General features: G+C 55.5%; 7 protein-coding genes across 9 annotated transcripts in view; all 7 read left to right on the top strand.

The window, feature by feature from the left end:
* The window catches only part of LOC142072077 (avidin-like), a 7,852-nt gene extending 4,817 nt beyond the window's left edge, over positions 1-3,035 (top strand). The window contains exons 3-4 of the mRNA XM_075128290.1: positions 436-556; positions 2,441-3,035. Coding sequence (XP_074984391.1) covers positions 436-556; positions 2,441-2,474 — 155 coding nt within the window. The 3' untranslated portion in view covers positions 2,475-3,035. The remainder of the gene's footprint in view (positions 1-435; positions 557-2,440) is intronic.
* A 5,771-nt stretch (positions 3,036-8,806) lies between these two features.
* LOC142072083 (avidin-like) lies at positions 8,807-32,530 on the top strand. Of its 2 annotated transcripts, none has more exons than XM_075128298.1 (4): positions 8,807-8,951; positions 10,713-10,920; positions 15,476-15,596; positions 32,265-32,530. In XM_075128298.1, exons 1-4 carry the CDS (start codon positions 8,880-8,882, stop codon positions 32,332-32,334), a joined length of 471 nt encoding a protein of 156 aa, XP_074984399.1. In that variant the 5' UTR covers positions 8,807-8,879; the 3' UTR covers positions 32,335-32,530. The 2 variants fall into 2 exon arrangements, with proteins under 2 accessions (XP_074984399.1, XP_074984398.1); XM_075128297.1 differs by lacking the exon at positions 32,265-32,530 and adding an exon at positions 17,151-18,040.
* LOC142072084 (non-lysosomal glucosylceramidase-like) lies at positions 21,595-44,135 on the top strand. The gene is made up of 3 exons (XM_075128299.1): positions 21,595-21,669; positions 42,423-42,614; positions 42,698-44,135. Exons 2-3 carry the CDS (start codon positions 42,480-42,482, stop codon positions 42,932-42,934), a joined length of 372 nt encoding a protein of 123 aa, XP_074984400.1. The 5' UTR covers positions 21,595-21,669; positions 42,423-42,479; the 3' UTR covers positions 42,935-44,135.
* An 18,885-nt stretch (positions 44,136-63,020) lies between these two features.
* Positions 63,021-70,870, top strand: LOC142068372 (avidin-like). The gene is made up of 4 exons (XM_048834715.2): positions 63,021-63,174; positions 66,206-66,416; positions 68,268-68,388; positions 70,275-70,870. The coding sequence occupies exons 1-4, from the start codon at positions 63,100-63,102 to the stop codon at positions 70,306-70,308; spliced, it is 441 nt and encodes a 146-aa protein (XP_048690672.1). The 5' UTR covers positions 63,021-63,099; the 3' UTR covers positions 70,309-70,870.
* A 5,774-nt stretch (positions 70,871-76,644) lies between these two features.
* Positions 76,645-100,358, top strand: LOC142072081 (avidin-like). 2 transcript variants are annotated; one of them, XM_075128295.1, is made up of 4 exons: positions 76,645-76,788; positions 78,550-78,757; positions 83,304-83,424; positions 100,093-100,358. In XM_075128295.1, exons 1-4 carry the CDS (start codon positions 76,717-76,719, stop codon positions 100,160-100,162), a joined length of 471 nt encoding a protein of 156 aa, XP_074984396.1. In that variant the 5' UTR covers positions 76,645-76,716; the 3' UTR covers positions 100,163-100,358. The 2 variants fall into 2 exon arrangements, with proteins under 2 accessions (XP_074984396.1, XP_074984395.1); XM_075128294.1 differs by lacking the exon at positions 100,093-100,358 and adding an exon at positions 84,979-85,868 and having other exon boundaries at positions 76,646-76,788.
* On the top strand, positions 89,423-111,960 carry LOC142072082 (non-lysosomal glucosylceramidase-like). Its single transcript, XM_075128296.1, has 3 exons — positions 89,423-89,497; positions 110,248-110,439; positions 110,523-111,960. Exons 2-3 carry the CDS (start codon positions 110,305-110,307, stop codon positions 110,757-110,759), a joined length of 372 nt encoding a protein of 123 aa, XP_074984397.1. The 5' UTR covers positions 89,423-89,497; positions 110,248-110,304; the 3' UTR covers positions 110,760-111,960.
* An 18,873-nt stretch (positions 111,961-130,833) lies between these two features.
* Positions 130,834-137,800, top strand: part of LOC125629305 (avidin) — a 7,836-nt gene continuing 869 nt past the window's right edge. Inside the window, exons 1-3 of the mRNA XM_075128289.1 lie at positions 130,834-130,992; positions 134,008-134,218; positions 136,070-136,190. Coding sequence (XP_074984390.1) covers positions 130,918-130,992; positions 134,008-134,218; positions 136,070-136,190 — 407 coding nt within the window. The 5' untranslated portion in view covers positions 130,834-130,917. The remainder of the gene's footprint in view (positions 130,993-134,007; positions 134,219-136,069; positions 136,191-137,800) is intronic.

The following is a 137,800-nucleotide window of genomic DNA, read 5'->3' as shown; positions in this document are numbered from 1 at the left end:
CCAAGTGTTGAGTCCCAGCTCAAGCATGGGGCATTCAAACTTCCCAGTGAGAAGGTGGTATGAATTTTTTAACATGGCAAAATTAACGTATTTTCCCCCAACCTTGTTCTTGGAAATGGCTGAACCATATTATGTTAAGAAGTAAAAGAACCCCAAACCTCAGCAGCCTGAGGCAGATGTCTGGCATGGGAAACTTCAGCTGAACTGTTGAAATGAGGCAAGTTATAACCAACTGAGAACAGGGTCTTCTAATGGAAAACTTTGGGCACCCTTAACTCTCGGTGCTGCTGCCAGCTCCACCGATGCCTGACTCTTTCTCCTGTTCTGTAGCGGTTCCGTCCACTCCAGTCGTGCTTTAAGCAACTCCGCCTCCTTCCCTGGGCTCTGTTTCTCGGGGGCCTCGCTGACTTTCACTCCTGTCGGGTTCCCCTGCAGACTCAATGACCGTCTTCGTGGGCCAGTGCTTCATGGATGATAAAGGGAAGGAAACTCTGAAGACCATGTGGCTGCTGCGTGAGGAGGTCAGCTCCCCCGGCGCCGACTGGAAAGCGACCAGGTGGGTGACTGGGCACCGACTGCCCAGGGGCGAAGGACTGGAGCGGGGACTGGCCCCGTCTCTCTGCCAAGGGCAGGGCTGGGATCCCGGCTCTGGTCCAAGGGCTCCTAGCGCTGGAGATGTAGGAAAACCAGCCTGCGGGGACAGGGCATGGCTCTCAGCCCAGAGTCACAAACCCATGGGGACCCTTCGCCCTCCAGTGTCTCGCTGGGGGAGGATGAAGTGGTGTGAACCGAAGGCAGGTTTATTCCCCAAGGCTGCAGAGTTCCCTGAGCCCTGTCACACCTCAGGGCTGTGATCCCGGCGGCCAGAGCCAAGTCCCCCCAGGCCTGTGAGAGACTAATGGGGAAACAGAGAGTGGGCTGGGGCAGCTTGTCACTGGGAAGCAGCCCCTGGGAACAGAACCATCTCCGGGGGTGCAGGCGGCTGGGGCACCTGGAAGAACTGGGAGAGTATGGATAATGAGGCTTCGGGCAGCCCTGGCAAAGCCATTCCCTGCTGTTACCCTGGGCTGGGCCCCAGCAAAGGCCTAGTTACCCCATGACACAGCCAAACATGCCTGCCACTGCTGAACCTTTTCCCTCCCGGGGCTGCTAGTGCCCCACGGCCCTGCCCGCCTTGTGGAGAGGCCCACGGGGAGTGGGGGAGGGGGCTGCCTGCCCTGGGGGCACCTCCCGGGGGGCACCAAGGGGAGATTTGAGCCAGTGGTTGCTGGAGGGCCCCTGCCCCCAATGGCCCTGCTGAGCACCACGGGGATGTGCAGCCTGCGGAGCCCCTGCCCCCCCCCCCGGGTGCTGCTGGGTGGCTCTGAGGCCCTGCCAGTGCGGGGTGCCCACAGCCACGCTGCCTCCCTGGGCTGGGCGGCTGGGTGCCCCCCCGAGGTGGAGCCTGGAGGAGGCGTTTCCCCAGGCAGCGGTGCTCAGGCGGGTGGCCTGGGAGGGGGTGTCCTTCTTTGGTCTTTTCTCCTTCTGAGGCTGTTGCACTTTGTGCCCCTTCCGCCCCCTCCTCCCCCCGTATCGGGCAGCACCGAGTGCATGGTCTGTGCTGGGCAAATAACAGGTGAGAACAAACCACAGAGGGAAAATATCAGGCGCTGACGGGCTGCTCAGTCTAGCAGGGAAAGGCAGGACAAGAACCAATGGCTGGAAGCTGAAGCCGGACAAATTCCCATCAGAAATAAGGCCCAAATGTTTAACCCTTGGAGCAAGAGGCCAGGGCAGTGCTGGGTTCTCCAGCTCTTCACGGGCTTCAGTTCAAACCCGGCTGCTTTTCTGGAAGATGCTTCAGCCATTCACGAGGTACTGGGCTCAGGGCGGGGGGCGGGGGGCATTGTGGCTGACCTGTGCTACACAGGAGCTTAGCCTGGATGAGCTGATGGTCCCTTCTGACTAAGGGTAAGATTCTGTCCCAGGGATTTTTAGTAAAAGTCAGGGACTGGTTGCGGGCAATGAACAAAAATTCATGGAAGCCTGCAACAAACAAAGAAACAAACAGAGCCTGCCAGGGCTTTCAGCTGCTCCTGCCGCAGGGGCCCCACAGGGGCTGACCCAACCCCAGCCGCTGCTCCAGCAGGCTGGAGACCACTGCCCAGAGGCCCCAAGGTTGGCTGCCGGTCAGCTGTTTTGGTGCCTCCCCACACCCCAGCCGCCACTCCAGAGACCCCGGTGCTGACAGCTGGAGAACCCAGCACTGCCCTGGCCTCTTGTTCCAAGGGTTAAACATTTGGGCCTTATTTCTGATGGGAATTTGTCCGGCTCCATCCCTGCTCCAGAAGAAGTCCTGGAGGTCACGGAAAGTCACAGAATCTGTGACCTCCCTGACAGAATTGTAGCCTTACTTCTGACTGTCACTCTGCGAATCTATGAATTCTGCACTTCCCCGCAGGGTCGGCACAAACATTTTCACCCGGATCAAGTGACGGAACATGGGCGAATCCGTGAGGAGCGACGGTGCCTGGTGACCCTGTTTGCTGGGCTGCAGAATCGCCCGTCTCTGTCTCCACCTCCCCCTCGCTCTCCGGTGACCCCCCCAGACTCGCTGTCCCACCCCCCCATGCTGCAGTTTAGTTCCTTTCCCAGTAAAGCTCTTGCGCGGGAGGCAAATGAGTCTCTGGTGTTTTTACCGCTCTTGGCCCTTGGGGTGAAGCTGTTGCTGAGCCGTGACTCCCACCTGCCCCTCCCTGGATTCCCCGGGAGGTGCCGGATTCTCTCCCGTTAGCCAGGCCCTTCCTGGGACACCCCTTGGCAGGTTCATCCCCCTGGGTCGCTCCTTTGCTCCCTGCCCGTGGCCGGGGTACAGAATGCAGCAGCCGGTGTACAGCCCCTAGGAGACGCCCTTCCCGGCTAAACGGCCCTTCGCTCGCTTGGGAGGTTCCTGTCCAGCGCTCTCAGCCCTGGGTTTCGTTTCTCTCCAGCATCCGGCGCCACCCACCTTGAGATCTAGGCACCAGAAGCCAAATAAACATTTTTCACTGGAAAAACAGGGCTCAGTTCTGTGTTGTTCTCCACGGGACGTGTAAGGCTCCAGAGGAACCTGGCACGGGGAAAGGGACGGGCAAAACCTGTGGATTAAAGCTCTGGAGATTCAAAGTCACGTGTTCCCACCCACCCCTGACTAAAATCCCACTGTAGCTTGGATCTGACTGGAGCAGTTGGGAACCTTGCCCCCCGCCATTGAGCAGGAAGGGAGAGGCCTTGAAGCGGGACCTGACCTCATCTCCTGGGATTTGAATAGCACACGGCGCATGGGGCTGGCTGGCCCTGGTGCAGAGGATGGAAGGGTCAGTCCCTGGGGCAGGCCCACATTAACACACTGGGCCAATAATCCAAAGGGGGAGGGAGGCCTTTGGGGAGCAGGACCTGCTCCACCCCCATGGGGAGCAGCCAGTCCTGGATCCCACAAGGGCAGAGGCAATTCTTGATTTAGTCCTAAGTGGTGCACAGGACCTGGCCCAACATGTGCACAGAGCTGAACCACTCGGTCATAGCGACCGTAATATAATTAAATGTAACATCATTGGGCCGGGGCGGGGGGATACCAAAGAACCTCAGCACAGGAGCATTTAACTTCAGAAAGGGGAACTACACAAAAAGGAGGAGGCTAGTGAAACAGAAATGAAAAGGAATCATCCCAAGAGTGAAATGCCGGCAAGCTGCCTGGAAGCTATTTAAGCCCCATAATAGAGGCTCAAATCAAATGTACACCTGAAATAAAAAAAATAGTAAAGGGGACCAAAGAAAAAATGCCACGGTGGCTAACAACAGAGTAAAAGAGGCAGGTGGGGCAAAAGGTTCCCTTTCAAAATGGGAGGGTCAAATCCGAGTGGGAACAACAGAAAGGAGCATCCGCTCCGGCAAGTCAAGTGCAAACGTGTAATTAGACAGGCCTAGAAGAGCAACAAGCCAAAGACTCAAAAACTAACATCAAACCTGTGCTAAATACACCAGCAGCAGGAAGCCTGCCAGACAATCAGTGGGGCCCCTGGACAATGGGGGTGCCAAAGGAACCCTTCTTCTTCTCTGTATGGCTGATAGAAACGTAGAGCAACAACAATACTCTACATTCAGATGGGTAAGCGAGATAACTGCCTGAGGCCTTCTTCATATTTGTGAATCGGGCATTGAGTCGTTATATGGTCCTGGTCTGTTCTGGGTGGCCAGTCACACACTGGAGAGTCTTTACTTTTCCATTTGTGCAGCAAGTATCCACATCCGCCATGGTTTGTGCAGATACAGATTAGGGTTCCCATGAGCTTTGTGGGAGATTGAAGCCAGGAATCATCTGCATCCGGTTTTTTACAAGGTGTTTATTTGTGACTTCTTGTGACTCCATTCGGCTTTCCAAGCTTCATCAGGGTTGAAGGTGCATTGTTGAAGGCTAAATGCGAGGGTCCAAAAGGGCTCACGTGACTTCAAGCGATGGTGTGGGACGTTGCTAAGGTCCTGGTGGATGGGAAAACATTCGTTTTCCACGATCCTCTGGAATTCCCGAAGGGTTGCAGCATCGCAGCGAATGGATGGGGGAGCCATGTGTGACAGCACCAGCAGCCAAGGCGTTGGGGTCAACTTCAGCTGGACATCAACAAGTTGAGTGCAGCTACTTCTGGTCCATGCTGGTGCCCAATACTCAGCTATGGAGTCGACAAAGGCCCTTGCTGATGTCCGTAATACTGATGCTGATGGTCCCCAGCTTGTGCTAGCCAGTTTCTGGACCAGGTTGACCCTTGTCTTCATCTTGGCAGCTACCTTCTTCAGATGGTTGTGGAAGGTTAGTGTGTGATCCAGCTTCCCTGCAGGATAGGTCGGCATGGGGTCATGTTCCGCAGTGTAGCCGCAGAAGGTCACTTTCAGGGTGTGCTCAGTGTTCCTGTTATCAAGATGGAATGCAGTGCTGTGGTTTTGTGAGGATTTGCCTTGAGCTTCCCTTTCCAGAAATATTCCTCCCTGGTGTTTAGGTCCCCATTCAAGGTGGACTTGAGGTCGTTGAAGGTGGCTACTTGCATTGCCAGGGCGAGATCATCCACATATGCAACTTTGCGCGACTTCGTTGGAGGCATGTTGCTCGTGTGATATTGAAAATTGTCGGCGTGAGTACTGAGCCTTGTGGCAGCCCATTGTTGAGGAACTGGGGTGAACTGACTTTGTTGCCCAAGTGGACACATAGCTGCCTACTGCTCAGCATCATCCATAGCAGACATAGTGTTTTGTGGCAGCGAGTGATCCTTGCGAGCTTCAGCATCAAGCCTTTAATCTAGACCATGCCGTAGGCAGATGACAGGTCTACAAAGCTGCACCCGTCTCAGATTTCCTCTGGAATCTGGCCTCCCTGTGGCTTACAAGGGCCAAAACTTGATCACAACAACTGTGTTTAGGCCAGAAAGACAAGGCCATTGCAGAGACGCTAAATGAATTCTTTGCATCAGCCTTCACAGCAGTCTTCACTGCAGCAGATGGGAGGGAGATTCCCACACCTGAGCCATTCTTTTCAGGTGACAAATCTGAGGAATGTCCCAGATTGAGGTGTCAATAGAAGAGGTTGTGATGTTCCCCTGGTGTTATCTGGACCGGTGATCTGCTAGGTCACTCCAATCCTTGACTCTGGGAGCCAGCCTGACCCTGCTCTGCTCTGAGAACCCCCACTCCCGGGCTGTTCACTCCGAGAGGGGAATTGTTTCCAGGGGGGAACCAGCTCTGGTCCCAGGGAATAGATCTACTAAAGAGTCTCCCTGCTCCTCCCAATGTCCACACACGGCCAACACCACATTCCCCCTGGCATAATATGGCTTCATCATATTCACATGGTACACCCGGCGGTGGTGCGCCCGGTTCGACAGCTCCACCACATAGTTTACCTCACTGAGCTGCTTGACGACCTTGAAAGGGCCCTCCCAGGCGGCCTGTAGTTTGTTCTTTCTCACAGGGATGAGAACCATCACCTGATCCCCGGTGGCGTAGGCACGGGCCCGCGCCGTGCGGTCATACCAGACCTTCTGCTTCCTCTGGGCTCTGGCCAGATTCTCCCTGGCCAGGCCCATGAGTTCAGCCAGTCTCTCTCGGAAGATCAGGACATACTCCACCACTGACTCTCCATCGGGAGTGGCCTTCCCCTCCCACTCGTCTCTCATCAGGTCTAGGGGGCCCCTCACCCTCCTTCCATATAACAGTTCGAAAGGCGAAAATCCGGTAGACTCCTGGGGCACCTCCCTGTACGCGAACAGCAGGTGAGGTAAGTACTTGTCCCAATCCTGCGGGTGCTGGTTCATAAAGGTTTTCAGCATCATCTTTAGCGTCCCGTTAAACCTCTCCACCAGCCCATTGGACTGGGGGTGATAAGCTGAGGCCCAGTCGTGCCGGACCCCACATTTCTCCCACAAGCACCGGAGCGGGGCCGACATGAAGTTAGAGCCTTGGTCTGTCAAGACTTCCTTGGGGAACCCCACTCGGCTGAAAATGGTCAGGAGCGCATCGGCCACGGTGTCTGCTTCAATGGAAGCTAAGGGCACTGCCTCGGGGTAGCGGGTGGCGAAATCTACCACCCCCAGAATGTATTTCTTCCCCGACCGGGTCGTCTTGCTGAGAGGCCCCACGATGTCCATAGCCACCTTCTGGAAAGGCTCCTCTATGATGGGCAAAGGTCTCAAAGGCGCTTTCCCCTTGTCCCGGGCCTTCCCCACCCTCTGACAGGGGTCACAGGATCGGCAATACTGCAAGACCCCGGGCCAGTAAAAGTTCTGTAGCAACCTCTGTCACGGAGTCCCTGGGCGATGCTCTGGAACTGCTCCCCACGAAGCCAGGCAGGACTCTGGGGAAGTCTCCTCTCTGTGAGCAGCCTGTCTGCAGGACACACAGCTCACCCGGCTTCCACCTTCCTGGGTCTGACCCCGGAGCATTCAGCATCCTCTGCCCCTCCGTGCGCTTCCCACAGCGAGTCCGCTCAGGTGGGGTCCTGGGGAAGCCAGAGGGTCCTGCCCCCCAACTCCGCAGTCAGACGGGACTCTCAGCCAGCCAGTAAAACAGAGGTTTATTAGACGACAGGAACATGGTCTAACACAGAGCTTGTAGGTGCAGAGAACAGGACCCCTCAGCTGGGTCCATTTTGGGGGGCAGTGAGCCAGACAACCACATCTGCCCTTCACTCCATGTCCCAGCCAGCCCCCAACTGAAACTCCCTCCAGCCCCTCCTCCTCTGGGCTTTGTCCCTTTCCCGGGCCAGGAGGTCACGGGATTCCTTTGTTCTCTAACCCCTTTAGCTCTCACCTTGCAGGCGGGAGGGGCCCAGGCCATCAGTTGCCAGGAAACAGGGTGTCGGCCATTCTCTGTGTCCAGACCACTGCACACACCTGCCCTCTAGGGCTCTGCATTGATCATACACCCTTACCCCACCCCTAGAGACTTAAGAACTGCCTAGGGGAAACTGAGGCACCCCCACACTATTCAGAGGAACCATTAAGAACAGTCCCACTTCGTCACAGGGGGTTCCAAAGAGGTTGGAGCGCGGCTGTTCTCAGTGGTGGCAGATGACAGAACAAGGAGTAATGGTCTCAAGTTGCAGGGGGGAGGTTTAGGTTGGATATTAGGAAAAACTTTTTCACTAGGAGGGTGGTGAAGTACTGGAATGGGTTACCTAGGGAGGTGGTGCAATCTCCTTCCTTAGAGGTTTTTAAGGCCCGGCTTGACAAATACTTGGCTGGGATGATTTAATTGGGGATTGGTCCTGCTTTGAGCAGGGGGTTGGACTAGATGATGTCCTGAGGTCTCTTCCAACCCTAAACTTCTATGATTCTATCTGAGTTAAAGAAAATCAGTGACAGAAACTGGTTTAAATGCTCCCATTTAAAGGGACCCAGCATCTCGTCAGAGCTGGTTTTGGTTTTGGGTTGGTGGCCCCATCCCTCCCCGTCCTGCGGATCCCTCCTGTGCCTGCCCACCCCCCTGGGTCCCCTCCTTCCCCCTGCAGGCCACGGCCTCCTGTGCTTCTCCAGCTGACCCCTCCCCTGTCGGCATTTCTGCCCCTCAGCCCGGCCCCAGCTCTGTCCCCACAGCGCTTGGCACTGCTCTGTCCTGCTCTTGCCCTCTCATCCTGCTGTTGCGGCTGCCCACGTGCTCTCTCCTCACTCGCCCCGTTCCTGAGGGTGACTAGTTGCCGTCCTGATTCCTCATCCATGAGTCACGTTTGCTGGCCCTTTAGCGTCGTGTCGCTGGCAGCCTTTGCCGTTGCAAGGTGCTGTGTGTTCACAGAAACCACCCGGAAATGGGGGCCCATTTCCCTGCGCTGCTGTTCGTACATATTCTCCAGAGCCGTGCAGAGCCACCCCGTGGGGAGGAACCAGCAGCTCTTGGGTCCCCCAGGGGGGCCGTTACTGCCGCCTTCGCCGGTCAATTGTCTCATTGCAACAGCGCAGAACCTTTGGACTCCACCGTTCCTGGGCCTCAGGGCCCAGCGAGGAGCGAACCTGATGAGCCTCTGCACCAAAGTGCTCTCAGCCAGGCCTGGGCCTGGCTCCATCGCTTCACACGGACTCAACCGATGCTCTGGGCATCAGGGGTTTCCAGAGAGCCACAGTCCTGGCCTCGGGTTCGGTCAGAAGTTGCACAACACTGCTTGGGTCACACGGCCCTTTTCACTTTCTCTTTCTTTTCCTCAGAAATTAAATTTAAGCAAAAATCTCTATTTCTTGGAACTGCTAATCAGTAAATAACCAGCACCCATCCCAGCCCCGCCTGTGTCTAGGGTTATAAATAGGGGCCTGAGTGGGAGTCCCAGACACGAGTCCCTGGAAGGAGATTCCTCTGGCACCTGTGGGCAGCCTCCACTCACAGTAACAATGGGGAAAACGGGTTTCTCTCTGGTCCTTGCCCTGTTTCTGGTGACCGTTGTTGCCTCTTCAGAGAGAAAGGTACTACACAGGGCGAGGGTCCGAGGGGGCTGGGCGCTGGCTCTGGGGTGTCTCCGGCCGAGGCAGGGCGAGGGCCCAAGGGGGCCGGGCGCTAGCTCTGGGGCGTGTCAGGGCGAGGGCCCGAGGGGGCCGGGCGCTGGCTCTGGGGCGTGTCAGGGTGAGGGGCCGAGGGGGCCGGGTGCTGGCTCTGGGGTGTCTCCGGCCGGGGCAGGGTGAGGGGCCGAGGGGGCCGGGCGCTGGCTCTGGGGTGTCTCCGGCCGGGGCAGGGCGAGGGGCCGAGGGGGCCGGGCGCTGGCTCTGGGGGTCTCCGGCCGGGGCAGGGCGAGGGGCCGAGGGGGCCGGGCACTGGCTCTGGGGCGTGTCAGGGCGAGGGCCCGAGGGGGCCGGGCGCTGGCTCTGGGGCGTGGCGGGGCGAGGGCCCGAGGGGGCCGGGCGCTGGCTCTGGGGGTCTCCGGCCGGGGCAGGGCGAGGGCCGAGGGGGCCGGGCGCTGGCTCTGGGGGTCTCCGGCCGGGGCAGGGAGCAGTGAGAGCCGGAGGGGAGCGATGGGCGATGGGTCAGGCGCTGCAATGACCCGTGGAGGTGAGGGCAGGCGGGGGGCCTTTCCCCACGCCGGGATCCCGCTCTGGAGGCAACGCAGCCCCGTCGGGCACAGCGACCTGCGGGCTGAGCGCCGCACGCCCCACTCAGCCAGGCAGGTTGTGTCCCGGTGAGGAGACTTCTCGGGGACCGGACAAGAAACGCCCTGAGGTGGTGACGGTGCCAAGCCAGGGAGCCCCGCCAGGGCCCCAGGCTCCAGCTCACCAAGCTCGAGCAACCCGCGGGGGGCCTGGAGCCGCTCCCTGCCGGAGCCGCCAAGCAGGACGTTCAGTGCAACGGGCTGGAAGCCGCAGGCTCAGATTCTCAAAGCCCCGCGTTACCCCGTCAGCAGAGATCAAACACGACTGAGCGGCTCCCTCAAATCGGAAACCCCTTTTGTCCTTCGAGAGCACCCGGGTCTCAGCCCCCAGCTCGCGGGTCCCTGTCTCCCTGAGCCGCTGGGGGCTGGAACCGGGCGGATTTCACTGCTGCTTTGCCTGGGCATTCGCCTTCTCGGGTCCGAAACGTCCCAGGCCAGAGTCACTCTGGGGACTGGGCTTTCTGAGCAGCCTTGGCAGGGGCAGCTCGGCTGCGGATCCCTCCCCGTGCCGTGGGCGTAGGAGAGGCCAGGCGGCACCCAGAGCACCCCCGGGCGGGGCCGGAGACAGCACGTCCCGGACGACGTTGCGCTGCACCCGTCCCGTCCTCGTGCCCAGCAGTCCCAGGGCAGACCTGCTCCGGGGGACCGGGAGACGCGCCAGTGGCAGGGAACCTGCCACCTCTCTCGGGCCCCTCGGGGCCCTGCGGCTCCGGGGGACGGACGGCTGCTGTCTCCCCTGCCTCAGAGACGCTTCCCTCGTTGTGTGTGGGGAGGGGACGGTGGGGTGGAGAGAGGAAGGGGGACGCCTCCTCCGTACCCCCGGGTTCGGAGAGAGAAGGCAGAGCCCCCGCCCAGCGGCAGAGGGAGGCCGGGTGCTATGGTTGGGAGGGTTTTATTTTTATTGGGCAGGGGGTTCCCCTCAATGGCCAGGAGTCAGAGCACAGACCCCCTTGGTCACTGGTCGTCCTCTGCTTTGTGGGGTCTGTGTCCTGCGTTTAGGGCTCTCGGGGTCACAGCCTCAGCTGGGGTCTGACCCTCCTGACTCCACCATCCCCTTCCCGCTGACTGCACCCCCCTCTTTCAGTGCATCCTGACTGGAGACTGGCAGAACGACCTGGGCTCTAACATGACCATCTCTGCCGTGAACGGGGCCGGGCAGTTCTCTGGGTTGTACCTCACAGCGGTGTCAGCCACAGAAAAGCCGATCCTCGTGTCGCCCCTGAACGGATCCCAGCATGTCGACAACCTGGAGCAGCCAACCTTCGGGTTCACCGTCAAATGGAGCTTCTCAGGTACGTGCTCCAGTGGCTTTGGGGACAGGGCTGGCCTTACCATGAGGCGAACTGAGGCGCCAGACTGTGGGGGGCACCACTAGGACCCAGAGTGTAGAAAATTGTGTCTGCTGCGGATTCTCTCTGCTCGAGATGCCCAGAGAGGGGGGAGTGCTGGGCTGGAGGAAGGAGGGCACAAGAGACATAAGAGGCAGGCAGGAGAAAGGTGAGAGGGAATCACAGAAAGCAGCAGGAGCTGCAGGCAGAGAGAGGAGGAGGAGCCTCTTATGTACCTCTCTAGCACCCCAGGAGCCTGGACTGATTAACCCCAGCTTCTCGGGGAGCTTCCTGTGTCCTCCGGCGTCCCTGAACCCACTTGAGGAGAACAGGCCGTCAACTGAAGGAGTAGGAGCCAGTTAGGCCCTTAAGACGCTGACATCTTCCCTCACTCAGGCCCTGCTACCAGCCTGCTTATTTGTCCCCTTCAACTGAGTGTTGAGAGCCACTGTAGCTGGCCCAGAACAGCAGCCATGAGTGAAAGAAGAAAACGCCCCTCTGGGGCAGCATTCAGAAAAAGAAAGCAAGCAAAGGAAGCTTTTCTATCTAAGCGGGAAGGAGCTCTCCTGAGATACGTAGACACAAATGTTCACGATGAGCCTTCCGGCCCCAGGGAGGATGTGAGTGGTGAGGAGAGGCCTGATCTTCCAGTCAGTCAGAGTGCAGGTGACCTGGCAGCTACTGCAGCATCCGTATCTCCATCTCAAATGGATGTAGCCATGCACATTCCTGAAGAAAAGTGTAGATCAGAGAAGAGTGTGGTGGAGACGCAAGAAACGGCTGCTGCTGAGTTTAGTTCCTTAAGTCTAGAGGATCCAGGACTGTGGACCCCCCTGAGCGGTAGCCTGAAGGACTTCCTTGTACTGCACGGGCCACAGCAAGTGAAAAACTTCATGTCCCCAAAGACAATGGTGGTCAGTGATGCAGCATCAGCAACTTCTAGTGAGGCTGCTGAATTTTTTAATGTAATTCAAAGCATCGATGGATCTTTCTCTGCATCAACTCATCGATGGCAAATTTTGAAGCAACATCTGGGAACATCCTCTCTGACACTGAAACCACTGAGTGCCAAACAATGGGAAAGTCGAGTGGAGGCGATAAAGCCTCTCAAACACCAAATTGGGAAGATAGATGATGCCATAGTTGCCATTATGGAGGATAATGCTGTGACAGGAACTGTTCGTGGGAGAACAGTGGCAGAGGGAAATGGAATCACCAGAAACATACCTAACTTCAAATTTCCGTGTGGCTTAGTGTTGTGGCATGACATACTGTTTGAAATAAATGTTGTAAGCAAGAGACTCCAAGATGTTGACCTTGATATATCTGGAGCAATGGAACAACTGGACAAAGCAAAGTCATACCTACGGTCTTACCGGTCAGATGAGGGATTTCAAAACATTCTGAAGAGTGCACAGAAGTTGGCAGAGAACTTCACACTGAAGCTATTTTCCCACCCATTCAAGAACACAAGAGTCACCGAAGAAGAAGACATTTTGATTACGAGGCACAGGATAATCCCATAAGAGACCCCAAACAACAATTCAAAGTTGAATTCTTTAACCAGGTGCTAGATTGTGCAATACAGGCAGTTGAAGAACGTTTCATGCAGCTCAGGGAACACAGCAGTAGATTTGGGATGTTGTATGATATTCCCAAACTCCTCACGATACCTGAAGAAGACCTACACCAGCAATGCAGGGCACTAGAGACAGTGTTGATGACACACGATGACATGCGCGATATTGATGCGAGTGATTTAGGGGATGAACTGAAAGCCCTTTCAAGATACATTTCAGCAGGATCAACTCCAAAGGCTGTTCTGGAATATATGTGCACAAATAAGATGGCCACCCTCTTTCCACATGCTTTTGTTGCTCTGCGTATACGTCTAACACTTCCTGTAACAGTTGTGAGTGGAGAACGCAGCTTCTCCAAGCTGAAGTTAATAAAAACATGTCTACGCGCCACACTGACACAGGAGAGGCTGGTCGGCCTTGCCACCATCTCAACAGAGCACGAGCTGGCCCAGACTATGGACCTTCAGCAGGAAGCAGTTCAAATATTTGCAACCAAGAAGGCTCAGAAAGCACCACTTTGGCTATTCAAACAGATACAAATGCCGGTGTTTACTATGCAGACAAGAAACGTTACCTTCGCTATTCAGGCGTTTGAAAGTTAAGTGTTACTTAAAATGTTTGAACAAGGCATTTTAAGTCGTGAGTTCTCCTTTACTGGGGTAGGTAGCAGAGCAGCACCCTGAGAGGAGTAAAACAGGAAGAAGGCAGAATTGAGACCTTTCAAAGTTTTGGCCCATGCGAGGGGGTATGGGGGCCTCATTTGAGCTCCCCACCTCAGGTACCAAAATGTTGTGGGCCAGCCCTGTTCGGGGACCAGCGCGGAGGGTCGCAGGGAGAGGAACTCAGTGCTCAATGGGTAGGCTGAAATCCCCCCAGCTCCACCTGGGGCAGTGCCTGGTGCCCCCCACCCGGCCCACCCCAGGCCATCTTCCGCAGCCTCCTCCTCCTCCTCCCATTCGTGACCCTGCCTGTCGCAGGCCACCCCTTTGGCCTGGCACTGCCTCCCCATCTCATGCACCCAATGGCCAGCAACCTGCTGTGGCTGACAAGGCTCATCACAACGTAGTGATCCTCCCCGCCCCCCACAACACTCAGTAACTTTGGTTCCTGTGCCAAAGTCCCTGCCATCATTTCACCTCCTCTCTGGGTGGGGAACCAGCTGTTTGCCCTGGGACACTTCTGTTCTGGAGGGGCACGTTTTGGCAAAGCGGTTGCATTTGCCACATCCTCGGCATTCTTGCCCATATGCAGGATGGTTCCTATGGCATGGTCACGGCCACATTTAGAACAACCCTTCATTGCCCCTGGCTGCTCTTTTTTCACTGGATCCCAGGTTTTTGTTAGCAGCAGGACGGCTTCCAGCCTAGGCGCTTGCCAAAGGCAGACTCAGTGCGATGGGGGCACTTGTCTGTCTGGCTCACCCAGCCCTCCCAGTTGTTTTTAATCATTTCATCTGCACGATATTATACGTCCGCAGCATGTTCAAGGGTTTGGACAGCCTCGCTCGCACCGCGTTTGACACAACACACGCACAAGGCGGTCTCACTGAGCAATTCGCTCGGTTCTCAGTAGTCCCATGATTGTGCTGCCAGGTTTAAATCAGTCACATATTGATCCCCATCGGTCTGACTTCTGGTGAAAAATTGTGCTTCTCACACATGAAGTTGCTTTGCGGTGCACAGAATGCCTCAGACTCACTCTTTGAGACCTCTATGTTTTCTCCATCTGCATCATCATCAACTTGAAACCTCCCCTCGTGCTCCTTCACCTGTCCAGGAAGAAATAACTGTCTGCCGCCATCCATCTATTGTGTCTGCACCCAGAGCCGGTGCCAGGCATAAGCAGACTGAGCAATTGCTTAGGGCCCCGAGCAGCTCAAGGGGGCCCCCTTTAATTATTACTATGTGTTGTGGGGGGGAATATTCCCGCTTAGGGCCCGCAATGGCTGGTTCAGCACTGTCTGCACCACTCACAACACTGCGCACTCAGATCCTTGCTCCCACTTTCGCCATTTTTCTGCTGCATTTCTGCCAAACTCTAACTTTCCTGGAGGCTTTACATGGTCCTCCGCCAGGCACAGGCTCCTTGTCCTGTTCAGCCAGCAGCTTCCCTCCCCGCTCCTGCTGCTCTGCCCCATGCACATGCCTCCTAGGCCCATCTGCATGAAGCAGGCACAGCCCAGTGTTTCATTCAGTGCTCAGAGAATGGGGCAGCTCGTCAGTATCCCTTTTCATTCTCCTTAGGGTGACCAGGTGTCCGGTTTTCGACACGAACACCCGGTCAAAAAGGGATCCTGACAGCCCCTGTCAGCACCACTCTCTGCTAGCCTCTGCGCCGCATGGCCCCCAGGAAGCAGCCGGCATGTTCCCCTTCTGGCTCCTATGCATAGGGGCAGCCAGGGGGCTCCACACACTGCCCCCGCCCCAAGCACTGCCCCCGCAGCTCCCATTGGCCGAGATCTGCAACCAATGGGAGCTACAGAGGCATCGCCTGTGGACGGGGCAGTGCACAGAGCTGCCTGCCCATGCCTCTGCCCCAGCCCTGATCCCCCTCCCACCCTCCGGACCCCTCGATCCCAGCCTGGAGCACCCTCCTGCACCCCAAACCCCTCATCCCCAGCCGGAGCTCTCACTCCCTCCCGCACCCCAACCCCCTGCTCCGCCTGGTGATAAGGAGCGAGTGAGTCAGGGTGGGGACAGCGAGAGACAGAGGGAGGGGGAGGGAGTTCTGGGGTCCATCCTGGGCACTGCCAGTGACTCACTGGGGCCTTGGCCTGTCACTTCCCTTCCGTACAATGAGATCACTGTCTGGACCCACCTCCCAGGCTGGGCGTGGAGCCTGGGACGTGCTTGTGGGTGAGAGGTGCGGGAGAGGACACCAGGGGTCTCAGGCCGAGTGTCTCTGAGATTCGCTCTAACCCCTGTTCGATTCCATGGCAGACTCGACAACCGTCTTCGTGGGCCAGTGCTTCACGGATGATCATGGGAAGGAAACTCTGCAAACCATGTGGCTCCTGCGAGACAAGGCCAAATCCATGGATGATAACTGGAATGCAACCACGTGAGTGACTGAAAATCCTCATTCCCCAGGGAAGAGAATCATCTCCAGTGGTCTGGCTTCGCCATCCCAGGAGATGGACACAGCCTGTGTGGCGGAGACTCAGGTGATGGGGTGGGGACCAGTCCCGTGGCCAGAGGAGACAGGCAATGGCCTGCAGTGGGGAGCAGCACGTCTTCCCCAGACGCTCCTGCACTGACCACTGTGAGCCTGACTCTGGCAGGGAGGAGGAGGAGGAGGAGAGAAGATGGTGACAGGACCATCAGAAAAGCCCCAGAAGTCCTAAGCATCTGCAGACGGCCATCAGGTCCCCCCTCACTCTTCTGTTCTCAAGAATAACCATGCGCAGTATTTCTACCCTTTCCTCAGGTTGCATTTTCTAAACCTTTGATCGTTTTTCTTGCTCTCCTCTGGCCCCTCTCCAATTTCTCCACATCTTTCCTAAAGCGCAGCACCCAGACCTGGCCCAGGCCTCCAGCTGAGGCCTCCCCAGCGTGAGGAGAGGACAATCACCTCCCCTCTTGTACATATAACGCTCCTGTTAACACAGCCCTCGATTCGATCAGCCTTTTCCCCAGCTGCATCACGCTGTGGGCTCATGTTCAGTTTGTGATCCACGACACCCCACAGCTGGTTTCAGCAGTGCTCCCTCCTAGCTAGATGATCCCCACTTTGTAGCTGTGCATAGGATTTTTCGCTCCTGGCTGAAGTACTTTGCACTTGTCTTCTTTGAATTTCATCCAGGTGACCTCAGACCAATTGTTCAAATTCTCAAGGTCGCTCTGGATTTTAATCCTGCCCCCAAGTGCTGCCAGCCCCTCCCAGCCTGGTGTCACCCCCACATTGTATAAGCCCCCTCGCCATGCCATTGTCCAAGTCCTACATGAAAACATTGAGTAGCAGCGGCCCCAGGACTGACCCCTGGGGAGGGGGCCCAGGCCTCTGGTGCTACTTCGTGCCCCTCCCTGCGGCAAGGGAGCTCCTGCCTGGTGACCTGTTTGTGCCCAGCCCTCCTCAGAGCACAGGCTGGCACCCAGTGTGTCAGCAGCCAGGCGGGAGGCTACAGGGGGGCTGGGGGCACCTCCCGGGGGCACCAAGGGGAGATTTGAGCGAGTGGCTGCTGAAGGGCCCCTGCCCTCAATGGCCCTGCTGAGCACCATGGGGATGTGCAGCCTGCGGAGCCCCTGCCCCCCCCACCCCGGGTACTGCTGGGTGGCTCTGAGGCCCTGCCAGTGCGGGGTGCCCACAGCCATGCTGCCTCCCTGGGCTGGGCGGCTGGGTGCCCCCCTGAGGTAACGCCCATATTAATTGTCTGCCAGCCCCTGCATGGAGCTGCTGGGGGCCCCGTGAGATGAAGCCTGGACGAGGGGCGTTCCCCAGACAGCGGTGCTCAGCACCCAGACTAGGTGCCCTGGGGATGGGGTGTCCCTCTTTGGGCTTCTCTCCTCAGGCTCATGCACCTTCTGCCCCTGCCTCTTTCTCCCCTCTAGTGTATGGGGCAGCCCCGAGTGCAGGCCCGTGCTGGGCCAGTGACCCAGGCTCTGTGCTTCCCCGCAGGGTCGGTACAAACGTTTTCACTCGGATCAAGGTGCAGAATGTGGGTGAATCATTGAGGAACGACCTGTGACCAGTGATCCCAGCAGCACCGTGACCACACTCTGCAGCCCCAGGGCTCCTGGCCCCCCATCCGGGACTGTCCTGGGCTCTCTCGAGAGCGTGTCGCCCGGCCTCAGGGCTGTTTGCTGGGCTGCAGAATCACCCGTCTCTGTCTCCAACTCCCCCTCGCTCTCCGGTGACCCCCCCAGACTCGCTGTCCCACCCCCCCATGCTGCAGTTTAGTTCCTTTCCCAGTAAAGCTCTCGCGCGGGAGGCAAATGAGTCTCTGGTGTTTTTACCGCTCTTGGCCCTTGGGGTGAAGCTGTTGCTGAGCCGTGACTCCCACCTGCCCCTCCCTGGATTCCCCGGGAGGTGCCGGATTCTCTCCCGTTAGCCAGGCCCTTCCTGGGACACCCCTTGGCAGGTTCATCCCCCTGGGTCGCTCCTTTGCTCCCTGGACACTCAATAACAGATTTAAAAGTAGCCATCCTTCAACAAAAAAACTTCAGAAACACACTTCAAAGAGAAACTGCAGAGCTACAATTCATCTGCAAACTTACAACCATTAATTTGGGCTTGACCAGGGACTGGGAGTGGCTGGCTCACTACAAAAGCAACTTTCCCTCTCTTGGTATTGACACCTCCTCATCAGCTATTGGGAGTGGACCACATCCCCCCTGACTGAACTGGCCTTGTCAGCCCTGGTTCTCCCCTTGTAAGGTATCTCCCTTCTCTTCATGTGCCAGTATAACTTTGCCTGTATCTGTAATTTTCACTCCATGCATCTGAAGAAGTGGGTTTTTTACCCATGAAAGCTTCTGCCCAAATAAATCGGGTTAGTCTTTAAAGTGCCACTTACTCCTCGTTGTTTTTGTGGATACAGACTGACACGGTGAGCCCCCGATACTCCTTTGCTCACTGCCCATCGCTCTGTCCAGAGGCACCCGCTATCAGCCTGGACTCAGCTCAGCCTGGTGCTCTGGTCTGGGAGTCCCTGGGTGTCCCTGTTACCCCAACTCCCAACCACTTTGCTACTGAAATATCCAAGTCTGAGGCAGAAACTGAGGGACCGTCTAGACCTGCCTGAGCAGCCAGGTCTGAAAGGGGTCAGGCTGCATCACGCCCGGAAGACTGGGGCACGGGGATTTCTGAACCCGGTCATAACCCACCCACCTGCAGAGACCGCCCTGCGCTCGGAGCGCCGCAGCATCCTGGCTGAACGTCCAGCTCAGAGGCCCTTTGGGCACGGGGCAAGAGGCTGCAGAGCGAGTGCGATTCCCTGTCTCTGCACAACCTCGCTCCCCAGGCTGGCCAGGAGCTGTGCTCCATTTTCCGTCCCCAGGGCCCATGCTGTCCACAGCACTGCCAGCCCCCAGCCTTTGGGCTCATGAGTCAAACTCCAAAATCATGATTGACTTAAAAATCCTGGGGTTTTTAAATAGAACGCTGTGTTGTTAAAACTGCCCTCCAGTTATTGAGCCATTGGGGTTAGCTGCCAGCAGCAGTCCACACTGTGGGATCATCCCAGTTCAAAATTCAACCTTAAATGCACACACACAATTGCAGGTTGCAAACAAAACCTTCCAAACGTGACCAGAGTGCAAAGCAATGCAGCAATGCTTGCCTGAGTCTGCAGGGAGCCTGACACAACAGCTCTGAGCGGTGTAGACAGCTCATGTGTCTCAGTGCGGCGTTAACTCAGGCGGCCAATGATGAGGATGATGATGATGTAAATGTCAACATTATGAACTATTTCCCTGCATGACAGGAAAGGGAGGACCAGAGTGTGAAGAGTGACGCACTCCCTTCTGGAAACTTGTCTACATGGGAAAGTTAAGGTGCTCTGAGCTAAGCTGTGAATTGAAAGAGCTCGAGTTTCTACGGCTGTAAGGCCCCGCGCAGACACTCCTTTTTGGGCAGGCTCGCCTTTTCTCAGTTCTGTTTATTGTTTTGAAAGAGGTTTAAGAATAACTGAAAACAGTCGCTCTTAGTCCAGAATCCGAGTGTCCACACGGGGAGTTTTACCGCTATAACAGGCACATCGAGTTGCAGTGGGGGAGGTTTAGATTGGATATTAGGAAAAACTTTTTCACTAAGAGGGTGGTGAAACACTGGAATGCGTTACCTAGGGAGGTGGTAGAATCTCCTTCCTTAGAGGTTTTTAAGGTCAGGCTTGACAAAGCCCTGGCTGGGATGATTTAACTGGGAATTGGTCCTGCTTCGAGCAGGGGGTTGGACTAGATGACCTTCTGGGGTCCCTTCCAACCCTGATATTCTATGATTCTATGATTCTATGATCGGTTTCACGATAGTGGGGTAATTACATGGGTCAAATGTTTCTGTGTGGACAAGCGTAGTTTGACTCGTAATAACTTGGGTTTCCTGTCATAGTGCCCCCGGGTGCCTGGAGGCGGCCTTGCAAGCAGTCCTCAACCCCTGTGCCTCTGCAGCCCATCTGCCTCTCCTCGGGTCCTCCGTGGCTCAGCCCTCCGGCCAGTCACCTAAAGTCCAAGCCCTGTCCGGGGTGCCCAGACTCCCCAAATGACGCCAGCTTGAACAACCGTCCCAAATTACCTAAACAAAAGGCCCTTCTCGCCCTCCTGGGCTCTACCCACATTTCTTACTCTTACCAGTGCGCTGGCCCCCCAGGATTTTCCCACTGAGAGTCCAAATGCCCCGTCCATCACCCTGATCATCCACCCCGCCGGGCCTCCTCTTCGGCTCCCTGCTCCTGTAGGCCCTGGCTCAGGGTCCCTCACCGGAGCCTTCCCTGCTCCCTGTGGGCTCTGTGAGTCCCTGTTCCCTTTCCAGAACAGTGACCCCAGGACGGCCTCCCTGGATCGTCCCCTTCCCCAGGGCCCAGCACGGAGATCAGTTCTATCCCCAGGCCTTTCCCTATCTCCTCTCTCCTGGGTCTGCTCCCTTCAGCGGAGATCCCTCAGCTTCTTTCAAGGCCCAAGTGCCTAACAGGTCTAGCTCGGTCTGCTCTCTCCGGCCAGGAGGCCATTCATTAATCACCCCACAGGTACGGCCCATGACTCTGTTTCTTCCTCGTCTAGCAGGTGACAGGGTTTCGCCCCATCACAGACCCCCACCAGCATGAACCTCGCTGCAGGCCGCGTCTAGGGGGTGACTCCCAGCTCACATAGACTTCCCCGGGCTAGCACTCAGTGCGGTACAGCGCTGCCAGGAGCAGCGAAGCCGAGGTAGCCTAGGCAGCGGGAGTGGTGGCATGGGCCAGCCAACCCCGTACAAACCTGCCCGGACCCGTGCACGTACTCAGGGCGGCTAGCCTGGGCCATGGCTGTCCGTGCTACCCTGGCTACCCGGCTGTGTTTGGCACACTCGCTCGATGAGGCATGTGTACGCGCGTGGGGCTCACCCCCAGCTCACGGTGTAGACGTAGCCTCAGGGCATACCCACAGTGCGCCGGCAGGTTGTGACTGCCACTCCCGTAGCTGTGCCGGAGACGGCCGCAACCCCCGGGCCAGGAAGCTGCGGCCACAGGGCCAGCCGTGCTGCAGCCCCTGCTAAGAATTACCCATGGAAAGCCTAGGCCGAAGCGTGCCCTAGTGCGGCTGCACCGCCCTGTTACCCCAGCCCGCGAGAGAAAAGCTCGCTCAGGCATGACCACGTGAGCTGTGGTTACGCCAGGGACTGCAGTGCAGACGTACCCTCAGTTACTGAACAGCTCGTGCCGCCCTTGTGCACCAGGTCAGAGCCCCCGTTCCTGAGCCCCCTTGTTCAACGCGCAGCCCGCGGCAGTGAGCAGGGGAACACCAGCTCTTTCTGCTCTGGGGCACGTCCGGCTGCACCTGCAGGGAAAAGGGAGCCCACAGACCCGGGGAAGGGTTCTCGGAGGTCTGACACTCACTGCTTCCGAGAATCCCTGCCTGCTTCCAGGCTGCCCACGGGGATTGTTAATGGTGGGTGTTGTGGTGAAGCCTGCGGGCCCCGCTCCCACGCCTGGGTCCCACACACACCAAAAGGCAGCCTCTGAAGAACGCGCTCAGAGCCTCAGTACAAAGCCGAGATTCCTGGGCGTTAGGGGCCATTCTGACCATCCAGCCTGAGCTCCTGCACAGGCCAGGCCAGAGACCCCACCCAAAGTCTCCCAACCCCCCGACAGGGGCAGCTGGCCCCAAAAGGGGGGTCGGGCCCCTGTCTACCTGCAACGGGCTTCTTTCAGGAGAACCAGCCCGTCTCAGCCCAGCTGTGAACAATCAACTGGCTGCTGGCTGCTGGCTGCCTGGCTAACGAGCCCCTGGGCCCCGTACTAGGCTACGGAGCTCAGCTGGTCGAGAGGCTCCTAGAGAGAAGCTCCAGGAAGGGAGGTGGGGCAGGACCAGGCTGTGAGGAGCCGTGTGCTGTGGGAGGAGGGCTGCAGCTGGCAGGAAGGCCCCAGCTCCAGAAACAGGATCACGCGGAGGGGGAGCGTGCCTTGAGGGTGCAGCCGGGACCTGGCACTGCCGGACTCGTGGTAACTGATAAACTCAGAGGGCGTCAGCCTTCCTGCTTGGAAAGCTGGGTGAGGGGCTTTCTTGTGTCTCTGGGACCTTTCTGTCAATGAATTCAGAACCTCGGAATGGGAGTGGTGCTGTTTGATGCGAGGGTTGGATTTATTGATGACCTAACAGGGGAAATGAAGGCAGGGCCCAGCTGCGAGGAGGCTTGGGGATGGCAGGTGACACCTACACCCACTAGCCTGGGGCGGAGCTCTGAGACAGAGACCCCCAACTCAGTGATGGAGACGCCACCGTGTCCCCGGGGAAGCTGTTCCAATGGTTAAAGCCCCGTTGATAAAACTCTGGTCTGCTCGGGTGGAGATACAGAAAAGTGGCAGGATCTCCCGGAGAGCTGGAGGGCGGGAGTTCGGGGGAGACGAAAGGAGCTAAGTGGGTCGGGCCTGGCCTGGCCTTGCTACGAGGGAGGCTGTGTTTACACGCCAGCCAGCACAGCTGCAGCACCGTATTGTAAACGCTTCCTACGCTGGCGGAAGGAGGTGTCCCGTCAGTGCAGTGAATCCACCCCTGGAAGCCGCTGGAAGCTCGCCAGCGTAGACGTGGCCTGAGTCGCTCAGGGCCGTGAAAACTCTCACGCGCTGAGCACTGTAATGATCTCGCCCTAACCCCGGTGTAGCTGGAGCTGGGCTGACAGAGGAATTCTCCCAAGCCCACACCTACGCCGGGGCTTCGGGCAGCCCCATTCCAGTGCTCAGGGCGTGACAGTCTGCATGGCCGTGAGTGACTCAGGCCACGTCTTCACCGTGCAGCCGCTCTCAGGTTCGGGCCACGTCGCTCGTGCAGCTGCTCTCCTGGTGGCGGAATAAAACCACCTCCCCCGAGGGGCAGTAGCTGTGCTGGGGGGTGGGGGGCTCTCCCACCAACACAGCGCTGGGCACACGGCCACTTACGCCTTCTCAACTTAAGTTGCTCACGGGAGTGTTTTTTTAACACCCCTGAGCGACATAAGCTTTGCTGGCCTCAGTGGCCGTGTAGACGTGGCCTTAGATAGGTCCATCTGACTTTAAAGCGTAGGCCTGGCAAGAGAGCAGACACGTCTGCAGTCATGTCCCGCCTTGCAGACAGTCTCCGCATGCCCAGGTGTGATTTACCAACTCTCTCTCCCTGGCGCTGGGGGTGGCGCGGGTGCCCCAGACTCTGTCACTTCCCAGCACGCCGTTATTGTGCAGTCTGGGGGTTCCCCTGCCTCATGTTACCTCCTGACCCGCTGCTCACGATCCTCTGCTTCAGCCCCTGCTAACTTACCCTAACGATTGCCCCATGAGCCACTGCAGTGTCGCCCGGCCACACATCCCTTTTCCCTTTCACAGCAAAGCAGCTGATTGATTCTGAGAAATCACACAGCAGTAAGGAAACAAACAAGAGAGGAAGCTGCCCATCCCACCCTGCAAATTGCTCACAGTATAAATAACATCCCAGCTAGGTGTAGCCAGCTACTGAGGCTGGTATCAGCTGTGGGGCCCAGAGCCATAAACAAGGGCTTATCTGTGAGCCCCAGAGGCAGCTGGCTGGAGGAAGCAGAACATCTGACACCTGCAGCCAGCTTGGAATACCAGAGGTGATAAGCAAAATCAGCTTCTCCCACAGTTGCCAACTTTCACACGGTAAATAGGGGAAGCTGCCAGCGGCCGTCCACACTGTGTGATCATCCCACTTCAAAGTTCAACCTTAAACGCACACACAGAATTGCAGGTTGCAAACAAAACCTTCCAAACGTGAACAGAGTGCAAAGCAATGTGGCCAGTCACCTAAAGTCCAAGCCCTGTCCAGGGTGCCCAGACTCCCCAAATGAACGCCAGCTTGAACAACCGTCCCAAAGTACCTAAACAAAAGGCCCTTCGCGCCCTCTGGGGCTCTACTCACATTTCTTACTCTTACCAGTGTGCTGGACCCCCAGGATTTTCCCACTGAGAATCCAAATGCCCCATCCATCACCCTGATCATAGAATCATAGAATACCAGGGTGGGAAGGGACCTCAGGAGGTCATCTAGTCCAACCCCCTGCTCAAAGCAGGACCAATCCCCAATTAAATCATCCCAGCCAGGGCTTTGTCAAGCCTGACCTTAAAAACCTCTAAGGATGGAGATTCCACCACCTCCTGAGGTAACGCATTCCAGTGCTTCACCACCCTCCTAGTGAAAAAGTTTTTCCTAATATCCAACCTAAACCTCCCCCACTGCAACTTGAGACCATTACTCCTTGTCCTGTCATCTGCTACCACTGAGAATAGTCTAGAACCATCCTCTTTGGAACCCCCTTTCAGGGAGTTGAAAACAGCTATCAAATCCCCCCTCATTCTTCTCTTCCGCAGACTAAACAATCCAAGTTCCCTCAGCCTCTCCTCATAAGTCATGTGTTCCAGACCCCGAATCATTTTTGTTGCCCTCTGCTGGACGTTTTCCAATTTTTCCACATCCTTCTTGTAGTGTGGGGCCCAAAACTGGACACAGTACTCCAGATGAGGCCTCACTAATGTCGAATAGAGGGGGACGATCACGTCCCTCGATCTGCTGGCAATGCCCCTACGTATACATCCCAAAATGCCATTGGCCTTCTTGGCAACAAGGGCACACTGTTGACTCCTATCCAGCTTCTCGTCCACTGTAACCCCTAGGTCCTTTTCTGCAGAACTGCTGCCGAGCCATTCGGTCCCTAGTCTGTAGCGGTGCATGGGATTCTTTCGTCCTAAGTGCAGGACTCTGCACTTGTCTTTGTTGAACCTCATCAGATTTCTTTTGGCCCAATCCTCTAATTTGTCTAGGGCCCTCTGTATCCTATCCCTACCCTCCAGCGTATCTACCTCTCCTCCCAGTTTAGGGTCATCTGCAAACTTGCTGAGGGTGCAATCCACACCATCCTCCAGATCATTAATGAAGATATTGAACAAAACCGGCCCCAGAACTGACCCTTGGGGCACTCCACTTTATACCGGCTGCCAACTAGACATGGAGCCATTGATCACTACCCGTTGAGCCCGACAATCTAGCCAGCTTTCTACCCACCTTATAGTCCATTCATCCAGCCCATACTTCTTTAACTTGCTGGCAAGAATACTGTGGGAGACCGTGTCAAAAGCTTTGCTAAAGTCAAGGAACAACACGTCCACTGCTTTCCCCTCATCCACAGAGCCAGTTATCTCGTCATAGAAGGCAATTAGATTAGTCAGGCATGACTTGCCCTTGGTGAATCCATGCTGACTGTTCCTGATCACTTTCCTCTCCTCTAAGTGCTTCAGAACTGATTCCTTGAGGACCTGCTCCATGATTTTTCCAGGGACTGAGGTGAGGCTGACTGGCCTGTAGTTCCCAGGATCCTCCTTCTTCCCTTTTTTAAAGATGGGCACTACATTAGTCTTTTTCCAGTCATCCGGGACTTCCCCCGATCGCCACGAGTTTTCAGAGATAATGGCCAATGGCTCTGTAATCACATCCGCCAACTCCTTGAGGACTCTCATATGCAGTGCATCTGGCCGCATGGACTTGTGCTCGTCCAGCTTTTCTAAATAGTCCCGAACCACTTCTTTCTCCACAGAGGGCTGGTCGCCTCCTCCCCATGCTGTGCTGCCCAGGGCAGTAGTCTGGGAGCTGACCTTGTTCGTGAAGACACAGGCAAAAAAGCATTGAGTACATTAGCTTTTTCCACATCCTCTGTCTCTAGGTTGTCTCCCTCATTCAGTAAGGGGCCCACACTTTCCTTGACTTTCTTCTTGTTGCTAACATATCTGAAGAAACCCTTCTTGTTACTCTTAACATCTCTTGCTAGCTGCAACTCCAGGTGTGATTTGGCCTTCCTGATTTCACTCCTGCATCCCTGAGCAATATTTTTATACTCATCTGTTAGCTGTCGGCCAAGGATGTTTGGTGAGGTGCCAGCTATGCCCGTTTATACCATCCGTGACTTTAACCGCTAGGACGCACTGTCCCTTCACGGCGGGCAGCCCGGGCTAGGCTGACGGGTGCCCCAAGGTCCTAACCACCCGTGACTTTAACTGCTAGAGCTCAGAGCTCCTTCGCAGCGGGCAGCCAGGATTGACTGACAGGTGCCCCAAGAGTTTGCCCCGTGGAGGCGGCACAACTCAACGCTAGGCTCTTAGTACTCTCACCTAATGGCCAGGCTTTAGAGCCAAAACGGCTGAGGTTCTTTAATTGTGTTGGCTGCTTTACAGTAAACCAGAGAAAACAAGTCAGGCTTATGCACAAATGGTTACCAAAATTTATTAAGCTAGATTCTAATCATGTGGTTACAAAATTGCTAGTGCCTACTTATTTAAATGTAGAGATGTTACACACACAAACAAGTTACAAAACTGAAGCCACAATCCCAAAGAAAGAAAACAAAGTATAGAGCTCTATTTCAAAATATGTGTACACTAAAGATAGGAGATCAGGTGTGGGTGCTTCTTACCCTCCTTGCGTCTCTCGATTCCAGCGGTGCCAAGCCAGGATCGGTCACTCAATTCCGCGGAAAGACGAATAAGGGACAAGGCTTAGGGACCCTCTTAGCTGCAGAAGCCTTGGGAGGCTGTCACTTATCTGACCAGCAGATAGATAGTGAAAAGCACTCAAAAATCATGGTGCTGTAGGTCCCCTACTTATACCTCTGTACTCCTTTATTCTCTTTCTCCTTTCTTATGCCAAATTGAGGCTGGTCTGTCGGGGTGACGCCAGCTTTCGCAAGAGTAGTTTACACCTGCAAGGGAGAGAAACAATAAGTTTCGACTACTGGACATTTCTTTTATCAGGGTAAATATTTTCCCACCTAGGATGTTGGGGTGTGAGCATCACGCTATTTAGTAGGGGCTAAGAGCCATGTCTGTCACAGGGCCTCTGCCTGCTGTGAGCTTAATCGTTGTATCTGCTCCCCGAGGCACATTGTAGCAGCACACCTGTGCTTTTCACAGCTTCAAAGGCTGTGCTGGAATATATGTTAAGTGCCCTGTTCCGGCTTCCTCCTGTGTTTCCAGCAATGCTGGTCTGAGGGGGTAGGGGGGCTGGCTGTCTGGCTACATCATCCCTGGTCATTTGTCCAATCTTCCACTTCTTGTAAGCTTCTTGTAAGCAAATTGGAGGATTGGGCCAAAAGAAATCTGATGAAGTTCAATAAGGATAAGTGCAGGGTCCTGCACTTAGGACGGAAGAACCCAATGCACAGCTACAGACTAGGGACCGAATGGCTAGGCAGCAGTTCTGCGGAAAAGGACCTAGGGGTGACAGTGGACGAGAAGCTGGATATGAGTCAGCAGTGTGCCCTTGTTGCCAAGAAGGCCAATGGCATTTTGGGATGTATAAGTAGGGGCATAGCGAGCAGATCGAGGGACGTGATCGTTCCCCTCTATTCGACATTAGTGAGGCCTCATCTGGAGTACTGTGTCCAGTTTTGGGCCCCACACTTCAAGAAGGATGTGGATAAATTGGAGAGAGTCCAGCGAAGGGCAACAAAAATGATTAGGGGTCTGGAACACATGAGTTATGAGGAGAGGCTGAGGAAGCTGGGATTGTTTAGCCTGCAGAAGAGAAGAATGAGGGGGGATTTGATAGCTGCTTTCAACTACCTGAAAGGGGGTTCCAAAGAGGATGGCTCTAGACTGTTCTCAATGGTATCAGATGACAGAACGAGGAGTAATGGTCTCAAGCTGCAGTGGGGGAGGTTTAGATTGGATATTAGGAAAAACTTTTTCACTAAGAGGGTGGTGAAACACTGGAATGCGTTACCTAGGGAGGTGGTAGAATCTCCTTCCTTAGAGGTTTTTAAGGTCAGGCTTGACAAAGCCCTGGCTGGGATGATTTAACTGGGAATTGGTCCTGCTTCGAGCAGGGGGTTGGACTAGATGACCTTCTGGGGTCCCTTCCAACCCTTATATTCTATGATTCTATGATTCTATGATTCTTTTTTGTGTTCAAGATCAGCAAGGATTTCACTGTTAAGCCAAGCTGGTCGCCTGCCATATTTACTATTCTTTCTACACATCGGGATGGTTTGTCCCTGTAACCTCAATAAGGATTCTTTAAAATACAGCCAGCTCTCCTGGACTCCTTTCCCCCTCATGTTATTCTCCCAGGGGATCTTGCCCATCACTTCCCGGAGGGAGTCAAAGTCTGCTTTTCTGAAGTCCAGGGTCCGTATTCTGCTGCTCTCCTTTCTTCCTTGTGTAAGGGGACTGTTGCCTCCTTACTAACATTCAGTTAATAATAATAACATTATTCCATCACTGCTACAAGCCTGATCCAAGAACTTTGCCATTACTGTATGTCATTGATTCCATTGAACCCATTCTAGCTCTCATCTCTATTTCTTTCCTTTTATGAATAAACCTTTAGATTTTAGATTCGAAAGGATTGGCAACAGTGTGATTTGTGGGTAAGATCTGATTTGTATATTGACCTGGGTCTGGGGCTTGGTCCTTTGGGATCAAGGGAACCTTTTTTCTTTTACTGGGGTATTGGTTTTCATAACTATTCGTCCCCATAACGAGTGGCACTGGTGGGGATACTGGGAAACGATAGTGTCTAAGGGAATTGCTTGTGTGACTTGTGGTTAGCCAATGGGGTAAAATCAGAGTCCTCTCTGTTTGGCTGGTTTGGTTTGTCTTGGTGTGCAGAGGACCCCCAGCCTTGGGCTGTGACTGCCCTGCTCTAAGCAATTTGTCCTGAATAGGCACTCTCAGTTGGGTCCCGCCAGAACCAGCATCGTAGGGACTCTCCGTTCTCCCAAACCAGACGTCCCTGGCAAGGAGATTGTGGGCTAGTCTACACTACAGTTAGGTCAACCTCTCCGTACGCTCAGGGCTGTGAACAGTGTCACACCCACTGCGATATACAGTAGTTAAGCCTAGACGCTGCTAGACGGACGACCTTACTGTTAGACCCTGTAATAGAGTTCTCCCTATGGGATGGGGAGCAAGCAGATACCGGACAAAGTGTTGGTATATAATACTCTAAATGTTCTTTACTGATTTCAAAACAAATTTTACTCACTCCGCATTCACACCCCAAACTTACTATACCAGAGTCCAAAGGTCAGAATGGTCCCGAGGGCCAGTCGAGGTTCCTTCCGTCAGGATAAGATCATAAGATGCAGGGAAGAGCCAGCGAAAACCACATCTATATCCACACGGGACTCTGGATGAATAAACGACTCCGATTTGCAAAAATCATAGGCATGCATTTATAGTCCATTTTGTCGCATCCTTGGTTCTTTGCTTTTGTTTACTAGGCCTTCTACCCACACAATTCCGAAGAGACAATCCTGAGGGGGGCCACCATGATCCAAGGCATTCCATTTCCTCCAATTCTTATACAATTTTATATCCGTCCAGCTCGTGGTGTTTCCTTTTCTGATGATTTTCCATATCTGTCTCAGAGCATAAGATTGTTAGAACTATTTGTGCAAAAACAGTCCTTGACCTTAAGTCCTTGCTTCGGTTGCTAACTTGCAACACAAGTATTCATGTCAAGCATGAGTTGTGACGATGTGACGCAGCAGAGAGGGGGGAGTGTTGACCTGGGAATGTGCCCTGGGGATTGGAGACCTGAGAGCCTGTCACCTGAGCCGGGAGGGGGAGGGGAATGTGGACGGAGGCTGCAGGAGAGAGCCTGCTGGGGGGTTTAGTTTCAGTTTGGGGCTGGGTGGAGGAACGCAGGGAACACCAGGGCTGGGGTCTAAGCTCCCTGCTCCCCAGAAGGACTTGACTGAGGGGTCCTCGTTGTACCCACAGCTCTGTTTGTTCCTGTTGTCCAATAAACCTTCCATTTTACTGGCTGGCTGAGAGTCTCAGTGAATCCCAGGAAGAGGGGTGCAGGGCCCGGACTCCCCCACACTCCGTGACACGTGTCATTCATACCAGGCCGCAATGACCTATAACATATTACATGGATCTAGGAATCACAGTGTAGATTCATATAGATATATAGACCAGCATCACTACTGCCTCTCGGAGAGGCGGATTCCCCACCGCGATGGGAGAACCCCGTCCATCGCTGTAGTCAGTGTCACACTGCAGCTCCGTGGCTCTCACATTGCTCGTGCAGACACGGCCTCAAATGTTCCGCTCTCTTGAAGCAGGGACCCCGGTCACCTGGGCGCCTGTCCACGGAGCTCCAGTGGCAGCCCAAAGGGATGTCCGTGTGTTTAACCTTCAACTCTGTAGCGCTCCTCGACCTTTACACAGCCCCCAGCGTGGGTGTCCTGGAGAGGGGTGTTTGGAGCAGGGCAGGGCAGAGCCCTGATATGTTATTCACCATGTTATTAAATTATTAGGGGGCTGGGGCACATGACTTACGAGGAGAGGCTGAGGGAACTGGGATTATTTAGTCTGCAGAAGAGAAGAGTGAGGGGGGATTTGATAGCTGCTTTCAACTACCTGAAGGGGGGTGTCACGGAGTCCCTGGGCGATGCTCTGGAACTGCTCCCCATGAAGCCAGTCAGGACTCTGGGGCAGTCGCCTTTCTGGGAGCAGCCTGTCTTCAGGACACACAGCTCACACAGCTTCCACCTTCCTGGGTCTGACCTGGGAGCATTCAGCATCCTCTGCCCCACCGTGCGCTTCCCACAGCGAGTCCGCCCAGGCGGAGTCCTGGGGCAGCCAGAGGGTCCTGCCCCCCAACTTCGCAGTCAGACGTGATTCTCAGCCAGCCAGTAAAACAGAGGTTTATTAGACGACAGGAACATGGTCTAACACAGAGCTTGTAGGTGCAGAGAACAGGACCCCTCAGCTGGGTCCATTTTGGGGGGCAGTGAGCCAGACAACCACGTCTGCCCTTCACTCCATGTCCCAGCCAGCCCCAAACTGAAATTCCCTCCAGCCCCTCCTCCTCTGGGCTTTGTCCCTTTCCCAGGCCAGGAGGTCACCGGATTCCTTTGTTCTCCAACCCTTTAGCTCTCACCTTGCAGGGGGGAAGGGCCCAGGCCATCAGTTGCCAGGAAACAGGGTGTCGGCCATTCTCTGTGTCCAGACCCCTGCACACACCTGCCCTCTAGGGCTCTGCAATGATCATACACCCTTACCCCACCCCTAGAGACTTAAGAACTGCCTAGGGGAAACTGAGGCACCCCCACACTATTCAGAGGAAACATTAAGAACAGTCCCACTTCGTCACAGGAGGAGACTCAGGTGATGGGGTGGGGACCAGTCCCGTGGCCGGAGGAGACAGGCAATGGCCTGCAGTGGGGAGCAGCACGTCTTCCCCAGACGCTCCTGCACTGACCACTGTGAGCCTGACTCTGGCAGGGAGGAGGAGAGAACTCGGTGACAGGACCATCAGAAAAGCCCCAGAAGTCCTAAGCATCTGCAGATGGCCATCAGGTCCCCCCTCACTCTTCTGTTCTCAAGAATAACCATGCACAGTATTTCTACCCTTTCCTCAGGTTGCATTTTCTAAACCATTGATCGTTTTTCTTGCTCTCCTCTGGCCCCTCTCCAATTTCTCCACATCTTTCCTAAAGCGCAGCACCCAGACCTGGCCCAGGCCTCCAGCTGAGGCCTCCCCAGCGTGAGGAGAGGACAATCACCTCCCCTCTCGTACATATAACGCTCCTGTTAACACAGCCCTCGATTCGATCAGCCTTTTCCCCAGCTGCATCACGCTGTGGGCTCATGTTCAGTTTGTGATCCACGACACCCCACAGCTGGTTTCAGCAGTGCTCCCTCCTAGCTAGATGATCCCCACTTTGTAGCTGTGCATAGGATTTTTCGCTCCTGGCTGAAGTACTTTGCACTTGTCTTCTTTGAATTTCATCCAGGTGAACTCAGACCAATTGTCCAATTTCTCAAGGTCACTCTGGATTTTAATCCTGCCCCCAAGTGCTGCCAGCCCCTCCCAGCCTGGTGTCACCCCCACATTGTATAAGCCCCCTCGCCATGCCATTGTCCAAGTCCTACATGAAAACACTGAGTAGCAGCGGCCCCAGGACTGACCCCTGGGGAGGGGGCCCAGGCCTCTGGTGCTACTTCGTGCCCCTCCCTGCGGCAAGGGAGCTCCTGCCTGGTGACCTGTTTGTGCCCAGCCCTCCTCAGAGCACAGGCTGGCACCCAGTGTGTCAGCAGCCAGGCGGGAGGCTACTGGGGGGCTGGGGGCACCTCCCGGGGGCACCAAGGGGAGATTTGAGCGAGTGGCTGCTGAAGGGCCCCTGCCCTCAATGGCCCTGCTGAGCACCATGGGGATGTGCAGCCTGCGGAGCCCCTGCCCCCCCCACCCCGGGTGCTGCTGGGTGGCTCTGAGGCCCTGCCAGTGCGGGGTGCCCACAGCCAGGCTGCCTCCCTGGGCTGGGCGGCTGGGTGCCCCCCTGAGGTAACGCCCATATTAATTGTCTGCCAGCCCCTGCATGGAGCTGCTGGGGGCCCCGTGAGATGGAGCCTGGACGAGGGGCGTTCCCCAGACAGCGGTGCTCAGCACCCAGACTAGGTGCCCTGGGGATGGGGTGTCCCTCTTTGGGCTTCTCTCCTCAGGCTCATGCACCTTCTGCCCCTGCCTCTTTCTCCCCTCTAGTGTATGGGGCAGCCCCGAGTGCAGGCCCATGCTGGGCCAGTAACCCAGGCTCTGTGCTTCCCCGCAGGGTCGGTACAAACGTTTTCACTCGGATCAAGGTGCAGAACGTGGGCGAATCCGTGAGGACTGAAGTGTGACCGGTGATCCTGTCCGGGATTGACCTGGGCTCTCTCGAGAGCGTCTCGCCCGGCCTCAGGGCTGTTTGCTGGGCTGCAGAATCACCCGTCTCTGTCTCCAACTCCCCCTCGCTCTCCGGTGACCCCCCCAGAATCGCTGTCCCCACCCCCCCATGCTGCAGTTTAGTTCCTTTCCCAGTAAAGCTCTCGCGCGGGAGGCAAATGAGTCTCTGGTGTTTTTACTGCTCTTGGCCCTTGGGGTGAAGCTGTTGCTGAGCCGTGACTCCCACCTGCCCCTCCCTGGATTCCCCGGGAGGTGCCGGATTCTCTCCCGTTAGCCGGGCCCTTCCTGGGACACCCCTTGGCAGGTTCATCCCCCTGGGTCGCTCCTTTGCTCCCTGCCCGTGGCTCTGGTGGCTCTAGCCAGGGTCCGTGGGTGCAGCTGCCCCCACACATACCATGCCCAGATGTGCACAACCGCACCTGCACCTGACCTGGCCGAGACAGAGCACAGCCAGCACCCGGATCCCACTTCATCTGCCATCGCCCGGCTCCTCTCAGTGCCAGGGACCGACAGGAGCCTTGAGCCAGCAGGGAGGCATGAGGATTTCGGGGGGGCGTGGGACAAGGCAGCCTGTTCACATCCTGCCTGGCAGGGGGCGGCCCAGTCCGTGATCACAGTCAGGCACTGCTGGGTAAAGGAGCCTGGTTACAAGAGGAAGGGAAAGGAGAGGAGAGGGGCTTCTACTGTCTTCTGGGAGTACCTGTCTCAGGGGGAGGACACTGCTCAGTGTCCTTATTACCTGTCTAATGAGCTGGGCTGAGCCAGTTCTAAAATAGTGAATGATGCAGAGTGAGGGTGCTGTAGAGGTAACAGCTGTAAGTAGGGTGTGAGTGAACCATCCCCTGACATCCAGTGGGGAGCTGGGCGGAAAGACTCCCGGAGCAGACTGCGTTTGCATAGACACACCCACTCAGCCTCGGTGTGGGGCAGACAGAGCTGCTTTGCCCCATGATCCCTTTTGGCTGGGGTTGGGTTACAGATCCCTCCAGGGCTGAGTGCAGGGGCAAGGAAATGTGGTTATGCTCATTGTACGAGTAAAGGACAGCCAAACTGCACCCTACATGCACTGATTGCGGGAGTCACCCTCAGCCGTAACTCACTTGCTAAGCAGTGGGGAGGGAGGCCAAAGCCAAGTCATGCAAGTGGGTGAGTGTTTGTTCTTGAGTGGGTGGGTGTTGTTTCTAGTGTTTAAAGATAGGGCTGGCTAGTCTCAAGGGAGCGATCCTGGTCCTGTTTAATGATTCTTAGATCTAGTATCAGTGGTAAAAAGAAAAGGAGTACTTGTGGCACCTTAGAGACTAACCAATTTATTTGAGCGTGAGCTACAGCTCACTTCATCGGATGCATACCGTGGAAACTGCAGCAGACTTTATATATACACAGAGAATATGAAACAATACCTCCTCCCACCCCACTGTCCTGCTGGTAATAGCTTATCTAAAGTGATCAACAGGTGGGCCATTTCCAGCACAAATCCAGGTTTTCTCACCCTCCACCCCCCCACACAAATTCACTCTCCTGCTGGTGCTAGCCCATCCAAAGTGACAACTCTTTACATAATCAAGTCGGGCTATTTCCTGCATAGATCCAGGTTTTCTCACATCCCCCCCACCCCCATACACACACAAACTCACTCTCCTGCTGGTAATAGCTCATCTAAACTGACCACTCTCCAAGTTTAAATCCAAGTTAAACCAGAACATCTGGGGGAGGGGGGGGGGTAGGAAAAAACAAGAGGAAACAGGCTACCTTGCATAATGACTTAGCCACTCCCAGTCTCTATTTAAGCCTAAATTAATAGTATCCAATTTGCAAATGAATTCCAATTCAGCAGTTTCTCGCTGGAGTCTGGATTTGAAGTTTTTTTGTTTTAAGATAGCGACCTTCATGTCTGTGATTGCGTGACCAGAGAGATTGAAGTGTTCTCCGACTGGTTTATGAATGTTATAATTCTTGACATCTGATTTGTGTCCATTTATTCTTTTACGTAGAGACTGTCCAGTTTGACCAATGTACATGGCAGAGGGGCATTGCTGGCACATGATGGCATATATCACATTGGTGGATGTGCAGGTGAACGAGCCTCTGATAGTGTGGCTGATGTTATTAGGCCCTGTGATGGTGTCCCCTGAATAGATATGTGGGCACAATTGGCAACGGGCTTTGTTGCAAGGATAAGTTCCTGGGTTAGTGGTTCTGTTGTGTGGTATGTGGTTGTTGGTGAGTATTTGCTTCAGGTTGCGGGGCTGTCTGTAGGCAAGGACTGGCCTGTCTCCCAAGACTTGTGAGAGTGTTGGGTCATCCTTTAGGATAGGTTGTAGATCCTTAATAATGCGTTGGAGGGGTTTTAGTTGGGGGCTGAAGGTGACCGCTAGTGGTGTTCTGTTATTTTCTTTGTTAGGCCTGTCCTGTAGTAGGTAACTTCCGGGAACTCTTCTGGCTCTATCAATCTGTTTCTTTACTTCTGCAGGTGGGTATTGTAGTTGTAAGAAAGCTTGACAGAGATCTTGTAGGTGTTTGTCTCTGTCTGAGGGGTTGGAGCAAATGCGGTTGTATCGCAGAGCTTGGCTGTAGACGATGGATCGTGTCGTGTGGTCAGGGTGAAAGCTGGAGGCATGCAGGTAGGAATAGCGGTCAGTAGGTTTCCGGTATAGGGTGGTGTTTATGTGACCATTGTTTATGAGCACTGTAGTGTCCAGGAAGTGGATCTCTTGTGTGGACTGGACCAGGCTGAGGTTGGTGGTGGGATGAGTTTGTGTGTGTATGGGGGTGGGGGGGATGTGAGAAAACCTGGATCTATGCAGGAAATAGCCCGACTTGATTATGTAAAGAGTTGTCACTTTGGATGGGCTAGCACCAGCAGGAGAGTGAATTTGTGTGGGGGGGTGGAGGGTGAGAAAACCTGGATTTGTGCTGGAAATGGCCCACCTGTTGATCACTTTAGATAAGCTATTACCAGCAGGACAGTGGGGTGGGAGGAGGTATTGTTTCATATTCTCTGTGTGTATATAAAGTCTGCTGCAGTTTCCACGGTATACATCTGATGAAGTGGGCTGTAGCTCACGAAAGCTCATGCTCAAATAAATTGGTTAGTCTCTAAGGTGCCACAAGTCCTCCTTTTCTGACAGCCGATGATGCTTTAATCTAGCAGACAAAGGTGTCTGGAATCTGAAACCAGACGTATCCAAATTAGAAATGAAGTGGAACTTTTTACCGGTGCAGGTGATTAGCCAATGGGACAACTGAGCTGGGCACATGGTGGATCCTCCATGACTTGGAATCTTTACGTCAAGACGGAGTCTGTTTCCAAAAGCTCCCTCTGGGTTGACCAGCCATGGCAGGCTGGACACTGGGATACCTGGGGGAGGTCCCCAGGGCTGGGTTACCTGGGAGGCCAGGTTGCGGCTGATCACAGGGAGGACAATGGCGTGATCAAATGACCGGGAGGAAGATATCAGCTGCACTTTGTATGGCCTGCTGAGGGTTGGGGAGGCCAGAGGCTGAGGGGTAGAACCAGGGCCTGAAGGAGATGGTGAGGAGGTGGAGATGGTGATGGTGAGGAGGAAGCCAGCAGACTTTGGAGATGGCCTCGGCATGTGGGGCCTGGGAGGCGGAGTCCAAGTGTCCCCCAGCCTGCAGGCCTCTCCCCTTCCTGGCCCTGACCCGGCTCATGGAGCCGCCCCTGAAAATGGAGTCATTGCACTGCTCCGCCGTCTGGGCCGGTGCCTGGGAAAGTGCGTCATCGGGGAGAGATGGGCTCTTTGTATGCCTGTGGCCCGGGAGTCGTGTCATCGCCACAGAGCGCACCCCCTCCCTCCACCCTGGGCTCTGGGCTCGGTGTCTCTGGGGGACACCGAGCACGTGGCACCGTCTCTCCCTCTGTCTCCTCTCCGGCTCCCTCGCAGACTCAACAACCGTCTTCGTGGGCCAGTGCTTCGTGGATGATAAAGGGAAGGAAACTCTGAAGACCATGTGGCTGCTGCGTGAGGAGGTTGGATCCCCTGGAGATGGCTGGAGAGCGACCAGGTGGGTGAGGGGCACAGACTGCCCAGGAGCGAAGGTGCAGCCTGCAGAGCTGGGACTGCAGGGCCTGGCCCCGTCTCTGCTCGGCGCTGTGCCAAGGGCTGGGATCCCGAGCCCGGCTCTGGGGCTGTGCGGGATGAGATGGCCAAGGGCAGGGCAGGGCTCTCAGCCCAAAATCACAAATCCATCCCCTGTACCTGGCTGGAGGAGAAGGAGGTGGTGTGAACGTGAATGAAGGTTTATTCCCCAAATGTGCTGAGTTCCCTGGGCCCTGTCACACCCCAGGGCTGTGTGTGATCCCCTGGCGGGTCAGGCCGGGGCAGGGCCATGTCCTCCCATCGCTCTTCTTCAAGAACTTGCTAATGGGTGAGCAACCCAGCGGGAGTGTGGGCATCCTGTGAGGGGGGAGCATCCCCAGGGGAGCTTGGTGCTCCTGCCTCTCCTTGTATTGGGCAGCCCCCAGTGCAGGCCCATGCTAGGCCAGTAACACCAGCTCTGTGCTTCCCTGCAGGGTCGGCACAAACGTTTTCACCCGGAAACGAAATGTAGAGCGGGGGAAAATCCTTCAGCAGCACTCTCCACCCTGCGATGCTCCAACTCCAACCCCAACAGCACAGTGAACACGCTCTCCAGCTCCGCGGTTCCTGTGCCCACCCGGTCTTGAATTGTTCTGGCCTCTCTCGAGCGTCTCGCCCAGCAGAGTCGCCCGTCTCTGTCTCCATCTCCCCCCCAGAATCGCTGCCTCGCCCCCAACACTGCAGTTTAGTTCATTTCTCAGCAATACTCTAGCGCGGGAGGCAAATGAGTCTCTTGTGTTTTTATCTCTCTTGGCTTTTTCAGTCGTGACGCCCACCTGCCCCTCTCTGACTTCCCTGGATGGTTCCGAAATCTCTCCCATTAGCTGGGGCCTTTCTGGGACACTCCTGGCAGCTTTATTGCCCTGGGTTCACTCCTTTCCTCACTCTCCATCAGTCTATGGTAGAGATTGCACCAACCTTACTGAAGTCCCAAGGAAATGGTGCTCCCCTTCTAAATGGCCTTTACGTTCGCTCAGGACTATCCACTCTCAGTGCTCCCAGCTCAAAGGTTCATTTCTCTTAGAAAGTTTCAGCCCTTCGTGAGTTCTGGACTCTAGGTACCAAATAAACTTTGTTCCAACGGAAAAATATTGTGCCATTCTGTGTTATTATTATTTGAAAATAGTTCTTAGTTCACCATCTGCAGCAGGCTACTTAAAACTGCATAGTGACCTGGGACAAGGAGAGTGATGGGGAACTACTTAATGTAGAGGGGTCATACGGCATCGGTGGAGCATGCTGGGTTGCGAATATATTTCCCCATCTCTCTCTTTCTCAGCAGTTCAATCCCCCCTCTCAACTGCCCATCATGCTGACTGAAATGGTCTCGTCGTTTCCTTGTACTCTCCTGTTGGTTTGTCTGTATCATAGAATCATAGAAATGTAGAAATGAAAGGGACCTTGATAGGTCATCTAGTCCAATTCCTGCACTGAGGCAGGACTAAGTATTATCGAGACCATCCCTGACAGGTGTCTGTCTGAACTGTTCTAAAAACCTCCAATGACAGAAATTCCACAGCTTCCCAAGGTAACTTGTTCCAGTGCTTAACCACCACAGAAGGGCGGTCACCCATCAAGGTGGCCATCTGCAGGTAGGTCATCCCCGGGGTCTTCTGCACACCCTGGACACTTTTCCTGTATACCTCGGGGGTCAATTCAAACTTGCGCAGCAGGGCTTGTTTGAACAGTTCATAGTCCCCAGGTTCCACCCCATCCATCTGGCTGAACATCCCTATGGCCTTGGGACACAGTAAGGGGGTGAGATGCTGGAGCCTGTCTGTAGGGTCAACCTGGTGCGCATTGCAGGCCTTCTCAAAAGCAGTGAGGAAGGTGTCTACATCATCCCCTTCCTTAAACTGAGACACCACTTTGATATCGGAGTTCCCTGCGGGCTTAGCCACCCTTGGCCCATCCCCACTCACCCCAGCAGGGATCTCTCTGCCTCTCAGCTCTGCTGTCGCCAGTTCATGCCGTCTCTGCTCTTCCTCATGCTTTCACTCTCTCTCACGGTCCTGCCGTTACTTCTCACAGTCCTCCAGCTCTGTGATTGCAGAGCCATTGGCCATTATCTTTGAAAACTCGTGGCGAACGGGGGAAGTCCCGGATGACTGGGAAAAGGCTAATGTAGTGCCCATCTTTAAAAAAGGGAAGAAGGAGGATCCTGGGAACTACAGGCCAGTCAGCCTCACCTCAGTTCCCGGAAAAATCATGGAACAGGTCCTCAAGGAATCAATCCTGAAGCACTTACACGAGAGGAAAGTGATCAGGAACAGTCAGCATGGATTCACCAAGGGAAGGTCATGCCTGACTAATCTAATTGCCTTCTATGATGAGATTACTGGTTCTGTGGATGAAGGGAAAGCAGTAGATGTATTGTTTCTTGACTTTAGCAAAGCTTTTGACACGGTCTCCCACAGTATTCTTGTCAGCAAGTTAAAGAAGTATGGGCTGGATGAATGCACTATAAGGTGGGTAGAAAGTTGGCTAGATTGTCGGGCTCAACGAGTAGTGATCAATGGCTCCATGTCTAGTTGGCAGCCGGTATCAAGTGGAGTGCCCCAGGGGCTGGTCCTGGGGCCGGTTTTGTTCAATATCTTCATAAATGATCTGGAGGATGGTGTGGATTGCACTCTCAGCAAATTTGCGGATGATACTAAACTAGGAGGAGAGGTAGATATGGTGGCAGGTAGGGATAGGATACAGAGGGCCCTAGACAAATTGGAGGATTGGGCCAAAAGAAATCTGAGGAGGTTCAACAAGGATAAGTGCAGGGTCCTGCACTTAGGACGGAAGAATTTTTACCTAGGCTCAGGGAGGGATCCCTTGGGGATCAGGCCCCTGTAACACTTACTGGTCTCTTCTTTGCCCTGCAGTTTTAGTCCCCTCCCCTCCCAACCTGGTCCTGGAAGAGGCCGGCAACTTCCAGCTCCCATGGGCTGGCCGAGACGCCCCCTCACCGTCCTTGGTGCGGTGCGGCTTTCATTCGGGCGCGGAGGCGGGCGCTGGGCTGGGCGGGACCCCACGTGGGGTGGGGAGCAGGACAGCGCTGGGCCGGCGGGAGCGGGGTCACCGTGCTGCTGGGAGCTTCTCCCGCCGGGGCTGGAGCGTCTTCACTAGCCCGCTGCAAGTGCACCGTGACCTGGGTGGGACATCAGGTCACCCTGCCCCAGCGCCACGTGTCACCAGCAGACCCGGCCTCGGGTGCTACATAAAGGCCAGGTCCTCCCCTGGACCTGTGTGCAACCAACCCAGTGAGAGTGGGGGGCCGAGGGGAGCACCTGGTACCAGGCTCAGATGCTGCCCTAAGAACATCTCTAAAATGGGACTCTGGCCCTGGCGGAATTGGACACCCTGCACAACCCCTCCCTGAGCCTAGGTACCCTCGGTATAAAGTCCTCAGACGATACCCAGCTGGGAGGGTTTGCAAGTGCTTTGGAGGACAGGATTAAAATTCAAAATGATCTGGACAAACTGGAGAAACGGTCTGAAGTAAATAGGATGATATTCAATAAGGACAAATGCAAAGTACTCCATTGAGAAAGGAACACTCAGTTGCACACACACAGAATGGGAAATAAGTGTCTAGGAAGGAGTATTGCGGAAAGGGATCTGGGGGTCATAGTGGACCACAAGCTAAATATGAGTCAACAGTGTAACGCTGTTGCAAGAAAAGCAAACCTCATTCTGGGACGTCTTAGCAGGAGTGTTGTAAGCAAGACACGAGAAGTTATTCTTCTGCTTTACTCTGTGCTGATTAGGTCTCAACTGGAGTCTTGTGTCCAGTTCTGGGCGCCACATTTCAGGAAAGATGTGGACAAATTGGAGAGAATCCAGAGAAGAGCAACAGAAATGATTAAATGTGTAGAAAACATGACCCATGAGGGAAGATTGAAAAACTTGGGTTTGTTTAGTTTGGAGAAGAGAAGACTGAGAGGGGACATGATAACAGTTTTCAAGCACATAAAAGGCTGTTATAAGGAGAAGGGAGAGAAATTGTTCTCCTTAACCTCTGAGGACAGGACAAGAAGCAATGGGCTTAAATTGCAGCAAGGGCGGTTTAGGTTGGACTTTAGGAAAAACTGCCTCACTGTCAGGGTGGTTCAGCACTGGAATAAATTGCCCAGGGAGGTGGTGGGATCTCCATTGTCGGAGATTTCGAAGAGCAGTTTAGACAAACACCTGTCAGGGATGGTCTAGATCAGTGGTCACCCACCGGTCGATCCTCGAGGATCTCCCAGTCGATCGCGATCTTCGGCGGCCCAGCGGGGTTGCTGCTGAGACCGGCTCCCTGCCTGCCCCAGCCCCACACCACTCCCAGAAGTGGCCAGCGCGGCCCCAGGGCAGGGCGGGACGGCAGGGGTCTCCCTCCGTGCACTGCTCCTGCAGCTCCCATTGGCCGGGAATGGGGAGCTGCGGCCAATGGGAGCTGCGGGGGCTTTGCTTGCAGAGAGGGGCCGCGTGCGAAGCCACATGCTGCCCGCCCCCCGCAGGGCTGCATTGGCCCCTTCTGGGAGTGGTGTGGGGCTGGGGTAGGCAGGGAGCTGGCCCTAGCAGCAGCCACGCTATGCTGCCGACCGGGAGCCACCGGAAGTAAGTGCTGCCCGGCGGGAGGCCACATTCCAACCCCCAGCCCTGAGCCCCCTTCCGGAGCTAGTACCCCAAACCTCCTCCTGCACCCCAAGCTCCATCCCTGACCCTCCCCAGAGCCAGCACCCCAAACCCTCTCCTGCACCCCAAGCCCACCGCCTCCTGCACCCCAACACTGTTCCCCAGCCCTGACTCCCCTCCCAGAGCCTGAACCCCAAACCCCCTCCTGCACCCCAAGCCCCACCCCTGACTCCCCTGCCAGAGCCAGCACCCTGTATCCCCTCCTGCACTCCAACACTCTGCCCCAGCCCAGTGAAAGTGGGGTGGGGGAGAGCGAGCAATGGGGGGGGGGGGGAAGGAGGGGGGGCTTCGGGGAAGGGGCGGGCTCGGGGAAGGGGAAATCCTGGGTTGCACTTAAATTCAGAAAGTGACCTTGGGCGTGAAAAGGTTGGAGACCCCTGGTCTAGATAATACTTAGTCCTGCCATGAGTGCAGGGGCCTGGACTGGAGACTCCCCGAGGTCCCTGCCAGTCCTAGGACGCGCTGAGCTGCGCGTGCCCTGCTATGGCACACAAGGCTCCTGTGATGTGTTCACGGGGCAGCCACGGGCAGGAGCAGGGAGCTGCTTTTACCCCTGCGCGCAGCACTGGTGCAGCCGAGACTGGGAGCCGCAGGCACTCGTTTTAAAAAGGCCTTGAACAACTGGAGAGGGTGGGGGAAAAGCCACCCCGATGGTGTGAGGGCAGGGGGTGTGAGGGTGAGAGACTGAACGTGCGCTGTCTGGTCAGTTTACCAAAGAGAAAATGGAGCGGTGACTTGCCATGGTGCACAAGGTCAGCCTGGGGCACAATCCCGGGGACTGCTGGGCTCTGTAATCCAGGAGGGACAGGCAGGACAAGAAGCCAGAGAGTTTGAGGATTAAGGAGGGGGTGGCTGAGTGGGTAAGGCTGCCGGTCAGGGGTTGAGTCTCGCCCCTCCAGTTCAGCCAGCTGCAGAATGGGAACCTGACCCCTCAGGCTAGGGCACCCAGAGGCAGGCAGACGTGGGGCCGGCCACCTCGCTCCCCTGTTTGCCGCTGGCTCGGGAACGTTGGCGAGCCATTGGGGCAGACCTGCAGGGGCCGTGGTGGCTCGCCACCTCGCTGTCGTCACGTCCAGCCTGCCGCCTCTCCACAGGGCTCAGCCCCGGGCATCTGGGTGCTCGTCCATGGCCTGTGCTGTACAGAAGGCAGATGAGGTACTGGCCCTATCTGCCTATGCTGTCTCCGAGGCCCAGCCCCTGGGGCGGTGCAGGCCGGGCCCTGGGTTCAGGGTGCGGCCCTGTGTGGCCGAGAGGCCTGATGGCGTCTCTCTCCGCAGGTGTTCCCCAGGAGCCATATTGTCAGCGCGCTGAAGACCATCTTTGAGCTGAACGTCATGAGCTTTGCCAATGGGACGATGGGCGCCGTGAACGGCATGAGGCCCGATGGGAGCCTGGACACATCCAGCCTGCAGTCCAGCGAGGCCTGGGTTGGGGTTGTGTACGCTCTGGCAGCCACCATGATCCAGGAGGTGGGTGTGTGCACGGCGCCCCTTGGCACGAGCAGCCGGTGCCAGGTGACTCTGGGCCTGACTCTCTCCTCCCTCTGCTGCAGGGCCTGGTGCAGGAGGGCTTCCACACAGCGGAGGGCTGCTACCGGACCGTGTGGGAGCGGCTGGGCATGGCCTTCCAGACGCCGGAGGCCTATTGCCAAAGGAAGCTCTTCCGCTCTCTGGCCTACATGCGCCCCCTCAGCATCTGGAGCATGCAGCTGGCCCTGGAGAGCAGAGCCCGCCAGGCGCCTGCCCCCACGGAGCTGCACCCAGTGCCGGAGACCTCCCCCCAGCCGTGAGGGAAGGAACCGGGGAGCATGTGCTGGGCCCCTCTGCAGGCCAGGGACTGTGTGGAGGCCGCTTGCCCCTTTTTAAAACGTGATTTTAATTGCTGTATCTTCCCTCCTCTTTCCCTAGCCTGTCTCTCTCCCCAGTGCACACAGACGTGCCCCTGCCCCCTCAGAGCAGCAGGGCCCCATGCTTCATGCCCTAGCTGTGTCCCTCGTCCCCAGGGCCCTCCTAGCCACAAGAGAGACAGTTCCCCGGGCCCAGATGCCTGAGTGGGGAGAGCAGCCCCGAGAGAATGAGGAGGAAGGAGCATCCGGGGGGGGCAGTGCCCAGGATCCTTCCTCTCCCGCGTGGCTCCGGGGCTCTGCCATGCACAGGGCAAGTCCCCTCGGGAGGTGGGGAATCCCTATGGCCGGCAGGTCTCACTGCCTCCCTCAGTGCCTGTCCTGCCTGCGGCCCCACCCGGAACCGCCTGGCAGAGGGCGTGGAGGGAGGAGCACGTGGGCGTGGTGCGCACCCTGCCGGCACTTGGCTGGCACTGTCGGGGCGGGCGTGTGCCCCGGCTGCTGGGGTGCAGATTTCACCTGCCCTTGCTGGCTCAGCTGTCACCTTACACAGTGCATTTTGTCGCCATCTGTAATCGCTGCACCTGCGTGTGGGGCGTGGCAGAGCAGCATCCACTGCAGGGCACAGACCATCCGTGGGCGAGGGCCTGGTACCTGCTGAGCCCTCGCTGCAGGGAGAAGCCCCTGGGAAGCTTGGCAGCAGTTATGCTCCCCCTGGCCCCCCCCAGCTCCCCCCCTTTCAGCAGCACGGCCCATGGGAGAGGCGCAGGGAGAGTTGAAGACGTGGGCACTGCTGTGAGGGAGGGCACCATTGCCCTTCCCTGGCCCGAGGGGCTGCCCAGCTGGGCTGGGTCCCTTCAGGGTGCCTAGTCCAGGCAGGGGCCATTGGCAACCCGTGGCAAGAGCAGTTCCCCAGCATGATCCACCCCAGGCCTGGGGACCTCTGCCTGGCCTCCGACAATCCTCATCCCAAATGAACTCTTCTTGGACGGGCGGTGTCTGTCCCTGGCACTGCAGCACCCCCACCCCTGCATGGCCACTGCACACCATCACAGCTGGCACTGGACCATGGGGCTCAAGGGAGCTGTTTTTAAATGCTGAATAATTTTAATTTAAAATCATCATAATAAAATATCATCTGCCTGTGGGCCTGTCCCTCTGCCTGCGGCTGTAGCCCAGTGACCCTGGCTCCTGCAGGGCTGCTGCGTTCCACCCGTGCTCCCAGAAACTCTTCCCGCTCCTCTGGCCAGCAGCTGCAGTGGCCTCCAGGCCTGTCTGCGGCCTGGGAGCCAGTCGTTCCTGTCTTGCGTCGACTGCTGAGTCTGTCTGTGTCTATCACCGCAACACCCAGCGTGGCTCAAACGGCCACGACCTCCCAGTCTCCACCTGGAGACGTTCCCCGCCCTGCCCTGCAGGCTGCCCCAGCCAGCGCACGGGGCGTGGGCCTGAGCTGAAGCAGTCTGCGGGTATCAGCGCTGCCAGGGAATCGGCATGGGATCTAGGGTGAGCTCCTTGGCAGCGGGCGTCCCCCCGCTGTGAGCACCCAGCTGGAGAGGCCTGTGCCGGCCGAGTACTCGGCTGTATTACATCCCAGCCACAGCCCTGGAGTTGCCCTGGGGAAACCAGCTTGGCGTGTGCTCCCCAGCCTTCAGTGCCCTGCAGCCGCAGGCTGATGCAAAGCTCTGTCCCAGGCTAGTGCCCCAGCCCCTCTCACGCTGGGATTGTCCCACCTTCCCCTGCTGGGTTTGCATGTGCGCCTCGTACGCTCACAGCTGGCTGCCAAGGGGGCTGAGCACCCACAGACCCCCAAAGTCCCTGGGTGCTGCCGGCACGCGGCACCAGTACCACAGGCTCCGTGCTCGGGCTGCTGGGCCAGGTGCGGCAGCTTCCTACTCGGCACCTCGACGGGGCTCACGACGTCCCGCGGCTGGAAGTTGCAGCCGGACCAATTCAGACTGGCGACAAGGCCTGAATGTTCACCAGGAGGGTGGCTGGCCCTGGAACCGGTTGCCAAGGGATGCGGGGGGTTCTCTGTCAGCTGAGATGTGTGTCTGGAAGCTCAGCGCTGGCTCAGGCGGGAGTTAATTCAGGGCAGTTGTGTGCGCTGTGCAGGGGGACAGACTGGATCACAGGGGTCCCTTGCGGCCTTAGAGTCTGTGAATCTATGAACTCGTCACTTACACGTTTGGGGGCAGGAGGGTAGATGAGTTTGTTCCAGGGAGCTGGTTTTCGATGGCACATGGGAGCCTGGATTTTTATAAGAACATAAACGCTGCCACACCGGGTCAGACCCAAGGTGCATCGAGCCCAGTCTCCTGTCTCCCGACAGCGGCCAGTGCCAGGTGCCCCAGAGGGAATGCACAGAACAGGGAATCACCCAGTCACCCAGCCCCTGTCGCCCGTTCCCAGCAACACCGTCCCTGCCCACCCTGGCGAACAGCCATTGATGGGCCTGTCCTCCATAGAATCTAACTCGTTCTTTTTTGAACCCTGTTATAGTCTTGGCCTTCACAACACCCTGACTGGCTGGTCTCTTCCCTACTCCGTGCTCCTCCCTCCTGCCCTTAGTGCCCGGCGGCCTTGCTGACAGTGGGCGCTCTCTTCCCTGAGCTCGTTAGCTCCTTCAGAAAACCAGCTGCTCCGGGTCTAGTGTGGCACCAGACAGGAGCTGTCCCAGCCTGGGGAGCTGCAGTGGCTCAGAGTGTGGGTACCAACCACAGGGCAGACTGAAGAAACGGGCACAAACCCTAAACTGGCTGTGATTTCTATAGACTTCACCAACCAAGTAGCAAGTGTGAACTCCTCAGGCACTACGTCAGCCTAAGCATGGAGTCACAGACAGCCCTCTGCAGCACTCGGGTCTGCCTTGCCACCAGGAGAGCCTGCCTTTGTGATAGATGGTCCCTTATGCCAAAACTCAACAATATTCAGGTTACTCCCAATCTCAAAGGACCAGGCACCCCAGGTCAATTGCACCCTAGATCTTACTCCAAAGGCGCTTGTAGCCAGCCCTATACTAAATGAACTAAAGAGCTAGTAACTAAGAAAGAGAAATAGAGTTATTTGCAAGGTTAAAGCAGGTAAACAAAGACACACGAGTTACAATCTCTAGGTTCCAAAAGATGAAAGAAGCTGCTGTAATGAGCAAGCTCTGTGTCCTGTGGGGCTAGCCCAGGCCAAGCACTGGGGATCTTTTGCTTATGCTTGGTGATCCTGGCCCCCCAGAGTCCAAACACCATCAAAGACACAATTGCTTCTCATCAGGGATTATCCCCAGAGTTCAGGCTGGTGGGATGAGTCCACCTGCACGTCTCCTCTTCGTGGGAGTGGGGGAGCAATTAGCAAAGTCTTAGTTCTTGGATGTTTCACAGTGGCTCATTGGTTTCAATGGGCCTTCTTGGTGGGCAGAGCTACCACTGTAGGAAGCCAGCACTTTACACTAATTAATGCTTCTTTCCTGTTGGATGAGTCACACAGTTACAGAGCTTTACAGGCAAACCCTCAGTATAACATGGGGTACGGACGTTGTCTGTGAGATTACTACGTGCAGTATCCCACAAGCATTTCATCAAGTCTAAGCACTAAATATTCTTATCAACTTCACATCTGTTTTAACAACACGAACACACAGGTGAGCCAGACTGGTTTCCAGCTGGGTATCAGTCAGTGTTCATCTGAGAGCCTAAGGGCCTTGGCGTGAGCTGGCAGCTAGCCCTAGGTAGGTTTATGCAGCATCCCTCACCATGGCATCTGGGCACCCTGGTATTTCCACTCCTAAGTCGCCATGTTATCAAGTCCCAATTGTGAGAAAACGAGCTCTTGCTCTAAGTAGCTGGAACACAAAAGGCTCCTCATCCTCGGGCTCCGAATGGAGCCCCCAGTCCTGACGTGAGTTTGAATATCTGGCCGTGCGGGGAGCTGCTGGAGCACGGCCTGTCGTTCAGCCTTGTGATCCAGCCTTGTCATCTGCCTTGTAGGTAGTGATCAATGGCTGCATGTCTAGTTGGCAGCCAGTATCAAGCGAAGTGCCCCAAGGGTCACTCCTGGGGCTGGTTTTGTTCAATATCTTCATTAATGATCTGGAGGATGGTGTGGATTGCACCCTCAGCAAGTTTGCAGATGACACTAAACTGGGAGGAGAGGTAGATACGCTGGAGGGGAGGGATAGGATACAGAGGGACCTAGACAAATTAGCGGATTGGGCCAAAAGAAATCTGATGAGGTTCAACAAGGACAAGTGCAGAGTCCTGCACTTAGGATGGAAGAATCCCATGCACAGCTACAGACTAGGGACCGAATGGCTCGGCAGCAGTTCTGCAGAAAAGGACCTAGGGGTGACAGTGGACAAGAAGCTGGATATGAGTCAACAGTGTGCCCTTGTTGCCAAGAAGGCTAACGGCATTTTGGGATGAATAAGTAGGGGCATTGCCAGCAGATCGAGGGACGTGATTGTTCCCCTCTATTCGACATTGGTGAGACCTCATCTGGAGTACTGTGTCCAGTTTTGGGCCCCACACTACAAGAAAGATGTGGAAAAATTGGAAAACGTCCAGCGGCAGGCAACAAAAATGATTAGGGGACTGGAACACATGACTTATGAGGAGAGGCTGAGGGAACTGGGATTGTTTAGTCTGCAGAAGAGAAGAATGAGGGGGAATTTGATAGCTGCTTTCAACTACCTGAGAGGTGGTTCCAGAGAGGATGGCTCTAGACTGTTCTCAGTGGTAGCGGATGACAGAACGAGGAGTAATGGTCTCAAGTTGCAGTGGGGGAGGTCTAGGTTGTATATTAGGAAAAACTTTTTCACTAGGAGGGTGGTGAAGCACTGGAATGTATTACCTAGGGAGGTGGTGGAATCTCCATCCTTAGAGGTTTTTAAGGCCCGGCTTGACAAAGCCCTGGCTGGGACGATTTAGTTGGGGATTGGTCCTGCTTTGAGCAGGGGTTTGGACTAGATGACCTCCTGAGGTCCCTTCCCACCCTGATAGTCTACAATCTAGTGTGAGGCTGAAATACAGGGGCCTTGGACTCTACTGGAATATGACTATGATTAACGGTAGCCGTCTGAGGGCGTCCAGGACGTTCTCCTCCCAGGGTTCATCCACCCTGCTCCAATCCGGACTCTCCCGTGAGGTTAATTAGCCTGATGCACAGACACAGAGACCCCCTTCGGTGCGAGCATCAGCAAAGTCCTGCAAGAGCCTCGAGCCAAGACTCGTGTCCCCTGAGCAGTGCCATTGGACCCCGTGAAAGTCCGGCGGGAGCCTGAGCAGTCAGGTCACACCTCACCCTGGAAACATGGGGAATATGCATTGGTCTCAGCATGGCATCCCGGCCTGGGCCTGCTGTCCGCTGCAGCCAGCAGGAGGATTCACCTCGTCATCCGCCTGTGCACCAGCCCCTCAAATGCAGCGTGACGAGTACAGGCCGTGCAAGGCCTCCCAGCGAGTGAAGCTGGGATGTGCCCTCAGCCTGACCCCCCAACACATCCTGCCCCTCCCGGTTTAGCCCCCGTCGCACTCCCAGGGCTAGCTGCGGCTCTGCTCCCATGCCGCGCTCGCCAAGAGCCTCTTCCCTGACCCGTCTTGCGGGCGCAGCAGTGAGTTCAGGAGAGAGTCGCCCGGCGCCCGGCGGGAGAGCTGTTGCAATGAGACAAGAACGGTTTTCAGGGCTGGGCCTGTGGACACAGCCCTGCCTGCCATGGAGCCTGGCCTGCACGGGTGGACTGGCCCCATCCCAACAGCAGCCGCGAGGAGGCTCTTGTGGCAGCGGGAAGCAGAGCAGGGAGGAGCTGGGAAAAAGCTGCTGCTGAGTCTGGGGGCCTGCACCCAGCAGCAGAAATTCCCCACCTGCTGCTGCACCACTGCCCTGGGTACGGCAGCAGCTTGTCTCCAGCCCCGCTCCCCTGCCTCCCTCTGCCCTGGGGCTCTGAGCAGCGCGGTGGGGAGAATCAAAAGAAATAAATCGTTTTAGCTGTTTGGACAATTAATGCTTTCTTTTAAAAAGCCCAGCGTCTTGTAACGATTGGATAATTTCTGTATTTCTGTAGGTGAGCGTAGTTATGTGAAGGACGTTGAGTGATTCAGACTGTTTTTGAAAGGCTTTCAGGGGCAGAGCATTGATTACTTACAATACTCTGTAGGGCTATAAATATAATCACTGCACCGAGCTACAGAGAGCCCTGCCCGGGAGAGAGATTTCCAGCATTTAGCAAGGTGGCTGGTCACGTGGCCGCGATCTTTGCAGCTCCCACAGATATTGACAAGTAACGGGAAACCTGGCTCCATGGGGGGTGTTTTGTGTTACTGGGCTGTTCCTTGTTTATTCTCCAGCCCCCGTACGGGTGAGGAGCGTGGGGGGGTGAAACTCAGAGACAGCAGCAGGGCCCGGGGGGCAATTCCCCTGTTGCAGGAGGGGGGGGGGGGCAGTGCCCGCCTCTTCGTCTGAGCAGCCCGTGCAAGGCAGCCATGTTTGTGTGAATTAAAGGTTGACTTTTCAACCTGAAATTCTCCTGCGCAGGTTGGCAGAGGGGTGGAGGGAGTTCAAAAGTCAGTAGACAGACTGAAAAAACATGACTGGTTTTTGCTTTTGTCTTTTTTAAGATCTCAGGATGTTGGGGCCAATCTTGTGATTTTTCGGAGTCTGACTCATGGTTTTTGATCTCTCGAGGTTGGCAATCCGGGCGGGCTTGCACGATTCTCCCACTGCTAGTCCAGGGCCTGGGCACCCTGCTCTTGGTCTGACTGGGCTTCAGGGCCTGCGTTTCTTCCCTTCAGGAAGCTGCGACCAGTGTGTTCATTGAGTCATTGGAACAAAACGCTACCGAAAAAGGGAGTTTAAAACAAGCCAACATGCAGATTTAGTCTCATCTAATCTTATGCTTCAGATGAGCTCAGGTAGACGGACTTTCTTCTTCAGCTACTGGACCAAAGCTCGAGTCAGCCCACGTCCTCCCAGCCAGCCCAGGGCCGCTGCTGGGTCTCAGGCCTGGGCTGCAGCGCAGGGGTGTGAAGGATCCACATCACTAAGTGCTGGAGCTATGCCGACCTCACCCCGGTGCAGAGGCAGCCAGGGCGACAGACGGGGGCTTCCGTCAGCCTCGGCCCTGTCGAGCAGAAACCCCCCCTCCTAGGGCGCAGGCTGTGTCTACACGACAGGGCGCTGTGGCTACATCACTATTGTCCTCAGAGTGTGAACGTGCCCTGAGGGTCTCTGGCGCTGGTTCTCCCAGCCCGACCCGCCCTGGTCACTCTGCTCTGGCTGCTCCAGAGGCTAGAACCCTTAGGGCCACGCGCTAGGCACGGCCCCTTCGCAACCCTGAAGCGAGAGCTGGTAGCTGAGTACTGAAGGGGCCTGACCGTGCGTGCGGAGTGTACCACGGCCCTGGCCACCACGGCATGGTCTGAGCTGATCTCGCAGAGCGCCCCGGGTTTGAACTTCATCCCGAGCAGGATGGCGTTAAATAGGAGGCGGGCAGTGCTGAGCCCAGCGCCCCTCCAGCTCCGCGCCTGGCTGTTGGAGTGACCCTGGGGGCCAGTTCTGCAGCCAGCTGTTACTCCACGGGACACGTCACATCCCTGCTGACTGGGATCACCTCCTCCTGGCACTTAGAATCATAGAATCATAGAATATCAGGGTTGGAAGGGACCCCAGAAGGTCATCTAGTCCAACCCCCTGCTTGAAGCAGGACCAATTCCCAGTTAAATCATCCCGGCCAGGGCTTTGTCAAGCCTGACCTTAAAAACCTCTAAGGAAGGAGATTCTACCACCTCCCTAGGTAACGCATTCCCATGTTTCACCACCCTCCGAGTGAAAAAGTTTTTCCTAATATCCAATCTAAACCTCCCCCACTGCAACTTGAGACCATTACTCCTCGTTCTGTCATCTGCTACCATTGAGAACAGTCTAGAGCCATCCTCTTTGGAACCCCCTTTCAGGTAGTTGAAAGCAGCTATCAAATCCCCCCTCATTCTTCTCTTCTGCAGGCTAAACAATCCCAGCTCCCTCAGCCTCTCCTCATAAGTCATGTGTTCCAGACCCCTAATCATTTTTGTTGCCCTTCGCTGGACTCTCTCCAATTTATCCACATCCTTCTTGTAGTGTGGGGCCCAAAACTGGACACAGTACTCCAGATGAGGCCTCACCAATGTCGAATAAAGGGGAACGATCACGTCCCTCGATCTGCTCGCTATGCCCCTACTTATACATCCCAAAATGCCATTGGCCTTCTTGGCAACAAGGGCACACTGCTGACTCATATCCAGCTTCTCATCCACTGTCACCCCTAGGTCCTTTTCCGCAGAACTGCTGCCTAGCCATTCGGCCCCTAGTCTGTAGCTGTGCATTGGGTTCTTCCATCCTAAGTGCAGGACCCTGCACTTATCCTTATTGAACCTCATCAGATTTCTTTTGGCCCAATCCTCCAATTTGTCTAGGTCCTACTGTATCCTATCCCTCCCCTCCAGCGTATCTACCACTCCTCCCAGTTTAGTATCATCCGCAAATTTGCTGAGAGTGCAATCCACACCATCCTCCAGATCATTTATGAAGATATAGAACAAAACCGGCCCCAGGACCGACCCTTGGGGCACTCCACTTGATACTGGCTGCCAACTAGACATGGAGCCATTGATCACTACCCGTTGAGCCCGACAATCTAGCCAGCTTTCTACCCACCTTATAGTGCATTCATCCAGCCCATACTTCCTTAACTTGCTGACAAGAATACTGTGGGAGACCGTGTCAAAAGCTTTGCTAAAGTCAAGAAACAATACATCCACTGCTTTCCCTTCATCCACAGAACCAGTAATCTCATCATAAAAGGCAATTAGATTAGTCAGGCATGACCTTCCCTTGGTGAATCCATGCTGGCTGTTCCTGATCACTTTCCTCTCATGCAAGTGCTTCAGGATTGATTCTTTGAGGACCTGCTCCATGATTTTTCCAGGGACTGAGGTGAGGCTGACTGGCCTGTAGTTCCCTGGATCCTCCTTCTTCCCTTTTTTAAAGATTGGCACTACATTAGCCTTTTTCCAGTCATCCGGGACTTCCCCCGTTCGCCACGAGTTTTCAAAGATAATGGCCAATGGCTCTGCAATCACAGCCGCCAATTCCTTCAGCACTCTCGGACGCAACTCATCCGGCCCCATGGACTTGTGCACGTCCAGCTTTTCTAAATAGTCCCTAACCACCTCTTTCTCCACAGAGGGCTGGCCATCTCTTCCCCATTTTGTGATTGCCCCTCCGCAGCGACAATGGAAGAAGCGCTGGTGGGGGGAAGAGCTCTTTGCTTTGGGCTCTTGCCACCACCACGGGTCCGTCCCCCCCCCTCCCCCCCCCGATACCCTGATGACAGTCGGGAATGCGGAAAGGTGGCTGGAGTGTTGGCAAAGGCGGCTGGAAAGGAGCGATCTGTCCACGCTGCCTCTCAGGGCCTGCCAGGGGGAGCTTGTCCCGCCCTAGGACTGGCTTCGGGGCACTAATTGGGAGGGCTGGGACTAGCCATTAATCAAACCCAGGGCTGACTTGAGTCCTGTGTGGCTGGCAGTGCAGGAAGATGAAATGTTCGGGCGGGCAGGGGCGATCTGTGCAGGGAACCAGGACCCACGTGCCCTGAGCAGTAACAGCCCAGCCCAATGGGCTCCAACCTGGGAGGGGGTCTGGACAGCGCCCGTCTCTCTCTGCCTGCAGCTGGAGGGGCCTAAGAAACACCCTTTCCACTGCAGGGCCAAGGGGGCGAAGGTTTGGTGTCACTTGACTCGGTTCCTGTGGCGTTTTTCCTGGAGAAGCAGCCCCGCTCCCTTCGCCGCAGCACGGTGGCCTTGGCCTCACTGACAGCCATGGGCACAGCCAGACGGCTCCTAGCGAGAGACACCTCGTCCTCCTGCCGGGTCTGTGGCCCCCGGGCGCCCGTAGTCTGGGCTCCCCCTCCCAGGACGTGATGGGGCTGAAGTCCGTGACAGGGACACCTGGGAGGTGGTGACAGGTGCTCTCTAGCACCTGTCCAGTCTCGTTCCCTGGTTCCTTGAGGGGGACAAGCGCTCCTGTCCTGGGACAATGGGGTTTCCAGCCCTAGGAGATTTCAGAGGCCGCCTGGGGGCAGAGCTGAATGTCCCCCCACATCTCACTAGGGATGCTCCATAGTGATGGGCGAGTAGAGTGTCGCTCCCCGCGCAGGAATTTAACCGTGTCCCAGGCGGGGCGTCCGCGCTGGCTCGCCTGCCCCAGGGGACAGCTGCTGGCTTGACTAGGGAGGGGCAATGCTACAGGCCACAGGGCAGAGACGCCAGGGTCTGAAATCCCACCGGCCACAGAGAAGGGCCATCCACCATTTGCCACTGGAGGAAGGGGGACTCCTCTCTCTGTTAACGAGGGCTCGCCAGAGCCAGCTACCTCCAGCCCAGACCCCTCTGCCCAATGCCATGCAAAGCAGGGCTGCCCTCGGTGGCACTGCCAGGCAGGCAATGAAAGGATGGGAAAATCCTGCCAGATGAAGCTGCCCAGACTCCTGTGGAGGAGAGTTCACTCCTCGAGTTCCCTGGTCTCTGGCCGCTGGGTCACCCACAGCACATGGTACCGAACTGTTTGCCGCACTGGCTGGAAAGGACATCGGTTCCCTCCAATGGGGCCTTTCCCCAGTGCAGCTGGTTCTGGTAAATTCAGTATCCAAAGGGCCTGGCCTGGGGCTGGAACAACAGATTTCAAAATCCCCAGGTTACACAAGAGCTGAGCGCTACCCGTAACTGAGGCAGTACTTGCCAGCTGGGAACCCAAATGCTTTTCTCTGCTCCTCCTCTGACGTGAGCTCCCACCCTGTTCTTAAAGGGGCCACTTCTTTTAAATCAAATGCAAACACCAAAATGAGGCAATAAACTGAATATTAACACAGCCTGCAAACTCCCTCCTGCACGCAGTGTTCGGCAATGTTCCAGCGAGTACTCCAGGGCCCTCAGGACTGCCAGAGGTTATTTATCTAATGATAAGGCCTGTGCTGTTGATCTGAATTTCCTGCCTTCAAACATCTGATGATGGATTTTTCCCACCACCAAAACGGTGCACCAAGGCCTTCACATTCACAGCATGAACTTCCTCCGCTCCCGCAATAGCTGTGACAGCTGGAGCCAGCTCGCTGTTCTTCTCTATGCTGGTTAGCCGGGTGACGAGGGGAGACAGCATGTGCTTAGCCAGTGGGTTACACAAGCATTTGTAAGATAGAGCAGGAGTGCTGGGGAGCAGGATTCCTGGGTTCTTATTCCTGGCTCTGAACAGCGGGGACAAGTGGTTGCACTGGTTAGCACATAGTATTTAACTGGGCCCGTTCCTTAGTGGGGTTCCCAGCCTCTCCTGGCGTGACCTTGTGTAAGTGCTCCGTTATCTTCTCTGGAACACATGACTTCTGAGGAGAGGCTGAGGGAACTGGGATTGTTTAGTCTGCGGAAGAGAAGAATGAGGGGGGATTTGATAGCTGCTTTTAACTACCTGAAAGGTGGATCCAAGGAGGATGGATCTAGACTATTCTCAGTGATAGCAGATGACAGAACGAGGAGTAATGGTCTCAAGTTGCAGTGGGGGAGGTTTAGGTTGGATATTAGGAAAAACTTTTTCACTAGGAGGATGGTGAAACACTGGAATGAGTTACCTAGGGAGGTGGTGGAATCTCTTTCCTGAGAAGTTTTTAAGGCCCGGCTTGACAGAGCCCTGGCTGGGATGATTTAGTTGGGGATTGGTCCTGCTTTGAGCAGGGGGTTGGACTAGATGACCTCCAGAGGTCCCTTCCAACTCTGATATTCTATGATTCTATGATTCAAAGGGGGAGGTGCTAGCTGCCTGCCGAGGGCTGGTGCACGAGGGCTGGGTTAATAACAGGCAGCAATATTCACTGCAGGGCATGGCAGCCGGGATTCTAGCTCCGTGAGCTTTCCCACAGAGGAGTTCAGGGAACGTCCTTCTCAGCAATCAGACTATGGTGAGAGATTGTGCCACACACTCTCAAAGAAACTCTGGAATTACCTGATCAACATCCTATACAGCAACCGGAGAAGACCAAGAATGAGCGCTCAAAACTGGATACTCTCATAAAAAAACAGCCTTCCACACAAACTTCCTCGTGGCTGGACTTTACAAAAACTAGACAAGCCATTTACAACACACACTTTACTTCTCTATGTAAGCAGTGTCAGGATGAGCTCCACCCTGACATCTGGTGGTGAGGTGTGGCAAGTTGTGGAAAAGAACTTCAGGGGCCGATCTCATTTGCATAGGCACACCCACCACGCCTAGAATGAGGCCATAGCTGCCCAAATGGTCACTTTGGCTGCTGTGGGATCCCCAGTGTCTCTATTATTGGGGCAGGAAGAATAAATTGTTATTACCCTGATTATGGGAACTGTGCTTGGAACTGTACGTGGCCTTTTGTTATGATGGAGGGACTCACCATCAACTAAGTAGCACTCGCTAGGCAAGGGTCATGGATTCCAAAACTCTGTGAATGGAGAGAGGCTGGGGACAAGTATTAATACTTGGTGGTATGGGCCTCTTGGTGAGGGCTTTATATGCTAATTGCACTTTCTCCACTGTGGGATATCAGAGCTAATTTTGATTCCATTAGAATCATAGAATATCAGGGTTGGAAGGGACCCCTGAAGGTCATCTAGTCCAACCCCCTGCTTGAAGCAGGACCAATTCCCAGTTAAATCATCCCAGCCAGGGCTTTGTCAAGCCTGACCTTAAAAACCTCTAAGGAAGGAGATTCTACCACCTCCCTAGGTAACGCATTCCAGTGTTTCACCACCCTCTTAGTGAAAAAGTTTTTCCTAATATCCAATCTAAACCTCCCCCACTGCAACTGGAGACCATTACTCCTCGTTCTGTCATCTGCTACCATTGAGAACAGTCTAGAGCCATCCTCTTTGGAACCCCCTTTCAGGTAGTTGAAAGCAGCTATCAAATCCCCCCTCATTCTTCTCTTCTGCAGACTAAACAATCCCAGCTCCCTCAGCCTCTCCTCATAAGTCATGTGTTCTAGACCCCTAATCATTTTTGTTGCCCTTCGCTGGACTCTCTCCAATTTATCCACATCCTTCTTGTAGTGTGGGGCCCAAAACTGGACACAGTACTCCAGATGAGGCCTCACCAATGTCGAATAGAGGGGAACGATCACGTCCCTCGATCTGCTCGCTATGCCCCTACTTATACATCCCAAAATGCCATTGGCCTTCTTGGCAACCAGGGCACACTGCTGACTCCTATCCAGCTTCTCGTCCACTGTCACCCCTAGGTCCTTTTCCGCAGAACTGCTGCCTAGCCATTCGGTCCCTAGTCTGTAGCGGTGCATTGGGTTCTTCCGTCCTAAGTGCAGGACCCTGCACTTATCCTTATTGAACCTCATCAGATTTCTTTTGGCCCAATCCTCCAATTTGTCTAGGTCCTTCTGTATCCTATCCCTCCCCTCCAGCGTATCTACCACTCCTCCCAGTTTAGTATCATCCGCAAATTTGCTGAGAGTGCAATCCACACCATCCTCCAGATCATTTATGAAGATATTGAACAAAACCGGCCCCAGGACCGACCCTTGGGGCACTCCACTTGATACCGGCTGCCAACTAGACATGGAGCTATTGATCACTACCCGTTGAGCCCGACAATCTAGCCAGCTTTCTACCCACCTTACAGTGCATTCATCCAGCCCATACTTCCTTAACTTGCTGACAAGAATACTGTGGGAGACCGTGTCAAAAGCTTTGCTAAAGTCAAGAAACAATACATCCACTGCTTTCCCTTCATCCACAGAAGCAGTAGTCTCATCATAAAAGGCGATTAGATTAGTCAGGCATGACCTTCCCTTGGTGAATCCATGCTGGCTGTTCCTGATCACCTTCCTCTCATGCAAGTGCTTCAGGATTGATTCTTTGAGGACCTGCTCCATGATTTTTCCAGGGACTGAGGTGAGGCTGACTGGCCTGTAGTTCCCAGGATCCTCCTTCTTCCCTTTTTTAAAGATGGGCACTACATTAGTCTTTTTCCAGTCATCCGGGACTTCCCCCGATCGCCACGAGTTTTCAGAGATAATGGCCAATGGCTCTGCAATCACAGCCGCCAATTCCTTCAGCACTCTCGGATGCAACTCGTCCGGCCCCATGGACTTGTGCATGTCCAGCTTTTCTAAATAGTCCCTAACCACCTCTTTCTCCACAGAGGGCTGGCCATCTCTTCCCCATGTTGTGACGCCCAGCGCAGCAGTCTGGGAGCTGACCTTGTTAGTGAAGACAGAGGCAAAAAAAGCATTGAGTACATTAGCTTTTTCCACATCCTCCGTCACTAGGTTGCCTCCCTCATTCAGTAAGGGGGCCACACTTTCCTTGGCTTTCTTCTTGTTGCCAACATACCTGAAGAAACCCTTCTTGTTACTCTTGACATCTCTTGCTAGCTGCAGCTCCAGGTGCGATTTGGCCCTCCTGATATAATTCCTACATGCCCGAGCAATATTTTTATACTCTTCCCTGGTCATATGTCCAACCTTCCACTTCTTGTAAGCTTCTTTTTTATGTTTAAGATCCGCTAGGATTTCACCGTTAAGCCAAGCTGGTCGCCTGCCATATTTACTATTCTTTCGACACATCGGGATGGTTTGTCCCTGTAACCTCAACAGGGATTCCTTGAAATACAGCCAGCTCTCCTGGACTCCTTTCCCCTTCAAGTTAGTCCCCCAGGGGATCCTGGCCATCCGTTCCCTGAGGGAGTCGAAGTCTGCTTTCCTGAAGTCCAGGGTCCGTATCCTGCTGCTTACCTTTCTTCCCTGCATCAGGATCCTGAACTCAACCAATTCATGGTCACTGCCTCCCAGATTCCCGTCCACTTTTGCTTCCCCCACTAATTCTACCCGGTTTGTGAGCAGCAGGTCAAGAAAAGCGCCCCCCCTAGTTGGCTCCTCTAGCACTTGCGCCAGGAAATTGTCCCCTACGCTTTCCAAAAACTTCCTGGATTGTCTATGCAGGTCTAGTTACAGGCTGCTGAGCTCACTTTGGGCTAATGGTGCACCAGCACTGAGGCTCCCCTACTACAAGCTGAATTCACCAAAGGGCTGAACTGACTAGGAGCTGAAATCACTGAGCGTTGTGTTAAGTAGTGGGGGAGCCTGAAGATATATTGTGGAGCAGTTTGCGGGACGGCTGGAGTGCCTTGTGGACGGGCTGGTGGAGCAGTTCATGGGACGGCGGGAGCTGCTTGTGGGCAGCGGAGCTGAGCCAAGCGAAGCAGTTCATGGGGCGGCTGGCGGAGCGGAGCGAAGGCCTATGGAGCTGTGGGGTGGTCAGCTTCAGATCACATAAGGTGCCCCTTACCTCTCTCCCCGCCCCCCATCTCCACCCAGGTTGGGAGGTAAAGCTCTGCAGATAAACTTTTGAACTCTGGGGCTCCCCTGACCAGGGAAAGAGACTTTTGGGTCATTGGACTTTTGGGACTTTGGGTGATTTGGGGTTGCTGGACTCAAGAACCAAAGGGAAAGGGCATGCCCCAGTTTGCTTGGGGTGGGGTTTTGTTCATGGGTTGTGTTACGAAGCCGGCTGGTGATGTTTCCCCAATATAATGCCACATTGTTTCTCTCTGTTATTAAAAGGCTTTTGCTACACTCAGACTAGGTGCTTGCGAGAGGGGAAGTATTGCCTCTGGGAGGCGCCCAGCGGGGGTGGTATATATTTGTCCCAGGTCACTGGGTGGGGGCTCGAGCTGGTTTGCATTGTGTTATTGGAATGAATCCCCTAGATATTGAACCCGGCCCTTGTTGCTGCCAACTCTGACGGGCAGAAGGGTTACATCTACAGAGGAAAAAGGACACTCAACTGTCTAAACTTCTACATGCCTCAAGGGGCCACAACAGTGGTTCCCTTAACTCACCCAACAATATTGTTAATCTGTCCAGCTATACTCTTAGCCTGGCGGAAGAGTCTGTCCTATCTCGGGGCCTCTCCTTCTGCCCCTCCACCCCCACGAACATGATACAGTTCTGTGGTGACCTAGAATCCTATTTTCAACGTCTCCAACTCAAGGAATATTTCCAACATACCTCTGAATAACATACTAATCCACAGAGACCTCCCTACCAACACTACAAAAAGAAGGATTCTAGGTGGACTCCTCCTGAAGGTCGAGACAGCAGACTGGACTTCTACATAGAGGGCTTCCACCAACGTGCACGGGCTGAAATTGTGGAAAAGCAGCAGCACTTGCCCCACAACCTCAGCCGTGCGGAATGCAATGCCATCCACAGCCTCAGAAACAACTCTGACATCATAATCAAAAAGGCTGACAAAGGAGGTGCTGTCGTCATCATGAATAGGTCGGAATATGAACAAGAGGCTGCTCGGCAGCTCTCCAACACCACTTTCTACAAGCCATTACCCTCTGATCCCACTGAGGGTTACCAAAAGAAACTACAGCATCTGCTCAAGAAACTTCCTGAAAAAGCACAAGATCAAATCCGCACAGACACACCCCTGGAACCCCGACCTGGGATATTCTATCTACTACCCAAGATCCATAAACCTGGAAATCCTGGGCGCCCCATCATTTCAGGCATTGGCACCCTGACAGCAGGATTGTCTGGCTATGTAGACTCCCTCCTCAGGTCCTATGCTACCAGCACTCCCAGCTACCTTCGAGACACCACTGACTTCCTGGGGAAACTACAATCCATCGGTGATCTTCCTGATAACACCATCCTGGTCACTATGGATGTAGAAGCCCTCTACACCAACATTCCACACAAAGATGGACTACAAGCCGTCAAGAACACTATCCCCGATAATGTCATGGCTAACCTGGTGGCTGAACTTTGTGACTTTGTCCTTACCCATAACTATTTTACATTGGGGGACAATGTATACCTTCAAATCAGTGGCACTGCTATGGGTACCCGCATGGCCCCACAGTATGCCAACATTTTTATGGCTGACTTAGAACAACGCTTCCTCGGCTCTCGTCCCCTAATGCCCCAATGATTCTATGTTGGGAATGGGCCACATCCACCCTGATTGAATTGGCTTTGTTAGCACTGGCCCCCCACTTGGTAAGGCAACTCCCATCTTTTCATGTGCTATATATTTATACCTGCTACTGTATTTTCCACTCCATGCATCTGATGAAGTGTGTTCTAGCCCATGAAAGCTTATGCCCAAATCGATGTGTTGGTCTCTAAGGTGCCACAAGGACTCCTCGTTGTTTTTTCTCAGAAATGTGTCAGCCAGTTCCTGAAAAAGAGCTAGTTGTGACTGTCACGGAGTCCCCGGGTGATGCTCTGGAACTGCTCCCCATGAAGCCAGGCAGGACTCTGGGGAAGTCTCCTTTCTGGGAGCAGCCTGTCTGCAGGACACACAGCTCACCCGGCTCCACCTTCCTGGGTCTGACCTCGGAGCATTCAGCCTCCTCTGCCCCTCCGTGCGCTTCCCACAGCGAGTCCGCCCAGGCGGGGTCCTGGGGAAGCCAGAGGGTCCTGCCCCCCAACTCCGCAGTCAGACGGGACTCTCAGCCAGCCAGTAAAACAGAGGTTTATTAGACGACAGGAACATGGTCTAACACAGAGCTTGTAGGTGCAGAGAACAGGACCCCTCAGCTGGGTCCATTTTGGGGGGCAGTGAGCCAGACAACCCCGTCTGCCCTTCACTCCATGTCCCAGCCAGCCCCCAACTGAAACTCCCTCCAGCCCCTCCTTCTCTGGGCTTTGTCCCTTTCCCGGGCCAGGAGGGCACCTGATTCCTTTGTTCTCCAACCCTTTAGCTCTCACCTTGCAGGGGGGGAAGGGCCCAGGCCATCAGTTGCCAGGAAACAGGGTGTTGGCCATTCTCTGTGTCCAGACTCCTGCACACACCTGCCCTCTAGGGCTCTGCAACGATCATACACCCTTACCCCACCCCCTAGATACTTAAGAACTGCCTAGGGGAAACTGAGGCACCCCCACACTATTCAGAGGAAACATTAAGAACAGTCCCGCTTCGTCACATCTCTCTCCCCTTCGAGACTGAACTGAGCAGGGTCACTTTAGCCAGTGACCTGGGGAAGTTCGACCCCACCAACGTTTCCATGGATGCTCCAGCATCTCTCCCATTCCTTAGGATCGGCTTGCATCAGCCCCACACCCAGCCCTGTGTCTGAGCGTCCATGAACACTATAAAGGCCTTGGCAAAGTCGGGGTTTACCAGATTTACCGGGCCCTGGATAACAGCCTCCTTCAATGCACAGAGCACCTTCTGGCACTGCTCGGTCCAGACCAGCTCCTCTGGCTTCCCCTTCTCACATAGCTTAGCGATGGGGCAGCTGGGGAGCTCAAGTGGGATACAAACTTCCAGTAGTACCCCACCATCCCAATAAAGGTCTGGACCTGTCTCTTGGTCTGGGGAACAGGCCACTCTCTGATTATCTCCACCTTACACTTTTCAGCTTTTATCGGCAGTCCTGTCTCCTTGAGGCAGCCCAGCACCCTCTTCACCTGGGCCACAGACTGTTCACTTACAGACCTAGCACGGAGACATTCCTCTCTCAACAACCTTGTCTCCCCAACAAGCTGGCCAAACCCAGCCACTTGGTTAGAGGACTGTTTAACTTTCTTAACAGCTTTCACTCCATCTGAGACCTTCTCAAAGCTATCCACACTGGGTCTTTCAACAGGAAAGTCAGTGGCTTCAGTCACAACAGAAAATTTCTGGCTGTTAGGAACTGAAACTTTCTTGATTAAATCACTTTCACACCCTTCAGTGGCAGTAAACTGCTTGCAAAGACTCCATGAGGATTCCTTTCCCGAGAGCTTTTCTATGCAACAATTCACCCTTCCCAGAAATTCTGCTCTTACCCTCTTTACCGAGGTCTTGCTCTAGAGGAACACTTTCCTGAGCAACAACAGACTCTTTTCAGAGTAACAGCCGTGTTAGTCTGTATTCGCAAAAAGAAAAGGAGGACTTGTGGCACCTTAGAGACTAACCAATTTATTTGAGCACGAGCTTTCGTGAGCTACAGCTCACTTCATCGGATGCATACTGTGGAAAGTGTAGAAGATCTTATTATATACACACAAAGCATGAAAAAATACCTCCCCCCCCCCACTCTCCTGCTGGTAATAGCTTATCTAAAGTGTATGATAATCAAGGTGGGCCATTTCCAGCACAAATCCACAGCCTCCAGAGGCAGGGCCAACCCCAGCCCCGCAAGGCAGCAGGGCCAGCGCCCATCCCTGGGGGTCGCCCTGACCTTCGGCTTGACAGTAACAGCAGCTGCAGCCCCTCAAACAACAAGGGGGCAAATACAGGCTGGCGCCTCCCAGAGCCAGGGCAGAAAGGCCGCCAGGGCCTGGCAAGGGCCCTTCCGAGCAGCCTGCTGCCCATGGCAGGACTGGAGACAAGAGAAACCGGGGCGTGGGGGGCTTAGGCTGGGGGGGGCTCAGGTTTGGGACTCAGGCTGCAGGAGGCTCAGGTGGGAGACTTGGGGTGCAGGGGGCTCAGGTTGGGAGACTTGGGCTCCCGGCATTTGGGTCACAGGGTTTGGGCCCAGTCTGACTTGGAGCTGAAAGTTCAAAGGAGCCCAAAGCTGCAGGACAGAGACCCTCCCTCCAACCTGCCGGGATTCCCAGAGTTTCTTGTGCCCGGAGCCAGGGACCTCTGTGTGGTGCCAAGTGAGAGCATCCCTCAAACTGAACCTCCCCTGCCCCATGGAGCCTGCTGCCCCCAGGCCAGGAGCTCCCCCCTGGGGCCCTCCTGCCCCTAGAGCTCCACGCTCTGTATAGCCCAGCCGGGGTCCTCAGGCCAGCACCGCCCACTGCGTGCTGCGCTCACATCAGCCCCCGTGGCCCCACCTGGCACACAGGGGCCCATCCAGCGAGCGGCCAAACGCTTCCCACCAGCAGCCCAGCAGGGCAGGCGTCACATGGCCGGTCACTGGCAAACGCTTCTGGGAACTTCAGGTCCCACTGCAGGAAAAACAACTTGCAAAAGCCAGCACTTGCTCAATACCTGGCACTGCCAACGAGTGAGGTCGCTGGAGCTATAAATAGGAGCCTGACTGGGAGCCCCAGGCATGAGTCCCTGGAGGGAGACTCACCTGGTGTCTGCAGGTGCCTTCCACTCCCAGAGATGATGGGGAAAGTCGCCTTCTCCCTGCTCCTCGCCCTGGCTCTGGTGACCCTCGGGGTCTCCTCAGCGAGAAAGGTATGGGGCAGGGCGAGGGGCCGAGGGGGCTGGGCGCTGGCTCTGGGACGTCTCAGGTGGGGCAGGGCGAGGGGCCGAGGGGGCTGGGCGCTGGCTCTGGCCGGGGCAGGGGGCTCTTGCTTGGGGCAGGATGGCGTGACAACCTGGGGCGAGGAGCAATGGGGTCAGACACTGAAATGAGTCTTGCGGAGGCAAGAGGGGGGTAGGGACTTTCCCCCCTGCCGCGATTTTACTCTCAAGGGAAAGCAGCATCATCTCTTGCAGCAGCGTTTGGACTGAGCCGCTGCACGTCCCAGTGGGGAGATTCCCCCTCCCGCAAAGGGCAGGGACAGGAATGGCTCCGGGGTTTGTTGTTTTATTGTGACGGGAAAGAACTCCCGGGGTGCCCGGCAGATGATGGAGCCGGGAGCAGAATGTCGCAGTGGGTGGGCAAAGGGGCGGGGCAGGAAATGCCCCCCGTGAATGTGTGACAATGGGCAGTGCGGTGCTTGGGGTGCCCTAAAACCCAGAGCAAGCTGGGGGAGCCGTGTCACAGCCAGCAGACACAGCTGGGTAAGCAGACGCACAGTGTGAGGGGGCCAGATGCAGCAGGCTCGGCTCTGCAAAGCTCCCAATCTTCAGCACTGGGACACAAGACTCCCTTCGATTTGATAGCATGACACCCCCTTTTCTGGCTACTGGTCACCTTCAGGGTGTTTGGCACCAGGATCCTGTGGCTGGGCCTGTGCGAGGGTAGAGCAGGGTGAATTGGGCATGCGGGAATTCCCAGCCTGGATTCCTCCATGGGGCCAATTAACTCAGTTTCCCATCGCCAAACCTAGTCAATACCAGCTTCTTCAGAGGAAGGTGTGTGGAAGCATGGAGGAGGCAGTAACCGGATTAAAGTGCCCCAGAAGAGCTTCCGCCTGACCCCAGCAGTCAGGGGTGCACTCCTGCCCAGAAGCAGGAGGGGTCAGAGCCCTCCCAAAACTTGTATGTGTTTTAATCGTTACTGTTCTATTTCAGTCTGGTTTCATTCACCATAGAAACATCTGAGCCTTTTCTGGACACTGCTAAGCTTGTGGCCTTGATGAAATCATGTGGCAGAGAGTTCCACAGATTGTGCAGAGTATGAGAAAGTATTTCCTTTGGATCAGTTTTAAATTTGCTGCCTTTCAGTTTTATGTAATGTTCCTGTGTTATGAGAATGAGCAGCAGCACTAAGGAACCTCCTTTGTCCTAGTCACTATCATGTGTCCCTCTGTCATGTTAGCTCTTATTTGTCACCTCTCTGTCTCCCCCGCTCCATCTCTACCCATCCTTGTCACCCCTTTGCGAACCCCTCGACTCCCGCAGTGTCTGGTTTGAAGTGGGGAGGCCAAAACGGAACACGGGCTCCTTGGAAGGGCTTCCCAGGGATTTATAGAACATACCAAAAAAAACAATGTTAAGAGACTGGTAAGAAAAAGTCAAGCACTCAAAAGTTAGGAAATACCAGGTTGCCCAGACAACCTGAATTCATCCGCTCCATGCTACAGTCTCTAATTCCACAGTCACAGCCCGGCCCCTGCCCAGTCGGTGCACACAGGCTCATTGGATGCCTTGTTATGCCATATTTGCTTTTATGCTCGTTATTCCGGTGTGGCCCTGGGCCTCATTTACTGCACACTGTTTAAAGCCTGCACAGAACACCGAGCTGCTCATGTCCTCCTGGGTTTCTCGAAGTAGCTCTTCCTGGAGTATTTTAGTGGGTTACAAATATTCATGAGTTTCTGTTCCTGGAAATCCTTGGGAAGGGCTCTGAAATGAGCGAGGAGAATGCTTTGCCTAGAACATCTGCCTTATGGTGAGAGAAAGCGACTCGAGCTATTTAGTTTCTCACAGAGACGGCTTAGCGGTGACTGGAACATGGAGCAGAAATCCATACGCTGGGCAGAGATTTCAGAACCAGCCAGCAACTTGATCTAGCAGCCAAAGGCAGAACAAGACTAGAAATCAGGTGTAAAATTTTAACGGAGGGGAATTAACCTTGGGAATGCCTGACCTAGGGACGTGGTGGAGTTTTAAAGTCAAGACTGGGCGTCGTCCTCAGAGCTCTGCTGCAGCACAGCCAGGAGGGACGCTCGTGATCTGCAGGGCCCTTCTGCCCCTAAAATCCATGGTATGAAGTGTCCCCATTTTACAGGTGGGGAACGGAGATGCCAAGGTCAAGGCCAGATCTGTCACAAGTGTTGGCTCATTTTGGATGTCCTATTTGTGAGGCCGAGGGTCTGGTTTGTCAGTGAACTTGGCGTTTGACAGCACTATCCTCGCTCAAAGCCCAGCTCCCACTGACTGCAGGGGTGAGCGCCTCGCGCTTCTGCAAATCTCAGCCCCATCGTCTTGAGTCAGGCGCCCAGAAAATGAGCGCACCGGGGCTCTTTGTGAAAAGGCTGGTGTAGGTGACTTGCCCAGCATCACCTGAGACCCATGTGGCAGAGGCTGGGACAGAATCTCATCTCCAGGGCAGCATTCAGCTTCCACCATGACACCATCCTCTCTCTTCCTGCAGTCCCCTGCCTCAGTCACTCGCACCTTCCAGCTTCTGCAACAAATGAGGCAGGGGTCCTACGGACCACGGCTGGTTCCCTGCACAGCCCCAGGTCAGCCCCAGAGCAGATCTGTACCGAGCACTGAATGAGATGGGTCCTGTGGGAAACTAGCGTGTGAGCTTGTAGTTAAAGACATGGCCCTCGCTGCCATGAGATCTCACTGAAGCCATCAGCTGAGCAGGCTTTGGAGAGGGGCTGAGTGTTCCTGTGGGTAATGGGAACAGCCGGAGACAGTGTGCAAGGAGAAAAACACAGCACAGGAAGGGATCTGACCCCAGAGCCAGCCATTCCCTGCAGGTTTGGGGCAGAGAATCCGATCACAGACCCATGCTCTGTCCCTCTCCTTGTTTGTGGGTCTGGCTCCCGTGTTCGGCGCTCTCAGGGGCATGGCCTAGGGGAGCATTGGGCCCTGCAGCGCTGCAGGGGAGGGACCCATCCTGCTGACCGTGTCTCTCTTTCAGTGCGTCCTGTCAGGACTGTGGAAGAATGAGCTGGGCTCTAACATGACCATCTCTGCCGTGAACACCGATGGGGGATTCACCGGTTTGTACCACACAGCAGTGACGGCCACCGACAAACACATCCGGGTGTCACCCCTGAAGGGGTCCCAGAAGCCCACGAACCAGAGGAAGCAGCCGACCTTTGGCTTCACCGTGAGCTGGACGTTCTCAAGTACGTGGCCCGAGGGTTCAGTGCCCGGGGTGGAGGGGAACGGAGGGGAATTCAGTGCTAACCAAGCTGAAACACTTCCCCGCCCAGTCTCTGCACCGTCCTCTGCTCTTCCAGCCCCTTAACGCTCAGCTTTGGCCAGTGCCAGGGGCTCTGAGCCAGAACTGAACAGACTGGAAACAAGATACAAATGTACCAACCTCAAACCAAAGGGCTGGGGCCTGGCCTCAGACCCATGGTGGAGGGCCCATTGCTCACCCTGGGCTGTGTCTCCAAGGCCATGTAGTCAGAGCTCCTGGGGTCCATCCTCGGCTCTGCCTGGGACTTGCCGAGGGCTCTTGGGCAGCTTCCCCATCACCTCTCCACCTGCCTACGGGGACCCTTGGGGGACCCACCTCCCCAGCTGGGTGCGAGGCTTCAAGTGCTCTGGGGACGAGAGGCCCTGGGGAACACTGCGAGCTGCTTTGTCTCCTCCCTGGCTTGTCCACGGCAGCCTGCTGGGGCTGCTGCCAGAGCTGTGCACGTCCCAGCACCGGTGTTGCTGTGAACTGTTAGTCACTGTCTGTATTAGGTAGTGCCAAGGTCCCTGTGGCGCTAGGCGCTGTACAGACCCAGCCCCTGGCTCAGCGCTCAGCCATCCCGTGCGCACAGGGCACTTGTCGGCCTCCCCAGGCTGGGTGCGAGGCCTTGCTCAGCAGACGCGCTGGGAACCATTACTGGGAACCGCCTCCTGGGGGGCTCCGAAGCAGCGGACAGAGGGTGGGGGCAGCAGGAGCATGTCCCCCTGCAGACGCGGGGGCTGTGAGACACAGGGGTGGCGGGGGAGCCTGGAGGAGGGCGTGCAAACTGGAGCCATCCAGAGCAGACTGAGGGGTGGGGATGGAGCCTTAAGGCTCATGGGGGGTGGGGGGAGGGAGGGAGGAGAAGCAGGAGAACCTGAAGCAGGAACTTCCATTCAGCACCTGCCTCCAGCCCCATCCCATTAGTCTTCCCCATTCCCTTCTGCCCCTCCCCGGCCCCTATCCCCCGCTTCCTATCCCACCCTTTCCTCACCCTGCCCCATCCTCATCTGCCCTCCTGACCCCTCTGCCCCCTCCAGCCAACTCTGCCCCCTGTCCTGCATCTCTTCACCCCTCTGCACTGCAGACAGGCTGCGCCCTCTATCCCTCTGCCCGGCCTGGGGAAAACAGGGGGCCAGTGAGCGCACAGGAAAGGCAAGTTCTCGCTCTCAGTGCTGGGGCCCAGGACCAAAGAGGCAATTGCAGGGAAAGTCCCGCTCAGCCCCACGCTCAGGGAATCTTGGGGGCACTTAGCTGACAAACTCTAGCAAGTGTCTACGGAGCATGTGTGAAGGGAGACTTTTCAGGGACTTGTAACTTGCCCAACTTGGGGCTGGCCAAAGGCCAGTCTCCCCCACTGCCAAGTGTTGAGTCCCAGCTCAAGCATGGGGCATTCAAACTTCCCAGTGAGAAGGTGGTATGAATTTTTTAACATGGCAAAATTAACGTATTTTCCCCCAACCTTGTTCTTGGAAATGGCTGAACCATATTATGTTAAGAAGTAAAAGAACCCCAAACCTCAGCAGCCTGAGGCAGATGTCTGGCATGGGAAACTTCAGCTGAACTGTTGAAATGAGGCAAGTTATAACCAACTGAGAACAGGGTCTTCTAATGGAAAACTTTGGGCACCCTTAACTCTCGGTGCTGCTGCCAGCTCCACCGATGCCTGACTCTTTCTCCTGTTCTGTAGCGGTTCCGTCCACTCCAGTCGTGCTTTAAGCAACTCCGCCTCCTTCCCTGGGCTCTGTTTCTCGGGGGCCTCGCTGACTTTCACTCCTGTCGGGTTCCCCTGCAGACTCAATGACCGTCTTCGTGGGCCAGTGCTTCATGGATGATAAAGGGAAGGAAACTCTGAAGACCATGTGGCTGCTGCGTGAGGAGGTCAGCTCCCCCGGCGCCGACTGGAAAGCGACCAGGTGGGTGACTGGGCACCGACTGCCCAGGGGCGAAGGACTGGAGCGGGGACTGGCCCCGTCTCTCTGCCAAGGGCAGGGCTGGGATCCCGGCTCTGGTCCAAGGGCTCCTAGCGCTGGAGATGTAGGAAAACCAGCCTGCGGGGACAGGGCATGGCTCTCAGCCCAGAGTCACAAACCCATGGGGACCCTTCGCCCTCCAGTGTCTCGCTGGGGGAGGATGAAGTGGTGTGAACCGAAGGCAGGTTTATTCCCCAAGGCTGCAGAGTTCCCTGAGCCCTGTCACACCTCAGGGCTGTGATCCCGGCGGCCAGAGCCAAGTCCCCCCAGGCCTGTGAGAGACTAATGGGGAAACAGAGAGTGGGCTGGGGCAGCTTGTCACTGGGAAGCAGCCCCTGGGAACAGAACCATCTCCGGGGGTGCAGGCGGCTGGGGCACCTGGAAGAACTGGGAGAGTATGGATAATGAGGCTTCGGGCAGCCCTGGCAAAGCCATTCCCTGCTGTTACCCTGGGCTGGGCCCCAGCAAAGGCCTAGTTACCCCATGACACAGCCAAACATGCCTGCCACTGCTGAACCTTTTCCCTCCCGGGGCTGCTAGTGCCCCACGGCCCTGCCCGCCTTGTGGAGAGGCCCACGGGGAGTGGGGGAGGGGGCTGCCTGCCCTGGGGGCACCTCCCGGGGGGCACCAAGGGGAGATTTGAGCCAGTGGTTGCTGGAGGGCCCCTGCCCCCAATGGCCCTGCTGAGCACCACGGGGATGTGCAGCCTGCGGAGCCCCTGCCCCCCCCCCCCCGGGTGCTGCTGGGTGGCTCTGAGGCCCTGCCAGTGCGGGGTGCCCACAGCCACGCTGCCTCCCTGGGCTGGGCGGCTGGGTGCCCCCCCGAGGTGGAGCCTGGAGGAGGCGTTTCCCCAGGCAGCGGTGCTCAGGCGGGTGGCCTGGGAGGGGGTGTCCTTCTTTGGTCTTTTCTCCTTCTGAGGCTGTTGCACTTTGTGCCCCTTCCGCCCCCTCCTCCCCCCGTATCGGGCAGCACCGAGTGCATGGTCTGTGCTGGGCAAATAACAGGTGAGAACAAACCACAGAGGGAAAATATCAGGCGCTGACGGGCTGCTCAGTCTAGCAGGGAAAGGCAGGACAAGAACCAATGGCTGGAAGCTGAAGCCGGACAAATTCCCATCAGAAATAAGGCCCAAATGTTTAACCCTTGGAGCAAGAGGCCAGGGCAGTGCTGGGTTCTCCAGCTCTTCACGGGCTTCAGTTCAAACCCGGCTGCTTTTCTGGAAGATGCTTCAGCCATTCACGAGGTACTGGGCTCAGGGCGGGGGGCGGGGGGCATTGTGGCTGACCTGTGCTACACAGGAGCTTAGCCTGGATGAGCTGATGGTCCCTTCTGACTAAGGGTAAGATTCTGTCCCAGGGATTTTTAGTAAAAGTCAGGGACTGGTTGCGGGCAATGAACAAAAATTCATGGAAGCCTGCAACAAACAAAGAAACAAACAGAGCCTGCCAGGGCTTTCAGCTGCTCCTGCCGCAGGGGCCCCACAGGGGCTGACCCAACCCCAGCCGCTGCTCCAGCAGGCTGGAGACCACTGCCCAGAGGCCCCAAGGTTGGCTGCCGGTCAGCTGTTTTGGTGCCTCCCCACACCCCAGCCGCCACTCCAGAGACCCCGGTGCTGACAGCTGGAGAACCCAGCACTGCCCTGGCCTCTTGCTCCAAGGGTTAAACATTTGGGCCTTATTTCTGATGGGAATTTGTCCGGCTCCATCCCTGCTCCAGAAGAAGTCCTGGAGGTCACGGAAAGTCACAGAATCTGTGACCTCCCTGACAGAATTGTAGCCTTACTTCTGACTGTCACTCTGCGAATCTATGAATTCTGCACTTCCCCGCAGGGTCGGCACAAACATTTTCACCCGGATCAAGTGACGGAACATGGGCGAATCCGTGAGGAGCGACGGTGCCTGGTGACCCTGTTTGCTGGGCTGCAGAATCGCCCGTCTCTGTCTCCACCTCCCCCTCGCTCTCCGGTGACCCCCCCAGACTCGCTGTCCCACCCCCCCCATGCTGCAGTTTAGTTCCTTTCCCAGTAAAGCTCTTGCGCGGGAGGCAAATGAGTCTCTGGTGTTTTTACCGCTCTTGGCCCTTGGGGTGAAGCTGTTGCTGAGCCGTGACTCCCACCTGCCCCTCCCTGGATTCCCCGGGAGGTGCCGGATTCTCTCCCGTTAGCCAGGCCCTTCCTGGGACACCCCTTGGCAGGTTCATCCCCCTGGGTCGCTCCTTTGCTCCCTGCCCGTGGCCGGGGTACAGAATGCAGCAGCCGGTGTACAGCCCCTAGGAGACGCCCTTCCCGGCTAAACGGCCCTTCGCTCGCTTGGGAGGTTCCTGTCCAGCGCTCTCAGCCCTGGGTTTCGTTTCTCTCCAGCATCCGGCGCCACCCACCTTGAGATCTAGGCACCAGAAGCCAAATAAACATTTTTCACTGGAAAAACAGGGCTCAGTTCTGTGTTGTTCTCCACGGGACGTGTAAGGCTCCAGAGGAACCTGGCACGGGGAAAGGGACGGGCAAAACCTGTGGATTAAAGCTCTGGAGATTCAAAGTCACGTGTTCCCACCCACCCCTGACTAAAATCCCACTGTAGCTTGGATCTGACTGGAGCAGTTGGGAACCTTGCCCCCCGCCATTGAGCAGGAAGGGAGAGGCCTTGAAGCGGGACCTGACCTCATCTCCTGGGATTTGAATAGCACACGGCGCATGGGGCTGGCTGGCCCTGGTGCAGAGGATGGAAGGGTCAGTCCCTGGGGCAGGCCCACATTAACACACTGGGCCAATAATCCAAAGGGGGAGGGAGGCCTTTGGGGAGCAGGACCTGCTCCACCCCCATGGGGAGCAGCCAGTCCTGGATCCCACAAGGGCAGAGGCAATTCTTGATTTAGTCCTAAGTGGTGCACAGGACCTGGCCCAACATGTGCACAGAGCTGAACCACTCGGTCATAGCGACCGTAATATAATTAAATGTAACATCATTGGGCCGGGGCGGGGGGATACCAAAGAACCTCAGCACAGGAGCATTTAACTTCAGAAAGGGGAACTACACAAAAAGGAGGAGGCTAGTGAAACAGAAATGAAAAGGAATCATCCCAAGAGTGAAATGCCGGCAAGCTGCCTGGAAGCTATTTAAGCCCCATAATAGAGGCTCAAATCAAATGTACACCTGAAATAAAAAAAATAGTAAAGGGGACCAAAGAAAAAATGCCACGGTGGCTAACAACAGAGTAAAAGAGGCAGGTGGGGCAAAAGGTTCCCTTTCAAAATGGGAGGGTCAAATCCGAGTGGGAACAACAGAAAGGAGCATCCGCTCCGGCAAGTCAAGTGCAAACGTGTAATTAGACAGGCCTAGAAGAGCAACAAGCCAAAGACTCAAAAACTAACATCAAACCTGTGCTAAATACACCAGCAGCAGGAAGCCTGCCAGACAATCAGTGGGGCCCCTGGACAATGGGGGTGCCAAAGGAACCCTTCTTCTTCTCTGTATGGCTGATAGAAACGTAGAGCAACAACAATACTCTACATTCAGATGGGTAAGCGAGATAACTGCCTGAGGCCTTCTTCATATTTGTGAATCGGGCATTGAGTCGTTATATGGTCCTGGTCTGTTCTGGGTGGCCAGTCACACACTGGAGAGTCTTTACTTTTCCATTTGTGCAGCAAGTATCCACATCCGCCATGGTTTGTGCAGATACAGATTAGGGTTCCCATGAGCTTTGTGGGAGATTGAAGCCAGGAATCATCTGCATCCGGTTTTTTACAAGGTGTTTATTTGTGACTTCTTGTGACTCCATTCGGCTTTCCAAGCTTCATCAGGGTTGAAGGTGCATTGTTGAAGGCTAAATGCGAGGGTCCAAAAGGGCTCACGTGACTTCAAGCGATGGTGTGGGACATTGCTAAGGTCCTGGTGGATGGGAAAACATTCGTTTTCCACGATCCTCTGGAATTCCCGAAGGGTTGCAGCATCGCAGCGAATGGATGGGGGAGCCATGTGTGACAGCACCAGCAGCCAAGGCGTTGGGGTCAACTTCAGCTGGACATCAACAAGTTGAGTGCAGCTACTTCTGGTCCATGCTGGTGCCCAATACTCAGCTATGGAGTCGACAAAGGCCCTTGCTGATGTCCGTAATACTGATGCTGATGGTCCCCAGCTTGTGCTAGCCAGTTTCTGGACCAGGTTGACCCTTGTCTTCATCTTGGCAGCTACCTTCTTCAGATGGTTGTGGAAGGTTAGTGTGTGATCCAGCTTCCCTGCAGGATAGGTCGGCATGGGGTCATGTTCCGCAGTGTAGCCGCAGAAGGTCACTTTCAGGGTGTGCTCAGTGTTCCTGTTATCAAGATGGAATGCAGTGCTGTGGTTTTGTGAGGATTTGCCTTGAGCTTCCCTTTCCAGAAATATTCCTCCCTGGTGTTTAGGTCCCCATTCAAGGTGGACTTGAGGTCGTTGAAGGTGGCTACTTGCATTGCCAGGGCGAGATCATCCACATATGCAACTTTGCGCGACTTCGTTGGAGGCATGTTGCTCGTGTGATATTGAAAATTGTCGGCGTGAGTACTGAGCCTTGTGGCAGCCCATTGTTGAGGAACTGGGGTGAACTGACTTTGTTGCCCAAGTGGACACATAGCTGCCTACTGCTCAGCATCATCCATAGCAGACATAGTGTTTTGTGGCAGCGAGTGATCCTTGCGAGCTTCAGCATCAAGCCTTTAATCTAGACCATGCCGTAGGCAGATGACAGGTCTACAAAGCTGCACCCGTCTCAGATTTCCTCTGGAATCTGGCCTCCCTGTGGCTTACAAGGGCCAAAACTTGATCACAACAACTGTGTTTAGGCCAGAAAGACAAGGCCATTGCAGAGACGCTAAATGAATTCTTTGCATCAGCCTTCACTGCAGTCTTCACTGCAGCAGATGGGAGGGAGATTCCCACACCTGAGCCATTCTTTTCAGGTGACAAATCTGAGGAATGTCCCAGATTGAGGTGTCAATAGAAGAGGTTGTGATGTTCCCCTGGTGTTATCTGGACCGGTGATCTGCTAGGTCACTCCAATCCTTGACTCTGGGAGCCAGCCTGACCCTGCTCTGCTCTGAGAACCCCCACTCCCGGGCTGTTCACTCCGAGAGGGGAATTGTTTCCAGGGGGGAACCAGCTCTGGTCCCAGGGAATAGATCTACTAAAGAGTCTCCCTGCTCCTCCCAATGTCCACACACGGCCAACACCACATTCCCCCTGGCATAATATGGCTTCATCATATTCACATGGTACACCCGGCGGTGGTGCGCCCGGTTCGACAGCTCCACCACATAGTTTACCTCACTGAGCTGCTTGACGACCTTGAAAGGGCCCTCCCAGGCAGCCTGTAGTTTGTTCTTTCTCACAGGGATGAGAACCATCACCGGATCCCCGGTGGCGTAGGCACGGGCCCGCGCCGTGCGGTCATACCAGACCTTCTGCTTCCTCTGGGCTCTGGCCAGATTCTCCCTGGCCAGGCCCATGAGTTCAGCCAGTCTCTCTCGGAAGATCAGGACATACTCCACCACTGACTCTCCATCGGGAGTGGCCTTCCCCTCCCACTCGTCTCTCATCAGGTCTAGGGGGCCCCTCACCCTCCTTCCATATAACAGTTCGAAAGGCGAAAATCCGGTAGACTCCTGGGGCACCTCCCTGTACGCGAACAGCAGGTGAGGTAAGTACTTGTCCCAATCCTGCGGGTGCTGGTTCATAAAGGTTTTCAGCATCATCTTTAGCGTCCCGTTAAACCTCTCCACCAGCCCATTGGACTGGGGGTGATAAGCTGAGGCCCAGTCGTGCCGGACCCCACATTTCTCCCACAAGCACCGGAGCGGGGCCGACATGAAGTTAGAGCCTTGGTCTGTCAAGACTTCCTTGGGGAACCCCACTCGGCTGAAAATGGTCAGGAGCGCATCGGCCACGGTGTCTGCTTCAATGGAAGCTAAGGGCACTGCCTCGGGGTAGCGGGTGGCGAAATCTACCACCCCCAGAATGTATTTCTTCCCCGACCGGGTCGTCTTGCTGAGAGGCCCCACGATGTCCATAGCCACCTTCTGGAAAGGCTCCTCTATGATGGGCAAAGGTCTCAAAGGCGCTTTCCCCTTGTCCCGGGCCTTCCCCACCCTCTGACAGGGGTCACAGGATCGGCAATACTGCAAGACCCCGGGCCAGTAAAAGTTCTGTAGCAACCTCTGTCACGGAGTCCCTGGGCGATGCTCTGGAACTGCTCCCCACGAAGCCAGGCAGGACTCTGGGGAAGTCTCCTCTCTGTGAGCAGCCTGTCTGCAGGACACACAGCTCACCCGGCTTCCACCTTCCTGGGTCTGACCCCGGAGCATTCAGCATCCTCTGCCCCTCCGTGCGCTTCCCACAGCGAGTCCGCTCAGGTGGGGTCCTGGGGAAGCCAGAGGGTCCTGCCCCCCAACTCCGCAGTCAGACGGGACTCTCAGCCAGCCAGTAAAACAGAGGTTTATTAGACGACAGGAACATGGTCTAACACAGAGCTTGTAGGTGCAGAGAACAGGACCCCTCAGCTGGGTCCATTTTGGGGGGCAGTGAGCCAGACAACCACATCTGCCCTTCACTCCATGTCCCAGCCAGCCCCCAACTGAAACTCCCTCCAGCCCCTCCTCCTCTGGGCTTTGTCCCTTTCCCGGGCCAGGAGGTCACGGGATTCCTTTGTTCTCTAACCCCTTTAGCTCTCACCTTGCAGGCGGGAGGGGCCCAGGCCATCAGTTGCCAGGAAACAGGGTGTCGGCCATTCTCTGTGTCCAGACCACTGCACACACCTGCCCTCTAGGGCTCTGCATTGATCATACACCCTTACCCCACCACCCAGACACTTAAGAACTGCCTAGGGGAAACTGAGGCACCCCCACACTATTCAGAGGAACCATTAAGAACAGTCCCACTTCGTCACAGGGGGTTCCAAAGAGGTTGGAGCGCGGCTGTTCTCAGTGGTGGCAGATGACAGAACAAGGAGTAATGGTCTCAAGTTGCAGGGGGGAGGTTTAGGTTGGATATTAGGAAAAACTTTTTCACTAGGAGGGTGGTGAAGTACTGGAATGGGTTACCTAGGGAGGTGGTGCAATCTCCTTCCTTAGAGGTTTTTAAGGCCCGGCTTGACAAATACTTGGCTGGGATGATTTAATTGGGGATTGGTCCTGCTTTGAGCAGGGGGTTGGACTAGATGATGTCCTGAGGTCTCTTCCAACCCTAAACTTCTATGATTCTATCTGAGTTAAAGAAAATCAGTGACAGAAACTGGTTTAAATGCTCCCATTTAAAGGGACCCAGCATCTCGTCAGAGCTGGTTTTGGTTTTGGGTTGGTGGCCCCATCCCTCCCCGTCCTGCGGATCCCTCCTGTGCCTGCCCACCCCCCTGGGTCCCCTCCTTCCCCCTGCAGGCCACGGCCTCCTGTGCTTCTCCAGCTGACCCCTCCCCTGTCGGCATTTCTGCCCCTCAGCCCGGCCCCAGCTCTGTCCCCACAGCGCTTGGCACTGCTCTGTCCTGCTCTTGCCCTCTCATCCTGCTGTTGCGGCTGCCCACGTGCTCTCTCCTCACTCGCCCCGTTCCTGAGGGTGACTAGTTGCCGTCCTGATTCCTCATCCATGAGTCACGTTTGCTGGCCCTTTAGCGTCGTGTCGCTGGCAGCCTTTGCCGTTGCAAGGTGCTGTGTGTTCACAGAAACCACCCGGAAATGGGGGCCCATTTCCCTGCGCTGCTGTTCGTACATATTCTCCAGAGCCGTGCAGAGCCACCCCGTGGGGAGGAACCAGCAGCTCTTGGGTCCCCCAGGGGGGCCGTTACTGCCGCCTTCGCCGGTCAATTGTCTCATTGCAACAGCCGCAGAACCTTTGGACTCCACTGTTCCTGGGCCTCAGGGCCCAGCGAGGAGCGAACCTGATGAGCCTCTGCACCAAAGTGCTCTCAGCCAGGCCTGGGCCTGGCTCCATCGCTTCACACGGACTCAACCGATGCTCTGGGCATCAGGGGTTTCCAGAGAGCCACAGTCCTGGCCTCGGGTTCGGTCAGAAGTTGCACAACACTGCTTGGGTCACACGGCCCTTTTCACTTTCTCTTTCTTTTCCTCAGAAATTAAATTTAAGCAAAAATCTCTATTTCTTGGAACTGCTAATCAGTAAATAACCAGCACCCATCCCAGCCCCGCCTGTGTCTAGGGTTATAAATAGGGGCCTGAGTGGGAGTCCCAGACACGAGTCCCTGGAAGGAGATTCCTCTGGCACCTGTGGGCAGCCTCCACTCACAGTAACAATGGGGAAAACGGGTTTCTCTCTGGTCCTTGCCCTGTTTCTGGTGACCGTTGTTGCCTCTTCAGAGAGAAAGGTACTACACAGGGCGAGGGTCCGAGGGGGCTGGGCGCTGGCTCTGGGGTGTCTCCGGCTGAGGCAGGGCGAGGGCCCAAGGGGGCCGGGCGCTAGCTCTGGGGCGTGTCAGGGCGAGGGCCCGAGGGGGCCGGGCGCTGGCTCTGGGGCGTGTCAGGGTGAGGGGCCGAGGGGGCCGGGTGCTGGCTCTGGGGTGTCTCCGGCCGGGGCAGGGTGAGGGGCCGAGGGGGCCGGGCGCTGGCTCTGGGGTGTCTCCGGCCGGGGCAGGGCGAGGGGCCGAGGGGGCCGGGCGCTGGCTCTGGGGGTCTCCGGCCGGGGCAGGGCGAGGGGCCGAGGGGGCCGGGCACTGGCTCTGGGGCGTGTCAGGGCGAGGGCCCGAGGGGGCCGGGCGCTGGCTCTGGGGCGTGGCGGGGCGAGGGCCCGAGGGGGCCGGGCGCTGGCTCTGGGGGTCTCCGGCCGGGGCAGGGCGAGGGCCGAGGGGGCCGGGCGCTGGCTCTGGGGGTCTCCGGCCGGGGCAGGGAGCAGTGAGAGCCGGAGGGGAGCGATGGGCGATGGGTCAGGCGCTGCAATGACCCGTGGAGGTGAGGGCAGGCGGGGGGCCTTTCCCCACGCCGGGATCCCGCTCTGGAGGCAACGCAGCCCCGTCGGGCACAGCGACCTGCGGGCTGAGCGCCGCACGCCCCACTCAGCCAGGCAGGTTGTGTCCCGGTGAGGAGACTTCTCGGGGACCGGACAAGAAACGCCCTGAGGTGGTGACGGTGCCAAGCCAGGGAGCCCCGCCAGGGCCCCAGGCTCCAGCTCACCAAGCTCGAGCAACCCGCGGGGGGCCTGGAGCCGCTCCCTGCCGGAGCCGCCAAGCAGGACGCTCAGTGCAACGGGCTGGAAGCCGCAGGCTCAGATTCTCAAAGCCCCGCGTTACCCCGTCAGCAGAGATCAAACACGACTGAGCGGCTCCCTCAAATCGGAAACCCCTTTTGTCCTTCGAGAGCACCCGGGTCTCAGCCCCCAGCTCGCGGGTCCCTGTCTCCCTGAGCCGCTGGGGGCTGGAACCGGGCGGATTTCACTGCTGCTTTGCCTGGGCATTCGCCTTCTCGGGTCCGAAACGTCCCAGGCCAGAGTCACTCTGGGGACTGGGCTTTCTGAGCAGCCTTGGCAGGGGCAGCTCGGCTGCGGATCCCTCCCCGTGCCGTGGGCGTAGGAGAGGCCAGGCGGCACCCAGAGCACCCCCGGGCGGGGCCGGAGACAGCACGTCCCGGACGACGTTGCGCTGCACCCGTCCCGTCCTCGTGCCCAGCAGTCCCAGGGCAGACCTGCTCCGGGGGACCGGGAGACGCGCCAGTGGCAGGGAACCTGCCACCTCTCTCGGGCCCCTCGGGGCCCTGCGGCTCCGGGGGACGGACGGCTGCTGTCTCCCCTGCCTCAGAGACGCTCCCCTCGTTGTGTGTGGGGAGGGGACGGTGGGGTGGAGAGAGGAAGGGGGACGCCTCCTCCGTACCCCCGGGTTCGGAGAGAGAAGGCAGAGCCCCCGCCCAGCGGCAGAGGGAGGCCGGGTGCTATGGTTGGGAGGGTTTTATTTTTATTGGGCAGGGGGTTCCCCTCAATGGCCAGGAGTCAGAGCACAGACCCCCTTGGTCACTGGTCGTCCTCTGCTTTGTGGGGTCTGTGTCCTGCGTTTAGGGCTCTCGGGGTCACAGCCTCAGCTGGGGTCTGACCCTCCTGACTCCACCATCCCCTTCCCGCTGACTGCACCCCCCTCTTTCAGTGCATCCTGACTGGAGACTGGCAGAACGACCTGGGCTCTAACATGACCATCTCTGCCGTGAACGGGGCCGGGCAGTTCTCTGGGTTGTACCTCACAGCGGTGTCAGCCACAGAAAAGCCGATCCTCGTGTCGCCCCTGAACGGATCCCAGCATGTCGACAACCTGGAGCAGCCAACCTTCGGGTTCACCGTCAAATGGAGCTTCTCAGGTACGTGGTCCAGTGGCTTTGGGGACAGGGCTGGCCTTACCATGAGGCGAACTGAGGCGCCAGACTGTGGGGGGCACCACTAGGACCCAGAGTGTAGAAAATTGTGTCTGCTGCGGATTCTCTCTGCTCGAGATGCCCAGAGAGGGGGGAGTGCTGGGCTGGAGGAAGGAGGGCACAAGAGACATAAGAGGCAGGCAGGAGAAAGGTGAGAGGGAATCACAGAAAGCAGCAGGAGCTGCAGGCAGAGAGAGGAGGAGGAGCCTCTTATGTACCTCTCTAGCACCCCAGGAGCCTGGACTGATTAACCCCAGCTTCTCGGGGAGCTTCCTGTGTCCTCCGGCGTCCCTGAACCCACTTGAGGAGAACAGGCCGTCAACTGAAGGAGTAGGAGCCAGTTAGGCCCTTAAGACGCTGACATCTTCCCTCACTCAGGCCCTGCTACCAGCCTGCTTATTTGTCCCCTTCAACTGAGTGTTGAGAGCCACTGTAGCTGGCCCAGAACAGCAGCCATGAGTGAAAGAAGAAAACGCCCCTCTGGGGCAGCATTCAGAAAAAGAAAGCAAGCAAAGGAAGCTTTTCTATCTAAGCGGGAAGGAGCTCTCCTGAGATACGTAGACACAAATGTTCACGATGAGCCTTCCGGCCCCAGGGAGGATGTGAGTGGTGAGGAGAGGCCTGATCTTCCAGTCAGTCAGAGTGCAGGTGACCTGGCAGCTACTGCAGCATCCGTATCTCCATCTCAAATGGATGTAGCCATGCACATTCCTGAAGAAAAGTGTAGATCAGAGAAGAGTGTGGTGGAGGCGCAAGAAACGGCTGCTGCTGAGTTTAGTTCCTTAAGTCTAGAGGATCCAGGACTGTGGACCCCCCTGAGCGGTAGCCTGAAGGACTTCCTTGTACTGCACGGGCCACAGCAAGTGAAAAACTTCATGTCCCCAAAGACAATGGTGGTCAGTGATGCAGCATCAGCAACTTCTAGTGAGGCTGCTGAATTTTTTAATGTAATTCAAAGCATCGATGGATCTTTCTCTGCATCAACTCATCGATGGCAAATTTTGAAGCAACATCTGGGAACATCCTCTCTGACACTGAAACCACTGAGTGCCAAACAATGGGAAAGTCGAGTGGAGGCGATAAAGCCTCTCAAACACCAAATTGGGAAGATAGATGATGCCATAGTTGCCATTATGGAGGATAATGCTGTGACAGGAACTGTTCGTGGGAGAACAGTGGCAGAGGGAAATGGAATCACCAGAAACATACCTAACTTCAAATTTCCGTGTGGCTTAGTGTTGTGGCATGACATACTGTTTGAAATAAATGTTGTAAGCAAGAGACTCCAAGATGTTGACCTTGATATATCTGGAGCAATGGAACAACTGGACAAAGCAAAGTCATACCTACGGTCTTACCGGTCAGATGAGGGATTTCAAAACATTCTGAAGAGTGGCAGAGAACTTCACACTGAAGCTATTTTCCCACCCATTCAAGAACACAAGAGTCACCGAAGAAGAAGACATTTTGATTACGAGGCACAGGATAATCCCATAAGAGACCCCAAACAACAATTCAAAGTTGAATTCTTTAACCAGGTGCTAGATTGTGCAATACAGGCAGTTGAAGAACGTTTCATGCAGCTCAGGGAACACAGCAGTAGATTTGGGATGTTGTATGATATTCCCAAACTCCTCACGATACCTGAAGAAGACCTACACCAGCAATGCAGGGCACTAGAGACAGTGTTGATGACACACGATGACATGCGCGATATTGATGCGAGTGATTTAGGGGATGAACTGAAAGCCCTTTCAAGATACATTTCAGCAGGATCAACTCCAAAGGCTGTTCTGGAATATATGTGCACAAATAAGATGGCCACCCTCTTTCCACATGCTTTTGTTGCTCTGCGTATACGTCTAACACTTCCTGTAACAGTTGTGAGTGGAGAACGCAGCTTCTCCAAGCTGAAGTTAATAAAAACATGTCTACGCGCCACACTGACACAGGAGAGGCTGGTCGGCCTTGCCACCATCTCAACAGAGCACGAGCTGGCCCAGACTATGGACCTTCAGCAGGAAGCAGTTCAAATATTTGCAACCAAGAAGGCTCAGAAAGCACCACTTTGGCTATTCAAACAGATACAAATGCCGGTGTTTACTATGCAGACAAGAAACGTTACCTTCGCTATTCAGGCGTTTGAAAGTTAAGTGTTACTTAAAATGTTTGAACAAGGCATTTTAAGTCGTGAGTTCTCCTTTACTGGGGTAGGTAGCAGAGCAGCACCCTGAGAGGAGTAAAACAGGAAGAAGGCAGAATTGAGACCTTTCAAAGTTTTGGCCCATGCGAGGGGGTATGGGGGCCTCATTTGAGCTCCCCACCTCAGGTACCAAAATGTTGTGGGCCAGCCCTGTTCGGGGACCAGCGCGGAGGGTCGCAGGGAGAGGAACTCAGTGCTCAATGGGTAGGCTGAAATCCCCCCAGCTCCACCTGGGGCAGTGCCTGGTGCCCCCCACCCGGCCCACCCCAGGCCATCTTCCGCAGCCTCCTCCTCCTCCTCCCATTCGTGACCCTGCCTGTCGCAGGCCACCCCTTTGGCCTGGCACTGCCTCCCCATCTCATGCACCCAATGGCCAGCAACCTGCTGTGGCTGACAAGGCTCATCACAACGTAGTGATCCTCCCCGCCCCCCACAACACTCAGTAACTTTGGTTCCTGTGCCAAAGTCCCTGCCATCATTTCACCTCCTCTCTGGGTGGGGAACCAGCTGTTTGCCCTGGGACACTTCTGTTCTGGAGGGGCACGTTTTGGCAAAGCGGTTGCATTTGCCACATCCTCGGCATTCTTGCCCATATGCAGGATGGTTCCTATGGCATGGTCACGGCCACATTTAGAACAACCCTTCATTGCCCCTGGCTGCTCTTTTTTCACTGGATCCCAGGTTTTTGTTAGCAGCAGGACGGCTTCCAGCCTAGGCGCTTGCCAAAGGCAGACTCAGTGCGATGGGGGCACTTGTCTGTCTGGCTCACCCAGCCCTCCCAGTTGTTTTTAATCATTTCATCTGCACGATATTATACGTCCGCAGCATGTTCAAGGGTTTGGACAGCCTCGCTCGCACCGCGTTTGACACAACACACGCACAAGGCGGTCTCACTGAGCAATTCGCTCGGTTCTCAGTAGTCCCATGATTGTGCTGCCAGGTTTAAATCAGTCACATATTGATCCCCATCGGTCTGACTTCTGGTGAAAAATTGTGCTTCTCACACATGAAGTTGCTTTGCGGTGCACAGAATGCCTCAGACTCACTCTTTGAGACCTCTATGTTTTCTCCATCTGCATCATCATCAACTTGAAACCTCCCCTCGTGCTCCTTCACCTGTCCAGGAAGAAATAACTCTGTCTGCCGCCATCCATCTATTGTGTCTGCACCCAGAGCCGGTGCCAGGCATAAGCAGACTGAGCAATTGCTTAGGGCCCCGAGCAGCTCAAGGGGGCCCCCTTTAATTATTACTATGTGTTGTGGGGGGGAATATTCCCGCTTAGGGCCCGCAATGGCTGGTTCAGCACTGTCTGCACCACTCACAACACTGCGCACTCAGATCCTTGCTCCCACTTTCGCCATTTTTCTGCTGCATTTCTGCCAAACTCTAACTTTCCTGGAGGCTTTACATGGTCCTCCGCCAGGCACAGGCTCCTTGTCCTGTTCAGCCAGCAGCTTCCCTCCCCGCTCCTGCTGCTCTGCCCCATGCACATGCCTCCTAGGCCCATCTGCATGAAGCAGGCACAGCCCAGTGTTTCATTCAGTGCTCAGAGAATGGGGCAGCTCGTCAGTATCCCTTTTCATTCTCCTTAGGGTGACCAGGTGTCCGGTTTTCGACACGAACACCTGGTCAAAAAGGGATCCTGACAGCCCCTGTCAGCACCACTCTCTGCTAGCCTCTGCGCCGCATGGCCCCCAGGAAGCAGCCGGCATGTTCCCCTTCTGGCTCCTATGCATAGGGGCAGCCAGGGGGCTCCACACACTGCCCCCGCCCCAAGCACTGCCCCCGCAGCTCCCATTGGCCGAGATCTGCAACCAATGGGAGCTACAGAGGCATCGCCTGTGGACGGGGCAGTGCACAGAGCTGCCTGCCCATGCCTCTGCCCCAGCCCTGATCCCCCTCCCACCCTCCGGACCCCTCGATCCCAGCCTGGAGCACCCTCCTGCACCCCAAACCCCTCATCCCCAGCCGGAGCTCTCACTCCCTCCCGCACCCCAACCCCCTGCTCCGCCTGGTGATAAGGAGCGAGTGAGTCAGGGTGGGGACAGCGAGAGACAGAGGGAGGGGGAGGGAGTTCTGGGGTCCATCCTGGGCACTGCCAGTGACTCACTGGGGCCTTGGCCTGTCACTTCCCTTCCGTACAATGAGATCACTGTCCGGACCCACCTCCCAGGCTGGGCGTGGAGCCTGGGACGTGCTTGTGGGTGAGAGGTGCGGGAGAGGACACCAGGGGTCTCAGGCCGAGTGTCTCTGAGATTCGCTCTAACCCCTGTTCGATTCCATGGCAGACTCGACAACCGTCTTCGTGGGCCAGTGCTTCACGGATGATCATGGGAAGGAAACTCTGCAAACCATGTGGCTGCTGCGAGACAAGGCCAAATCCATGGATGATAACTGGAATGCAACCACGTGAGTGACTGAAAATCCTCATTCCCCAGGGAAGAGAATCATCTCCAGTGGTCTGGCTTCGCCATCCCAGGAGATGGACACAGCCTGTGTGGCGGAGACTCAGGTGATGGGGTGGGGACCAGTCCCGTGGCCAGAGGAGACAGGCAATGGCCTGCAGTGGGGAGCAGCACGTCTTCCCCAGACGCTCCTGCACTGACCACTGTGAGCCTGACTCTGGCAGGGAGGAGGAGGAGGAGGAGAGAAGATGGTGACAGGACCATCAGAAAAGCCCCAGAAGTCCTAAGCATCTGCAGACGGCCATCAGGTCCCCCCTCACTCTTCTGTTCTCAAGAATAACCATGCGCAGTATTTCTACCCTTTCCTCAGGTTGCATTTTCTAAACCTTTGATCGTTTTTCTTGCTCTCCTCTGGCCCCTCTCCAATTTCTCCACATCTTTCCTAAAGCGCAGCACCCAGACCTGGCCCAGGCCTCCAGCTGAGGCCTCCCCAGCGTGAGGAGAGGACAATCACCTCCCCTCTTGTACATATAACGCTCCTGTTAACACAGCCCTCGATTCGATCAGCCTTTTCCCCAGCTGCATCACGCTGTGGGCTCATGTTCAGTTTGTGATCCACGACACCCCACAGCTGGTTTCAGCAGTGCTCCCTCCTAGCTAGATGATCCCCACTTTGTAGCTGTGCATAGGATTTTTCGCTCCTGGCTGAAGTACTTTGCACTTGTCTTCTTTGAATTTCATCCAGGTGACCTCAGACCAATTGTTCAAATTCTCAAGGTCGCTCTGGATTTTAATCCTGCCCCCAAGTGCTGCCAGCCCCTCCCAGCCTGGTGTCACCCCCACACTGTATAAGCCCCCTCGCCATGCCATTGTCCAAGTCCTACATGAAAACATTGAGTAGCAGCGGCCCCAGGACTGACCCCTGGGGAGGGGGCCCAGGCCTCTGGTGCTACTTCGTGCCCCTCCCTGCGGCAAGGGAGCTCCTGCCTGGTGACCTGTTTGTGCCCAGCCCTCCTCAGAGCACAGGCTGGCACCCAGTGTGTCAGCAGCCAGGCGGGAGGCTACAGGGGGGCTGGGGGCACCTCCCGGGGGCACCAAGGGGAGATTTGAGCGAGTGGCTGCTGAAGGGCCCCTGCCCTCAATGGCCCTGCTGAGCACCATGGGGATGTGCAGCCTGCGGAGCCCCTGCCCCCCCCACCCCGGGTACTGCTGGGTGGCTCTGAGGCCCTGCCAGTGCGGGGTGCCCACAGCCATGCTGCCTCCCTGGGCTGGGCGGCTGGGTGCCCCCCTGAGGTAACGCCCATATTAATTGTCTGCCAGCCCCTGCATGGAGCTGCTGGGGGCCCCGTGAGATGAAGCCTGGACGAGGGGCGTTCCCCAGACAGCGGTGCTCAGCACCCAGACTAGGTGCCCTGGGGATGGGGTGTCCCTCTTTGGGCTTCTCTCCTCAGGCTCATGCACCTTCTGCCCCTGCCTCTTTCTCCCCTCTAGTGTATGGGGCAGCCCCGAGTGCAGGCCCGTGCTGGGCCAGTGACCCAGGCTCTGTGCTTCCCCGCAGGGTCGGTACAAACGTTTTCACTCGGATCAAGGTGCAGAATGTGGGTGAATCATTGAGGAACGACCTGTGACCAGTGATCCCAGCAGCACCGTGACCACACTCTGCAGCCCCAGGGCTCCTGGCCCCCCATCCGGGACTGTCCTGGGCTCTCTCGAGAGCGTGTCGCCCGGCCTCAGGGCTGTTTGCTGGGCTGCAGAATCACCCGTCTCTGTCTCCAACTCCCCCTCGCTCTCCGGTGACCCCCCCAGACTCGCTGTCCCACCCCCCCATGCTGCAGTTTAGTTCCTTTCCCAGTAAAGCTCTCGCGCGGGAGGCAAATGAGTCTCTGGTGTTTTTACCGCTCTTGGCCCTTGGGGTGAAGCTGTTGCTGAGCCGTGACTCCCACCTGCCCCTCCCTGGATTCCCCGGGAGGTGCCGGATTCTCTCCCGTTAGCCAGGCCCTTCCTGGGACACCCCTTGGCAGGTTCATCCCCCTGGGTCGCTCCTTTGCTCCCTGGACACTCAATAACAGATTTAAAAGTAGCCATCCTTCAACAAAAAAACTTCAGAAACACACTTCAAAGAGAAACTGCAGAGCTACAATTCATCTGCAAACTTACAACCATTAATTTGGGCTTGACCAGGGACTGGGAGTGGCTGGCTCACTACAAAAGCAACTTTCCCTCTCTTGGTATTGACACCTCCTCATCAGCTATTGGGAGTGGACCACATCCCCCCTGACTGAACTGGCCTTGTCAGCCCTGGTTCTCCCCTTGTAAGGTATCTCCCTTCTCTTCATGTGCCAGTATAACTTTGCCTGTATCTGTAATTTTCACTCCATGCATCTGAAGAAGTGGGTTTTTTACCCATGAAAGCTTCTGCCCAAATAAATCGGGTTAGTCTTTAAAGTGCCACTTACTCCTCGTTGTTTTTGTGGATACAGACTGACACGGTGAGCCCCCGATACTCCTTTGCTCACTGCCCATCGCTCTGTCCAGAGGCACCCGCTATCAGCCTGGACTCAGCTCAGCCTGGTGCTCTGGTCTGGGAGTCCCTGGGTGTCCCTGTTACCCCAACTCCCAACCACTTTGCTACTGAAATATCCAAGTCTGAGGCAGAAACTGAGGGACCGTCTAGACCTGCCTGAGCAGCCAGGTCTGAAAGGGGTCAGGCTGCATCACGCCCGGAAGACTGGGGCACGGGGATTTCTGAACCCGGTCATAACCCACCCACCTGCAGAGACCGCCCTGCGCTCGGAGCGCCGCAGCATCCTGGCTGAACGTCCAGCTCAGAGGCCCTTTGGGCACGGGGCAAGAGGCTGCAGAGCGAGTGCGATTCCCTGTCTCTGCACAACCTCGCTCCCCAGGCTGGCCAGGAGCTGTGCTCCATTTTCCGTCCCCAGGGCCCATGCTGTCCACAGCACTGCCAGCCCCCAGCCTTTGGGCTCATGAGTCAAACTCCAAAATCATGATTGACTTAAAAATCCTGGGGTTTTTAAATAGAACGCTGTGTTGTTAAAACTGCCCTCCAGTTATTGAGCCATTGGGGTTAGCTGCCAGCAGCAGTCCACACTGTGGGATCATCCCAGTTCAAAATTCAACCTTAAATGCACACACACAATTGCAGGTTGCAAACAAAACCTTCCAAACGTGACCAGAGTGCAAAGCAATGCAGCAATGCTTGCCTGAGTCTGCAGGGAGCCTGACACAACAGCTCTGAGCGGTGTAGACAGCTCATGTGTCTCAGTGCGGCGTTAACTCAGGCGGCCAATGATGAGGATGATGATGATGTAAATGTCAACATTATGAACTATTTCCCTGCATGACAGGAAAGGGAGGACCAGAGTGTGAAGAGTGACGCACTCCCTTCTGGAAACTTGTCTACATGGGAAAGTTAAGGTGCTCTGAGCTAAGCTGTGAATTGAAAGAGCTCGAGTTTCTACGGCTGTAAGGCCCCGCGCAGACACTCCTTTTTGGGCAGGCTCGCCTTTTCTCAGTTCTGTTTATTGTTTTGAAAGAGGTTTAAGAATAACTGAAAACAGTCGCTCTTAGTCCAGAATCCGAGTGTCCACACGGGGAGTTTTACCGCTATAACAGGCACATCGAGTTGCAGTGGGGGAGGTTTAGATTGGATATTAGGAAAAACTTTTTCACTAAGAGGGTGGTGAAACACTGGAATGCGTTACCTAGGGAGGTGGTAGAATCTCCTTCCTTAGAGGTTTTTAAGGTCAGGCTTGACAAAGCCCTGGCTGGGATGATTTAACTGGGAATTGGTCCTGCTTCGAGCAGGGGGTTGGACTAGATGACCTTCTGGGGTCCCTTCCAACCCTGATATTCTATGATTCTATGATTCTATGATCGGTTTCACGATAGTGGGGTAATTACATGGGTCAAATGTTTCTGTGTGGACAAGCGTAGTTTGACTCGTAATAACTTGGGTTTCCTGTCATAGTGCCCCCGGGTGCCTGGAGGCGGCCTTGCAAGCAGTCCTCAACCCCTGTGCCTCTGCAGCCCATCTGCCTCTCCTCGGGTCCTCCGTGGCTCAGCCCTCCGGCCAGTCACCTAAAGTCCAAGCCCTGTCTGGGGTGCCCAGACTCCCCAAATGACGCCAGCTTGAACAACCGTCCCAAATTACCTAAACAAAAGGCCCTTCTCGCCCTCCTGGGCTCTACCCACATTTCTTACTCTTACCAGTGCGCTGGCCCCCCAGGATTTTCCCACTGAGAGTCCAAATGCCCCGTCCATCACCCTGATCATCCACCCCGCCGGGCCTCCTCTTCGGCTCCCTGCTCCTGTAGGCCCTGGCTCAGGGTCCCTCACCGGAGCCTTCCCTGCTCCCTGTGGGCTCTGTGAGTCCCTGTTCCCTTTCCAGAACAGTGACCCCAGGACGGCCTCCCTGGATCGTCCCCTTCCCCAGGGCCCAGCACGGAGATCAGTTCTATCCCCAGGCCTTTCCCTATCTCCTCTCTCCTGGGTCTGCTCCCTTCAGCGGAGATCCCTCAGCTTCTTTCAAGGCCCAAGTGCCTAACAGGTCTAGCTCGGTCTGCTCTCTCCGGCCAGGAGGCCATTCATTAATCACCCCACAGGTACGGCCCATGACTCTGTTTCTTCCTCGTCTAGCAGGTGACAGGGTTTCGCCCCATCACAGACCCCCACCAGCATGAACCTCGCTGCAGGCCGCGTCTAGGGGGTGACTCCCAGCTCACATAGACTTCCCCGGGCTAGCACTCAGTGCGGTACAGCGCTGCCAGGAGCAGCGAAGCCGAGGTAGCCTAGGCAGCGGGAGTGGTGGCATGGGCCAGCCAACCCCGTACAAACCTGCCCGGACCCGTGCACGTACTCAGGGCGGCTAGCCTGGGCCATGGCTGTCCGTGCTACCCTGGCTACCCGGCTGTGTTTGGCACACTCGCTCGATGAGGCATGTGTACGCGCGTGGGGCTCACCCCCAGCTCACGGTGTAGACGTAGCCTCAGGGCATACCCACAGTGCGCCGGCAGGTTGTGACTGCCACTCCCGTAGCTGTGCCGGAGACGGCCGCAACCCCCGGGCCAGGAAGCTGCGGCCACAGGGCCAGCCGTGCTGCAGCCCCTGCTAAGAATTACCCATGGAAAGCCTAGGCCGAAGCGTGCCCTAGTGCGGCTGCACCGCCCTGTTACCCCAGCCCGCGAGAGAAAAGCTCGCTCAGGCATGACCACGTGAGCTGTGGTTACGCCAGGGACTGCAGTGCAGACGTACCCTCAGTTACTGAACAGCTCGTGCCGCCCTTGTGCACCAGGTCAGAGCCCCCGTTCCTGAGCCCCCTTGTTCAACGCGCAGCCCGCGGCAGTGAGCAGGGGAACACCAGCTCTTTCTGCTCTGGGGCACGTCCGGCTGCACCTGCAGGGAAAAGGGAGCCCACAGACCCGGGGAAGGGTTCTCGGAGGTCTGACACTCACTGCTTCCGAGAATCCCTGCCTGCTTCCAGGCTGCCCACGGGGATTGTTAATGGTGGGTGTTGTGGTGAAGCCTGCGGGCCCCGCTCCCACGCCTGGGTCCCACACACACCAAAAGGCAGCCTCTGAAGAACGCGCTCAGAGCCTCAGTACAAAGCCGAGATTCCTGGGCGTTAGGGGCCATTCTGACCATCCAGCCTGAGCTCCTGCACAGGCCAGGCCAGAGACCCCACCCAAAGTCTCCCAACCCCCCGACAGGGGCAGCTGGCCCCAAAAGGGGGGTCGGGCCCCTGTCTACCTGCAACGGGCTTCTTTCAGGAGAACCAGCCCGTCTCAGCCCAGCTGTGAACAATCAACTGGCTGCTGGCTGCTGGCTGCCTGGCTAACGAGCCCCTGGGCCCCGTACTAGGCTACGGAGCTCAGCTGGTCGAGAGGCTCCTAGAGAGAAGCTCCAGGAAGGGAGGTGGGGCAGGACCAGGCTGTGAGGAGCCGTGTGCTGTGGGAGGAGGGCTGCAGCTGGCAGGAAGGCCCCAGCTCCAGAAACAGGATCACGCGGAGGGGGAGCGTGCCTTGAGGGTGCAGCCGGGACCTGGCACTGCCGGACTCGTGGTAACTGATAAACTCAGAGGGCGTCAGCCTTCCTGCTTGGAAAGCTGGGTGAGGGGCTTTCTTGTGTCTCTGGGACCTTTCTGTCAATGAATTCAGAACCTCGGAATGGGAGTGGTGCTGTTTGATGTGAGGGTTGGATTTATTGATGACCTAACAGGGGAAATGAAGGCAGGGCCCAGCTGCGAGGAGGCTTGGGGATGGCAGGTGACACCTACACCCACTAGCCTGGGGCGGAGCTCTGAGACAGAGACCCCCAACTCAGTGATGGAGACGCCACCGTGTCCCCGGGGAAGCTGTTCCAATGGTTAAAGCCCCGTTGATAAAACTCTGGTCTGCTCGGGTGGAGATACAGAAAAGTGGCAGGATCTCCCGGAGAGCTGGAGGGCGGGAGTTCGGGGGAGACGAAAGGAGCTAAGTGGGTCGGGCCTGGCCTGGCCTTGCTACGAGGGAGGCTGTGTTTACACGCCAGCCAGCACAGCTGCAGCACCGTATTGTAAACGCTTCCTACGCTGGCGGAAGGAGGTGTCCCGTCAGTGCAGTGAATCCACCCCTGGAAGCCGCTGGAAGCTCGCCAGCGTAGACGTGGCCTGAGTCGCTCAGGGCCGTGAAAACTCTCACGCGCTGAGCACTGTAATGATCTCGCCCTAACCCCGGTGTAGCTGGAGCTGGGCTGACAGAGGAATTCTCCCAAGCCCACACCTACGCCGGGGCTTCGGGCAGCCCCATTCCAGTGCTCAGGGCGTGACAGTCTGCATGGCCGTGAGTGACTCAGGCCACGTCTTCACCGTGCAGCCGCTCTCAGGTTCGGGCCACGTCGCTCGTGCAGCTGCTCTCCTGGTGGCGGAATAAAACCACCTCCCCCGAGGGGCAGTAGCTGTGCTGGGGGGTGGGGGGCTCTCCCACCAACACAGCGCTGGGCACACGGCCACTTACGCCTTCTCAACTTAAGTTGCTCACGGGAGTGTTTTTTTAACACCCCTGAGCGACATAAGCTTTGCTGGCCTCAGTGGCCGTGTAGACGTGGCCTTAGATAGGTCCATCTGACTTTAAAGCGTAGGCCTGGCAAGAGAGCAGACACGTCTGCAGTCATGTCCCGCCTTGCAGACAGTCTCCGCATGCCCAGGTGTGATTTACCAACTCTCTCTCCCTGGCGCTGGGGGTGGCGCGGGTGCCCCAGACTCTGTCACTTCCCAGCACGCCGTTATTGTGCAGTCTGGGGGTTCCCCTGCCTCATGTTACCTCCTGACCCGCTGCTCACGATCCTCTGCTTCAGCCCCTGCTAACTTACCCTAACGATTGCCCCATGAGCCACTGCAGTGTCGCCCGGCCACACATCCCTTTTCCCTTTCACAGCAAAGCAGCTGATTGATTCTGAGAAATCACACAGCAGTAAGGAAACAAACAAGAGAGGAAGCTGCCCATCCCACCCTGCAAATTGCTCACAGTATAAATAACATCCCAGCTAGGTGTAGCCAGCTACTGAGGCTGGTATCAGCTGTGGGGCCCAGAGCCATAAACAAGGGCTTATCTGTGAGCCCCAGAGGCAGCTGGCTGGAGGAAGCAGAACATCTGACACCTGCAGCCAGCTTGGAATACCAGAGGTGATAAGCAAAATCAGCTTCTCCCACAGTTGCCAACTTTCACACGGTAAATAGGGGAAGCTGCCAGCGGCCGTCCACACTGTGTGATCATCCCACTTCAAAGTTCAACCTTAAACGCACACACAGAATTGCAGGTTGCAAACAAAACCTTCCAAACGTGAACAGAGTGCAAAGCAATGTGGCCAGTCACCTAAAGTCCAAGCCCTGTCCAGGGTGCCCAGACTCCCCAAATGAACGCCAGCTTGAACAACCGTCCCAAAGTACCTAAACAAAAGGCCCTTCGCGCCCTCTGGGGCTCTACTCACATTTCTTACTCTTACCAGTGTGCTGGACCCCCAGGATTTTCCCACTGAGAATCCAAATGCCCCATCCATCACCCTGATCATAGAATCATAGAATACCAGGGTGGGAAGGGACCTCAGGAGGTCATCTAGTCCAACCCCCTGCTCAAAGCAGGACCAATCCCCAATTAAATCATCCCAGCCAGGGCTTTGTCAAGCCTGACCTTAAAAACCTCTAAGGATGGAGATTCCACCACCTCCTGAGGTAACGCATTCCAGTGCTTCACCACCCTCCTAGTGAAAAAGTTTTTCCTAATATCCAACCTAAACCTCCCCCACTGCAACTTGAGACCATTACTCCTTGTCCTGTCATCTGCTACCACTGAGAATAGTCTAGAACCATCCTCTTTGGAACCCCCTTTCAGGGAGTTGAAAACAGCTATCAAATCCCCCCTCATTCTTCTCTTCCGCAGACTAAACAATCCAAGTTCCCTCAGCCTCTCCTCATAAGTCATGTGTTCCAGACCCCGAATCATTTTTGTTGCCCTCTGCTGGACGTTTTCCAATTTTTCCACATCCTTCTTGTAGTGTGGGGCCCAAAACTGGACACAGTACTCCAGATGAGGCCTCACTAATGTCGAATAGAGGGGGACGATCACGTCCCTCGATCTGCTGGCAATGCCCCTACGTATACATCCCAAAATGCCATTGGCCTTCTTGGCAACAAGGGCACACTGTTGACTCCTATCCAGCTTCTCGTCCACTGTAACCCCTAGGTCCTTTTCTGCAGAACTGCTGCCGAGCCATTCGGTCCCTAGTCTGTAGCGGTGCATGGGATTCTTTCGTCCTAAGTGCAGGACTCTGCACTTGTCTTTGTTGAACCTCATCAGATTTCTTTTGGCCCAATCCTCTAATTTGTCTAGGGCCCTCTGTATCCTATCCCTACCCTCCAGCGTATCTACCTCTCCTCCCAGTTTAGGGTCATCTGCAAACTTGCTGAGGGTGCAATCCACACCATCCTCCAGATCATTAATGAAGATATTGAACAAAACCGGCCCCAGAACTGACCCTTGGGGCACTCCACTTTATACCGGCTGCCAACTAGACATGGAGCCATTGATCACTACCCGTTGAGCCCGACAATCTAGCCAGCTTTCTACCCACCTTATAGTCCATTCATCCAGCCCATACTTCTTTAACTTGCTGGCAAGAATACTGTGGGAGACCGTGTCAAAAGCTTTGCTAAAGTCAAGGAACAACACGTCCACTGCTTTCCCCTCATCCACAGAGCCAGTTATCTCGTCATAGAAGGCAATTAGATTAGTCAGGCATGACTTGCCCTTGGTGAATCCATGCTGACTGTTCCTGATCACTTTCCTCTCCTCTAAGTGCTTCAGAACTGATTCCTTGAGGACCTGCTCCATGATTTTTCCAGGGACTGAGGTGAGGCTGACTGGCCTGTAGTTCCCAGGATCCTCCTTCTTCCCTTTTTTAAAGATGGGCACTACATTAGTCTTTTTCCAGTCATCCGGGACTTCCCCCGATCGCCACGAGTTTTCAGAGATAATGGCCAATGGCTCTGTAATCACATCCGCCAACTCCTTGAGGACTCTCATATGCAGTGCATCTGGCCGCATGGACTTGTGCTCGTCCAGCTTTTCTAAATAGTCCCGAACCACTTCTTTCTCCACAGAGGGCTGGTCGCCTCCTCCCCATGCTGTGCTGCCCAGGGCAGTAGTCTGGGAGCTGACCTTGTTCGTGAAGACACAGGCAAAAAAGCATTGAGTACATTAGCTTTTTCCACATCCTCTGTCTCTAGGTTGTCTCCCTCATTCAGTAAGGGGCCCACACTTTCCTTGACTTTCTTCTTGTTGCTAACATATCTGAAGAAACCCTTCTTGTTACTCTTAACATCTCTTGCTAGCTGCAACTCCAGGTGTGATTTGGCCTTCCTGATTTCACTCCTGCATCCCTGAGCAATATTTTTATACTCATCTGTTAGCTGTCGGCCAAGGATGTTTGGTGAGGTGCCAGCTATGCCCGTTTATACCATCCGTGACTTTAACCGCTAGGACGCACTGTCCCTTCACGGCGGGCAGCCCGGGCTAGGCTGACGGGTGCCCCAAGGTCCTAACCACCCGTGACTTTAACTGCTAGAGCTCAGAGCTCCTTCGCAGCGGGCAGCCAGGATTGACTGACAGGTGCCCCAAGAGTTTGCCCCGTGGAGGCGGCACAACTCAACGCTAGGCTCTTAGTACTCTCACCTAATGGCCAGGCTTTAGAGCCAAAACGGCTGAGGTTCTTTAATTGTGTTGGCTGCTTTACAGTAAACCAGAGAAAACAAGTCAGGCTTATGCACAAATGGTTACCAAAATTTATTAAGCTAGATTCTAATCATGTGGTTACAAAATTGCTAGTGCCTACTTATTTAAATGTAGAGATGTTACACACACAAACAAGTTACAAAACTGAAGCCACAATCCCAAAGAAAGAAAACAAAGTATAGAGCTGTATTTCAAAATATGTGTACACTAAAGATAGGAGATCAGGTGTGGGTGCTTCTTACCCTCCTTGCGTCTCTCGATTCCAGCGGTGCCAAGCCAGGATCGGTCACTCAATTCCGCGGAAAGACGAATAAGGGACAAGGCTTAGGGACCCTCTTAGCTGCAGAAGCCTTGGGAGGCTGTCACTTATCTGACCAGCAGATAGATAGTGAAAAGCACTCAAAAATCATGGTGCTGTAGGTCCCCTACTTATACCTCTGTACTCCTTTATTCTCTTTCTCCTTTCTTATGCCAAATTGAGGCTGGTCTGTCGGGGTGACGCCAGCTTTCGCAAGAGTAGTTTACACCTGCAAGGGAGAGAAACAATAAGTTTCGACTACTGGACATTTCTTTTATCAGGGTAAATATTTTCCCACCTAGGATGTTGGGGTGTGAGCATCACGCTATTTAGTAGGGGCTAAGAGCCATGTCTGTCACAGGGCCTCTGCCTGCTGTGAGCTTAATCGTTGTATCTGCTCCCCGAGGCACATTGTAGCAGCACACCTGTGCTTTTCACAGCTTCAAAGGCTGTGCTGGAATATATGTTAAGTGCCCTGTTCCGGCTTCCTCCTGTGTTTCCAGCAATGCTGGTCTGAGGGGGTAGGGGGGCTGGCTGTCTGGCTACATCATCCCTGGTCATTTGTCCAATCTTCCACTTCTTGTAAGCTTCTTGTAAGCAAATTGGAGGATTGGGCCAAAAGAAATCTGATGAAGTTCAATAAGGATAAGTGCAGGGTCCTGCACTTAGGACGGAAGAACCCAATGCACAGCTACAGACTAGGGACCGAATGGCTAGGCAGCAGTTCTGCGGAAAAGGACCTAGGGGTGACAGTGGACGAGAAGCTGGATATGAGTCAGCAGTGTGCCCTTGTTGCCAAGAAGGCCAATGGCATTTTGGGATGTATAAGTAGGGGCATAGCGAGCAGATCGAGGGACGTGATCGTTCCCCTCTATTCGACATTAGTGAGGCCTCATCTGGAGTACTGTGTCCAGTTTTGGGCCCCACACTTCAAGAAGGATGTGGATAAATTGGAGAGAGTCCAGCGAAGGGCAACAAAAATGATTAGGGGTCTGGAACACATGAGTTATGAGGAGAGGCTGAGGAAGCTGGGATTGTTTAGCCTGCAGAAGAGAAGAATGAGGGGGGATTTGATAGCTGCTTTCAACTACCTGAAAGGGGGTTCCAAAGAGGATGGCTCTAGACTGTTCTCAATGGTATCAGATGACAGAACGAGGAGTAATGGTCTCAAGCTGCAGTGGGGGAGGTTTAGATTGGATATTAGGAAAAACTTTTTCACTAAGAGGGTGGTGAAACACTGGAATGCGTTACCTAGGGAGGTGGTAGAATCTCCTTCCTTAGAGGTTTTTAAGGTCAGGCTTGACAAAGCCCTGGCTGGGATGATTTAACTGGGAATTGGTCCTGCTTCGAGCAGGGGGTTGGACTAGATGACCTTCTGGGGTCCCTTCCAACCCTTATATTCTATGATTCTATGATTCTATGATTCTTTTTTGTGTTCAAGATCAGCAAGGATTTCACTGTTAAGCCAAGCTGGTCGCCTGCCATATTTACTATTCTTTCTACACATCGGGATGGTTTGTCCCTGTAACCTCAATAAGGATTCTTTAAAATACAGCCAGCTCTCCTGGACTCCTTTCCCCCTCATGTTATTCTCCCAGGGGATCTTGCCCATCACTTCCCGGAGGGAGTCAAAGTCTGCTTTTCTGAAGTCCAGGGTCCGTATTCTGCTGCTCTCCTTTCTTCCTTGTGTAAGGGGACTGTTGCCTCCTTACTAACATTCAGTTAATAATAATAACATTATTCCATCACTGCTACAAGCCTGATCCAAGAACTTTGCCATTACTGTATGTCATTGATTCCATTGAACCCATTCTAGCTCTCATCTCTATTTCTTTCCTTTTATGAATAAACCTTTAGATTTTAGATTCGAAAGGATTGGCAACAGTGTGATTTGTGGGTAAGATCTGATTTGTATATTGACCTGGGTCTGGGGCTTGGTCCTTTGGGATCAAGGGAACCTTTTTTCTTTTACTGGGGTATTGGTTTTCATAACTATTCGTCCCCATAACGAGTGGCACTGGTGGGGATACTGGGAAACGATAGTGTCTAAGGGAATTGCTTGTGTGACTTGTGGTTAGCCAATGGGGTAAAATCAGAGTCCTCTCTGTTTGGCTGGTTTGGTTTGTCTTGGTGTGCAGAGGACCCCCAGCCTTGGGCTGTGACTGCCCTGCTCTAAGCAATTTGTCCTGAATAGGCACTCTCAGTTGGGTCCCGCCAGAACCAGCATCGTAGGGACTCTCCGTTCTCCCAAACCAGACGTCCCTGGCAAGGAGATTGTGGGCTAGTCTACACTACAGTTAGGTCAACCTCTCCGTACGCTCAGGGCTGTGAACAGTGTCACACCCACTGCGATATACAGTAGTTAAGCCTAGACGCTGCTAGACGGACGACCTTACTGTTAGACCCTGTAATAGAGTTCTCCCTATGGGATGGGGAGCAAGCAGATACCGGACAAAGTGTTGGTATATAATACTCTAAATGTTCTTTACTGATTTCAAAACAAATTTTACTCACTCCGCATTCACACCCCAAACTTACTATACCAGAGTCCAAAGGTCAGAATGGTCCCGAGGGCCAGTCGAGGTTCCTTCCGTCAGGATAAGATCATAAGATGCAGGGAAGAGCCAGCGAAAACCACATCTATATCCACACGGGACTCTGGATGAATAAACGACTCCGATTTGCAAAAATCATAGGCATGCATTTATAGTCCATTTTGTCGCATCCTTGGTTCTTTGCTTTTGTTTACTAGGCCTTCTACCCACACAATTCCGAAGAGACAATCCTGAGGGGGGCCACCATGATCCAAGGCATTCCATTTCCTCCAATTCTTATACAATTTTATATCCGTCCAGCTCGTGGTGTTTCCTTTTCTGATGATTTTCCATATCTGTCTCAGAGCATAAGATTGTTAGAACTATTTGTGCAAAAACAGTCCTTGACCTTAAGTCCTTGCTTCGGTTGCTAACTTGCAACACAAGTATTCATGTCAAGCATGAGTTGTGACGATGTGACGCAGCAGAGAGGGGGGAGTGTTGACCTGGGAATGTGCCCTGGGGATTGGAGACCTGAGAGCCTGTCACCTGAGCCGGGAGGGGGAGGGGAATGTGGACGGAGGCTGCAGGAGAGAGCCTGCTGGGGGGTTTAGTTTCAGTTTGGGGCTGGGTGGAGGAACGCAGGGAACACCAGGGCTGGGGTCTAAGCTCCCTGCTCCCCAGAAGGACTTGACTGAGGGGTCCTCGTTGTACCCACAGCTCTGTTTGTTCCTGTTGTCCAATAAACCTTCCATTTTACTGGCTGGCTGAGAGTCTCAGTGAATCCCAGGAAGAGGGGTGCAGGGCCCGGACTCCCCCACACTCCGTGACACGTGTCATTCATACCAGGCCGCAATGACCTATAACATATTACATGGATCTAGGAATCACAGTGTAGATTCATATAGATATATAGACCAGCATCACTACTGCCTCTCGGAGAGGCGGATTCCCCACCGCGATGGGAGAACCCCGTCCATCGCTGTAGTCAGTGTCACACTGCAGCTCCGTGGCTCTCACATTGCTCGTGCAGACACGGCCTCAAATGTTCCGCTCTCTTGAAGCAGGGACCCCGGTCACCTGGGCGCCTGTCCACGGAGCTCCAGTGGCAGCCCAAAGGGATGTCCGTGTGTTTAACCTTCAACTCTGTAGCGCTCCTCGACCTTTACACAGCCCCCAGCGTGGGTGTCCTGGAGAGGGGTGTTTGGAGCAGGGCAGGGCAGAGCCCTGATATGTTATTCACCATGTTATTAAATTATTAGGGGGCTGGGGCACATGACTTACGAGGAGAGGCTGAGGGAACTGGGATTATTTAGTCTGCAGAAGAGAAGAGTGAGGGGGGATTTGATAGCTGCTTTCAACTACCTGAAGGGGGGTGTCACGGAGTCCCTGGGCGATGCTCTGGAACTGCTCCCCATGAAGCCAGTCAGGACTCTGGGGCAGTCGCCTTTCTGGGAGCAGCCTGTCTTCAGGACACACAGCTCACACAGCTTCCACCTTCCTGGGTCTGACCTGGGAGCATTCAGCATCCTCTGCCCCACCGTGCGCTTCCCACAGCGAGTCCGCCCAGGCGGAGTCCTGGGGCAGCCAGAGGGTCCTGCCCCCCAACTTCGCAGTCAGACGTGATTCTCAGCCAGCCAGTAAAACAGAGGTTTATTAGACGACAGGAACATGGTCTAACACAGAGCTTGTAGGTGCAGAGAACAGGACCCCTCAGCTGGGTCCATTTTGGGGGGCAGTGAGCCAGACAACCACGTCTGCCCTTCACTCCATGTCCCAGCCAGCCCCAAACTGAAACTCCCTCCAGCCCCTCCTCCTCTGGGCTTTGTCCCTTTCCCAGGCCAGGAGGTCACCGGATTCCTTTGTTCTCCAACCCTTTAGCTCTCACCTTGCAGGGGGGAAGGGCCCAGGCCATCAGTTGCCAGGAAACAGGGTGTCGGCCATTCTCTGTGTCCAGACCCCTGCACACACCTGCCCTCTAGGGCTCTGCAATGATCATACACCCTTACCCCACCCCTAGAGACTTAAGAACTGCCTAGGGGAAACTGAGGCACCCCCACACTATTCAGAGGAAACATTAAGAACAGTCCCACTTCGTCACAGGAGGAGACTCAGGTGATGGGGTGGGGACCAGTCCCGTGGCCGGAGGAGACAGGCAATGGCCTGCAGTGGGGAGCAGCACGTCTTCCCCAGACGCTCCTGCACTGACCACTGTGAGCCTGACTCTGGCAGGGAGGAGGAGAGAACTCGGTGACAGGACCATCAGAAAAGCCCCAGAAGTCCTAAGCATCTGCAGATGGCCATCAGGTCCCCCCTCACTCTTCTGTTCTCAAGAATAACCATGCACAGTATTTCTACCCTTTCCTCAGGTTGCATTTTCTAAACCATTGATCGTTTTTCTTGCTCTCCTCTGGCCCCTCTCCAATTTCTCCACATCTTTCCTAAAGCGCAGCACCCAGACCTGGCCCAGGCCTCCAGCTGAGGCCTCCCCAGCGTGAGGAGAGGACAATCACCTCCCCTCTCGTACATATAACGCTCCTGTTAACACAGCCCTCGATTCGATCAGCCTTTTCCCCAGCTGCATCACGCTGTGGGCTCATGTTCAGTTTGTGATCCACGACACCCCACAGCTGGTTTCAGCAGTGCTCCCTCCTAGCTAGATGATCCCCACTTTGTAGCTGTGCATAGGATTTTTCGCTCCTGGCTGAAGTACTTTGCACTTGTCTTCTTTGAATTTCATCCAGGTGAACTCAGACCAATTGTCCAATTTCTCAAGGTCACTCTGGATTTTAATCCTGCCCCCAAGTGCTGCCAGCCCCTCCCAGCCTGGTGTCACCCCCACATTGTATAAGCCCCCTCGCCATGCCATTGTCCAAGTCCTACATGAAAACACTGAGTAGCAGCGGCCCCAGGACTGACCCCTGGGGAGGGGGCCCAGGCCTCTGGTGCTACTTCGTGCCCCTCCCTGCGGCAAGGGAGCTCCTGCCTGGTGACCTGTTTGTGCCCAGCCCTCCTCAGAGCACAGGCTGGCACCCAGTGTGTCAGCAGCCAGGCGGGAGGCTACTGGGGGGCTGGGGGCACCTCCCGGGGGCACCAAGGGGAGATTTGAGCGAGTGGCTGCTGAAGGGCCCCTGCCCTCAATGGCCCTGCTGAGCACCATGGGGATGTGCAGCCTGCGGAGCCCCTGCCCCCCCCACCCCGGGTGCTGCTGGGTGGCTCTGAGGCCCTGCCAGTGCGGGGTGCCCACAGCCAGGCTGCCTCCCTGGGCTGGGCGGCTGGGTGCCCCCCTGAGGTAACGCCCATATTAATTGTCTGCCAGCCCCTGCATGGAGCTGCTGGGGGCCCCGTGAGATGGAGCCTGGACGAGGGGCGTTCCCCAGACAGCGGTGCTCAGCACCCAGACTAGGTGCCCTGGGGATGGGGTGTCCCTCTTTGGGCTTCTCTCCTCAGGCTCATGCACCTTCTGCCCCTGCCTCTTTCTCCCCTCTAGTGTATGGGGCAGCCCCGAGTGCAGGCCCATGCTGGGCCAGTAACCCAGGCTCTGTGCTTCCCCGCAGGGTCGGTACAAACGTTTTCACTCGGATCAAGGTGCAGAACGTGGGCGAATCCGTGAGGACTGAAGTGTGACCGGTGATCCTGTCCGGGATTGACCTGGGCTCTCTCGAGAGCGTCTCGCCCGGCCTCAGGGCTGTTTGCTGGGCTGCAGAATCACCCGTCTCTGTCTCCAACTCCCCCTCGCTCTCCGGTGACCCCCCCAGAATCGCTGTCCCCACCCCCCCATGCTGCAGTTTAGTTCCTTTCCCAGTAAAGCTCTCGCGCGGGAGGCAAATGAGTCTCTGGTGTTTTTACTGCTCTTGGCCCTTGGGGTGAAGCTGTTGCTGAGCCGTGACTCCCACCTGCCCCTCCCTGGATTCCCCGGGAGGTGCCGGATTCTCTCCCGTTAGCCGGGCCCTTCCTGGGACACCCCTTGGCAGGTTCATCCCCCTGGGTCGCTCCTTTGCTCCCTGCCCGTGGCTCTGGTGGCTCTAGCCAGGGTCCGTGGGTGCAGCTGCCCCCACACATACCATGCCCAGATGTGCACAACCGCACCTGCACCTGACCTGGCCGAGACAGAGCACAGCCAGCACCCGGATCCCACTTCATCTGCCATCGCCCGGCTCCTCTCAGTGCCAGGGACCGACAGGAGCCTTGAGCCAGCAGGGAGGCATGAGGATTTCGGGGGGGCGCGGGACAAGGCAGCCTGTTCACATCCTGCCTGGCAGGGGGCGGCCCAGTCCGTGATCACAGTCAGGCACTGCTGGGTAAAGGAGCCTGGTTACAAGAGGAAGGGAAAGGAGAGGAGAGGGGCTTCTACTGTCTTCTGGGAGTACCTGTCTCAGGGGGAGGACACTGCTCAGTGTCCTTATTACCTGTCTAATGAGCTGGGCTGAGCCAGTTCTAAAATAGTGAATGATGCAGAGTGAGGGTGCTGTAGAGGTAACAGCTGTAAGTAGGGTGTGAGTGAACCATCCCCTGACATCCAGTGGGGAGCTGGGCGGAAAGACTCCCGGAGCAGACTGCGTTTGCATAGACACACCCACTCAGCCTCGGTGTGGGGCAGACAGAGCTGCTTTGCCCCATGATCCCTTTTGGCTGGGGTTGGGTTACAGATCCCTCCAGGGCTGAGTGCAGGGGCAAGGAAATGTGGTTATGCTCATTGTACGAGTAAAGGACAGCCAAACTGCACCCTACATGCACTGATTGCGGGAGTCACCCTCAGCCGTAACTCACTTGCTAAGCAGTGGGGAGGGAGGCCAAAGCCAAGTCATGCAAGTGGGTGAGTGTTTGTTCTTGAGTGGGTGGGTGTTGTTTCTAGTGTTTAAAGATAGGGCTGGCTAGTCTCAAGGGAGCGATCCTGGTCCTGTTTAATGATTCTTAGATCTAGTATCAGTGGTAAAAAGAAAAGGAGTACTTGTGGCACCTTAGAGACTAACCAATTTATTTGAGCATGAGCTTTCGTGAGCTACAGCTCACTTCATCGGATGCATACCGTGGAAACTGCAGCAGACTTTATATATACACAGAGAATATGAAACAATACCTCCTCCCACCCCACTGTCCTGCTGGTAATAGCTTATCTAAAGTGATCAACAGGTGGGCCATTTCCAGCACAAATCCAGGTTTTCTCACCCTCCACCCCCCCACACAAATTCACTCTCCTGCTGGTGCTAGCCCATCCAAAGTGACAACTCTTTACATAATCAAGTCGCGCTATTTCCTGCATAGATCCAGGTTTTCTCACATCCCCCCCACCCCCATACACACACAAACTCACTCTCCTGCTGGTAATAGCTCATCTAAACTGACCACTCTCCAAGTTTAAATCCAAGTTAAACCAGAACATCGGGGGGGGGGGGGGGTAGGAAAAAACAAGAGGAAACAGGCTACCTTGCATAATGACTTAGCCACTCCCAGTCTCTATTTAAGCCTAAATTAATAGTATCCAATTTGCAAATGAATTCCAATTCAGCAGTTTCTCGCTGGAGTCTGGATTTGAAGTTTTTTTGTTTTAAGATAGCGACCTTCATGTCTGTGATTGCGTGACCAGAGAGATTGAAGTGTTCTCCGACTGGTTTATGAATGTTATAATTCTTGACATCTGATTTGTGTCCATTTATTCTTTTACGTAGAGACTGTCCAGTTTGACCAATGTACATGGCAGAGGGGCATTGCTGGCACATGATGGCATATATCACATTGGTGGATGTGCAGGTGAACGAGCCTCTGATAGTGTGGCTGATGTTATTAGGCCCTGTGATGGTGTCCCCTGAATAGATATGTGGGCACAATTGGCAACGGGCTTTGTTGCAAGGATAAGTTCCTGGGTTAGTGGTTCTGTTGTGTGGTATGTGGTTGTTGGTGAGTATTTGCTTCAGGTTGCGGGGCTGTCTGTAGGCAAGGACTGGCCTGTCTCCCAAGACTTGTGAGAGTGTTGGGTCATCCTTTAGGATAGGTTGTAGATCCTTAATAATGCGTTGGAGGGGTTTTAGTTGGGGGCTGAAGGTGACCGCTAGTGGTGTTCTGTTATTTTCTTTGTTAGGCCTGTCCTGTAGTAGGTAACTTCCGGGAACTCTTCTGGCTCTATCAATCTGTTTCTTTACTTCTGCAGGTGGGTATTGTAGTTGTAAGAAAGCTTGACAGAGATCTTGTAGGTGTTTGTCTCTGTCTGAGGGGTTGGAGCAAATGCGGTTGTATCGCAGAGCTTGGCTGTAGACGATGGATCGTGTCGTGTGGTCAGGGTGAAAGCTGGAGGCATGCAGGTAGGAATAGCGGTCAGTAGGTTTCCGGTATAGGGTGGTGTTTATGTGACCATTGTTTATGAGCACTGTAGTGTCCAGGAAGTGGATCTCTTGTGTGGACTGGACCAGCCTGAGGTTGGTGGTGGGATGAGTTTGTGTGTGTATGGGGGTGGGGGGGATGTGAGAAAACCTGGATCTATGCAGGAAATAGCCCGACTTGATTATGTAAAGAGTTGTCACTTTGGATGGGCTAGCACCAGCAGGAGAGTGAATTTGTGTGGGGGGGTGGAGGGTGAGAAAACCTGGATTTGTGCTGGAAATGGCCCACCTGTTGATCACTTTAGATAAGCTATTACCAGCAGGACAGTGGGGTGGGAGGAGGTATTGTTTCATATTCTCTGTGTGTATATAAAGTCTGCTGCAGTTTCCACGGTATACATCTGATGAAGTGGGCTGTAGCTCACGAAAGCTCATGCTCAAATAAATTGGTTAGTCTCTAAGGTGCCACAAGTCCTCCTTTTCTGACAGCCGATGATGCTTTAATCTAGCAGACAAAGGTGTCTGGAATCTGAAACCAGACGTATCCAAATTAGAAATGAAGTGGAACTTTTTACCGGTGCAGGTGATTAGCCAATGGGACAACTGAGCTGGGCACATGGTGGATCCTCCATGACTTGGAATCTTTACGTCAAGACGGAGTCTGTTTCCAAAAGCTCCCTCTGGCTCGACCAGCCATGGCAGGCTGGACACTGGGATACCTGGGGGAGGTCCCCAGGGCTGGGTTACCTGGGAGGCCAGGTTGCGGCTGATCACAGGGAGGACAATGGCGTGATCAAATGACCGGGAGGAAGATATCAGCTGCACTTTGTATGGCCTGCTGAGGGTTGGGGAGGCCAGAGGCTGAGGGGTAGAACCAGGGCCTGAAGGAGATGGTGAGGAGGTGGAGATGGTGATGGTGAGGAGGAAGCCAGCAGACTTTGGAGATGGCCTCGGCATGTGGGGCCTGGGAGGCGGAGTCCAAGTGTCCCCCAGCCTGCAGGCCTCTCCCCTTCCTGGCCCTGACCCGGCTCATGGAGCCGCCCCTGAAAATGGAGTCATTGCACTGCTCCGCCGTCTGGGCCGGTGCCTGGGAAAGTGCGTCATCGGGGAGAGATGGGCTCTTTGTGGCCCGGGAGTCGTGTCATCGCCACAGAGCGCACCCCCTCCCTCCACCCTGGGCTCTGGGCTCGGTGTCTCTGGGGGACACCGAGCACGTGGCACCGTCTCTCCCTCTGTCTCCTCTCCGGCTCCCTCGCAGACTCAACAACCGTCTTCGTGGGCCAGTGCTTCGTGGATGATAAAGGGAAGGAAACTCTGAAGACCATGTGGCTGCTGCGTGAGGAGGTTGGATCCCCTGGAGATGGCTGGAGAGCGACCAGGTGGGTGAGGGGCACAGACTGCCCAGGAGCGAAGGTGCAGCCTGCAGAGCTGGGACTGCAGGGCCTGGCCCCGTCTCTGCTCGGCGCTGTGCCAAGGGCTGGGATCCCGAGCCCGGCTCTGGGGCTGTGCGGGATGAGATGGCCAAGGGCAGGGCAGGGCTCTCAGCCCAAAATCACAAATCCATCCCCTGTACCTGGCTGGAGGAGAAGGAGGTGGTGTGAACGTGAATGAAGGTTTATTCCCCAAATGTGCTGAGTTCCCTGGGCCCTGTCACACCCCAGGGCTGTGTGTGATCCCCTGGCGGGTCAGGCCGGGGCAGGGCCATGTCCTCCCATCGCTCTTCTTCAAGAACTTGCTAATGGGTGAGCAACCCAGCGGGAGTGTGGGCATCCTGTGAGGGGGGAGCATCCCCAGGGGAGCTTGGTGCTCCTGCCTCTCCTTGTATTGGGCAGCCCCCAGTGCAGGCCCATGCTAGGCCAGTAACACCAGCTCTGTGCTTCCCTGCAGGGTCGGCACAAACGTTTTCACCCGGAAACGAAATGTAGAGCGGGGGAAAATCCTTCAGCAGCACTCTCCACCCTGCGATGCTCCAACTCCAACCCCAACAGCACAGTGAACACGCTCTCCAGCTCCGCGGTTCCTGTGCCCACCCGGTCTTGAATTGTTCTGGCCTCTCTCGAGCGTCTCGCCCAGCAGAGTCGCCCGTCTCTGTCTCCATCTCCCCCCCAGAATCGCTGCCTCGCCCCCAACACTGCAGTTTAGTTCATTTCTCAGCAATACTCTAGCGCGGGAGGCAAATGAGTCTCTTGTGTTTTTATCTCTCTTGGCTTTTTCAGTCGTGACGCCCACCTGCCCCTCTCTGACTTCCCTGGATGGTTCCGAAATCTCTCCCATTAGCTGGGGCCTTTCTGGGACACTCCTGGCAGCTTTATTGCCCTGGGTTCACTCCTTTCCTCACTCTCCATCAGTCTATGGTAGAGATTGCACCAACCTTACTGAAGTCCCAAGGAAATGGTGCTCCCCTTCTAAATGGCCTTTACGTTCGCTCAGGACTATCCACTCTCAGTGCTCCCAGCTCAAAGGTTCATTTCTCTTAGAAAGTTTCAGCCCTTCGTGAGTTCTGAACTCTAGGTACCAAATAAACTTTGTTCCAACGGAAAAATATTGTGCCATTCTGTGTTATTATTATTTGAAAATAGTTCTTAGTTCACCATCTGCAGCAGGCTACTTAAAACTGCATAGTGACCTGGGACAAGGAGAGTGATGGGGAACTACTTAATGTAGAGGGGTCATACGGCATCGGTGGAGCATGCTGGGTTGCGAATATATTTCCCCATCTCTCTCTTTCTCAGCAGTTCAATCCCCCCTCTCAACTGCCCATCATGCTGACTGAAATGGTCTCGTCGTTTCCTTGTACTCTCCTGTTGGTTTGTCTGTATCATAGAATCATAGAAATGTAGAAATGAAAGGGACCTTGATAGGTCATCTAGTCCAATTCCTGCACTGAGGCAGGACTAAGTATTATCGAGACCATCCCTGACAGGTGTCTGTCTGAACTGTTCTAAAAACCTCCAATGACAGAAATTCCACAGCTTCCCAAGGTAACTTGTTCCAGTGCTTAACCACCACAGAAGGGCGGTCACCCATCAAGGTGGCCATCTGCAGGTAGGTCATCCCCGGGGTCTTCTGCACACCCTGGACACTTTTCCTGTATACCTCGGGGGTCAATTCAAACTTGCGCAGCAGGGCTTGTTTGAACAGTTCATAGTCCCCAGGTTCCACCCCATCCATCTGGCTGAACATCCCTATGGCCTTGGGACACAGTAAGGGGGTGAGATGCTGGAGCCTGTCTGTAGGGTCAACCTGGTGCGCATTGCAGGCCTTCTCAAAAGCAGTGAGGAAGGTGTCTACATCATCCCCTTCCTTAAACTGAGACACCACTTTGATATCGGAGTTCCCTGCGGGCTTAGCCACCCTTGGCCCATCCCCACTCACCCCAGCAGGGATCTCTCTGCCTCTCAGCTCTGCTGTCGCCAGTTCATGCCGTCTCTGCTCTTCCTCATGCTTTCACTCTCTCTCACGGTCCTGCCGTTACTTCTCACAGTCCTCCAGCTCTGTGATTGCAGAGCCATTGGCCATTATCTTTGAAAACTCGTGGCGAACGGGGGAAGTCCCGGATGACTGGAAAAAGGCTAATGTAGTGCCCATCTTTAAAAAAGGGAAGAAGGAGGATCCTGGGAACTACAGGCCAGTCAGCCTCACCTCAGTTCCCGGAAAAATCATGGAACAGGTCCTCAAGGAATCAATCCTGAAGCACTTACACGAGAGGAAAGTGATCAGGAACAGTCAGCATGGATTCACCAAGGGAAGGTCATGCCTGACTAATCTAATTGCCTTCTATGATGAGATTACTGGTTCTGTGGATGAAGGGAAAGCAGTAGATGTATTGTTTCTTGACTTTAGCAAAGCTTTTGACACGGTCTCCCACAGTATTCTTGTCAGCAAGTTAAAGAAGTATGGGCTGGATGAATGCACTATAAGGTGGGTAGAAAGTTGGCTAGATTGTCGGGCTCAACGAGTAGTGATCAATGGCTCCATGTCTAGTTGGCAGCCAGTATCAAGTGGAGTGCCCCAGGGGCTGGTCCTGGGGCCGGTTTTGTTCAATATCTTCATAAATGATCTGGAGGATGGTGTGGATTGCACTCTCAGCAAATTTGCGGATGATACTAAACTAGGAGGAGAGGTAGATATGGTGGCAGGTAGGGATAGGATACAGAGGGCCCTAGACAAATTGGAGGATTGGGCCAAAAGAAATCTGAGGAGGTTCAACAAGGATAAGTGCAGGGTCCTGCACTTAGGACGGAAGAATTTTTACCTAGGCTCAGGGAGGGATCCCTTGGGGATCAGGCCCCTGTAACACTTACTGGTCTCTTCTTTGCCCTGCAGTTTTAGTCCCCTCCCCTCCCAACCTGGTCCTGGAAGAGGCCGGCAACTTCCAGCTCCCATGGGCTGGCCGAGACGCCCCCTCACCGTCCTTGGTGCGGTGCGGCTTTCATTCGGGCGCGGAGATGGGCGCTGGGCTGGGCGGGACCCCACGTGGGGTGGGGAGCAGGACAGCGCTGGGCTGGCGGGAGCGGGGTCACCGTGCTGCTGGGAGCTTCTCCCGCCGGGGCTGGAGCGTCTTCACTAGCCCGCTGCAAGTGCACCGTGACCTGGGTGGGACATCAGGTCACCCTGCCCCAGCGCCACGTGTCACCAGCAGACCCGGCCTCGGGTGCTACATAAAGGCCAGATCCTCCCCTGGACCTGTGTGCAACCAACCCAGTGAGAGTGGGGGGCCGAGGGGAGCACCTGGTACCAGGCTCAGATGCTGCCCTAAGAACATCTCTAAAATGGGACTCTGGCCCTGGCGGAATTGGACACCCTGCACAACCCCTCCCTGAGCCTAGGTACCCTCGGTATAAAGTCCTCAGACGATACCCAGCTGGGAGGGTTTGCAAGTGCTTTGGAGGACAGGATTAAAATTCAAAATGATCTGGACAAACTGGAGAAACGGTCTGAAGTAAATAGGATGATATTCAATAAGGACAAATGCAAAGTACTCCATTGAGAAAGGAACACTCAGTTGCACACACACAGAATGGGAAATAAGTGTCTAGGAAGGAGTATTGCGGAAAGGGATCTGGGGGTCATAGTGGACCACAAGCTAAATATGAGTCAACAGTGTAACGCTGTTGCAAGAAAAGCAAACCTCATTCTGGGACGTCTTAGCAGGAGTGTTGTAAGCAAGACACGAGAAGTTATTCTTCTGCTTTACTCTGTGCTGATTAGGTCTCAACTGGAGTCTTGTGTCCAGTTCTGGGCGCCACATTTCAGGAAAGATGTGGACAAATTGGAGAGAATCCAGAGAAGAGCAACAGAAATGATTAAATGTGTAGAAAACATGACCCATGAGGGAAGATTGAAAAACTTGGGTTTGTTTAGTTTGGAGAAGAGAAGACTGAGAGGGGACATGATAACAGTTTTCAAGCACATAAAAGGCTGTTATAAGGAGAAGGGAGAGAAATTGTTCTCCTTAACCTCTGAGGACAGGACAAGAAGCAATGGGCTTAAATTGCAGCAAGGGCGGTTTAGGTTGGACTTTAGGAAAAACTGCCTCACTGTCAGGGTGGTTCAGCACTGGAATAAATTGCCCAGGGAGGTGGTGGGATCTCCATTGTCGGAGATTTCGAAGAGCAGTTTAGACAAACACCTGTCAGGGATGGTCTAGATCAGTGGTCACCCACCGGTCGATCCTCGAGGATCTCCCAGTCGATCGCGATCTTCGGCGGCCCAGCGGGGTTGCTGCTGAGACCGGCTCCCTGCCTGCCCCAGCCCCACACCACTCCCAGAAGTGGCCAGCGCGGCCCCAGGGCAGGGCGGGACGGCAGGGGTCTCCCTCCGTGCACTGCTCCTGCAGCTCCCATTGGCCGGGAATGGGGAGCTGCGGCCAATGGGAGCTGCGGGGGCTTTGCTTGCAGAGAGGGGCCGCATGCGAAGCCACATGCTGCCCGCCCCCCGCAGGGCTGCATTGGCCCCTTCTGGGAGTGGTGTGGGGCTGGGGTAGGCAGGGAGCTGGCCCTAGCAGCAGCCACGCTATGCTGCCGACCGGGAGCCACCGTAAGTAAGTGCTGCCCGGCGGGAGGCCACATTCCAACCCCCAGCCCTGAGCCCCCTTCCGGAGCTAGTACCCCAAACCTCCTCCTGCACCCCAAGCTCCATCCCTGACCCTCCCCAGAGCCAGCACCCCAAACCCTCTCCTGCACCCCAAGCCCACCGCCTCCTGCACCCCAACACTGTTCCCCAGCCCTGACTCCCCTCCCAGAGCCTGAACCCCAAACCCCCTCCTGCACCCCAAGCCCCACCCCTGACTCCCCTGCCAGAGCCAGCACCCTGTATCCCCTCCTGCACTCCAACACTCTGCCCCAGCCCAGTGAAAGTGGGGTGGGGGAGAGCGAGCAATGGGGGGGGGGAAGGAGGGGGGGCTTCGGGGAAGGGGCGGGCTCGGGGAAGGGGAAATCCTGGGTTGCACTTAAATTCAGAAAGTGACCTTGGGCGTGAAAAGGTTGGAGACCCCTGGTCTAGATAATACTTAGTCCTGCCATGAGTGCAGGGGCCTGGACTGGAGACTCCCCGAGGTCCCTGCCAGTCCTAGGACGCGCTGAGCTGCGCGTGCCCTGCTATGGCACACAAGGCTCCTGTGATATGTTCACGGGGCAGCCACGGGCAGGAGCAGGGAGCTGCTTTTACCCCTGCGCGCAGCACTGGTGCAGCCGAGACTGGGAGCCGCAGGCACTCGTTTTAAAAAGGCCTTGAACAACTGGAGAGGGTGGGGGAAAAGCCACCCCGATGGTGTGAGGGCAGGGGGTGTGAGGGTGAGAGACTGAACGTGCGCTGTCTGGTCAGTTTACCAAAGAGAAAATGGAGCGGTGACTTGCCATGGTGCACAAGGTCAGCCTGGGGCACAATCCCGGGGACTGCTGGGCTCTGTAATCCAGGAGGGACAGGCAGGACAAGAAGCCAGAGAGTTTGAGGATTAAGGAGGGGGTGGCTGAGTGGGTAAGGCTGCCGGTCAGGGGTTGAGTCTCGCCCCTCCAGTTCAGCCAGCTGCAGAATGGGAACCTGACCCCTCAGGCTAGGGCACCCAGAGGCAGGCAGACGTGGGGCCGGCCACCTCGCTCCCCTGTTTGCCGCTGGCTCGGGAACGTTGGCGAGCCATTGGGGCAGACCTGCAGGGGCCGTGGTGGCTCGCCACCTCGCTGTCGTCACGTCCAGCCTGCCGCCTCTCCACAGGGCTCAGCCCCGGGCATCTGGGTGCTCGTCCATGGCCTGTGCTGTACAGAAGGCAGATGAGGTACTGGCCCTATCTGCCTATGCTGTCTCCGAGGCCCAGCCCCTGGGGCGGTGCAGGCCGGGCCCTGGGTTCAGGGTGCGGCCCTGTGTGGCCGAGAGGCCTGATGGCGTCTCTCTCCGCAGGTGTTCCCCAGGAGCCATATTGTCAGCGCGCTGAAGACCATCTTTGAGCTGAACGTCATGAGCTTTGCCAATGGGACGATGGGCGCCGTGAACGGCATGAGGCCCGATGGGAGCCTGGACACATCCAGCCTGCAGTCCAGCGAGGCCTGGGTTGGGGTTGTGTACGCTCTGGCAGCCACCATGATCCAGGAGGTGGGTGTGTGCACGGCGCCCCTTGGCACGAGCAGCCGGTGCCAGGTGACTCTGGGCCTGACTCTCTCCTCCCTCTGCTGCAGGGCCTGGTGCAGGAGGGCTTCCACACAGCGGAGGGCTGCTACCGGACCGTGTGGGAGCGGCTGGGCATGGCCTTCCAGACGCCGGAGGCCTATTGCCAAAGGAAGCTCTTCCGCTCTCTGGCCTACATGCGCCCCCTCAGCATCTGGAGCATGCAGCTGGCCCTGGAGAGCAGAGCCCGCCAGGCGCCTGCCCCCACGGAGCTGCACCCAGTGCCGGAGACCTCCCCCCAGCCGTGAGGGAAGGAACCGGGGAGCATGTGCTGGGCCCCTCTGCAGGCCAGGGACTGTGTGGAGGCCGCTTGCCCCTTTTTAAAACGTGATTTTAATTGCTGTATCTTCCCTCCTCTTTCCCTAGCCTGTCTCTCTCCCCAGTGCACACAGACGTGCCCCTGCCCCCTCAGAGCAGCAGGGCCCCATGCTTCATGCCCTAGCTGTGTCCCTCGTCCCCAGGGCCCTCCTAGCCACAAGAGAGACAGTTCCCCGGGCCCAGATGCCTGAGTGGGGAGAGCAGCCCCGAGAGAATGAGGAGGAAGGAGCGTCCGGGGGGGGCAGTGCCCAGGATCCTTCCTCTCCCGCGTGGCTCCGGGGCTCTGCCATGCACAGGGCAAGTCCCCTCGGGAGGTGGGGAATCCCTATGGCCGGCAGGTCTCACTGCCTCCCTCAGTGCCTGTCCTGCCTGCGGCCCCACCCGGAACCGCCTGGCAGAGGGCGTGGAGGGAGGAGCACGTGGGCGTGGTGCGCACCCTGCCGGCACTTGGCTGGCACTGTCGGGGCGGGCGTGTGCCCCGGCTGCTGGGGTGCAGATTTCACCTGCCCTTGCTGGCTCAGCTGTCACCTTACACAGTGCATTTTGTCGCCATCTGTAATCGCTGCACCTGCGTGTGGGGCGTGGCAGAGCAGCATCCACTGCAGGGCACAGACCATCCGTGGGCGAGGGCCTGGTACCTGCTGAGCCCTCGCTGCAGGGAGAAGCCCCTGGGAAGCTTGGCAGCAGTTATGCTCCCCCTGGCCCCCCCCAGCTCCCCCCCTTTCAGCAGCACGGCCCATGGGAGAGGCGCAGGGAGAGTTGAAGACGTGGGCACTGCTGTGAGGGAGGGCACCATTGCCCTTCCCTGGCCCGAGGGGCTGCCCAGCTGGGCTGGGTCCCTTCAGGGTGCCTAGTCCAGGCAGGGGCCATTGGCAACCCGTGGCAAGAGCAGTTCCCCAGCATGATCCACCCCAGGCCTGGGGACCTCTGCCTGGCCTCCGACAATCCTCATCCCAAATGAACTCTTCTTGGACGGGCGGTGTCTGTCCCTGGCACTGCAGCACCCCCACCCCTGCATGGCCACTGCACACCATCACAGCTGGCACTGGACCATGGGGCTCAAGGGAGCTGTTTTTAAATGCTGAATAATTTTAATTTAAAATCATCATAATAAAATATCATCTGCCTGTGGGCCTGTCCCTCTGCCTGCGGCTGTAGCCCAGTGACCCTGGCTCCTGCAGGGCTGCTGCATTCCACCCGTGCTCCCAGAAACTCTTCCCGCTCCTCTGGCCAGCAGCTGCAGTGGCCTCCAGGCCTGTCTGCGGCCTGGGAGCCAGTCGTTCCTGTCTTGCGTCGACTGCTGAGTCTGTCTGTGTCTATCACCGCAACACCCAGCGTGGCTCAAACGGCCACGACCTCCCAGTCTCCACCTGGAGACGTTCCCCGCCCTGCCCTGCAGGCTGCCCCAGCCAGCGCACGGGGCGTGGGCCTGAGCTGAAGCAGTCTGCGGGTATCAGCGCTGCCAGGGAATCGGCATGGGATCTAGGGTGAGCTCCTTGGCAGCGGGCGTCCCCCCGCTGTGAGCACCCAGCTGGAGAGGCCTGTGCCGGCCGAGTACTCGGCTGTATTACATCCCAGCCACAGCCCTGGAGTTGCCCTGGGAAAACCAGCTTGGCGTGTGCTCCCCAGCCTTCAGTGCCCTGCAGCCGCAGGCTGATGCAAAGCTCTGTCCCAGGCTAGTGCCCCAGCCCCTCTCACGCTGGGATTGTCCCACCTTCCCCTGCTGGGTTTGCACGTGCGCCTCGTACGCTCACAGCTGGCTGCCAAGGGGGCTGAGCACCCACAGACCCCCAAAGTCCCTGGGTGCTGCCGGCACGCGGCACCAGTACCACAGGCTCCGTGCTCGGGCTGCTGGGCCAGGTGCGGCAGCTTCCTACTCGGCACCTCGACGGGGCTCACGACGTCCCGCGGCTGGAAGTTGCAGCCGGACCAATTCAGACTGGCGACAAGGCCTGAATGTTCACCAGGAGGGTGGCTGGCCCTGGAACCGGTTGCCAAGGGATGCGGGGGGTTCTCTGTCAGCTGAGATGTGTGTCTGGAAGCTCAGCGCTGGCTCAGGCGGGAGTTAATTCAGGGCAGTTGTGTGCGCTGTGCAGGGGGACAGACTGGATCACAGGGGTCCCTTGCGGCCTTAGAGTCTGTGAATCTATGAACTCGTCACTTACACGTTTGGGGGCAGGAGGGTAGATGAGTTTGTTCCAGGGAGCTGGTTTTCGATGGCACATGGGAGCCTGGATTTTTATAAGAACATAAACGCTGCCACACCGGGTCAGACCCAAGGTGCATCGAGCCCAGTCTCCTGTCTCCCGACAGCGGCCAGTGCCAGGTGCCCCAGAGGGAATGCACAGAACAGGGAATCACCCAGCCCCTGTCGCCCGTTCCCAGCAACACCGTCCCTGCCCACCCTGGCGAACAGCCATTGATGGGCCTGTCCTCCATAGAATCTAACTCGTTCTTTTTTGAACCCTGTTATAGTCTTGGCCTTCACAACAGCCTGACTGGCTGGTCTCTTCCCTACTCCGTGCTCCTCCCTCCTGCCCTTAGTGCCCGGCGGCCTTGCTGACAGTGGGCGCTCTCTTCCCTGAGCTCGTTAGCTCCTTCAGAAAACCAGCTGCTCCGGGTCTAGTGTGGCACCAGACAGGAGCTGTCCCAGCCTGGGGAGCTGCAGTGGCTCAGAGTGTGGGTACCAACCACAGGGCAGACTGAAGAAACGGGCACAAACCCTAAACTGGCTGTGACTTCTATAGACTTCACCAACCAAGTAGCAAGTGTGAACTCCTCAGGCACTACGTCAGCCTAAGCATGGAGTCACAGACAGCCCTCTGCAGCACTCGGGTCTGCCTTGCCACCAGGAGAGCCTGCCTTTGTGATAGATGGTCCCTTATGCCAAAACTCAACAATATTCAGGTTACTCCCAATCTCAAAGGACCAGGCACCCCAGGTCAATTGCACCCTAGATCTTACTCCAAAGGCGCTTGTAGCCAGCCCTATACTAAATGAACTAAAGAGCTAGTAACTAAGAAAGAGAAATAGAGTTATTTGCAAGGTTAAAGCAGGTAAACAAAGACACACGAGTTACAATCTCTAGGTTCCAAAAGATGAAAGAAGCTGCTGTAATGAGCAAGCTCTGTGTCCTGTGGGGCTAGCCCAGGCCAAGCACTGGGGATCTTTTGCTTATGCTTGGTGATCCTGGCCCCCCAGAGTCCAAACACCATCAAAGACACAATTGCTTCTCGTCAGGGATTATCCCCAGAGTTCAGGCTGGTGGGATGAGTCCACCTGCACGTCTCCTCTTCGTGGGAGTGGGGGAGCAATTAGCAAAGTCTTAGTTCTTGGATGTTTCACAGTGGCTCATTGGTTTCAATGGGCCTTCTTGGTGGGCAGAGCTACCACTGTAGGAAGCCAGCACTTTACACTAATTAATGCTTCTTTCCTGTTGGATGAGTCACACAGTTACAGAGCTTTACAGGCAAACCCTCAGTATAACATGGGGTACGGACGTTGTCTGTGAGATTACTACGTGCAGTATCCCACAAGCATTTCATCAAGTCTAAGCACTAAATATTCTTATCAACTTCACATCTGTTTTAACAACACGAACACACAGGTGAGCCAGACTGGTTTCCAGCTGGGTATCAGTCAGTGTTCATCTGAGAGCCTAAGGGCCTTGGCGTGAGCTGGCAGCTAGCCCTAGGTAGGTTTATGCAGCATCCCTCACCATGGCATCTGGGCACCCTGGTATTTCCACTCCTAAGTCGCCATGTTATCAAGTCCCAATTGTGAGAAAACGAGCTCTTGCTCTAAGTAGCTGGAACACAAAAGGCTCCTCATCCTCGGGCTCCGAATGGAGCCCCCAGTCCTGACGTGAGTTTGAATATCTGGCCGTGCGGGGAGCTGCTGGAGCACGGCCTGTCGTTCAGCCTTGTGATCCAGCCTTGTCATCTGCCTTGTAGGTAGTGATCAATGGCTGCATGTCTAGTTGGCAGCCAGTATCAAGCGAAGTGCCCCAAGGGTCACTCCTGGGGCTGGTTTTGTTCAATATCTTCATTAATGATCTGGAGGATGGTGTGGATTGCACCCTCAGCAAGTTTGCAGATGACACTAAACTGGGAGGAGAGGTAGATACGCTGGAGGGGAGGGATAGGATACAGAGGGACCTAGACAAATTAGCGGATTGGGCCAAAAGAAATCTGATGAGGTTCAACAAGGACAAGTGCAGAGTCCTGCACTTAGGATGGAAGAATCCCATGCACAGCTACAGACTAGGGACCGAATGGCTCAGCAGCAGTTCTGCAGAAAAGGACCTAGGGGTGACAGTGGACAAGAAGCTGGATATGAGTCAACAGTGTGCCCTTGTTGCCAAGAAGGCTAACGGCATTTTGGGATGAATAAGTAGGGGCATTGCCAGCAGATCGAGGGACGTGATTGTTCCCCTCTATTCGACATTGGTGAGACCTCATCTGGAGTACTGTGTCCAGTTTTGGGCCCCACACTACAAGAAAGATGTGGAAAAATTGGAAAACGTCCAGCGGCAGGCAACAAAAATGATTAGGGGACTGGAACACATGACTTATGAGGAGAGGCTGAGGGAACTGGGATTGTTTAGTCTGCAGAAGAGAAGAATGAGGGGGAATTTGATAGCTGCTTTCAACTACCTGAGAGGTGGTTCCAGAGAAGATGGTTCTAGACAATTCTCAGTGGTAGAAGAGGACAGGACAAGGAGTAATGGTCTCAAGTTGCAGTGGGGGAGGTCTAGGTTGTATATTAGGAAAAACTTTTTCACTAGGAGGGTGGTGAAGCACTGGAATGTATTACCTAGGGAGGTGGTGGAATCTCCATCCTTAGAGGTTTTTAAGGCCCGGCTTGACAAAGCCCTGGCTGGGACGATTTAGTTGGGGATTGGTCCTGCTTTGAGCAGGGGTTTGGACTAGATGACCTCCTGAGGTCCCTTCCCACCCTGATAGTCTACAATCTAGTGTGAGGCTGAAATACAGGGGCCTTGGACTCTACTGGAATATGACTATGATTAACGGTAGCCGTCTGAGGGCGTCCAGGACGTTCTCCTCCCAGGGTTCATCCACCCTGCTCCAATCCGGACTCTCCCGTGAGGTTAATTAGCCTGATGCACAGACACAGAGACCCCCTTCGGTGCGAGCATCAGCAAAGTCCTGCAAGAGCCTCGAGCCAAGACTCGTGTCCCCTGAGCAGTGCCATTGGACCCCGTGAAAGTCCGGCGGGAGCCTGAGCAGTCAGGTCACACCTCACCCTGGAAACATGGGGAATATGCATTGGTCTCAGCATGGCATCCCGGCCTGGGCCTGCTGTCCGCTGCAGCCAGCAGGAGGATTCACCTCGTCATCCGCCTGTGCACCAGCCCCTCAAATGCAGCGTGACGAGTACAGGCCGTGCAAGGCCTCCCAGCGAGTGAAGCTGGGATGTGCCCTCAGCCTGACCCCCCAACACATCCTGCCCCTCCCGGTTTAGCCCCCGTCGCACTCCCAGGGCTAGCTGCGGCTCTGCTCCCATGCCGCGCTCGCCAAGAGCCTCTTCCCTGACCCGTCTTGCGGGCGCAGCAGTGAGTTCAGGAGAGAGTCGCCCGGCGCCCGGCGGGAGAGCTGTTGCAATGAGACAAGAACGGTTTTCAGGGCTGGGCCTGTGGACACAGCCCTGCCTGCCACGGAGCCTGGCCTGCACGGGTGGACTGGCCCCATCCCAACAGCAGCCGCGAGGAGGCTCTTGTGGCAGCGGGAAGCAGAGCAGGAAGGAGCTGGGAAAAAGCTGCTGCTGAGTCTGGGGGCCTGCACCCAGCAGCAGAAATTCCCCACCTGCTGCTGCACCACTGCCCTGGGTACGGCAGCAGCTTGTCTCCAGCCCCGCTCCCCTGCCTCCCTCTGCCCTGGGGCTCTGAGCAGCGCGGTGGGGAGAATCAAAAGAAATAAATCGTTTTAGCTGTTTGGACAATTAATGCTTTCTTTTAAAAAGCCCAGCGTCTTGTAACGATTGGATAATTTCTGTATTTCTGTAGGTGAGCGTAGTTATGTGAAGGACGTTGAGTGATTCAGACTGTTTTTGAAAGGCTTTCAGGGGCAGAGCATTGATTACTTACAATACTCTGTAGGGCTATAAATATAATCACTGCACCGAGCTACAGAGAGCCCTGCCCGGGAGAGAGATTTCCAGCATTTAGCAAGGTGGCTGGTCACGTGGCCGCGATCTTTGCAGCTCCCACAGATATTGACAAGTAACGGGAAACCTGGCTCCATGGGGGGTGTTTTGTGTTACTGGGCTGTTCCTTGTTTATTCTCCAGCCCCCGTACGGGTGAGGAGCGTGGGGGGGTGAAACTCAGAGACAGCAGCAGGGCCCGGGGGGCAATTCCCCTGTTGCAGGAGGGGGGGGGGGGCAGTGCCCGCCTCTTCGTCTGAGCAGCCCGTGCAAGGCAGCCATGTTTGTGTGAATTAAAGGTTGACTTTTCAACCTGAAATTCTCCTGCGCAGGTTGGCAGAGGGGTGGAGGGAGTTCAAAAGTCAGTAGACAGACTGAAAAAACATGACTGGTTTTTGCTTTTGTCTTTTTTAAGATCTCAGGATGTTGGGGCCAATCTTGTGATTTTTCGGACTCTGACTCATGGTTTTTGATCTCTCGAGGTTGGCAATCCGGGCGGGCTTGCACGATTCTCCCACTGCTAGTCCAGGGCCTGGGCACCCTGCTCTTGGTCTGACTGGGCTTCAGGGCCTGCGTTTCTTCCCTTCAGGAAGCTGCGACCAGTGTGTTCATTGAGTCATTGGAACAAAACGCTACCGAAAAAGGGAGTTTAAAACAAGCCAACATGCAGATTTAGTCTCATCTAATCTTATGCTTCAGATGAGCTCAGGTAGACGGACTTTCTTCTTCAGCTACTGGACCAAAGCTCGAGTCAGCCCACGTCCTCCCAGCCAGCCCAGGGCCGCTGCTGGGTCTCAGGCCTGGGCTGCAGCGCAGGGGTGTGAAGGATCCACATCACTAAGTGCTGGAGCTATGCCGACCTCACCCCGGTGCAGAGGCAGCCAGGGCGACAGACGGGGGCTTCCGTCAGCCTCGGCCCTGTCGAGCAGAAACCCCCCCTCCTAGGGCGCAGGCTGTGTCTACACGACAGGGCGCTGTGGCTACATCACTATTGTCCTCAGAGTGTGAACGTGCCCTGAGGGTCTCTGGCGCTGGTTCTCCCAGCCCGACCCGCCCTGGTCACTCTGCTCTGGCTGCTCCAGAGGCTAGAACCCTTAGGGCCACGCGCTAGGCACGGCCCCTTCGCAACCCTGAAGCGAGAGCTGGTAGCTGAGTACTGAAGGGGCCTGACCGTGCGTGCGGAGTGTACCACGGCCCTGGCCACCACGGCATGGTCTGAGCTGATCTCGCAGAGCGCCCCGGGTTTGAACTTCATCCCGAGCAGGATGGCGTTAAATAGGAGGCGGGCAGTGCTGAGCCCAGCGCCCCTCCAGCTCCGCGCCTGGCTGTTGGAGTGACCCTGGGGGCCAGTTCTGCAGCCAGCTGTTACTCCACGGGACACGTCACATCCCTGCTGACTGGGATCACCTCCTCCTGGCACTTAGAATCATAGAATCATAGAATATCAGGGTTGGAAGGGACCCCAGAAGGTCATCTAGTCCAACCCCCTGCTTGAAGCAGGACCAATTCCCAGTTAAATCATCCCGGCCAGGGCTTTGTCAAGCCTGACCTTAAAAACCTCTAAGGAAGGAGATTCTACCACCTCCCTAGGTAACGCATTCCCATGTTTCACCACCCTCCGAGTGAAAAAGTTTTTCCTAATATCCAATCTAAACCTCCCCCACTGCAACTTGAGACCATTACTCCTCGTTCTGTCATCTGCTACCATTGAGAACAGTCTAGAGCCATCCTCTTTGGAACCCCCTTTCAGGTAGTTGAAAGCAGCTATCAAATCCCCCCTCATTCTTCTCTTCTGCAGGCTAAACAATCCCAGCTCCCTCAGCCTCTCCTCATAAGTCATGTGTTCCAGACCCCTAATCATTTTTGTTGCCCTTCGCTGGACTCTCTCCAATTTATCCACATCCTTCTTGTAGTGTGGGGCCCAAAACTGGACACAGTACTCCAGATGAGGCCTCACCAATGTCGAATAAAGGGGAACGATCACGTCCCTCGATCTGCTCGCTATGCCCCTACTTATACATCCCAAAATGCCATTGGCCTTCTTGGCAACAAGGGCACACTGCTGACTCATATCCAGCTTCTCATCCACTGTCACCCCTAGGTCCTTTTCCGCAGAACTGCTGCCTAGCCATTCGGTCCCTAGTCTGTAGCTGTGCATTGGATTCTTCCGTCCTAAGTGCAGGACCCTGCACTTATCCTTATTGAACCTCATCAGATTTCTTTTGGCCCAATCCTCCAATTTGTCTAGGTCCTTCTGTATCCTATCCCTCCCCTCCAGCGTATCTACCACTCCTCCCAGTTTAGTATCATCCGCAAATTTGCTGAGAGTGCAATCCACACCATCCTCCAGATCATTTATGAAGATATTGAACAAAACCGGCCCCAGGACCGACCCTTGGGGCACTCCACTTGATACCGGCTGCCAACTAGACATGGAGCCATTGATCACTACCCGTTGAGCCCGACAATCTAGCCAGCTTTCTACCCACCTTATTGTGCATTCATCCAGCCCATACTTCCTTAACTTGCTGACAAGAATACTGTGGGAGACCGTGTCAAAAGCTTTGCTAAAGTCAAGAAACAATACATCCACTGCTTTCCCTTCATCCACAGAACCAGTAATCTCATCATAAAAGGCAATTAGATTAGTCAGGCATGACCTTCCCTTGGTGAATCCATGCTGGCTGTTCCTGATCACTTTCCTCTCATGCAAGTGCTTCAGGATTGATTCTTTGAGGACCTGCTCCATGATTTTTCCAGGGACTGAGGTGAGGCTGACTGGCCTGTAGTTCCCTGGATCCTCCTTCTTCCCTTTTTTAAAGATTGGCACTACATTAGCCTTTTTCCAGTCATCCGGGACTTCCCCCGTTCGCCACGAGTTTTCAAAGATAATGGCCAATGGCTCTGCAATCACAGCCGCCAATTCCTTCAGCACTCTCGGATGCAACTCATCCGGCCCCATGGACTTGTGCACGTCCAGCTTTTCTAAATAGTCCCTAACCACCTCTTTCTCCACAGAGGGCTGGCCATCTCTTCCCCATTTTGTGATTGCCCCTCCGCAGCGACAATGGAAGAAGCGCTGGTGGGGGGAAGAGCTCTTTGCTTTGGGCTCTTGCCACCACCACGGGTCCGTCCCCCCCCCTCCCCCCCCCGATACCCTGATGACAGTCGGGAATGCGGAAAGGTGGCTGGAGTGTTGGCAAAGGCGGCTGGAAAGGAGCGATCTGTCCACGCTGCCTCTCAGGGCCTGCCAGGGGGAGCTTGTCCCGCCCTAGGACTGGCTTCGGGGCACTAATTGGGAGGGCTGGGACTAGCCATTAATCAAACCCAGGGCTGACTTGAGTCCTGTGTGGCTGGCAGTGCAGGAAGATGAAATGTTCGGGCGGGCAGGGGCGATCTGTGCAGGGAACCAGGACCCACGTGCCCTGAGCAGTAACAGCCCAGCCCAATGGGCTCCAACCTGGGAGGGGGTCTGGACAGCGCCCGTCTCTCTCTGCCTGCAGCTGGAGGGGCCTAAGAAACACCCTTTCCACTGCAGGGCCAAGGGGGCGAAGGTTTGGTGTCACTTGACTCGGTTCCTGTGGCGTTTTTCCTGGAGAAGCAGCCCCGCTCCCTTCGCCGCAGCACGGTGGCCTTGGCCTCACTGACAGCCATGGGCACAGCCAGACGGCTCCTAGCGAGAGACACCTCGTCCTCCTGCCGGGTCTGTGGCCCCCGGGCGCCCGTAGTCTGGGCTCCCCCTCCCAGGACGTGATGGGGCTGAAGTCCGTGACAGGGACACCTGGGAGGTGGTGACAGGTGCTCTCTAGCACCTGTCCAGTCTCGTTCCCTGGTTCCTTGAGGGGGACAAGCGCTCCTGTCCTGGGACAATGGGGTTTCCAGCCCTAGGAGATTTCAGAGGCCGCCTGGGGGCAGAGCTGAATGTCCCCCCACATCTCACTAGGGATGCTCCATAGTGATGGGCGAGTAGAGTGTCGCTCCCCGCGCAGGAATTTAACCGTGTCCCAGGCGGGGCGTCCGCGCTGGCTCGCCTGCCCCAGGGGACAGCTGCTGGCTTGACTAGGGAGGGGCAATGCTACAGGCCACAGGGCAGAGACGCCAGGGTCTGAAATCCCACCGGCCACAGAGAAGGGCCATCCACCATTTGCCACTGGAGGAAGGGGGACTCCTCTCTCTGTTAACGAGGGCTCGCCAGAGCCAGCTACCTCCAGCCCAGACCCCTCTGCCCAATGCCATGCAAAGCAGGGCTGCCCTCGGTGGCACTGCCAGGCAGGCAATGAAAGGATGGGAAAATCCTGCCAGATGAAGCTGCCCAGACTCCTGTGGAGGAGAGTTCACTCCTCGAGTTCCCTGGTCTCTGGCCGCTGGGTCACCCACAGCACATGGTACCGAACTGTTTGCCGCACTGGCTGGAAAGGACATCGGTTCCCTCCAATGGGGCCTTTCCCCAGTGCAGCTGGTTCTGGTAAATTCAGTATCCAAAGGGCCTGGCCTGGGGCTGGAACAACAGATTTCAAAATCCCCAGGTTACACAAGAGCTGAGCGCTACCCCTAACTGAGGCAGTACTTGCCAGCTGGGAACCCAAATGCTTTTCTCTGCTCCTCCTCTGACGTGAGCTCCCACCCTGTTCTTAAAGGGGCCACTTCTTTTAAATCAAATGCAAACACCAAAATGAGGCAATAAACTGAATATTAACACAGCCTGCAAACTCCCTCCTGCACGCAGTGTTCGGCAATGTTCCAGCGAGTACTCCAGGGCCCTCAGGACTGCCGGAGGTTATTTATCTAATGATAAGGCCTGTGCTGTTGATCTGAATTTCCTGCCTTCAAACATCTGATGATGGATTTTTCCCACCACCAAAACGGTGCACCAAGGCCTTCACATTCACAGCATGAACTTCCTCCGCTCCCGCAATAGCTGTGACAGCTGGAGCCAGCTCGCTGTTCTTCTCTATGCTGGTTAGCCGGGTGACGAGGGGAGACAGCATGTGCTTAGCCAGTGGGTTACACAAGCATTTGTAAGATAGAGCAGGAGTGCTGGGGAGCAGGATTCCTGGGTTCTTATTCCTGGCTCTGAACAGCGGGGACAAGTGGTTGCACTGGTTAGCACATAGTATTTAACTGGGCCCGTTCCTTAGTGGGGTTCCCAGCCTCTCCTGGCGTGACCTTGTGTAAGTGCTCCGTTATCTTCTCTGGAACACATGACTTCTGAGGAGAGGCTGAGGGAACTGGGATTGTTTAGTCTGCGGAAGAGAAGAATGAGGGGGGATTTGATAGCTGCTTTTAACTACCTGAAAGGTGGATCCAAGGAGGATGGATCTAGACTATTCTCAGTGATAGCAGATGACAGAACGAGGAGTAATGGTCTCAAGTTGCAGTGGGGGAGGTTTAGGTTGGATATTAGGAAAAACTTTTTCACTAGGAGGATGGTGAAACACTGGAATGAGTTACCTAGGGAGGTGGTGGAATCTCTTTCCTGAGAAGTTTTTAAGGCCCGGCTTGACAGAGCCCTGGCTGGGATGATTTAGTTGGGGATTGGTCCTGCTTTGAGCAGGGGGTTGGACTAGATGACCTCCAGAGGTCCCTTCCAACTCTGATATTCTATGATTCTATGATTCAAAGGGGGAGGTGCTAGCTGCCTGCCGAGGGCTGGTGCACGAGGGCTGGGTTAATAACAGGCAGCAATATTCACTGCAGGGCATGGCAGCCGGGATTCTAGCTCCGTGAGCTTTCCCACAGAGGAGTTCAGGGAACGTCCTTCTCAGCAATCAGACTATGGTGAGAGATTGTGCCACACACTCTCAAAGAAACTCTGGAATTACCTGATCAACATCCTATACAGCAACCGGAGAAGACCAAGAATGAGCGCTCAAAACTGGATACTCTCATAAAAAAACAGCCTTCCACACAAACTTCCTCGTGGCTGGACTTTACAAAAACTAGACAAGCCATTTACAACACACACTTTACTTCTCTATGTAAGCAGTGTCAGGATGAGCTCCACCCTGACATCTGGTGGTGAGGTGTGGCAAGTTGTGGAAAAGAACTTCAGGGGCCGATCTCATTTGCATAGGCACACCCACCACGCCTAGAATGAGGCCATAGCTGCCCAAATGGTCACTTTGGCTGCTGTGGGATCCCCAGTGTCTCTATTATTGGGGCAGGAAGAATAAATTGTTATTACCCTGATTATGGGAACTGTGCTTGGAACTGTACGTGGCCTTTTGTTATGATGGAGGGACTCACCATCAACTAAGTAGCACTCGCTAGGCAAGGGTCATGGATTCCAAAACTCTGTGAACGGAGAGAGGCTGGGGACAAGTATTAATACTTGGTGGTATGGGCCTCTTGGTGAGGGCTTTATATGCTAATTGCACTTTCTCCACTGTGGGATATCAGAGCTAATTTTGATTCCATTAGAATCATAGAATATCAGGGTTGGAAGGGACCCCTGAAGGTCATCTAGTCCAACCCCCTGCTTGAAGCAGGACCAATTCCCAGTTAAATCATCCCAGCCAGGGCTTTGTCAAGCCTGACCTTAAAAACCTCTAAGGAAGGAGATTCTACCACCTCCCTAGGTAACGCATTCCAGTGTTTCACCACCCTCTTAGTGAAAAAGTTTTTCCTAATATCCAATCTAAACCTCCCCCACTGCAACTGGAGACCATTACTCCTCGTTCTGTCATCTGCTACCATTGAGAACAGTCTAGAGCCATCCTCTTTGGAACCCCCTTTCAGGTAGTTGAAAGCAGCTATCAAATCCCCCCTCATTCTTCTCTTCTGCAGACTAAACAATCCCAGCTCCCTCAGCCTCTCCTCATAAGTCATGTGTTCTAGACCCCTAATCATTTTTGTTGCCCTTCGCTGGACTCTCTCCAATTTATCCACATCCTTCTTGTAGTGTGGGGCCCAAAACTGGACACAGTACTCCAGATGAGGCCTCACCAATGTCGAATAGAGGGGAACGATCACGTCCCTCGATCTGCTCGCTATGCCCCTACTTATACATCCCAAAATGCCATTGGCCTTCTTGGCAACCAGGGCACACTGCTGACTCCTATCCAGCTTCTCGTCCACTGTCACCCCTAGGTCCTTTTCCGCAGAACTGCTGCCTAGCCATTCGGTCCCTAGTCTGTAGCGGTGCATTGGGTTCTTCCGTCCTAAGTGCAGGACCCTGCACTTATCCTTATTGAACCTCATCAGATTTCTTTTGGCCCAATCCTCCAATTTGTCTAGGTCCTTCTGTATCCTATCCCTCCCCTCCAGCGTATCTACCACTCCTCCCAGTTTAGTATCATCCGCAAATTTGCTGAGAGTGCAATCCACACCATCCTCCAGATCATTTATGAAGATATTGAACAAAACCGGCCCCAGGACCGACCCTTGGGGCACTCCACTTGATACCGGCTGCCAACTAGACATGGAGCTATTGATCACTACCCGTTGAGCCCGACAATCTAGCCAGCTTTCTACCCACCTTACAGTGCATTCATCCAGCCCATACTTCCTTAACTTGCTGACAAGAATACTGTGGGAGACCGTGTCAAAAGCTTTGCTAAAGTCAAGAAACAATACATCCACTGCTTTCCCTTCATCCACAGAAGCAGTAGTCTCATCATAAAAGGCGATTAGATTAGTCAGGAATGACCTTCCCTTGGTGAATCCATGCTGGCTGTTCCTGATCACCTTCCTCTCATGCAAGTGCTTCAGGATTGATTCTTTGAGGACCTGCTCCATGATTTTTCCAGGGACTGAGGTGAGGCTGACTGGCCTGTAGTTCCCAGGATCCTCCTTCTTCCCTTTTTTAAAGATGGGCACTACATTAGTCTTTTTCCAGTCATCCGGGACTTCCCCCGATCGCCACGAGTTTTCAGAGATAATGGCCAATGGCTCTGCAATCACAGCCGCCAATTCCTTCAGCACTCTCGGATGCAACTCGTCCGGCCCCATGGACTTGTGCATGTCCAGCTTTTCTAAATAGTCCCTAACCACCTCTTTCTCCACAGAGGGCTGGCCCTCTATTCCCCATGTTGTGACGCCCAGCGCAGCAGTCTGGGAGCTGACCTTGTTAGTGAAGACAGAGGCAAAAAAAGCATTGAGTACATTAGCTTTTTCCACATCCTCCGTCACTAGGTTGCCTCCCTCATTCAGTAAGGGGGCCACACTTTCCTTGGCTTTCTTCTTGTTGCCAACATACCTGAAGAAACCCTTCTTGTTACTCTTGACATCTCTTGCTAGCTGCAGCTCCAGGTGCGATTTGGCCCTCCTGATATAATTCCTACATGCCCGAGCAATATTTTTATACTCTTCCCTGGTCATATGTCCAACCTTCCACTTCTTGTAAGCTTCTTTTTTATGTTTAAGATCCGCTAGGATTTCACCGTTAAGCCAAGCTGGTCGCCTGCCATATTTACTATTCTTTCGACACATCGGGATGGTTTGTCCCTGTAACCTCAACAGGGATTCCTTGAAATACAGCCAGCTCTCCTGGACTCCTTTCCCCTTCAAGTTAGTCCCCCAGGGGATCCTGGCCATCCGTTCCCTGAGGGAGTCAGTCTGCTTTCCTGAAGTCCAGGGTCCGTATCCTGCTGCTTACCTTTCTTCCCTGCGTCAGGATCCTGAACTCAACCAACTCATGGTCACTGCCTCCCAGGTTCCCATCCACTTTTGCTTCCCCCACTAATTCTACCCGGTTTGTGAGCAGCAGGTCAAGAAAAGCGCCCCCCCCCCCAGTTGGCTCCTCTAGCACTTGCGCCAGGAAATTGTCCCCTACGCTTTCCAAAAACTTCCTGGATTGTCTATGCAGGTCTAGTTACAGGCTGCTGAGCTCACTTTGGGCTAATGGTGCACCAGCACTGAGGCTCCCCTACTACAAGCTGAATTCACCAAAGGGCTGAACTGACTAAGAGCTGAAATCACTGAGCGTTGTGTTAAGTAGTGGGGGAGCCTGAAGATATATTGTGGAGCAGTTTGCGGGACGGCTGGAGTGCCTTGTGGACGGGCTGGTGGAGCAGTTCATGGGACGGCGGGAGCTGCTTGTGGGCAGCGGAGCTGAGCCAAGCGAAGCAGTTCATGGGGCGGCTGGCGGAGCGGAGCGAAGGCCTATGGAGCTGTGGGGTGGTCAGCTTCAGATCACATAAGGTGCCCCTTACCTCTCTCCCCGCCCCCCATCTCCACCCAGGTTGGGAGGTAAAGCTCTGCAGATAAACTTTTGAACTCTGGGGCTCCCCTGACCAGGGAAAGAGACTTTTGGGTCATTGGACTTTTGGGACTTTGGGTGATTTGGGGTTGCTGGACTCAAGAACCAAAGGGAAAGGGCATGCCCCAGTTTGCTTGGGGTGGGGTTTTGTTCATGGGTTGTGTTACGAAGCCGGCTGGTGATGTTTCCCCAATATAATGCCACATTGTTTCTCTCTGTTATTAAAAGGCTTTTGCTACACTCAGACTAGGTGCTTGCGAGAGGGGAAGTATTGCCTCTGGGAGGCGCCCAGCGGGGTTGGTATATATTTGTCCCAGGTCACTGGGTGGGGGCTCGAGCTGGTTTGCATTGTGTTATTGGAATGAATCCCCTAGATATTGAACCCGGCCCTTGTTGCTGCCAACTCTGACGGGCAGAAGGGTTACATCTACAGAGGAAAAAGGACACTCAACTGTCTAAACTTCTACATGCCTCAAGGGGCCACAACAGTGGTTCCCTTAACTCACCCAACAATATTGTTAATCTGTCCAGCTATACTCTTAGCCTGGCGGAAGAGTCTGTCCTATCTCGGGGCCTCTCCTTCTGCCCCTCCACCCCCACGAACATGATACAGTTCTGTGGTGACCTAGAATCCTATTTTCAACGTCTCCAACTCAAGGAATATTTCCAACATACCTCTGAATAACATACTAATCCACAGAGACCTCCCTACCAACACTACAAAAAGAAGGATTCTAGGTGGACTCCTCCTGAAGGTCGAGACAGCAGACTGGACTTCTACATAGAGGGCTTCCACCAACGTGCACGGGCTGAAATTGTGGAAAAGCAGCATCACTTGCCCCACAACCTCAGCCGTGCGGAATGCAATGCCATCCACAGCCTCAGAAACAACTCTGACATCATAATCAAAAAGGCTGACAAAGGAGGTGCTGTCGTCATCATGAATAGGTCGGAATATGAACAAGAGGCTGCTCGGCAGCTCTCCAACACCACTTTCTACAAGCCATTACCCTCTGATCCCACTGAGGGTTACCAAAAGAAACTACAGCATCTGCTCAAGAAACTTCCTGAAAAAGCACAAGATCAAATCCGCACAGACACACCCCTGGAACCCCGACCTGGGATATTCTATCTACTACCCAAGATCCATAAACCTGGAAATCCTGGGCGCCCCATCATTTCAGGCATTGGCACCCTGACAGCAGGATTGTCTGGCTATGTAGACTCCCTCCTCAGGTCCTATGCTACCAGCACTCCCAGCTACCTTCGAGACACCACTGACTTCCTGGGGAAACTACAATCCGTCGGTGATCTTCCTGATGACACCATCCTGGCCGCTATGGACGCAGAAGCCCTCTACACCAACATTCCACACAAAGATGGACTACAAGCCGTCAAGAACACTGTCCCCGATAATGTCATGGCTAACCTGGTGGCTGAACTTTGTGACTTTGTCCTTACCCATAACTATTTTACATTTGGGGACAATGTATACCTTCAAATCAGTGGCACTGCTATGGGTACCCGCATGGCCCCACAGTATGCCAACATTTTTATGGCTGACTTAGAACAACGCTTCCTCGGCTCTCGTCCCCTAATGCCCCAATGATTCTATGTTGGGAATGGGCCACATCCACCCTGATTGAATTGGCTTTGTTAGCACTGGCCCCCCACTTGGTAAGGCAACTCCCATCTTTTCATGTGCTATATATTTATACCTGCTACTGTATTTTCCACTCCATGCATCTGATGAAGTGTGTTCTAGCCCACGAAAGCTTATGCCCAAATCGATGTGTTGGTCTCTAAGGTGCCACAAGGACTCCTCGTTGTTTTTTCTCAGAAATGTGTCAGCCAGTTCCTGAAAAAGAGCTAGTTGTGACTGTCACGGAGTCCCCGGGTGATGCTCTGGAACTGCTCCCCATGAAGCCAGGCAGGACTCTGGGGAAGTCTCCTTTCTGGGAGCAGCCTGTCTGCAGGACACACAGCTCACCCGGCTCCACCTTCCTGGGTCTGACCTCGGAGCATTCAGCCTCCTCTGCCCCTCCGTGCGCTTCCCACAGCGAGTCCGCCCAGGCGGGGTCCTGGGGAAGCCAGAGGGTCCTGCCCCCCAACTCCGCAGTCAGACGGGACTCTCAGCCAGCCAGTAAAACAGAGGTTTATTAGACGACAGGAACATGGTCTAACACAGAGCTTGTAGGTGCAGAGAACAGGACCCCTCAGCTGGGTCCATTTTGGGGGGCAGTGAGCCAGACAACCCCGTCTGCCCTTCACTCCATGTCCCAGCCAGCCCCCAACTGAAACTCCCTCCAGCCCCTCCTTCTCTGGGCTTTGTCCCTTTCCCGGGCCAGGAGGGCACCTGATTCCTTTGTTCTCCAACCCTTTAGCTCTCACCTTGCAGGGGGGAAGGGCCCAGGCCATCAGTTGCCAGGAAACAGGGTGTTGGCCATTCTCTGTGTCCAGACCCCTGCACACACCTGCCCTCTAGGGCTCTGCAACGATCATACACCCTTACCCCACCCCCTAGATACTTAAGAACTGCCTAGGGGAAACTGAGGCACCCCCACACTATTCAGAGGAAACATTAAGAACAGTCCCGCTTCGTCACATCTCTCTCCCCTTCGAGACTGAACTGAGCAGGGTCACTTTAGCCAGTGACCTGGGGAAGTTCGACCCCACCAACGTTTCCATGGATGCTCCAGCATCTCTCCCATTCCTTAGGATCGGCTTGCATCAGCCCCACACCCAGCCCTGTGTCTGAGCGTCCATGAACACTATAAAGGCCTTGGCAAAGTCGGGGTTTACCAGATTTACCGGGCCCTGGATAACAGCCTCCTTCAATGCACAGAGCACCTTCTGGCACTGCTCGGTCCAGACCAGCTCCTCTGGCTTCCCCTTCTCACATAGCTTAGCGATGGGGCAGCTGGGGAGCTCAAGTGGGATACAAACTTCCAGTAGTACCCCACCATCCCAATAAAGGTCTGGACCTGTCTCTTGGTCTGGGGAACAGGCCACTCTCTGATTATCTCCACCTTACACTTTTCAGCTTTTATCGGCAGTCCTGTCTCCTTGAGGCAGCCCAGCACCCTCTTCACCTGGGCCACAGACTGTTCACTTACAGACCTAGCACGGAGACATTCCTCTCTCAACAACCTTGTCTCCCCAACAAGCTGGCCAAACCCAGCCACTTGGTTAGAGGACTGTTTAACTTTCTTAACAGCTTTCACTCCATCTGAGACCTTCTCAAAGCTATCCACACTGGGTCTTTCAACAGGAAAGTCAGTGGCTTCAGTCACAACAGAAAATTTCTGGCTGTTAGGAACTGAAACTTTCTTGATTAAATCACTTTCACACCCTTCAGTGGCAGTAAACTGCTTGCAAAGACTCCATGAGGATTCCTTTCCCGAGAGCTTTTCTATGCAACAATTCACCCTTCCCAGAAATTCTGCTCTTACCCTCTTTACCGAGGTCTTGCTCTAGAGGAACACTTTCCTGAGCAACAACAGACTCTTTTCAGAGTAACAGCCGTGTTAGTCTGTATTCGCAAAAAGAAAAGGAGGACTTGTGGCACCTTAGAGACTAACCAATTTATTTGAGCACGAGCTTTCGTGAGCTACAGCTCACTTCATCGGATGCATACTGTGGAAAGTGTAGAAGATCTTATTATATACACACAAAGCATGAAAAAATACCTCCCCCCCCCCCACTCTCCTGCTGGTAATAGCTTATCTAAAGTGTATGATAATCAAGGTGGGCCATTTCCAGCACAAATCCACAGCCTCCAGAGGCAGGGCCAACCCCAGCCCCGCAAGGCAGCAGGGCCAGCGCCCATCCCTGGGGGTCGCCCTGACCTTCGGCTTGACAGTAACAGCAGCTGCAGCCCCTCAAACAACAAGGGGGCAAATACAGGCTGGCGCCTCCCAGAGCCAGGGCAGAAAGGCCGCCAGGGCCTGGCAAGGGCCCTTCCGAGCAGCCTGCTGCCCATGGCAGGACTGGAGACAAGAGAAACCGGGGCGTGGGGGGCTTAGGCTGGGGGGGGCTCAGGTTTGGGACTCAGGCTGCAGGAGGCTCAGGTGGGAGACTTGGGGTGCAGGGGGCTCAGGTTGGGAGACTTGGGCTCCCGGCATTTGGGTCACAGGGTTTGGGCCCAGTCTGACTTGGAGCTGAAAGTTCAAAGGAGCCCAAAGCTGCAGGACAGAGACCCTCCCTCCAACCTGCCGGGATTCCCAGAGTTTCTTGTGCCCGGAGCCAGGGACCTCTGTGTGGTGCCAAGTGAGAGCATCCCTCAAACTGAACCTCCCCTGCCCCATGGAGCCTGCTGCCCCCAGGCCAGGAGCTCCCCCCTGGGGCCCTCCTGCCCCTAGAGCTCCACGCTCTGTATAGCCCAGCCGGGGTCCTCAGGCCAGCACCGCCCACTGCGTGCTGCGCTCACATCAGCCCCCCTGGCCCCACCTGGCACACAGGGGCCCATCCAGCGAGCGGCCAAACGCTTCCCACCAGCAGCCCAGCAGGGCAGGCGTCACATGGCCGGTCACTGGCAAACGCTTCTGGGAACTTCAGGTCCCACTGCAGGAAAAACAACTTGCAAAAGCCAGCACTTGCTCAATACCTGGCACTGCCAACGAGTGAGGTCGCTGGAGCTATAAATAGGAGCCTGACTGGGAGCCCCAGGCATGAGTCCCTGGAGGGAGACTCACCTGGTGTCTGCAGGTGCCTTCCACTCCCAGAGATGATGGGGAAAGTCGCCTTCTCCCTGCTCCTCGCCCTGGCTCTGGTGACCCTCGGGGTCTCCTCAGCGAGAAAGGTATGGGGCAGGGCGAGGGGCCGAGGGGGCTGGGCGCTGGCTCTGGGACGTCTCAGGTGGGGCAGGGCGAGGGGCCGAGGGGGCTGGGCGCTGGCTCTGGCCGGGGCAGGGGGCTCTTGCTTGGGGCAGGATGGCGTGACAACCTGGGGCGAGGAGCAATGGGGTCAGACACTGAAATGAGTCTTGCGGAGGCAAGAGGGGGGTAGGGACTTTCCCCCCTGCCGCGATTTTACTCTCAAGGGAAAGCAGCATCATCTCTTGCAGCAGCGTTTGGACTGAGCCGCTGCACGTCCCAGTGGGGAGATTCCCCCTCCCGCAAAGGGCAGGGACAGGAATGGCTCCGGGGTTTGTTGTTTTATTGTGACGGGAAAGAACTCCCGGGGTGCCCGGCAGATGATGGAGCCGGGAGCAGAATGTCGCAGTGGGTGGGCAAAGGGGCGGGGCAGGAAATGCCCCCCGTGAATGTGTGACAATGGGCAGTGCGGTGCTTGGGGTGCCCTAAAACCCAGAGCAAGCTGGGGGAGCCGTGTCACAGCCAGCAGACACAGCTGGGTAAGCAGACGCACAGTGTGAGGGGGCCAGATGCAGCAGGCTCGGCTCTGCAAAGCTCCCAATCTTCAGCACTGGGACACAAGACTCCCTTCGATTTGATAGCATGACACCCCCTTTTCTGGCTACTGGTCACCTTCAGGGTGTTTGGCACCAGGATCCTGTGGCTGGGCCTGTGCGAGGGTAGAGCAGGGTGAATTGGGCATGCGGGAATTCCCAGCCTGGATTCCTCCATGGGGCCAATTAACTCAGTTTCCCATCGCCAAACCTAGTCAATACCAGCTTCTTCAGAGGAAGGTGTGTGGAAGCATGGAGGAGGCAGTAACCGGATTAAAGTGCCCCAGAAGAGCTTCCGCCTGACCCCAGCAGTCAGGGGTGCACTCCTGCCCAGAAGCAGGAGGGGTCAGAGCCCTCCCAAAACTTGTATGTGTTTTAATCGTTACTGTTCTATTTCAGTCTGGTTTCATTCACCATAGAAACATCTGAGCCTTTTCTGGACACTGCTAAGCTTGTGGCCTTGATGAAATCATGTGGCAGAGAGTTCCACAGATTGTGCAGAGTATGAGAAAGTATTTCCTTTGGATCAGTTTTAAATTTGCTGCCTTTCAGTTTTATGTAATGTTCCTGTGTTATGAGAATGAGCAGCAGCACTAAGGAACCTCCTTTGTCCTAGTCACTATCATGTGTCCCTCTGTCATGTTAGCTCTTATTTGTCACCTCTCTGTCTCCCCCGCTCCATCTCTACCCATCCTTGTCACCCCTTTGCGAACCCCTCGACTCCCGCAGTGTCTGGTTTGAAGTGGGGAGGCCAAAACGGAACACGGGCTCCTTGGAAGGGCTTCCCAGGGATTTATAGAACATACCAAAAAAAACAATGTTAAGAGACTGGTAAGAAAAAGTCAAGCACTCAAAAGTTAGGAAATACCAGGTTGCCCAGACAACCTGAATTCATCCGCTCCATGCTACAGTCTCTAATTCCACAGTCACAGCCCGGCCCCTGCCCAGTCGGTGCACACAGGCTCATTGGATGCCTTGTTATGCCATATTTGCTTTTATGCTCGTTATTCCGGTGTGGCCCTGGGCCTCATTTACTGCACACTGTTTAAAGCCTGCACAGAACACCGAGCTGCTCATGTCCTCCTGGGTTTCTCGAAGTAGCTCTTCCTGGAGTATTTTAGTGGGTTACAAATATTCATGAGTTTCTGTTCCTGGAAATCCTTGGGAAGGGCTCTGAAATGAGCGAGGAGAATGCTTTGCCTAGAACATCTGCCTTATGGTGAGAGAAAGCGACTCGAGCTATTTAGTTTCTCACAGAGACGGCTTAGCGGTGACTGGAACATGGAGCAGAAATCCATACGCTGGGCAGAGATTTCAGAACCAGCCAGCAACTTGATCTAGCAGCCAAAGGCAGAACAAGACTAGAAATCAGGTGTAAAATTTTAACGGAGGGGAATTAACCTTGGGAATGCCTGACCTAGGGACGTGGTGGAGTTTTAAAGTCAAGACTGGGCGTCGTCCTCAGAGCTCTGCTGCAGCACAGCCAGGAGGGACGCTCGTGATCTGCAGGGCCCTTCTGCCCCTAAAATCCATGGTATGAAGTGTCCCCATTTTACAGGTGGGGAACGGAGATGCCAAGGTCAAGGCCAGATCTGTCACAAGTGTTGGCTCATTTTGGATGTCCTATTTGTGAGGCCGAGGGTCTGGTTTGTCAGTGAACTTGGCGTTTGACAGCACTATCCTCGCTCAAAGCCCAGCTCCCACTGACTGCAGGGGTGAGCGCCTCGCGCTTCTGCAAATCTCAGCCCCATCGTCTTGAGTCAGGCGCCCAGAAAATGAGCGCACCGGGCTGGTGTAGGTGACTTGCCCAGCATCACCTGAGACCCATGTGGCAGAGGCTGGGACAGAATCTCATCTCCAGGGCAGCATTCAGCTTCCACCATGACACCATCCTCTCTCTTCCTGCAGTCCCCTGCCTCAGTCACTCGCACCTTCCAGCTTCTGCAACAAATGAGGCAGGGGTCCTACGGACCACGGCTGGTTCCCTGCACAGCCCCAGGTCAGCCCCAGAGCAGATCTGTACCGAGCACTGAATGAGATGGGTCCTGTGGGAAACTAGCGTGTGAGCTTGTAGTTAAAGACATGGCCCTCGCTGCCATGAGATCTCACTGAAGCCATCAGCTGAGCAGGCTTTGGAGAGGGGCTGAGTGTTCCTGTGGGTAATGGGAACAGCCGGAGACAGTGTGCAAGGAGAAAAACACAGCACAGGAAGGGATCTGACCCCAGAGCCAGCCATTCCCTGCAGGTTTGGGGCAGAGAATCCGATCACAGACCCATGCTCTGTCCCTCTCCTTGTTTGTGGGTCTGGCTCCCGTGTTCGGCGCTCTCAGGGGCATGGCCTAGGGGAGCATTGGGCCCTGCAGCGCTGCAGGGGAGGGACCCATCCTGCTGACCGTGTCTCTCTTTCAGTGCGTCCTGTCTGGACTGTGGAAGAATGAGCTGGGCTCTAACATGACCATCTCTGCCGTGAACACCGATGGGGGATTCACCGGTTTGTACCACACAGCAGTGACGGCCACCGACAAACACATCCGGGTGTCACCCCTGAAGGGGTCCCAGAAGCCCACGAACCAGAGGAAGCAGCCGACCTTTGGCTTCACCGTGAGCTGGACGTTCTCAAGTACGTGGCCCGAGGGTTCAGTGCCCGGGGTGGAGGGGAACGGAGGGGAATTCAGTGCTAACCAAGCTGAAACACTTCCCCGCCCAGTCTCTGCACCGTCCTCTGCTCTTCCAGCCCCTTAACGCTCAGCTTTGGCCAGTGCCAGGGGCTCTGAGCCAGAACTGAACAGACTGGAAACAAGATACAAATGTACCAACCTCAAACCAAAGGGCTGGGGCCTGGCCTCAGACCCATGGTGGAGGGCCCATTGCTCACCCTGGGCTGTGTCTCCAAGGCCATGTAGTCAGAGCTCCTGGGGTCCATCCTCGGCTCTGCCTGGGACTTGCCGAGGGCTCTTGGGCAGCTTCCCCATCACCTCTCCACCTGCCTACGGGGACCCTTGGGGGACCCACCTCCCCAGCTGGGTGCGAGGCTTCAAGTGCTCTGGGGACGAGAGGCCCTGGGGAACACTGCGAGCTGCTTTGTCTCCTCCCTGGCTTGTCCACGGCAGCCTGCTGGGGCTGCTGCCAGAGCTGTGCACGTCCCAGCACCGGTGTTGCTGTGAACTGTTAGTCACTGTCTGTATTAGGTAGTGCCAAGGTCCCTGTGGCGCTAGGCGCTGTACAGACCCAGCCCCTGGCTCAGCGCTCAGCCATCCCGTGCGCACAGGGCACTTGTCGGCCTCCCCAGGCTGGGTGCGAGGCCTTGCTCAGCAGACGCGCTGGGAACCATTACTGGGAACCGCCTCCTGGGGGGCTCCGAAGCAGCGGACAGAGGGTGGGGGCAGCAGGAGCATGTCCCCCTGCAGACGCGGGGGCTGTGAGACACAGGGGTGGCGGGGGAGCCTGGAGGAGGGCGTGCAAACTGGAGCCATCCAGAGCAGACTGAGGGGTGGGGATGGAGCCTTAAGGCTCATGGGGGGTGGGGGGAGGGAGGGAGGAGAAGCAGGAGAACCTGAAGCAGGAACTTCCATTCAGCACCTGCCTCCAGCCCCATCCCATTAGTCTTCCCCATTCCCTTCTGCCCCTCCCCGGCCCCTATCCCCCGCTTCCTATCCCACCCTTTCCTCACCCTGCCCCATCCTCATCTGCCCTCCTGACCCCTCTGCCCCCTCCAGCCAACTCTGCCCCCTGTCCTGCATCTCTTCACCCCTCTGCACTGCAGACAGGCTGCGCCCTCTATCCCTCTGCCCGGCCTGGGGAAAACAGGGGGCCAGTGAGCGCACAGGAAAGGCAAGTTCTCGCTCTCAGTGCTGGGGCCCAGGACCAAAGAGGCAATTGCAGGGAAAGTCCCGCTCAGCCCCACGCTCAGGGAATCTTGGGGGCACTTAGCTGACAAACTCTAGCAAGTGTCTACGGAGCATGTGTGAAGGGAGACTTTTCAGGGACTTGTAACTTGCCCAACTTGGGGCTGGCCAAAGGCCAGTCTCCCCCACTGCCAAGTGTTGAGTCCCAGCTCAAGCATGGGGCATTCAAACTTCCCAGTGAGAAGGTGGTATGAATTTTTTAACATGGCAAAATTAACGTATTTTCCCCCAACCTTGTTCTTGGAAATGGCTGAACCATATTATGTTAAGAAGTAAAAGAACCCCAAACCTCAGCAGCCTGAGGCAGATGTCTGGCATGGGAAACTTCAGCTGAACTGTTGAAATGAGGCAAGTTATAACCAACTGAGAACAGGGTCTTCTAATGGAAAACTTTGGGCACCCTTAACTCTCGGTGCTGCTGCCAGCTCCACCGATGCCTGACTCTTTCTCCTGTTCTGTAGCGGTTCCGTCCACTCCAGTCGTGCTTTAAGCAACTCCGCCTCCTTCCCTGGGCTCTGTTTCTCGGGGGCCTCGCTGACTTTCACTCCTGTCGGGTTCCCCTGCAGACTCAATGACCGTCTTCGTGGGCCAGTGCTTCATGGATGATAAAGGGAAGGAAACTCTGAAGACCATGTGGCTGCTGCGTGAGGAGGTCAGCTCCCCCGGCGCCGACTGGAAAGCGACCAGGTGGGTGACTGGGCACCGACTGCCCAGGGGCGAAGGACTGGAGCGGGGACTGGCCCCGTCTCTCTGCCAAGGGCAGGGCTGGGATCCCGGCTCTGGTCCAAGGGCTCCTAGCGCTGGAGATGTAGGAAAACCAGCCTGCGGGGACAGGGCATGGCTCTCAGCCCAGAGTCACAAACCCATGGGGACCCTTCGCCCTCCAGTGTCTCGCTGGGGGAGGATGAAGTGGTGTGAACCGAAGGCAGGTTTATTCCCCAAGGCTGCAGAGTTCCCTGAGCCCTGTCACACCTCAGGGCTGTGATCCCGGCGGCCAGAGCCAAGTCCCCCCAGGCCTGTGAGAGACTAATGGGGAAACAGAGAGTGGGCTGGGGCAGCTTGTCACTGGGAAGCAGCCCCTGGGAACAGAACCATCTCCGGGGGTGCAGGCGGCTGGGGCACCTGGAAGAACTGGGAGAGTATGGATAATGAGGCTTCGGGCAGCCCTGGCAAAGCCATTCCCTGCTGTTACCCTGGGCTGGGCCCCAGCAAAGGCCTAGTTACCCCATGACACAGCCAAACATGCCTGCCACTGCTGAACCTTTTCCCTCCCGGGGCTGCTAGTGCCCCACGGCCCTGCCCGCCTTGTGGAGAGGCCCACGGGGAGTGGGGGAGGGGGCTGCCTGCCCTGGGGGCACCTCCCGGGGGGCACCAAGGGGAGATTTGAGCCAGTGGTTGCTGGAGGGCCCCTGCCCCCAATGGCCCTGCTGAGCACCACGGGGATGTGCAGCCTGCGGAGCCCCTGCCCCCCCCCCCGGGTGCTGCTGGGTGGCTCTGAGGCCCTGCCAGTGCGGGGTGCCCACAGCCACGCTGCCTCCCTGGGCTGGGCGGCTGGGTGCCCCCCCGAGGTGGAGCCTGGAGGAGGCGTTTCCCCAGGCAGCGGTGCTCAGGCGGGTGGCCTGGGAGGGGGTGTCCTTCTTTGGTCTTTTCTCCTTCTGAGGCTGTTGCACTTTGTGCCCCTTCCGCCCCCTCCTCCCCCCGTATCGGGCAGCACCGAGTGCATGGTCTGTGCTGGGCAAATAACAGGTGAGAACAAACCACAGAGGGAAAATATCAGGCGCTGACGGGCTGCTCAGTCTAGCAGGGAAAGGCAGGACAAGAACCAATGGCTGGAAGCTGAAGCCGGACAAATTCCCATCAGAAATAAGGCCCAAATGTTTAACCCTTGGAGCAAGAGGCCAGGGCAGTGCTGGGTTCTCCAGCTCTTCACGGGCTTCAGTTCAAACCCGGCTGCTTTTCTGGAAGATGCTTCAGCCATTCACGAGGTACTGGGCTCAGGGCGGGGGGCGGGGGGCATTGTGGCTGACCTGTGCTACACAGGAGCTTAGCCTGGATGAGCTGATGGTCCCTTCTGACTAAGGGTAAGATTCTGTCCCAGGGATTTTTAGTAAAAGTCAGGGACTGGTTGCGGGCAATGAACAAAAATTCATGGAAGCCTGCAACAAACAAAGAAACAAACAGAGCCTGCCAGGGCTTTCAGCTGCTCCTGCCGCAGGGGCCCCACAGGGGCTGACCCAACCCCAGCCGCTGCTCCAGCAGGCTGGAGACCACTGCCCAGAGGCCCCAAGGTTGGCTGC

The sequence above is a fragment of the Caretta caretta genome, chromosome 5 (assembly GCF_965140235.1).
Source record: "Caretta caretta isolate rCarCar2 chromosome 5, rCarCar1.hap1, whole genome shotgun sequence".
NCBI classification, from domain to species: domain Eukaryota; kingdom Metazoa; phylum Chordata; order Testudines; family Cheloniidae; genus Caretta; species Caretta caretta.
Note: the sequence above shows the minus strand (reverse complement) of the source record. Positions and strands in the feature narration are given on the sequence as shown.

What these genes read in the sequence shown, in the direction of transcription:
- LOC142072083 (XM_075128298.1), top strand. Translation starts at nt 8,880, where the DNA reads ATGGGGAAAACGGGTTTCTCTCTGGTCCTTGCCCTGTTTCTGGTGACC. An exon ending in TTGCCTCTTCAGAGAGAAAG is followed by an intron (nt 8,952 to 10,712) that starts GTACTACACAGG and finishes CCCCTCTTTCAG; the next exon opens with TGCATCCTGACTGGAGACTG. An exon ending in CGTCAAATGGAGCTTCTCAG is followed by an intron (nt 10,921 to 15,475) that starts GTACGTGCTCCA and finishes ATTCCATGGCAG; the next exon opens with ACTCGACAACCGTCTTCGTG.
- LOC142072084 (XM_075128299.1), top strand. Translation starts at nt 42,480, where the DNA reads ATGAGCTTTGCCAATGGGACGATGGGCGCCGTGAACGGCATGAGGCCC. An exon ending in CAGCCACCATGATCCAGGAG is followed by an intron (nt 42,615 to 42,697) that starts GTGGGTGTGTGC and finishes CCTCTGCTGCAG; the next exon opens with GGCCTGGTGCAGGAGGGCTT.
- LOC142068372 (XM_048834715.2), top strand. Translation starts at nt 63,100, where the DNA reads ATGATGGGGAAAGTCGCCTTCTCCCTGCTCCTCGCCCTGGCTCTGGTG. An exon ending in GGGTCTCCTCAGCGAGAAAG is followed by an intron (nt 63,175 to 66,205) that starts GTATGGGGCAGG and finishes TCTCTCTTTCAG; the next exon opens with TGCGTCCTGTCAGGACTGTG. An exon ending in GCCGACTGGAAAGCGACCAG is followed by an intron (nt 68,389 to 70,274) that starts GTGGGTGACTGG and finishes ACTTCCCCGCAG; the next exon opens with GGTCGGCACAAACATTTTCA.
- LOC142072081 (XM_075128295.1), top strand. Translation starts at nt 76,717, where the DNA reads ATGGGGAAAACGGGTTTCTCTCTGGTCCTTGCCCTGTTTCTGGTGACC. An exon ending in CGTCAAATGGAGCTTCTCAG is followed by an intron (nt 78,758 to 83,303) that starts GTACGTGGTCCA and finishes ATTCCATGGCAG; the next exon opens with ACTCGACAACCGTCTTCGTG. An exon ending in GATAACTGGAATGCAACCAC is followed by an intron (nt 83,425 to 100,092) that starts GTGAGTGACTGA and finishes GCTTCCCCGCAG; the next exon opens with GGTCGGTACAAACGTTTTCA.
- LOC142072082 (XM_075128296.1), top strand. Translation starts at nt 110,305, where the DNA reads ATGAGCTTTGCCAATGGGACGATGGGCGCCGTGAACGGCATGAGGCCC. An exon ending in CAGCCACCATGATCCAGGAG is followed by an intron (nt 110,440 to 110,522) that starts GTGGGTGTGTGC and finishes CCTCTGCTGCAG; the next exon opens with GGCCTGGTGCAGGAGGGCTT.